Consider the following 144,179-nt stretch of genomic DNA (forward strand, 5'->3'; position numbering starts at 1 on the left):
GTTAATATTCTAAGAATAATAATCATTACTGAAAAAGTAAAATACTGTCAAAATAATAAAACCAACATAGATACCTCTTTCTATAGGAAATTGCTATTTTGTAATATTTGACAAGTAATATTATACTGTTTAAAAAAATGATTCATAGTACATTTTTGTTCTTGCATTTCACATTTATATTATGGAAGTACCACATACATTTTCTACTTAATAGCCTTCCAAATATTTAATATTTCATGTATTCATTCAAAAACATAGCTTTCTAAACTTATTAATGTCAAACTAAAGGTTCATTTCCTCATCAACATAACTAAAACACTTCACAAATATCTGGAATTATGATTCTAGGTATTTTACAACTACAGAAGTTATTTTTCATTTATAGCATGAAATGCATTATAACAATTCATAGAATTAAGATTCACTAGTAGTCATCTTTTTCCCTATTTATTCAAATCCCTCCCTTCTCTTTCTTACATTTCAGGAAGACATTTAATTAGAAACTCTATTCCCTTAGATCCAGAATTCTAGACTCATAACATATAACTTGCCGAGTCAACGCTCATGAGGCAGGGAAGGAAAGTCAGACTGCCAGAGCTCTTGCCATTCTATAGTGAAGTTAAATACTATGAGATGAATTAATTAGTTTCACGATCCCATCATGGTCTCCTCTTGTCTCTAATGCTTGTTCATTAAGTGGACAGAATAGCATGCTGCTGCAAGTCTGCTGCAGGGGCCTGTGGGCCGTGTGTATCCCAGGGAGGCTGTGAATGCAGCCCAACACAAAACTATAAATTTACTTAAAGCATTATGAGACTTTTTTGTGATTACATGTCACAATGTATTTAATCTGTGGCCTAAGACAACTCTTCTTCCAGTGTGGCACAGATGCCAAAAGGCTGGACATCCCCTGCTGGTACAGAGAGAATTGTCAGGGAGAGTCATCTAAGCTAGGGGATCTCAAGTACCTCTCTGGAGAGAAAACTGAGATAATTTCTAGTAAATGTGAGGGCCAATGAATAAGCCTGTCCTGATAAAAGAGACCCTGAATGTTAGTGCAGAACAGGAGCAGAGGCCTATGCATATTATTATAAGAATTTTTCATTGTTTTTTATCTTTTTTCTCACGTAACAAAAACTTAGAGAGTATAGGAGATGCTATGAACAAATAGAAGGTAAAATGAATGAGAAACTCTATTTTCATTTACTCTGTATGTAAAAAGATAAATGTAGTCCTTCAAAATCATGTCCTAAGAACATAAATTACTATTTCAAATTTAGTTTGCTACTAAAAAAAACATACAAACAAAAAAGGTGATTCTGTCTCATTTGTGGTCACTGGACATATGGAATATAATCATTTATTGAATGACTATCATCTCTTTTACTCATTTACAAAAACCATTTCTAATACTAATGCAGTATTGTGGCCCTTTAAATGGGTTAAAAATAAATTGATAATATAAAATAGTTGCTAATGTAAGAACATCAAGTCATTGCTTATTAAAGACTTAACAAGTATGTTCCAAATAATGTTAAGCATTTTAAATGAATTATATAATTTAATCCTATCAAAACCCTTTTAATAGTTTCATTGGAAAGATGAGAAAACTGACACTTAGATAATTTAAGCAATACGCTCCAATTCACGCAACAAGAAATTGAATTCTGCTCTATCAAACCAAATCAAACTCTGTGCTCTCAAAAACTATGCCATAAAGATTTTTAACACAGATAAAATGAAGTCTTTGTAAATATAATAGCTTTCTAAACAAGGAAACATTTCAGCTACTTGACATTCAAGGATAAGAGCTTTTCAATGAATACTTTCCCTGGATAAATACTTAAACTATTTTATTTAATCTGTTGTAATGAAAATATTTCTAAAGTGTTTAACTTAATTTCCAGGTTTAGTAAAATCACAATTTAAAAATTTTAATGATTCAGGTACTATTTCAACCTGTTTTCTACTAAATATACAGGTAGGAGAAACTTGAAGACATCTTCATAAATGCCCACATCAATTAGAGGGAAAAAAACATCTTGCCATTTGCTTTATTTTTAAGTATATTCTATTGATTATGCATTTACAATTTTCTCATTTTTTTCTCCCCTTTATCTCCCCTCCGCCCCGCACTCCCCTGCCCTCCAGCATTTGAAGTCATAAAAGACAAGAACCTATATCTGAGATTACTCTATTCAGCAAAGCTATCATTTAGAATGTAAGGGCAGATAAAGTGCTTCCCAAATTGCAATTTGTTTTAAGTATAATGAATTATCAAATAAAATAATAGGAAGTTGTTTGGTCTCCTTTAAAATCATTGTCTGAGACTGACAGTATGAAAGTGTCACTAATACTCCACACACCACATTGCGATGTTTATTTTATTTACCTGGAGCAATAGTGTTCAGTGAGTATTTGTAGAATTTTTGAATTACATGAATAGATATTTCTGCCTAAGAAGTTAAAAGGTTTGTATATTTTGACACAATTTTACAGTTTCATGAGTATATCATTCCATTTGTATATAGTAACATTTCTAGTAAATACCAATAAGTCTGGGTAATAATTAGGAAAGTTCATAATTAATGAGACCTCAACACTTGGTTCCTTGGTATGAGTGCTGAATTTCTAAGGCTTTATTTTTTTCTACACAATTCCTTTCTATGTTAGAAAACATGCCAACTTTTCTCTACATTTACATTATGTCCAAAGATCCAACCCATGTCTCTTCTTTCTGTAGAGTGCTTTACAGGTAGAGATGCTAGAATTGTGAAGTTGGACATGAATTCTAAATCCCAGTGTAGGCTGCAGGGTCAAGCAAGGGAAGTTTATTTAAAACTATTTTGTGACAGACACTGTCTGTTCATATTAATCTTCAAAAAATTCTTTAAATTTGATCTTGTCCATATTACATATACAAGGTATGAAAACTTAGAGAAAAAAGAAACAGTTTAAGTAATTTCCCTAAATTGCACATCTGGAATCCAGAATTTGAAACTAGGTGTGTCTGACCTCATGATTTATTGTTTCAATTCACCAATATGTGAAAACAAAGTACTCAAATAGAAACGCCCTTTGCTTCCAAGAGCTCTCATATTAAGACTGTTAGAGTAAACAAATGAAAATTTAATATTTCTAATTGTTTTGTTTTTATGTCTTTTGGTAGTTGCAGTTTCAGTACTGCTGCTTAAGGAGTAAATACAGTTTCAGACAAGGGTTTGATGTCCAAAATATATAAACAACTCATATGACTCAGCACCAGAAAGACAAACCAACTAAAAAATGGGCAAAGGGCCTGAACAGACCCTTCTCCAAGGAGGACATACTGAGGGCCCAGAGACATATGAAACAATGCTCAACACCACTAGCCATCAGAGAGATGCAAATTAAAACCACAATGAGATAACACTTCACACCTGTCAGAATGACCATCATCAATAAATCAACAAACAGTAAGTGGTGAGGAGGATGTGGGGAAGAGCGAACCCTGGGGCACTGTTGGTGGGAATGCAGACTGGCACAACCACTGTGGAAACAGTATGGAATTTCCTCAGAAAACTAAAAATGGAACTGTTTTTTGATCATGCAATTCTACTGCTGTGGTTATACCCTAAGAATCCTAAAATGCCAATTCAGAAAAACCTGGGCACCCACATGTTCATAGCAGCACAATTTACAATAGCCAAGTACTAGAAACAGCCTAAGTGCATCAGTAAATGAGTGGATCCAAAAACTGTGGTACATTAACAAAATGGAGTGTTATACAGCAGAGAGAAAGAACTCCTACCCTTCACCACAGCATGGATGGAACTGGAGAGCATTATGCTAAGTGAAATAAGCCAGGTGGTGAAAGACAAATACCATAGGATCTCACCTATAAGAGGAATCTAATGAACAAAACAAACAAATGAACAAAATAGAACCAGAGACATGGACATAAAGGACAAACTGACAGTGACCAGAGGGGTGGGGGGAGAGAAATAATGGGGAAAAGAAGGGGAAGGTTCCTGCAGTCAAGGAACACGTATAAAGGACACATGGACATGGACAACAGGGTGGGGTTTGACTGTGGGAGTGGGCAGGGGCTGGGTGGGTCGGGGAGAGCAACGGGGGATACTGGGTAATTGAACAATAATAAAAAAAGAAGTAAATACAGTTTTTACAGCATCCTCAAATTGAAATTAGTTTGCCATAATTTTATAAAAATTTGATTGTATTTTTGCTGAAGAAATTACAGTACTTTTGGTCCCAGTACAGAGAGACGCCCTTGTCTATAATTTATTGTTCACATTTTTAAAGGCAGTCAACCAGGCCACAAAAGATACTGCAGTAAGATAGAATTTGGCCCATTATGTAAGGAAATAAGTATGACAGAAAGGCCACATTAACATATTGCCAGTTTTCCTGCTCACTTATCTGTTAAGAGTTAAAGGTGCACATTCATTTCAGAGATTAGAAGTTAGAGCAGAAAACACTGGTAGTAACAGGACAAAATATTTCTGTTCACCACAGCTGTCATTAACATGTTACAGGATTAGTGATAAGGGTAGTGAGTCAAACAGACAAAGAATAAATGCCAATTTGTAATTACTTATGAATTAATATATCAGAGGGCATGTCCTCTGACATATCACATTGTGATCAAAGTAGTATATTATGACTGAACAATTTGAATCAAGTAAATATTACACTCGGGATTTAATCAACACCAAATGTAACCATCTTCCTTAGCAAGTTGTTGTTAACAGCCAATAAAAAATTCTCAACTCCTAAAAAATGTTTCTGTATGCTTCCCAGAGAATTCAACTGATGAACCACTAATATACAATTTTGATCACAATGATCAGGGTTTTTTTTTATTTATGTTCTTTGAGTTTTTAAATCACTGGCATTTTAGGTTATATTTCAACATTCTTTTCACTTTTTATGTATGAAATCTATATGTATCTGTGAAGTATGTGAATAAAAATTATAAATTTAAAAAATAATGAACTAATATAAATTGTTCTTAAAATAATTGTGAATATTTGAGTATATAGCAACTTATAGTCAAAGAAATATGACTTTCTGAGGTGAATGTAGCAAATTATGAAATGTGCTATATTATATATTTAAGGGACTGGAAGCTAGCAAACAGGCCCTGCAAAAATAACTTCCCCCATATGTAATTTTGTAATTCCATGCTTCTGGGCTAGCTAATGAACCTCTTTGTCAGTGTCTGCATGTAAAAATGTGGATAATACTACCAGTATCAAAGTTTCCATGAAGATAAAATGAGATAATTAATATGTAAGTCCTTTGAAAATGAAAGAGAACCCTGTGATTTCTCCCAAATGTGTAAAGCAGACTTTGACTATAACTAACCAGTAGCAAATATATTACCACTTACTGTTTCTATGCACAAAGGAAACGTCTATAATTTACGGAGTATTCTACAAAGCTGTAATGTAGCCTGAGACTCTTTGAATACGACACAATACATGACCACTAAAAGTTACCTATCATTATGAACTGGCAAACAGGAATTATATGCTTGAACTCCTAATTTTTGGATCTGAGGCTTCCCAATACCACTGCGAGAAAAACTGACAAATTTTAGTAAACTTAAATGAGTACATTCTTCACACGAATAGGAAGCCGAACTCACCAAGAATGATTGAATAAACATAATGCACTACAGGAGCAGATGAAACTAAAACAAAGCCAAAAACAACCCAAAAACCTGTCTTAAATACCTGTAAGGAAACTGTAGAAATTTACATTGTATGTGTGCTTACTCAGGAGGAAGAACTAGCAGATCAAAACCAGTGGTTTGAAATTAGGAAGAGACTGATTGGGATCCAACATAAAACATCATTTTTTTTAAAGAGCCTTCCATAAGGTCCCGTCTGCAATTTCTCTGAAGATACTAGAAATCTGATTTTTATATAAAGTGCTGAAATAGAGATGATTAAATTTTTAAATCCCTTTGAGAAGTTTTTCTATCTCAGGTTTAAATTATCACACGAAAATCAGGAGATCAAAGGGGACTTTTAATTACTGAATTAGCACATCAATGCAAATCAGCTGCCAGTCCATTTGGACCTGTGCCAAAATTTATGCACACTGGTCAGCTTTCTCACCAGCTTCCACGAGAAGTCGCATTACATCTGCTGTGTAATGAAGAGATACCAGGGAAAGGTCCAGTTATATGCCCAGAGAATTTCACTGGGAACTACCTAGCCCACGTGACTCTTTCCAACATCCCCTCTTCTGGCTCCAGGTCACTGGGGCTTTCCTCACACTCCTCTTCAGACTCTTCTTTTAAAATTAAATTTATTGGGGTGACACTGGACACTGGTTAACAGTATATAGGTCTCCAGTGTACATTCCTATTACACATGATCTGTATATCGCATGATGTGCCCATCACCTAAAGTCAAATCATCTCTGTCACCATATATTTACCCCCTTTATCTACCTTCTACCTTCTTTTATGTGAGTAGGCTTCTGTGCATACACTGTAGGAACTAAATCCTAAACTAATCTCTTTACAATAGTATTTGTCTATCAGCATTAGAAAGATGCTATAGGGTTTTTAACCCTATAGTCACGACTCCCCCATAAGTCCCCATTTCCTTTCTTCTAGTCTAACACAGTAGCCAACAACTTCATTTTATACCTCTAGTTTCTATCAATTTGCACCCCGTGGTGATAGAACCCTGTGAAGGTTCTATCTTCACAGAACCTTCATGATTTAGATGAGACCTCAAATCCCATAACTATGTATATAGATTACTTATATGCCTTTGTAGATTTTAAGCAGCCGGGGGAAAGGGACAATATCACAAAATATTTATGCACATTAACACCCATGATTAGTCTAGCCGTCATGATCTCTATTTTTAAGGGGACTCTGGTGGACTCTCCCATTGGCTAATGCAGGTGATATTCAATCTGTAGAGTTTAGTACCTGCTGAAAACAATCATCAGGTGGGATCGTAAAATAAAACACTGCTTACATAATTCAGCAACATATTATATGTCACTACAGACTTAGAAAGTATCCCCATCAAAGAAATTAAATTCAACTATGTATGAATAGTGTACTTTTAAATATATCATAATCTGTGTAAGAATATACTCATGTTTATTCCATTTTTCAACCCATATCCAGCTTTTACAATCACCTCATAATAGCTTCTAACCAATTACTTCAAACTACTTTAGCAGAGGTTATTATTCTTTTCTAAATTTCTGGAAACTTCTCAAGCAAACTGAGATAATAGCCAAAATAAATCACCAGTGAAGCACCATCTTTTAATTTCCCTTTTATGTGAATATCCTAAATTAAACACATTCCTTACATAGGTGAAGAAAAAAATATTTTTTTCTCCTAAATACAGTGACTGAGGTTAAAGTTCCAAACTTTCTAATAAGGAATTTTAAAAGGTCTCCAATTTAATATGAATGGGATTTCAAGGGCAGTTGATGTATTTCAAATAAGCTATAAAAATATATAAAAATGTGATTTATTTTTAAATCTATATAATAAGCTACAGCAACAACAAAACTAACATAAATACCTTTTTGCCAAACTTCTACTTTCACTTGCAAATTGTTCATAACGATAAATTTATGTCATTATTTTTAGAGGTTTCCAAAGGTAAAACAGTTTGAACAGAATGAAAGAAAAAATCCACTAACCTATTAAAACTGGTTTTAGTCCATTTTTAAAAATAAATATAAATTTGTTCTTTGGAGAAAATGTCAAATACAAACCAAGGTCTTAGAAAGCTGACATGCTATTTTATTAAATATATCACCCATATTTAACTCCACTTATAATGTTTTAAAGAATTATAATAGGAAGTGATTCATATTGTATAATAATTCATTTTCTACAATGTGCCAAAACTAATTTTTAACTGATGGTTTAAAGGGGGATGATATATGCTTACTAGCAGTATTACAATCTAGCACTTATTCCATTGTTAAATGTCCTGGTCTTCAAAATTTTCAGGTGCTTTACTCTTTGAACTGTGCCAGTTAAGTAAATTCAGTGTGGTGTCCTTCAACTAATAATTTTCAGAACAGTCTCTACAACTGAAAGGAGGATGGCAAGCATCATTTCAAAGGATTCCAATTTAAATCATGAATATAATTAATTTTATCCTTTTGGTGGGGCATTGCAGTTAACTCCGAACAAGTTGGATCTATATAAATTTCATTTTAACTTCAATACCTTATTAAATATAATCCTCAATTCATTTTGTTGAATTAAAAAATGAATGAAAAAACATTATCAAACATCAATTAATCAAACGAGGAGGGAAACAGTACATAAAAGGAAGAAAGGGAAAGTTTAACTTATTTAGGGAGGACTTGTATATGCATAGGTATCGATGGCAGATGGATAGATTCTCATATAATTTGAAAAGCAAATAGTCTGTGGGTCATGTTAAATATAAATAATACATCAGGGAAATATAGAAGTGATAAGTCATCAAAGCAATGTCAAAATAAACCTTGGACGAGCTTAGTTAGTTAAAGCCTCATGGGACAGGTGATCTTAAGCTGGGTCATGAAAGGCCTAAATAAGTAAAAGTTTTAAATTAGAGCTGTGGGTAATTTACTCAAGATACACGAGTGAGATGGACATCTTTTTATTATTCTTGGTAAGTTTCAATAATGGATATTGAAAATAAAATCAATATTCTACTGAATTTTAGATTGATTTAGAAGTTACCACGTATGTTTTCAAGGTCAAAGAAAATACTAATTTTATGCAAAGGACAACATTTGTGTAAGTGCAGAGAAGCTGTAATAGGTGCAAATTAAGTCTAATATTTAAAAAAATGAGAAAGAATAGATTATTAGGGAAATTATTTTGGCTTCTCCAAAAGCTCCAAGTAGTATACAAGGAATTCTATTAACTCGCAAAAAATTCTATTAACTTCACACACACACACACACAAAAAAACAGGAGGGGGAACATACTCACCAATCTGTCAACACTTTATTTAAATATTGTTTTCAGTAAAATCCATTTTATACCCCAGTCTTTTCTGAGATTGATTATATATTTTAAATAATTCGTACTATTTCCTAAAAAGCCTTGCCCTCATTACCCAGATATAATAAAGTCTGGTGAAAAGTTACCTGTCCATTGTTGCCAAAATAAGATAATTACTTTGAATCTTAAATTATTTTTGCATATACACTACATTTTTGGGAGGGCTAAATTTTATTTGATCAATAAGCTACATATTCTCAGAATTTTTATTTTGTTTTACAGTTAGAGATTTCTACCTGTAAGAGTTGAACTAAATTTGTCACAATTAATACAAGATCCCAGAAAAGTCCACTAGCAGTTCTGATGATATGGCTCACTTGCCAGGAAAAGGAAAGGAAATGAAGTAATAAAGGAAAACTTTGAAATAAGACTTGGACTTATGAAAGAAACAAGTTTTGAGAAGATAAAAACTTCCCTGGTTGTGTTAAAGACTGAAGCACAAGTGAAAAAAATTTATGGCATCAGTATTCTGACTAAAAGATTTGTGTTGATGGCATTCATGACTCACACTTTTCTCAGTTTGTCTTTCTAACTTTTTAATTGTTGTTCAGTTATGGTTGTCCCCAGTTATATGCCATCACCATTTAAAGTTGTCCCTGGCTTCTTCTCCATATATAAGTGTTTGTGTGGAAAGATTACTATTTGAAATAGTGATATAATTTATAGTAGGTCTAGGCATCTGCATCCCAGCATCGTAAAAGGTATTGACTTTAAATTATATCCCAGCAGTAAAGTCTTGGAAGGTGGGTAGTAAAGTTTACTCCATTTTGAAAAAATTTTTTTAGAAAATCCTAATTTTTTCACATGCAAAATATATACAGAAAGGTTATAGCACAATTTAAATAAAATTAGAATGTTCAGAGTGTTTATGTTTTTATAAATATATCTTTCTAAAAACTTCAGAAATATTGTACACTTACAATAAAACAAACAAAAAAATAGACAATGAGATAATAAAACAAACAAAAAAATAGACAATGAGATAATTAGTTTTATGCTACATTAGAAGACAAATGCACTGAACACCCAAAAGTAGAATGTATCTTCTTCACCCATCTCTCAGTAGGAATCAAAGCACCACAACAATGACTGAAGTTGCATGGGTCAGAGTTTCCTTCAAGAATAAAGCAAGAGTGAAGAGGATGCTGGGATTGTTCTGTTTAATACAGGAAATAGCTCAAAAATATCAAAGAATTAAAAATGATTACATACTTTTATCTTTTTTGATTTAATCTTTACTATATTTTTTCCATTACCATTAGTCCTCTTATACCCCCCATCAATCATCACAGTTGTCTATGTCCATGAGTCTTTTTTCCTTTTTGCTTAATCTCTCCACTCCCTTACCTTCCCCACATACACACTAGCTGCCATCCTGCTGGTTCTGTTTTGTTAGTTCAGTTTGTTCATTAGATTTTTCTTATGAGTGAAATTATATGGTATTTGTCTTTCTCTGATTGTTTTTTTTCACTTAGCATAATGTTTTCCAGGTCCATCCATACTGTCACAAAGAGTAAAACTTTCTTCTTTTTTATGGCTGAGTAATATTCCATTCTGTAAATGTTCCATAGTTGTTATGCATCTACTGATGGATACTTGGGCTGCTTCCATATCTTGGTGATTTAAATAATGCTGCAATGAACATAGGGGTGCTTATGTTCTTTCAAATTAGTGTTTTGGGTTCCTTTGTATATATTCCCAGATGTAGGATTGCTGGGTCAAAAGACAGATCCATTTTTATTTTTTTAAGTATCTCCATACTGCCTTCCACAGTGGCTGCACCAATCTGCATTCCACCAACAATGCAAAAGGGTTCCCCTTCTTCCACATCCTTGCCAACACTTGTTGTTTATTGATTGATTGATGATAGCCATTCTGACAGGTGTGAAATGATATCTCATTGTGGTTTTAACTTGTATTTCTCAAATGATTAGTGATATTGAGCATCTTTCCATATGTCTACTGGCCATCTGTATGTCCTCTTTGGAAAAATGTCTATTCAGGCCCTTTACCCATTTTTTAACTGGGTTGTTTGTTTTATTGGTGTTCAGTTTTGTAAGTTCTTTACAAATTTTAGATATTAACCCCTTTCAGGTGTACTTATAATAGTCAGAGTTCCCCAGAGAAACAGACCCTGGATTCCTAAACCCGTGATTTTTGTCTATAGGAGAAACAGAACCATTCATTGGACGCTGATTCAGAGTAGTTGTATGCTTCTGGAGAACCATGCCCCAGCTTTGCAAATTGCCAACTACATTAAAATCAACTGGGAAACTTTCGAAAATCACTGATGGCTTAGAATGGCTTCTTAAGATTAAAATTAAATTGTTCTGGGATGGAGCCCAGGTACTTTATTTTTTCAATCCTTAGATGATTATAATAGACAGCCAAAGTTTAAAACCACAGGGCTAGTTATCAGCACAATACTTTGGTGTGTAATTTTATCGGAAACTCAGGTGTTTGTTTCATTATTATTTTAAACATTGGGGCTGAGGTATAATAACCTGTATAGTTAAGGCATTGTAGATATGTAGCCTTACCACAAAAATACCAGAATACTGTAAAAAAATAACATCTCTCAGTTTGAAAAATCGTGTTTCAAGCTGTTCTTTCATCCATCTCCAGAAACTATTGCCTAGGAATTGCAGATGGTGGAGTGCTACTTAGAAGAGACTGCCTGTTGGGAAAATCACATTGCGGTGCAATTAATAACCAAGGAGTTTCATTTTCACCACCCTCTTAGTCATCAGTTGGAAAAAGTCTTTATTGATTCATGAGATTAACTAACAATATAAATTTGGTAATATATAACATACAGCTTTTAAACAACTTTTTAAACAGCTTTTATACAAACAACAGATATAAATATGTTGAGACATTTTACAGATATCTATTTCAGGAGCAAGTCAGTGAACAGTCTTTGTTTTTATTTTAAAAAATCATTTCAGTATCCTGTGGCAAGTATTTTTGTACAATATAGTTTTTAAAAACCTGATTTTCCAAACAGATATTTTGTTATTTTTGTTGACATTCCATGCAACAATTTAGCAGTGACCAAGCAGACTAAAATTTTCCTATTACCTGCATAAATCTTGATATTGTTACAGCATTTACATTTTAGAAATTTAAGTTTTGCTTCTTAATTATTGCTGAAAGCAATGCACACTTTACAACTTAATATATGCAAATGGTCTATAAGCACATGAAAAGATGCTCAACATAAATAGTCAGTATGCATAGCTACATTAAAGCCACAGTGAAATATCACTTTATACTCAGCAAAATGGCTAAACCAAAGAAATGTGACAGAACAAAATGTTGGTAAAGATAAGAGTCCTCTCATCTTTCCACTGCCTTTCAGAGTATATATATAATCTGATTAACCAATGCTACCACAATATATTTAGTTTAAAAAAAGATTATAGGCCTGTTCAGAAAGTATCAAGCCATGTAATAGGGAAAATAGAGGCATTTGTTAAAGAAGATACAAGACACACTGTACACAGGACAATGATGCCTCAGCCCTCTTCAACGTAGGCACCTTGGGACCTCACACAGTTCTCCCAGTCACCATCAGCTGCCCCGTCATATTTTTCTGAATCTCATCAACTGTCTGAAATCTCTTCCCTTTCAAAGGAGATTTTAGTTTTGGGAAAAGCCAGTGTCTCAGGGCCCCAAATCTGTGCTGTAGGGGGTCTGAGTCACCAGAGGGATTTGATGTAGATGGACATTTGGGTTGTTTCCAGTTTTAGCCATTTGAATAGTGCTGTTATAAATGTACTTGTGCATATCTTTTGATGAACCTGTGCACACATTTCTGTTAGCTATATTCATAGAATTAGAATGGTTATATCATAGAATAGGTGTATGTTCTGCTTAATCAATTAAAACATATTATATTTAGGAAAGATATCTTGAGCAATTTTTGTTGTAGGATATCTTCCTTCCAATGTACACTAGTCACTTTTCCTGAGGAATAATTAGATGAATCCTCATGGAAACATTGGCATTTATGTATTTCACAGACAACCTGAGAAAGAATTATTGTAGTAGTTTTTAACTAATTACCAATACCAATTCAATATTAAAAGGGAGAATATGGTAAAGGAATAAATATGCATTACTGAAGTTATTGAAGAAGTATCTTTATAATGTCAAATCATAGTGTGATTACTTACATCAAATTAGTCAGCTCGTGAATAACACAACAGATACAGAAGCTTCACACACAGTTAATAAAATATGCATACAAATAAGAGAGCATATAAGAGAATACCATATGAATACAAGGCAGAGAAACAAATCTTTCTATCTCTCTTCTTGGACTCCCAATTTCATGTACATTTTCTATTTTTTCAGGAATAATATTTTTCTGAACTTCTGTATAAACACATTAGCATAGAATAAACCAAAATACTCACTTAAGAAAGAACTGATCAGCTCAAAAAGTCCGTTAACATATATCAATATATTTATACAGAACAGGGAGTGAACTCGAATAATGGTAACCATCTGCCTTGAAAGTCAATTATTTATCTCTTTAGAAATCCATGCAATGTACAAGGTAGCAACCTGAAGAAATTACATAACAGAGTGACAGTTAATAATACACAGTGATTTGTCAATTGAAACCACTGAACATCCTCCTAATTATTGTACAATAATTTCAGGGTCACTACATTCAAATGTAATCAGTCAGGCAGGAAGTTCAAAATATTTCAGAATCAGAAATGATGATATTGTTAAAAAATGCCAGATAATGGTAATGACCACATTCCTTGGAGGTAAATCAATCTACATTCATATCTCTTTAGTTTACAATGCCCTGTTACAAATATTTACACTTTTACAATCAAGGCAAAGCACAATAAAGTCTATTTGAAAATCCATTAAATGTTCTGGTATGGTATAAATTACTGGAATACATTTATAGCATCGTCAGGCACATATACTATCTTTTTCTGAGAAAAAAAAAACCTTTTAATGCATAATGTCACTTTTTGACCAATAGTGAATTATGTTTAAAAAAGCAAGCAAAAATATTGTGTAAAGGCATCAAAATATTGAAAGCCTAAGTTGGATATGTTTAGCATAGTAAAGCTAAGTAATCTAATCTATCATTGAAGAAAAACGTGTCACTGAGAAATGACAACAGCAACAAAGGACAATTGGAAAAGAGGCACACTACATAGCTGCAGAACTGGGAATGGCAGGAATTTTCATTTACTTCCATTTCCTAAATGTGTAGACAGTGCCAGTACTGCTACTTCAAAGAGAGTAAGTGAAGGGAAAGGGGACAAACAGAATTTTACTGTGAACTTCAGGTTCTGTAGAGGCAGCCTGTTCTGTGTCCCATTGCAGTCTAACATGAGTCCATGGAGGAAGAAATGTCATTAAGAGGTATCATGATGATGATGCAGAAAGGTAAGAAACAGGGCTTGCTTACTTACTGGATACAGAGGTTTGACTTGAAGCAAGAGATATGCTAAGTATAGGTACAGCCTTAAAAATGCACATTGTCACATAAATATGGCACAACTTAGTCATAGACTGAGGTTCCTAAGCATTTTAATGAGCCCTGGCTGGCGTAGCTCAGTGGATTGAGCACGGACTGTGAACTAAAGTGTTGCAGATTCAATTCCCAGTCAGAGTACATGCCTGGGTTGCAGGCCATGACCCTCAGCAACCACACATTGATGTTTCTTTCTCTCTATCTCCTTCCCTTCCCTCTCTAAAAATAAATAAAATCTTGAAAAGAAAAAGCAGCTATTTTTTTAAAAAAAGAACATTTTAATGTGTGGAGGATACCGGCCAGGAGTATCCATCTCGGCTGCAGATGTTCGTCGAAACATGCTAAAAACACACAGAGACAACCAGGTCCTGTGGGGACAGCAGGGCCACTCCTCACGTGGGGAGCACCTCATTCCCCCACTGGAGAGGCTTTTTATTGGTTTCATTTGAATAAGAATTCAGGTAAAAGCTCATTACTCATTGCTAGGAAGTAAGGATCAAACAATAGATAACAAGGAAGTCTGAGGGCTTATTTTGAGTCAGGGTCAAAGAGCTGTAAAACTTTAAAGAACAAACTTACTTCTTCCTTGGACCCTTATCATTCAACTGAGAGCATTCTAAACAAAGCAGATTTCACAGGATTTTACGTATTCTTTCTTAGGCCTGATCACCCGGGCAACCGCCCTTTTCAGCACAGAGCTGCACCACCCTGTCATTGTTTCAGGCTTAGTGGGAGCAAGGAAACTAAGGCAGCCAAGAGATCAGGAGATTTTCTCCCAGATGATGAGGACTCAGTTTATATCACAGCCAAGGAGCGAGAGTCCATCACCTCCTTTTGCTGTAGCCCCCAAAGTCTTTTCTTGGGGGCCTCCCATGTGATCGTGCCTGTCTTAGATCAGTCCTCCCTTGGGGAATCTTACCTGTCATTGGCTAACTGACCAAGCATTGGGGTTCAGTTATGAATGAAGCAGCAGAAGCAGTGCTCCTGCCAGGGAGATAAGCTTTCATCTCCCTGCTGGCTTAGGTCCAAGGCCAATCCCTCAGCCTTAGCCTTGGCGGGTGTTACAGCTTCTGATACCAGGCAGGGCAGTTCCCAACACTAATGATTGTGTCTAAAACCATTTCCCAGGCAATACCTCGAGATTAGGCTGTGAAAGAGTTTCAGTAAAACATTAATAGGTCTGGTAATCTCCAAGCATTTTAGCCTTCTGCTTTAAGGTAGGAGACTATTTTTCAGAATTCACTGATTGTTGGGAAACAAGATCACTCCAAACCAGGGAAATTTTATATGTTCACTGTTAATATCTCTAGTTAGGTTACAGTGCAATTGGTCCTAGAAAAAAATGTAAAAACAACAAGCATAATAGAAGTAATTTATCAAAAGCTGAAGAAGTGATCACTAATTATGCCTATTATATATTAATCTGTTTGAAATCTCAAAGTACCCTCATGTGGTAATATTGTTATTTCCATATTAAACAAATTGAACACAATTAAAATAGTTTTTCCTGAACCTATATTTTGTCCATAAAAAAGAACTTCCATTAATTTATGTGAGGGGTCCAAACTATATATTCAAAAAACACTTTTAAAAATTTTATTTGCTTCTATAATAGCCAATTAATTTAAGTATGATATAAGGTTAATTTAGTTTATTACAAAATGTAGTACAATTCTCTTTTATCTCTCTCTCTCACTTCTTTAATTTCAGGTTAACTACATTATTCTTTTTTCCTCTTTTTATTCAATCTATTGGAGTGACATTGTTTAATGAAATTATATAGACTGCAGTTGTATCATTCTATGACACATCATCTGTATATTGTGTTGTGTGTTCCCCACCCTAATGAAGTCTCTTTCCACCACCATTTGTCTATTGTAAAACCACTTACTTTCTCTATATGCCTTTCATCTTCTCTATTAGTAAATTCTGGTACTTTTATTGCTTAATTCTTAATTCTTTCCATCTTCATTGCAACATCATCAATCAAAACCATCATTATTGTGTACCTAGAGTACTGCAGTACTTTCCTAATTGATTTCAATGTTTTAGCATTTATTCATTCATATTCATTGTCCAAATAAAAATCCAAGCGGAAGAATATATCATGGATATATGTCATAACTTTGTAATAGTTACCTAGAAGACTTCAGAATCTTAAACTCAGTGGGACCACTAATGTGGATGGAAAGAAATAAAATAGAACCAAACTGCAAAGTGATTTGTCTCAAAGGCACAGTTAGAAGCTAGGATTGAATCTTCTAAGTAATTGGAGTCACTTTTAAGTGGGAAAATTAAACTACCAGATAAGAATTTTCAAAACTTACAGCCAAGAATACTCTAAGAAGCAAGGTTATCATTCAGAACTGAAGCAGAGATCAATATTTCCCCACACAAGAAAAAACTAAAGGAGTCAATCACCACTAAACTGGCATTATAAGAAATCTTAATTCTTTAAGTGAAAAAGAAAATGCCAAAACTAGAAATAAGACAATATATAATTTAAAAAAAATCACTAGTAAAAGCAAACATATAGTAAATGCAGTAGGCTAACCATTTATATAACTAGAATAAAAACAATTAAGATGGCAATAAGTACATCCCTATCAATAATTACTTTAAATGTGAATGGACAAAATTCTACATTCAAAAGACATAGGGTGACTGAATAGATAATAAAAACAAGCTATTATACATGATGCCTACACGAGACTCACTTCAGATGGAAAGATATACACACTAAAAGTAAAGAAACAGAAAAAGATATTTCATGCAAATGAGGAAAAAAAAGCTGAGATAGCAACACTCATACCAAACAAAATAGACTTTAAAACAGAGGCTATAACAGGAGATAAAGAAGGACCCAGCAATTCCACATCTGGACACTTATCTGAAAAAATGGAACTCTAATTTGCAAAGATATATGCACCCCTTTGTTCAGTGCATCATTATTTATAATAGCCATGATATGGAGGCAACCTAGGTGTCCATCAATAAATGAAAAATTAAGTAAGTATATACACAGACACACATACCATAGAATATTACTCTTGCCATTTTTAACAACATGGATAGATATAGAGGATATTATTCCCAGTGAAATAAGTCAGAGAAACACCAGTACTGTATCATTTAACTTATATGTGGAATCTAAAAAAAAAACTAAACAAGTGAGCAAACAAAACAGACTCATACATACAGGAAATAAACTCACAGTTGCCAAAGGGTTGAGTGGTAGGCGGATGGGTAAAAGAGTGAAGGGGATTAACAGGTACAAACTTACAATTGAAACAAAACAAATCACTGGGATGTGAAATACAACATAAGGAAGACAGCCAATAATATTGTAATAATTTTGTATGGAGACACATGATTACTGAACTCATAGTGATCATTTCATAAGGTATATAAATGTCAAATCGCTATGTTATACAACTGAAAATAATATAATATTGTATGTCAACTATATTTTAATTAAAAAGAGTTTTACACTCACATTTTTTCCCAAAATGCCCTACACGTGCATTTCACAGGCAAACAAAACAAAATAGGACAAACAAAATGACCAGGTAGTGATAACCAGGCACAGAAAGTGGAACTAGTATGAGAGAGGAGAACAGGCAGATAGTAAGATGCTGAGTCAGAACCCTTCATTCCTCCCCCCTCCCTCCCTTCTTCCCTCCCTCTGATTCATTCATTCATTCATTCATTCATTCAACAACAAATAGAATCAACTTTTACAGTGCATTTTCTTTTTTCATTTTCTTTTAGCTGGGATGCTAATTGGTCATAGTGAATGTAATCGATATATTTATAGGGCTTGAAAAATACCACCCAATTCTTACAGCCAATTAGAATATTTCATTGCTTGTTGATCAACCACTTGGTCATAAAGACTGGTTTTTGTTGGGTCTTGAATAATATATGTCCATCTTAGCTGTTCATCAATTAAGTGCTAGATAGTTCTTAATTTTCTATGTCTCAGTTAAATAAAATCCCACCCTCAGTTCTATTCATTTCTCATTTCCTTTTTTAATACAATCATATTCACATCCCCACTTAGGTCTCTTAAATCTCTACCTTCACTTCACTTCTCTTGAAATCCATGGGCATATTTCCATCATTGTCTTGATAGCTCCAACATAACTCATGCAATCAACAAGTATTCAACGGCATTTTTCTACATTATACTGATATGTATTAAGATGCTGATCTATCAAAAAAAAAAAAAGAGAGAGAAAGGACTCATGGGCACAGACAACAGTGTAGTGACTGCCAGGGGGAATGAGGGTGGGTGAGGGTAGAACAGGGTATGGGGGAGATGAATGATTATGAAAAATTACAATGAAAATAATGTAAAAATAAATAAAATTTTAAAAAGGCAGTGTTCTATTATTAACTCATAATTGTCAGCTCATGCATATATAGGAAAAGGTACACAAATATAAAAGTAAAATGTGTGGTAAAAGCTGACATATAAAAAAACTATAGAGATAAAGCCTTTAAGGTTACTGAAGACTAGTGACCAGAGTAGTTGCATAAATGTAAGGGTTATACTTCTGAACATAGGTCAACGGGCAATATATGAAAACACATGTTAATATCCAAGATAAATGTTTCACTAATATTAAATTGCAATACACGATCCTTTCAATGTTTCATCACTCAAAAGCAATGAATGTGTTCAATTTCTTTGGCAAAATTGAAGTGAATGTGGTGCATTAACAGAGCAGTTCTGTCAATCTCAGCAAATGAAATCTGTATACAAAACCTTAAAAAAAGTGTCTCTGATTTCCATTTGAAAAAGAAAAAAGTTCACTAAAGGGTCATGAAGAAAAATTCATTACTCTAAAAGGCATGATGGGAGTGTACAATCCACAGAGAAATCTAATGATATTATTTATTATTATATAATGTTATATAATAATGAGTTATAATTTTACTGAGCATAAATTATTTTCAGTGTTCTTTCAGCACATCAAAACACACACAGACACTGATATCCAATTCCTTGTTCCTGTTCCTTAGCCTTTTGATTCAGTTATAATAAACTTTGGCGCTGGTTACTGGTTGCATAACCCTGGGTAAGTACTTAATCTCACTGAGTATCAGTTTTTGAATAAATATATACCACATATATTATATTATTTATACTTAGAAATCTAATAAAATAAGAAATAATATATAATATACAGTTACTGAGATTAAATGAGATAGTTTATATTAAACACATGCCACGAATGCTGATTTATATTTAATTACTTATTTAATATTAATCAAACATCTATTTTAAAAATCAAGTGCTTACAATCATAATGTTCTGTCTTATTAAAAGTTATTTTGCGTCCTAGCTGGTGAAGCTCAGTGGATTGAGCGCGGGCTGCGAACCAAAGTGTCGCAGGTTCGATTCCCAGTCAGGGTACATGCCTGGGTTGCAGGCCATGACCCCCAGCAACCACACATTGATGTTTCTCTTTCTCTCTCTCTATCTCTCTCCCTTACCTCTCTAAAATTAATAAATAAAATCTTTAAAAAAAAGTTATTTTACTCTTCTCAAAAAACCACATTATTTCTGGAGAGCTTTCAGAAACAAGCATATTGTTCAAATTTTTAAAAAACTTAAAATCCAGCAAATGGTTTTCCACAAGTGTATGTTTTATTCCTCATATTATCTTTAAATTTTAGAAATATAATGTATTGAATTGAAAATGTAACTCACTGACTAAACACACACGGATTTCTGAAAATATTGAAATAAACTAATCTCTTGCTTATCTCCATTAAAAAGAATAGTACCTTTTTTACTTAAGGAGTGTTCCTGGTAATGAGAGCAATCTATTGAAGAAGTTAGGTTCCAGCCCTGGCTGGCGTAGCTCAGTAGATTGAGCGCGGGCTGCGAACCAGTGTCGCAGGTTCGATTCCCAGCCAGGGTACATGCTTGGGTTGCAGGCTATGACCCCCAGCAACCGCACATTGATGTTTCTCTCTCTCTCTATCTCCCTCCCCTCCCTCTCTAAAAATAAATAAGTGAAATCTTTAAAAAAAAACAAACTTAAAAAAAAGAAGTTAGGTTCCCCTCATATCCAGAACAAAAGACCCTGCTGTTCTCTATAGCACCCAACTCAGTTGATTTGTGTAATTAATGTTTATTTTTGTCTTCTCTAAAATATATACGCCTTGACCGTGTCATATTTTTGTCCCCTACTATCCAAATTACTTAATAGTGACTTCTTCACACTGAGAAAGCACATAATAATCATCTATCCAAGGCATAATCAGTTTGAAAAAAGAAACTGTATCTGCCCCTGTGGGGTGAATGCACATAAATGTCTAGGCTGTGAGATGAGGTCTACAGAAAGGAAATGAGTTCTGACAGGAAAGGATTGGCACACGGACCCCACTTCTGTGTGTTACAACCTTGGTCACAGTGCTGGCGCTGTCCAATATGAACGTAACTGGGGCCACAAGTGTTAGATGCATGTAATTTTAGACTGTGTTACTACATTATAGAAGTGAAATAACCTAGTAAAATTATTTTAGTGATGTATTTTATTTGAACCAATTCATCAACAATATAATTTTACCATGCAATTAGTGTAAAATGTTAAGAAAATTACATTGCTTATAAGTCTTTTAAATAGAGTATATACTTTACAATTATCACATCTCATTTCAAGCCAGATACATTTAAAGTGCTCAGAGTGACACGTTACTGTACTAGACAGAACACTTGTGGAATAAAAGATATTAAAATATTTTGTTTTCTTGTGGAAGGTCATTAAATACTTCTTTAAGTACATACAATGTATAAAATGTTTCCAAAAGTTGATATATAATATTGGAAATCTATCTTATCTTTCTTTTTACTGAGATTGATTGCTTCCGGTATAGTTATATCTCTCTTCTAGTGGCTTTGATTGCATTTTTCTGTTTCAATAGTGAAAAACAGCAATACTTTCTCTCCTATGTTTTTGTTTTCTCTTTTTCAAATGTCTTTCCTTCTTTCTTTTCTCCTAAATAGCTGAATTAAAGGAGACTAAGAGAGCCCTGCAGTGGGGGATTTGATATTTGTATTTCTGATTTTTGCTTCTAATGCCTGAGGAAAAATTTCTCTCCAGTGAGGGAAATACTTATTTCTGCATAACTCCTATAAAAAGTTTGTTGATATTGTGACATGATAGTAAGAAGGTAGGAAAATTCCTGGGCGAGTAGAACTGGAAAACTGAGACAAGAAAATTAAACAGGGCCAAACAGTTTGAGCAAGTTATCCCCTGCTGCTGAATCACGAGAACTTATCTCCCTTAACCAAGAACACTGGAGAATGAATGGTTCACACCTCTCCTCCCTAATCAAAGAGTACATAGCTTAAATCTCCCTGGTCTGGGAAATAGAGAAGAGAGACCCAATTAATGCCATTTGTGTCAGCCAAGCCTAAGGACAGATGAAGTCAGGAACAAATAATGAAAACCCCATTAAAAGCCAAGATAAAAGTGAAATAATATAGCAGACCAAACCCCCTATGTGCTCATTTTGACACATCAGCATATTAAAAATAATTCTGGAAAGTTGATAAATATTCTGCTGAAACCCTCCCCCAAGATTCTCACCCACAGAAAAAAGATGAAGAGCCCTCGGGACAAAGACTCAGTGTGGGCTCCCTCTGCACATGCCCATGCCCTTTTCCTGGCATGAATGTTTTACTTCCTCCTAAACTCTAAGGGTCTCAAGGATATTTGCAGCCAGAGGAGCAGTGGGCAGAGGCATCTTGACCCAGGCTTACTCCCTGATCCTGTCTCCAGGCTCCCTTTTTCTCTGACTTTCCAATGATCTCAAAGCAACCCCACCTTGGCTCACTCCTTTCCTATAATTTTTCCAGGGAGCCAAAGCAGAGACTAGGCTCTCTCCTGTTACTTCTCCTACCTTAAGTGCTTCCTATGTTTAACTGTACTGGCCTTAATGAAAATAGTCTCAAAATCATCTGGAGTTATGTTGTGAAATGTTTCCTACATGAAGTGAAGAACCCACAGACTATTGCTGACCCTAGGTAGACCCATTCAAGGCCAGGTCCCTGTCCTGTAACAATATTATAAATATTGTTCAACAGATTGTATCCAGAAACACACTTTGTAGAACTCTCTCATCCAAGAATTTTTATAGAAGTTGCCCAAACCTCTGTCTTCAATGAACAAAAATGAGTTTGTGGTGCTGCCTGCTCTGATCATTTCTGATTCAACTGTTTATAGTTCAATATGCTAGATTGTTTTCAGTGCTCTACTAATGATATTTCCCAAGAAATATTGGTGTGCAACAATTCCTACTCTTTTTATCTGTGTCCTTTAACAATATATTGGTTATTTTTATGTGTATGCTACGAGGTCATAAATCAACAAGGGCTGTTTCCACAGGGTGCTCAAGCAAAAGTTCCCCACGTTCGGTTTATTCCAAGGGTATCACACAGAGTTTTACAGAATTTTGGCTTACATGATTTTTATTTTATCTACTTGTCTCCCTTCTCTTTTCATTAAATTGGGTTCGAGTTTTGTCAAACATAGCCATGGATTATGCATCTCCTTTCAAAATAGTAATGTTTTCAAAAATATTATGAAAAGTCAAAATCCTAGGCATTTTAAATGCTCTGTAGTTTAAAAGGCTGGTAACCATAATTTTGGTTAGCTACTTAATGTAAACTGTAGCAATAATCTGTTGTTGTAGTCCTGTAAACAGTAAATAAAATTCTAAAATGGCATATATTTCAAAATATCAGAGCTTTGAAAAGAAAATTGTTGGGTATAAAAATCTAAATGTTATATGATTTCATTGTTTCTTGCTTTCATAAGGTATCTATTTTCTAGATAACTTCAGGAAAATGACAATTTTAATGTAAATAAAATCTGCTTTATTTAGGCAACAGAAGTGTGAGATTCAAACACATTAGCTTCTGAGAAAGTAATAAGTTTATTTTGGTCCATTGACAACAAACTCAAAATTAATCTCAACAAAATTATTCAACTAGTGGTGATATTTTGCTAAGAAATACAGCAAGAAACACAATAGAACAATTCTAAAATAGACTCAGTTAAATACTTAAGCAGGCCTATCTAGTCACAAATAACATTCTGACTTTCTTTCCCTTACTCCTCACCTCCAGGCTGTCAATATTTTTCTTATGCAAAAATATTGAAATGCTAATGTACTATTTCTGAATCAACAATGCATATAATATTTATAATTAAATACTGATTATTTGAAAAAATAGTAAGTGGATATTTTACTTGGTATTTGCAAAATGATAGCCAACAAATATTAATTCTGAGCAGAATACAAACCCATTTTCAATGCTGTCATGAAATTTTTATTCAAGTTTGTTCTACCAAAGTTTTTATAATTCTCATAATCTCCCTAATTATTAACAACTTATGACACAGGATTGTTAGAGAAGTCCAAAGGAAAATAATACTTATTTTTCATATAAAAATAGGAAGAAATATCCCCAAGCAACAGAATCACAGCCACAGAAGGCAGCTACACTCGACCAGCTGTGTTCTATGACACAGTGTAAGAAAGGATCCAAAAAAAGCAAATGTGTGTTTGGGGCAAGATTCTTGTGCTGCATCATTGACTTGGTAGTGGCGTAGGGACATATGGGACTGAAAGCAAAAGGAATGGAATTTTACTTGAATGGATTCAGTAAATATGTTTATATTAGCCAAAGAGTTTTCAATGTCACTGTATGACTAATGCTGAAAGAAGACTTGTTTGTGTCTATAAATGACATTGTAGAATTCCTCAAGGCCATTGTATTATGTAAAATATCACTCCTTAGGAAAAATTGGACTTTTCCTAAGAGGAAAACAGAATATTCTAAAAATTGTCACTCTTACCCAGAAATTATGTATTTTAGTTTCTACCATAAATGCATAATGTAAAGTCACCATTTGCTAGCAACGGGGCAGCATTTTTTCCCAGAATGTGATATGCATAAAATGTAAGCAGTCACAAGTTTGCTCACTCTCCAGGGTGTTCAGCATTCATTCTGGCAATTATAATATAGTCACTTTAATAAGAACTTCATTGTTATAACACAATCACATAAATAAGGCAAATAAAAAGCACAGCCTTGAGTTACTTGGAGAATGGATAGAGTACCAGCAGATGTCTACAACTGAAAATGAACTCTTCGGCATTTAGAAGGTGACAAGGGTGACTTTCACTTTAAAGCATAAATCATTTTAAGGGTTTTATATAAAAGGAAATTTTATTATTGATGAGTCAGTAAACATATTATTCAACATCTCACAAATTTTAGAATTATGCTTTTCTATACAAATGTCTGTTCAAAACCTGTTAAAAAAGACAGAAATATACTCTTTCCCTCAAACTGGGCTTTATAGTCACTGAAGATATTTGCAAAGTTGAGAAATAAAAAATAAAGAAATGCTTTGTTATAGAGCAAGTGCTAGCCATGAAATAGTACATGTATTTTATCCACAAACCCATATTTCACTTGATTTTCCAAGATAATTTATGTAGATAGGCTACAAGTAGTAACTGACATATTCTGTCACTTAGTGAAATTTAAACTGAAAAAGAGAACAAAGTTGGAAAGGCACTTGCCATTAATTGCCTCACAATCAATTTTTAGATGAAGAAAAGCCCATTCTCTTTCCTAAAGAGGTAAATTCCAAGGCAGGAGTAAACTTGTCTAGTTCCAAAGGATGAAGAACCTATAATGAGCACTCGGTCAAACTTGGTCAACTAAGCAAAACGTTGTCATCACCAAGCTCACAACTATGAGAAAACAGTGTGGGGGTTTAAAGCCTTACTACTCGGTGTGGTGCATGAACTACTAAAGGCAACTACTAAATATGCAAATCCAAAAATGTACAAAAGAAACAACAAAGAACTAAAATCACATACTAGAAAATACCTACTTAAAATAAAAGAATCAGGAATGTAGAAATGGAGGGACAATACATGATGTGCAGAAAATAAATAGCAAAACAGGAAATGTGAATCCTAAGGTAGCATTAGTTTCATTAAATGTAAATGTAAAAAAAATTCAAGAAGTCAGAGATTAATAGAATTGATTAAAAAAAAACAATTCACTATATGCTATCTATAAAGCACAAACTTTAGAGAAAAAAAGAACTGGAGTGACTATACTAACATCAGAGGAATTTGAGATTTTGAAAATATTGTTATTAGAGGGGAATTAAGGACATTTTATAATGCCAAATAATTCAAACCATTAAAAAGATGTTGTTACAATTATAAGCATATCTGAACCTAGCAACAGACTACAAAATGCTTGAAGCAAAACTGAGAATTGAAGGGAGAAACACAATTAAACAACACTTCCATATTATTAAAGGAGAAAACATTTCAAATCAATAATCTAAACTTCTACGTTAAGAAAATACAATAAAAGAACAAATTATTAAAAAAGCAAACATAGGAAAGAAAATGATAAAGACTAAAATGGATGTAAATAAAATGGAGACAAAAATCGTGAATTGTGGTTGGGTTGATCAGTTGGTTAGAACATCATCCCAGTCCACCAAGTTTGTGGGTTCAGTCCCCCATTAGGGTGCATACAAAAATCAACCTTTAACTGTGTAAATAAGTGAAACAAAAAATCAATGTCTCTCTCTCTCCCTCTCTTTTCCTCCCTCCCTCCAATAAATAAATAAAAACTAAAAATAGGGTAGTGATAAAGAAAATAATTAAACCTAAAGTGTTTCTTTGAAAATATTTTACAAATGTCCAAATCTTTATTTAAAACAAGAAAAAAAGAGCAAAGACTCAAATTCTTAAATATAAAAGGAAAAACAGAATATCATTACAGACATGACAGAAATAGAAAAGAGTGTAAGAGAAAACTACTAACAACTGTGCATCAATAAAATAGGAAACTTAGACACCTTTTTTTCCCCCTGGGACATTTGGTTGGAGTAGAACAGCTATCATTTAAAAGTTTCTGGTTTGGTAGGCTTCCCTTTTTTTGTCCTTTGGCTAAAGAGATCAGGTTTCTCTTTTTGTTGTTATCCTCATCAACACTGAAGAAAGAAATCAAGGAAGACACAAACAAATGGAAACATATACGATGTTCATGGATCAGAATAATTATCATCAAAATGTCCAATGCTACCCAAAGCAATTTACAGATTCAATGCAACACCCATTAAAGTACTAATGGCATATTTCACAGACATAGAACAAACACTTCAAAAATTTATTTGGAACCAAAAACAACCCCAAATAGCTGCAATTTTGAGAAAGAGGAGCAAAGTAGGAGGGATCACAATACCTAATACCAAATGGTAATCAAAGTACAAGGTCACTGTAATCAAAACAGCTTGGTACTGCCATAAAAACAGGCACATAGACCAATGGAACAGAACAGACAGCTCAGAAATAAGCCCAAGTCTCTATGGTCAATTAATATTTGACAAAGGGGACAGCAATATAAAATGGAGTAAAAATAAGCTCTTCAACAAATGGTGTTGGGAGAGCTGGACAGTTACATGCAAGAAAATGAAACTCGAGCACCAACTTACACCATACCCAAAAATATATTCAAGGTGGATAAAAGATTTAAATGTAAGTCGTGTACTCAGTTGATATTTCCAGGATGCCTGCTTGTTCAGTTCCAATGCTGAGATATATGAGATAAAAAAGAATCCCCAGGTATCTCTTTACTGTGGCATTCCTTGGGTCACTAGCTGGTCTGTCTTCTCCTCTTCACAATTTAGATATTTTGTTTTTGTAGATAATCCCCATGATTTTTAGTTGTTAATAAATTAATTATTAAAAACAGAATAGTTTTGTCTCCCCTCTTCCTGAAAGCATAGGTTCCCTTAGTTTTTCAATATAGTGTTAAAACCATCTATTTATGTTATTATTTATGATTTGTTATAATCAGAAAACTTTATCAGTAGCATATTACTATTTGGAATGTCTAAATACTTCCCTTGTAGCCTTAAACATGTTCAACATTTTTTGTAGAAGGTTCATTAATTGGTCATTAACTGTCATGTTTAGCAGACCTTTCCGAATATGCATAAGATCAAGTTTGTTCCCTGGTTTGTTAAAAATCTTTGTTTTTACAATTTAAAAAATTTTTAAATCTAATGATTAGAGAGTTGTATTACAATGTCATTATCAGATCCTAGGTGAGTTATTTCTTCTTGGTATTTTGGTCTTAATTTTTCTTTATATATTTCAAACTTTGTTTTTAGGTTATAGCTTAATGTAACATTTTAGTTTTTATCTTTAGTTTTGAAAAATTGTGTTTTTCATTATATACTATACCATAGCGTTTCTGTCATAAGTACTTTTCCATGAATACACATTTTTTCTTTCTGATAGCAATATTTCTTCTACAAATTATTTTGGTTAGTATTTATCTGTTATATGCTTACACATTCTCTTATTCATGGCTTTCTGAGTCACTTAATTTTAGTGTGTCCACACTTTTCATCTTGTTTGATTTTGTAAATTTTTGGTAAGCTTACTTCACTAGGGAAAATTGATGTATTTAAAATAATTTGTAATATACTTCCTGGGTTTTCAGTTTGTCATAAATTGTCCTAACTTTATGCTGTCTCATTTCTGGACTTCCATTCATCTCATAATGTGTTTTTATCTTAAGAGATTACTTTTCTTTGTACTATTTAACTTATATTTGAACGGTATATGTCACTCATTAAAAATTAAACTTCTGAAGCTATCTATCTTCCTCACAAACAAGGCAATGACCTTGGCACACTTACACTACTCACTGATATAAAACCTCTCATATTCCTTGTTATTGCCTTGTTTTATCTCTAGATCGATCTCTAGAATAAAACATAGTCTCTATTTTTATAGGAAATCTTAATTTATATATTTTAACATACATGTTTTATTTTACTAATTTATTTTTACATCCTATTTATAACAGCCCAACCATGACTTGCCATCTCTACAAATGTGTATGTATCCTGATCTAGTTTCTGTTTTAGTTTCATTTGTTTCTCTTGTTTTACAGTTTGGCTTTGTGTTTTTAGTAATATGACATTAGTAATAATTTTTTTTGTCCTTGACCTGTGATTGATGGGATTTCTTTCTGAAATTATACTGCAATCAGATGAAATTTGAGATTTTTGTGTTATGCTGTCGCCATTTTCCTTTTAACTAGTTCAGTTACCTGGGATCTAGTCAAAATTCAGTAGATCTGGGTGGAGCCTAGCATTCTGCACGTCTAACAAGTTCCCAGGTGATGCTCATGCAACTACTAGTTGCCTTTGAGATTCAAATTAACATCTACCTTTAAAACAACCTACTAAAATGAACATCAACTTGATTTTATTAGAACACAAAATCTTTGCTCAATAACAGTTCCTTTTCTTCCATCCTTCTTTGTAATATTATTGTGATACCAATTACATTTTTATACATCATAAGACCATCATGTAGATGTATTGTTTTATACAGTTGTCCTACAAATGAGAGTACAGAAGATAAAGAGTTTCAAATAAAATGCAATATGTTCTCCCATTGATACTCACTGTGGCACCATCTTTGCCATGCTCTTTATTTCTTCATGCAGATGTGAGTAATTATTTAGTGTCCTTTTAGTGCAGCCTAAAGGACTCCCATTTGTATTTCTTTTTGGGCAGACCTGCTAGCAATGGATTCTCTTAGTTTTTATTTATCAGTTAATGTGTTAATTATTATTTTATTTTTGAATGACAGTTTGGCAGGATAGAATTCTTTGATATCAACTTTTTTAACACTTCAAATATGTCATCTTCCTGCCTCCTGGTATCTTCCTGACTTAATACCAAACAAGGAACTTCTAATAAAATATAAATTCTTAGTAAACCTATGCTGCCATAAATAACATTTATAAAAAGCTGGGGTGAAACTTAAGTGAGAGCTGAGTGAAAAAGAAAGTAGGAAGATTTTAGGAAAGAAGAAGCAATGAAAATCATACTCATATAGAAATTATAAATTACATAAACATAAGACATAATAGGAATGATCCCTTACCTCTTAATCACATATCATTGAGGTAAAAAATACTGAAACATTATTTTTGCAGTTTGAAATTTAAAAAATAGTGTCAATTTAGAATTATGTATTCAGTGGCTATATTTTTCAAGAATGAATATGAAGCAAAGATATTTTCAGATAATAGAACAATAAGAATGACATGAAAAGATTAAAGGGTAAATAAAATCCTAGCTCCCAAACTACCAAGAACAATGTCTATTCACAATGGCCAGATTAGAAAACCTCATATTTAATGGGACAGTGACTGGAGTAATCATATCATTTTATCTCAGATGTGAGGGCAAACAAGTCACAGACAAAACCATGCACTGGTTGTGTCTAAAGCTTAAAAATAAGACCTGAAAGTATCAAATTGTTTCCAAGTAAATTAACAGCATCCCATAACAAAATAAAAATATTTATGGCATGCATAAATATCCATCACCCAGAGGAAAAATCCACATTTTCTGGCATCCCTTAAAAAACTATCAGGCAGGAAAAGAAAACAATACTATCACACATAATTAGAATAAGAAAAAAATGACCCACATATGAAACAGATGATATAATAAATATTAAAATAGTTATTATAGCTGTTTCATTTGTTAAAAAACAAAGTATATGCTCATTGAACTAGCAAAGAACAACAGAAAAATAAAATTTAAAGACAAAGGTAAAGGGCTTAAGAAAAAAAATTCATAGATACAGACAATGGCATGGTGATTACCAGATGGGAAGGGGATAGGGGGAGGCAGGAAAGGATAAAGAGGGATAAAGAGTGATGGAAAGAAATTTGACTTTGGTGGAGAACACACAATAAAATATACAGGTGATATATTATAGAATTATATACCTGAAAGCTATATGATTTTACTCAATCATATAAACCTATATGATTTTGTCAACCCAATTAATTCAATAAAAAGAAAACAAAAAAGTTTCAAACACAATAGAAAAAAAACACTCAGAAACAAGTTATCAAAAGCCTTGTGATACCTCATGGCACTGAAATTACAGAACATTGCTGACTCAAATTAAAGAATACTAAAATTAAATAAAGGGTACATCACAAATAACACTCCTTTTTACTACAAACTCTTTTATTAAAAAATCATAAGCATGTAATTCTGTAACATAACAATATCACGCTTAAGTTTACCATATGATATGGCAGGTGACATGTTCAAATTAAAAATATAAATTATTACACTCTATCCATCATACAGAAAGATTAAATAAAGTGATTCTAAGTTTGATAAGTAATAGTATTTATATATTTTCCAAGCATGTCTCTCTAACTCATGTTTACTAAGGAGTAAAAATAACTTTTCAGAAGTCTGGCAGACAGCACATTAATCAATGACTGAAGTGTACATAATCAATAGTGGTACAAATAAAAATCATGCTACTTACAGCATATAATAAAAACCATGCAGCACACTTCTGTGAATCTTGTGTCAAAGGTATAGAATGCGTTTAATCATAAGGAACTATCAGACAATTCATATTTAGAGAGATATTCTTTAAAATAATTAGACTACAATTTTCAAAATATTAAGGTTCTAAAAGTCAAGGGAAGAGTGAGAAACTGTTTCAGAATGAAGGAGATTAAAGAGATAAACATTTAAAATCAATGTGATTCTGAAGTGGATATTTTCTCTATAAAGAACATTAGTGAGACACTGGTGGGAAGAAATGGACTCTACAGATTAGATCATAGTAATGTACCAATGTAAATGTCCTTATTATATTGGCCCTACAGGAGAATATCGTTGTTGTTGTTTTTTGTAGAAAATACAAACTAAAGTATTCAGGGAAGCTGGTCACTAGGTTAACAACTTATTGTCAAATAGTTTAGGAATAAAATAATTTTTTCTATACTCTACCTCCTTGTTTTTGTAAGTTTATAATAGTTTAAAATATAAGAAAGATATAGACTCTTCTAAATGGAAAAAAGAGGGATGTGTAAAACTTTTAAACAGTTACAGCTTAAGTTAAGATGTGTATAGTCAGCAGCTATCTTTGTCTAGTGAGTGATCCCTCTGGTGTACACTGATTTGCTGAAGAAAACAGTCTGCTAGCATGAAAAGAACAAGACACTTCTCCCTCAGGGCAATATGAAATGTTTAACACATTAAAGAAACTTCAATTACATTGACCATTAAAATTTGTGTGAGCACTTCCATTTTCATTTAAACTGGTGAAACACAGTTAGTAACTTAAACTCATTAACATTAAATTTCATGCTTCCATTTTAGTAACAGTATATCACTTTTATAAAGGAAGTTAATTTCCCAGCACATATGTATATGTATTTATTACAATTTGGATAACTAACTCATTTTGCCTATCCCTTATGTAAATACTATCACAAACTCAAGTGTGTCCACCCTCTTGGAAGGAAACAACGTGAATTAGAAATTTCAATTATATCCCAATAACATTCCCAAACTGATTCATCATCAGCAGGATTGGTACAAGCTAGTTTCCAAGTTATATACCAAAATAGTTTAGAAAACTAAAGAAAAAATAAATGAATTCCCCAGAGAATATTATATTTTTAATTATTTATAAATTTATTTGGCAGGAAAGGTGGAACCTGAGGAGAGAGAGCTCACCTTAGTAAAGCCAAATTAAAAGTTTAATTATATAAAGTGTATACATAGCAATAAAAAGAATCTTTGCCATTGTAGGTGATTTGCATTTTCCTTTACACAAATAGAAGCGAATTGGGGTAAGGTAATGAAGAATACAAAGAAAATGAGTGAACCCAGACGAGGACAGCCATTCTATCTGGCTTCTGGAAGATAAATAGTATGACAGGTCCAAGGGCAATTGAAAATCCTCCCGCACCGCTTCCTGGGGAGTCTGCCAATACACAAATGTTAAAGCTAGAAAATCTGTTTTCACAGCTTGACATCAGAACTCTACGATGACTATCAGGGTTTTAATGGTGACCTTAAGTGCTGACCTTCTCAAAGAAATTAGAAAAGGGAAAAGGCAGAAGGAAAGAAGCTGAAATACGATTGATAGGTGTATGCGCTGCACGTGTGCCGCAAGTCATTCTGCATGGCTTTATCACTGTCTTTTGACAGTGACAAAATTGCAAGAGTTCAGAAGAAAGTCTATTTTTTAACAAACTTGGCTTAAATCTTTAGATTAAATACTTTTTAAAATATTTTGAGCCAGCAATTCCACTGCTAGGATTATATCCTGAGAACCCTGAAACACCAGTCCAAAAGAACCTATGCACCCCAATGTTCATAGCAGCACAATTTACAATAGCCAAGTGTTGGAAGCAACCTAGGTGCCCAGCAGTAAATGAGTGGATCAAAAAACTGTGGTACATTTACTCAATGGAATTCTATGAAGCAGAAAGAAAGAAGGAGCTCCTACCCTTGGCAACAGCATGGATGCAACTGGAAAGCATTATGCTAAGCAAAATAAACCAGGTGGTGAAAGACAAATACCATATGATCTCACCTTTAACAGGAACCTAAACCACAAAACAAAGAAACAAGCAAAATATAACCAAAGACACTGAAATAGAGAACAGGCTGATAGTGTTCAGAAGGGAGGGGGGAGGGAATTTCAGGGGAATTTCAGGGGAAAAGGGGAAGGGTTTATAGGAACAAGTATAAAGGACACATGGATAAAAAACTAGGGGTGGGTGGAAATGGGAGGGAGGACGGGAGGGCTGGTTGGGTGGGCTGGGATGGGAATAAAAGATAAAAAATTGTACTGCAGCAATTAAAATAAAATTAAAAAAAGAAATTGGAAAAATACTTTTTAAAATATGTACCTCAAATATGTATGTCCTAATTTGTGATAAAAATTTAATAATTCATATTTTATTTTTGACATGTTTTATTTTTTCACTCCACTAGTACTCTCCTGGAGCCTATGTCAATTACAGTTTTGTTAATATTAATTTCTCCAAATTAATGATTTTTCATATTTTAGGATAAATTTTTTTGTTTTTATTTACAGAAGGTTCAAGTTTCAGTGTTTCCTTTACTCAGTTCTTTTAATACCAAATATGGTATTTGGCATAAAAGGCACACTTAGTTCTGTTTATTGGTGATGTTACAACTACTACAATATATGAAGAGACTATCTATTCTTGAAAAAAAGTATTTGAAATTTTCTTCCTCATGATCTTGGTTTTATGAGAGATTAAATGGACCATCAAGCCATGAAACAGAAGAATTTATGAGTGCTTATTTGAAACATGCAGATTATTGCATTTAATTTTCTTTTACCACTGTTATAATGTGGATTTCTGTCAACACAAAATTACTGAAAAGAAATGAAAAGTACCCCTCACCCTACAAGCTTTGTGAACTAGCACTAGAAGTTATCATGTGGGGAGCATGTTGGAAAACCATTGAGTTACACACACATCAGTGGAGAGAAGGACTCACTGAGCTGAAGTTAGGGGAGCCAGCATAAGGTGGAACATCCTAGGAAGGATGGGGAAATGTAGGTATAATGGAAAAGTAAGGCTGTGTGTGGTGGCAGGGAGATATCAGAGAATAGGGTTAACTGGAAGACAGGCAAATGAAAACTTTATTAAAAATAACAATTTCTTGGGTCCAAATTTTTACTAAAGTAAGTATTGGCCCTATTACCAATTATTTCATTACAGTTTCCTTTTGGTAGCTACCTTCCAGAATGGCTTGGGCCACACTAGGTGATAGATTAAAATGAATAAAAGACCACACCTTGTGCACATCATTTTATGATAGTATGGATCTTCTTTTATTCCCAAAGAGATTGTACCTGCTGGAGAATGCAAATATACTTTATATAAAGTAATAAATGTTCATCTCTTAATAAGTTATAGATTGGGAAATTGTGATTGCCACATGAATGGTTTTCTAATACTTTTAGGTTATTGTATTGGAAGGTAACTATACTCAGACACATGACATCCTATAATGCTAATATTAAAGTCATAATGTGGCACTGAATGAAGTATTGGCTGTGTGAATTTATATTAATATAATAAAGAGGTTTTGTATTAAAAGGTCATTACAATGGATGAGCCACAAATTTTGCATAGTTTTCTTCTTCACTCATTCTCTCCTAGGTGAATATAATTCACTCATCTCCACACAATGAATTCTCTTAAAAATCTCTCAAATTAATTCTCCAATGGTTGAAACTCTGTCTCCTCTGCCTGATAAACACCTAAAGGAGATTACATGTTTGGAATAGTGCACCAAGTGAATAAAGCAATAATGTGGGTGAGATACTTAGCAGTCACATGGGCAAGAAGAAAAGATTGGTTGGGAGAATTCTCACCACATAACATATTTTTGGTCTCACCAGATTAGCCCAATTTCTATCAAAGAAGTGTTGGTGTTTAAAGGCTTTTGTTGAGAGGGGGAGGTGGAAATGCTGGAAGACTACTTGGGGTGTTGTTCATATTTTGAGTTTATAGAATATGAGCCTATTTTGACTTGGTAAAAACATAATTCCTATAGCCTCAAGAACAATCTGGGTATAATTAAATGTTCTCTGTTTCCAGTCTTTTTATTTCATTCTACTAGGACTCAAGGAAAAACTTTAACAAGAGTTAAAGAGTTAAAGATACATGCATATAATCTGCAGCATCAATTTGATAAGTGATATTTAGGAAGAGTTAACAATTAATTAAAATAGATGATATTCCATCAACTATACTACCCGCCATCGTGACAAATGTATCCCAAAGTTATTGCACTTTTAATGATTTAAATAATAAACACTTTTACATTAGTAGTCTAATAATTATATTTTTACTTTTAGTGTATTGAAGTAAATCTCAATGACTTTTGGTTGTTCCTCTTATAAATGAACCAAAAGGTATAGAATATTTATTATGTGAATTCTAAGTGCATTTTTATTGCCATTGATAAAATAGCTGAATATAGTGATATGCTAGGGGCTTACAAAATAAATAGAACCACATGCACTTACATTAAAGAAAATACAGACTATTGTTTTTATTAGATTATGTAAGAAGTACATTTTCTAATAAAAATTACTATAGCCAGTATCAAGATATTTATGATAATAAAACAGCCAAAAATACGATCCTCACAAACAAGCAATTGTTCAAGTTACTCTTCATGGGAAGCTTTTTATGCTACTCTGTTGAGGGAGGATAAACAGTCTAACAAATGGGAAAACTATATTTTGTTAAATGTCACTTGCATGAATTAAACTTTCATAAGGTAAACCAATCCAGTTGGGAATTTCACACATTTAACAATTTGCTTGAGGTACAACTAGATGACCCTTTTAGGAGCAAAAATGTCACATTTTGATTATCTACTGGTAGATACAATTTTAAATAATTCAGACATGAAAATTATCTTCAAATTATTTCCTCATTTACAAAATAAAATATAGTTTGCTTAATAGTTTGGTAATCATGAAGATATAAAATTTAGTGTAAATTTCTGTGATACATAATTATGCTCAAATTTGGATTATTTTGTAGTTTTTGCTTTGTTTTTTAGAGGTATTAGCAGGTTTTAAAGTATAAAAGCAATTCTTTTTATTTTTGGGAACATTTACAAATTATGTTCAAATAATGGTAGATTCTAAGAAAAAGATATAGAGCATTATAAGTCTTGCAGAACTGTAGAAAGATATCATAACCAGTAATAAAACATGATACAATCCACTGAGCATGTTTGTATTTTACCAATTAAATGCACTAATTTGTGTGTATGCTTGTTTCTTTGCCACTGTATCACATGTGTAGGTTAACACGACCATCACCACAGGTAATTTCAGAGCAGTTTCATCACATGATGCCCATTCTATCTTACTGTAGCCATGTCCATCAGTCCATTTTCCCTAAACCCTGCAAGTGCAAATTTGCTCATCTCCATAATTGCATAATTTAAAGAATGTTTTAAAACTTAAATCATACAGTTATATATTATATTTCGAGATTATGCATTTTTTACTCAGCATAATTCTCTTGAGATTTAACCACATTTTGTTTTGTTTTATTTTGTGTGTGTTGTTTTGTTTGCTAAATAGTAGTATCCATCCCATGGTGTGGCTATACTCCAGATGGTTTAACCACTCACCTGCCGAAAGACTTTTGGGTTGCTTTTACTTGGAGGGCATTATAAACACAGCTGCTATGAGCATTTGTTAATAGGTTTTGTGTTAAGTTTTCATCTCTCTGAGGTAGATGCCCTGGGTTAAAATAATAAGCTTGTATAGTATTTGCATGTTTAATTGTTTAAGAATCTGCTATAGTCTTACAGAGTGGCTATACTCTGTCATTCGCACCCCTGGTGTGAAAGTGCCCCAGTTTCTTTACATCCTCAGTAGCATTTGGTATTATTATTCTTTATTTTAACCATTCTGATAGGTGTGTCGTGATTATCTCATAGTGTTATTTCATTTGTGTTTTTAATATGCTTTTCCCCAATAGCTAATGACTTTAGCATCTTTTCATGTTCCTATTCACCATCTACATATACTTTTCAGTTAAAGGTCTGCTCATGTATTTTGCTAATTTTCTACTTGGATTTTTTATGTTTTCTACTATTAACATTGGGGAGTTCTTCATATATTCTAAGCACAAGTCTTTGGCCAGATGTGTGGTTTGCAGCCATTTTTTCCCAGTCTGTGGTTTGTCCATTCATCCTCTTAATAGGATTTTTCAGAGTAAAAGCTTTTAATTTTGATAAGACCCAATTTACCAATTTTCTTTTTTATAGATCAGGCATTTGACGCTAAGTTTAAGAACTCTTTGCTTATCCCTAAGTTTTCTACTAGTTTTAATGTTATATATTTTCATGTTTTGCCTCTAAGTATGTCACCCCTTCTGGGTTAATTTTGGAATAAAGTGTGAGGTTTGGCAGAAGGTTCTGAGGTTTTTGGTTTATGGATGTCCAGTTGTTCCTGCACCCTTTGTTGAAAGTATAATACTATCTAAACTTCCTTCATGGGATTGCTTTCTCATTTGTGTCAAAAATCAGTAGGCCATATTTGTGGGGAACTATTTTTTTTTAATTATCTTCTGTTGACATAGTCCATTGATTTATCCCTTTCCCAATAGTAAAATGTCATAATTCCTCTATGTAGTAATCCTTTATGTAGTAAGCCTTAAAATGGTCAGAGTGATCAATCTCGCTTTATTATTCTTAGACAAAATTGTTTTCTCTATATAGGTTTTATGTTTTCCCATGTAAATTTTAGGATATGCTTAATATGCCTACAAAAGACTGTTGAGATTTTTATAATTGCATTAAACCTATAGATCAACTTGCAAAGAGTTGAAACTTTATTATAGCGAGTCCTCTAATCCATGAACAACAGAATATTTCACTCACTCAGTTTATTTGGGTCTATGATTTCTTACAGCAGGAGTTGTAGTCTTCATTATATAGATCCTATACATATTCTGTTAGATTGATATTCAAGTATTTAATTTTCATATGATCAATTGTAATGGTATCTGGTCCTTAATTTTAAGTATCCACACATTCATTGTTAATATATAAAAATATCATTGACTTTGTGTTAATCTTGTCTCCTGAGACTTTGCTGAATTTGCGTATTACTTCTAGAAGTTCCTTTGCATATTATTCAGGCTTTCCTTGGTATTCTATCATATCTTCTGAAAATAAAAAGTTTTATTTCTTCCTTTCTAATTTGCATGTCTTTTATATTTTTTCTTGGCTTATTGTGCTGACTAGAAGTTCCAGTACAATGTTGAATAAATATAGTAAGAGCATATATTTGTTTCTTGTTCCCAATTCTAGAGAAAGAGAATATAGAGAATTGGTATAATTTCTTCATCAAGTGTTTGATAAAATTTACTAGTGAAAACATTAGTGAATTTAGGTAGTGAATTTACTGGGCTTAGGTATGCTATTGTCTGTAAGATTATTAATTATCAAATTAAATCCTTAACATATGTAGACTAACTCATATATATTTTATTATATAATTTAGGAATTCATATATTTCATCTAAATTATAAAAATTCTGGGTATAGAATTGTTCAGATTTTAATTTTAAAGTCAAAGCATTAGTAGTGCTGATACTGTTTTCCTTTATGATCTTAGTTATTTGTACATTTTATCTATTTATCTTTGTATCCATATATATCCAATATGTTGCTTAGTCTAGCTAGAAGTTCATTAATTTTATTTATCATTTTAAAGAAATAGCTTCAGTTCTGTTCATTATCTCTATTATTTTTTTGTCTACAATTTTACTGAGTTGCATTTAATCTCTGTTAGTTTCTTTCTTCTGCTTACCTGGTGCTTGTTTTGCTCTTCTTTTTCTGTGTTCTTAAGGTAGAAACTTAAGCTATTAATTTGAGACTTTTCCTCTTTTTTAAAATTTTTACTGAATTAATTGAGGTGACATTGGTTAAGAAAATTATACAGGTTTCAGGTGCACCATTCTATAATACATCAACTGTATATTATGTTGTGTGTTCACCTCCCAAAGTCAAGTCTCCTTCCATTACTATTTACTGCCCTTTAACTTCTTCTACTTACCCCCACCCCTTGTCATCACCATACTGTTGTCTTGGTCGAATTGTTTTGTGTAATCCTTTCTGTTTTGATCCAGCACCCCTTAGACTATTAATGTGAGACTTTTCTGTTTTGTATTTTAAGTATATTGTCCTATAATTGCCTCTTTTTGTACTGTGTTAATTGCATCCCAAATATTTTGATATATTCTCAACTTCTTTCAGTACTATAATCATCATTATTTTAAATGTAGATGTATACACCAATAAAAACAATATATCAGTTAATATAGTTTATGTATGTTATAGTTTATATATACACAGTTTATATATATATATACACACATATATATTTCCATCCTGACTTTGCAAGCTATGTGTCTAAATCATTATGTTATATATATGAAACTAATGTAATATTGTATGTTAATTATAATTTTAAAATGTTTTAAATATTTTAAAAATTCGACCTTCATTTCTTCTAAAAAATAGTTAATGTTGGGAAATCTGAATTCACCGCAAAGTTCCAAGGGAATAAAAAGTCAAACACTGTATGGTCTCACACATAAGTGGAACCTAATCAACAAAACAAACAAATGAGCTAAATAGAACGAGAGACTTGGAAATATAAAACAAATTGACAATGACTAGAGGGGAGCGGCAGGAGGATAAAGGGGGAAAGAGGGGGAAGAGGCTAGCAAAGGAATTCATGAGCACAGGCAATGTAGGTGACTGTGGGAGTGGGGGGGATGGGGTTGGGGTGAGCGATGGGGGAAAAGGTGGGACAACTGTAACTGAACAAAAATAATATTTTAAAATCCAAAAAATAATAATACAAAATAAAACTGTACCTGGCACATGATATTCTTCAGCATTTGTTTATGAATAAATATACCACCCACCTCTCTTAATATATAAGAATGATTGATCTGGTATCAGATGTTTAAATTCATATCCCTGTTCAGCAGTTTGTAGCTGTGTAATATAAGGAAATTTATTTGTTTGTGGTTTAATTCATTTCTCTATCAAATTGAGAAACCTATTTATCACAGAGTTTTTAGAAAAATTATATGATATATGTAAAATATACAATTATATGATATGTGATATATGTTAACTATATGATATATGTAAAATACTTTATGTACCTGGCACATGAGTACTAGAACATTAGTTATTATTATGATTATTTTTGCTATGTTTTTGTTACTAAATATAAGCACTAGAAATATATTCACTAAATTATCTATACTGGTTGATTTGAGGTTCTTTTGGTAAAAGATAGATTTTACATTACATATTTATGTATTTTTCTGGTAAAATACATTTTTTAAAAGTCTGTATTTGTATATACTGTATATATATAATTTTCTATACATATACCTATCTTCTGTTTGTATCCTTTTCCTTAGAAATTATTTTCTTCTCATTCTACTCATTACTTTCCACAAAGAAGTGATTACAGATGTATTATTTTTCACATCATGGTTTGTTGATTTATAGTTCTTTTAGTGCACCCAAAGCCCAACTCTAACACCTGAGAGTTTTATTCCTTGGGGCTTTCCTTCTTAACTACCCAGGTGGCTTGCATCTCATTTGCTCCACAGCTGTTTGGTGGTACTTCTAGTAAGAATATAGACCTGTAGCTGTCAAAACCAGCAATACACTCAAGGAAATTTTAAAGTTCTCATAGACTCCCTTAGTGTTTTTCCCCTCAAGAAATTCATGGCATTTCACTTCAATCAGCATGTAAATTCTTTTACAAAACCCCTGTCATGATTTCAAAAGGAATGAAAGGAAAATATGGTAAATGTCTTTCAGTTATTCCTATTTTATTATAGAAATAACATATGTTTTTATTATTGAAAATTCTGGAGTAAAAATACAAAGAGAAAAAATCAGATGTTGTTTTAAAAAATATATAAAATCATTCAGGAACAAACATATATACATGTTAAGATTTGTATATAATTCTGTGAATTATTGTATATTCTATATGTATTATGTATATATACATAGATATATTATGTACACATATATTTTATAATCTTTTCATATTTCTATTTTAAATTTACATGTGTATATTTGTAACCTACAAAAACTACATATGTGTGAGGATACACACAAACACACCATTATAAATTTACACTTAAATAAATGTACCATTTTACATGGTTGAAAAACTATTAAAATGGCCTTATTCATTTCACTCTCATTAATTAATTTTGTCAATATTCTCCCTGTATTTCTCTTCTTTCTTTCTTTTTCTCCTTCCTTCTCCCTCTCTGTCTATGTATTCATCTCCCTTTCTTTCTTTTAACCAAAAAGAGGGGAATAAAGGGGGGGTATAATTTCATTACTTAAAATATGCTTTCTTTTAAAATTATAACTTAAAATTATCATCATATTATCAACCTGTTAGAGTTTTTATTTTATAAACGGCATATGTCTTCCAGTTGCCTATGTTTATATTGTTTAATAGCTTTATATGGCATTGTTATAATCTTCATCAATGATTTTGTTATGAATTGAATTCCCCCTCATCTCAAATTTATATGTTGAAGTCTTAATTCCCAATTCCCTGGAATGTGACTATGTTTGGAGACACGTTCTTTAAAAAGATGATTATGTTAAAATTAAGTTATTTGATGTGGACTCTAGCCTGCAGAGTCTGTGTTGTGGCTGCGATGAACAAATTCACATGCACTACAGAAGTCTTGTGGAGGAAAGGGATAGCAGGCCACCTCTCTAAATGACAGAGAGGGCCCCAACCCCTGCCTGGACAGGCTTTTATTGCTTTTCTGGTTACATTACATGGAGGATGGTCCTCATTTACTATGCACAGGTTCACTTTAAGTGGTTACTTTTTACAGATAACAAAGGAAAGAATTTTGCTAATTACTTCAAAGAAGAAGGATATTTTCAAATGCAAAGGGAAAAGTGGTTGAACTGGTTACACTGCTCCTTGGGAGGTTTAGCATAGATTTTAGGAAGTTACTTTAAAGATATGCAGTAAACATTTGCTGCCTCAATTCAGGGTGAGGGAGTTTTAACAAAAGCAAGCCTCAAAGCAGCCTAGGTATAATGCAGGCCTGATTCCCCATGGGAGAACCTATCCATGGGTGTGGGTCCTATGTGCCAACCTCTCTCCCCGTTGGTTTTCCTAAATCACGGGCTGGGCTACATTCCTCACTGCCATGAAGAACAGTCCCCTGTAGTCATTAGAGTTGGCTTAATCCAATATGACTGGTGGTCTTCTAGAAGAGATTAGGAAGCAGACATGAAGAGAAGTGAAACCATGTGAAGACAAAGGGAGATGACCATCCACAAGAAAACAGAGAAGCCTTAGGAGAAAGCAACCCTGAAAACACCTTGACTTTGGACTTCCAGCTTCCAGAATTATGAAAAAATAAATTTCTGTTGTTTAAATCACCCAATCTGTGGTACTTCTTTATGGCAGCCCTAGAACCCTAATGTAGGTATTAATCACTTTTTTCTCAATATACATTAAAAACACATTTCCTAGTTTGATGTAGTTTTTGAAAGTAAACTGTTTTGAAATGTGACATACTACCAGAAAAGTACAAAATCATAATTGCACATCTTCATTAATTTTCTCAAAAAGAGCAGAACTTCCCCCTCCCCCTTCCCTCCTCCTGCCCGTAATCACCATGCTGTTGTCCATGTCCATGAGTTTTCTTTTTTTTCTTTTTGCTCAATCCCTGCCCACTCAATGCACACACTCAACCTCTGATTTACTATTAATCCTAGGCTGTAGCCCTTCAGTTTAAAATGGATGAGGGTCTGGCATGTTGAAAAGAGCTCGACCTTCTTGGAAGATTCTGAACTCAGATATATGTTTTTAACAATATAGCCTTTTCAATTTATTGATGAGAGAGAGAGATTGCTTGTTCCACTTATTTATGCATTTGTTGCCTGATTCTTGTAGTATGTGACCTAACTGAATATTGAAACTGCAACCTTGGCTTATCTCACATTTTTGTTGGAAAAGCAGCATTTAAGAATCATGTGAAATGTCTAGGCTCACTCAACACATTCAGCTTCTGATTCAATAGGTCTGAATTGTGACATAGATATCTACATCAGATATTGAATAGGCCCCTTCACTCCCCTGACCTCTGCGATTCTGATCCAAATATAGTACATATCACACTTTGACAAATGCTACTTTTCACTAGGAGTTAAACCATATTTTCAAGGTCCTATGTTCTTTTAAAATTTGAACATTTTTCATCAATCTGTAGATTATTTTGGTTGCTTTTACATCTTTTATACTAGAATTTTAATCTAGCCATGAGATTTTTTAGAGATTCCTCAAACTCCCTGAATCAAAGGGATCAAGTGTGTCTAGATTACCAAATGGGTGGGACTCCCTCTGCTCTATGCAGAATACTACTTTATTCTTCCTCATTACTACATTTCAGACTACATTGTAAAATAGCCATTTCCCATACTTGGATGATATCTTGTTGCGCGTGGGTCACCAGCCAGCAGTGACCACGGAACGCTGCGGATGGCTCACCGAAACACACGCGAGAAAAAACACACATGCACAGAGACAAACTAGTTTCTGTGGGGAAGTAGGGATGAAATGGCCACCCCCCCTAGTGGGGAGCGCGCTGATTTACAGTCCATACCTGCTTTTATTAGGCTCATTTTGCATAATAATTCAGGTAAAGTACAGTACTCATTAGGGGGAAGTAAGGAACTATAGAAAACAAAGAACTCTGCCGGTCTATTGAGTTGGGGGGTCAAAGGAGCTGTAAGGCTGAGGAACAAAATAACTTCCTCCTAAGACCCTTCTCATTCAATTGAGAGCACTCTAAACAAAGAAGGTTTCACAGTAATTTACATGTTCTTTCTTAGGCCTGATCACCCTGGGGAATCCGCACTTCTCAGTACTGAGCTGCACCACCCTGTCATTGTTTCAGGCTTAGGTGGAGCAAGGGAACTAAGGCAACTGGGAGACAAGGAGGTTTTTTCCCAGACGCTGAGAACTCAGGCTATGTCAAAGCCGAGGAGTGAGGGTCCATCACCCACTTTTGCTGCAGCCCCCCAAGTCCTTCTTTTGGGGGGCCTCCCAAAGTGATCGTGCCTGTCTTAGGTCATTCCCCCCGTGGGGAATCTTACCCGTCTTTGGCTAACTGACCAAGCTTTGGGGGGGTTCAGTCATGAATAAAGCAGCAGAAGCAGCATTCCTGCCAGGGAGATAAGCTTTTGTCTCCTTGCTGGCTTAGGGTACCAAGGGCATTCCCTTAGCCTTAGCCTAGGCGGGGGTTTCAGCTTCTGATACCAGTCAGGGCGGTTCCCAACAATATCTAAGGAAAATTTTATAATTTCCCAGGCAGAACTGGACATCAGAGCATTAGAACAGTCCGTCATCATGTATTCATAATCCTAATGATCCAAATCTGTACTTCAAGCTAATTTCCAGTATAAAGTTTCTCCTTCTTCCCTCTAGTCAGCTTAGACCTGTCAGAGGAATCTGCAGTGGAGAAAATGGGTGCAGTGTGCTCTTTACCTATTTCACTTTTTGTACTTTACTCCTCTGCTCAATATGTTGTTACAAGTTCCTCCACAATTGGACTGATGAAGGCAGATGAGGTTAAGGAGCAGAGGGGTCTCAGTTGGCTCTTCCAGTTACTATAGTTCACTTTTAATACTTCCTACTACTGGGCTCGAGTCACCCAGATGGGCGGCTCTCTCTAGAACAGGTATTTTCAAGTGACTCCATCTTTGCTACCTGGATTCACTGCTTGTCCCCAGTTCTAGAAGTCTAGGAGGCTCCACTGAGTCTCTAACATTTCTCTGCTATCACAAACAGCTTTGGCCAGACTCACTTTTGTACTTTTCCAGATAAGATTAAAAATGGGGTCTTTATGCCTTCCAAGTCCAGGAAAACTAGAAGAATATATTTTGAGAACTTTTATTCCCATTACACTTTTGTAGCAATGCAAGTGAGTTTAAGCTATTTCCCATGTCCACAATAATCCTTTCAGGAATTAAGATATTATACTGTACTCGTGGTAGATAATCTCACTCTTCAAGGCACTTTTACCTCTTGAAGCATAGAGGTATAATGATACATAAACTAATATAACAATTCTCTTCAAAAAGAAGATCACTCACTTTCTGCGATCAATTTACTATCTTTTCAAAGACATAAACTAAATATTGGTGACTAAGAACTCTAATGCAAATGGTTCATTATCTTCTATTTGAACTTTGAGAAATTTAATGCCTATCTTTTTCTTTAATTGACCAGGCTCCACCAGGATTCTGAGTCAAATCGTAATGTCCTATTTAATATCCAAGTTCAGAATAGTCATGTAAACTGTATGGCTTTGTTAGGAAGGTAAGCTGCAACATTGCATGTTGTATAAATTGCCCAAAGTGCTTGGGATCAGTTCATTTGAGCTGCTTTTCTTGTCTACTGGGACCAGAGCTAGGTCTTTGGTGCATTGTTTTCTCCCAATTTTATGTAAAGTACACAAACTGAGTAGTTGTATGTGGGATAAAAGCTAAGAGAGTTACCCTAAATCTGGAGAAAAGATCCAATAAATGACAAAAATGAGTCAAATTATGAAACAGAAAGAGTCTCTACAAAGGCAGGAGCATGTGATCCAATGAGAAGCAGAGCAGACCAGGGGAGAGGAGACACAGAGCAACTGCGGGGAGGGCTGGCAGTGGTTAGGAACCCCCAGGGCGCCTCTAGCAGAGAGCTGAAGAAGACAGGCTGAAACGGGTCCACAAAGCAGCTCCGTGCACTACTCAAGACTGTCAGTTTCCTTTTTATGTGTGCTTAATTATTTATTGCCAGAGTGTCTTGAAATGAAAACTGAATTTATTTCCACTGTATTGAATATTTTAAAATGTTATCTCGCCATATATCAAGGTATAGCAATTGAAACAGAAGTTATATGACCGCACTCCTTTAACATGCCATCTATTTGGAGGACATGGGATTAACTGATGATTTTCCACTTCTGCCATACATTTTTAAAGTAGTTTGCAATTTTACTTTAGAAAGACATAAAGTAGAAATTTGTAACATCTTCCTTTGTATTAAACCACTCATAGTTTTGGCAAATCAAAAAAATCATTATAATTTCTCTCCATTTTCAAAATTCTATTAATATCATGACTTTTCAGGCTACTTTAAAATTTGATAGTGTATTGTTTACTCTGACTGAGTTTAATTAACACATTTTCTTCTATGTCAAGCAATCTCTCTGGTGGGAAACAACTTTTCATTAGCGACTCTGATAATCTTCCTTAATTATGAAAAATGTCTCTCTGTATACCTGTATTTATGAATCTTTGTCTATTTATGTTTTTCTCTCTAAGTTATTCCATATGTATTTCATTGATTTCTACTCCCTCTCCAAATTGATATCTATAAAATATTCAAACTAACCCATATTTTAACTATAGTTGAAGCAGGCACAGTTCAAATAATATGTTGGATACTTCAGAGAGATGTTTAATATTTTTAAGATGTTTGAGCATAAACATCAAAAGAGGTGTCATTACTGATGGAGAAAGGAAGTACTCTGAGATAGACTCAGAGTTTGAGATGCTTTGAGTAGAGAAAGACCATTGCCCCACATCAGGCAGGAAATTAAATGGGACTGTTAACTCTTGTCAGTGATTAAGGAAACTATCAGTTATTTTTACAGCTTTAAAAAATAAAAGCTACTCCAAAAACACTGAAACTCCTGATTTGGAAGGTCTAGGTTGGAATCTTGGCATATGTGTGTTTTGTAGTCTAATGGAAAGGGAAATAGAGGTTATTAATGTTTACTTTTATTTATTTTTAATTTCTCAATGTGTAAAGAAGCAAAATAAACCAATTTTTGGTAAGTTTGGCTCAGTAAACAAGGGTGTACTATGAAATATATTTCTTTGAGTTTCTTTTAGAAAGACAAAAGCTTAGTAATGTACTGAAGATTAATGCAGAAAATAGGGGTAGGGTCATCAAGAAATATATATAAAGGACACAGGGACAATGCCAAAGGGGGTAGGGTTGAGGGTGAGAGGCAGGGATGGGTGGTGCTGGGGGGACTGGTGGGAGGGAAATAGAGCCAACTATACTTGACACCAATAAAAAAAAAAAGACAGAGTGTAGTAAGAAGTGTTAGGAAATGATTTACCTGAATCAAAGGAAGCCACAACTCACAATTATACTCTTCCCCACAAAGAAGTCTCTGTATGCTAAGCAAATTTAACCAAATAAAACTGTATACCCCCCAAAAAACTGTATACCCCAAATATTTACTCCTTAAGCATTTAACCTGTAGAATAAAAAGAATATTATATTTATAAATATCAAGACAAAATAACAGGTTAGTTATAAATAAAAATGTATAGACATTTTAAAATTTAAAAAGTATGAATAAAGTTATAATTACATAAGATTAGTCAATGCAATACTTTCTCTGTAATCTATCAAAATGCTATTCATGGATGCAAGCAAAAGAACATTTCAATATATATAAATTCAAATTATATTATACTGTACCCATCTAGTGCAGTATACAGATTGGTAGTGGACAGTACATGCATATATATTCACATGTTGATAAATACATGAAATTGGAACAAGCTAGACATGTTCTAGGAAAAAATTGGAAGCTCAAGGCTGTAAATGAGAACATTGGACTGAAATTAAAGAGGGAGATAGGAGATGAGGCCCTAGAGCAAGAGACAGAGTCTTTTTAAAGCCTTTTAGGCCATGCTCAGAATCAAGGATTAATTATAAACATGAAGCATTGTTACTCCTTTGTTATCTCTGTTGCCAATAAAGAGTTTGGCTTTTGTACCTCATTGGTGTTTATCAGATGTCCTCTGTTCCCCAATATACACCAGTGATTTTCAATGTTTTTCATCTCATGGCACACATAAACTAATAACTAAAACTCTGTAGCACACCAAAAAATAGATTATACTTTTTGCCCACCTGACAAAAATAGATATAATTTTTTAAAAGGTTTTACTGAATTTTATTTTTAAAAGAGGGGAATGGAAGGAGAGAGAGAGAGAAACATCAGTGTGTGGTGGCTTCTCACATGGCCCCTACTGGGGACCTGGCCTGTAACCCAAGAATATGCCCTGACTGGGAATCAAACCAGCAACCCTCTGGTTTACAGGCTAGCACTCAGTCCACTGAGCCATACTAGGCTGGGTAAATAGATATCATTTTGATTCATTCACACAAGACAGCTATTGTGTTGGATGTCTTCAATTTTTTTTTATTTGGCAATCTATGGGAAAACAGGTCAGTGCCCCTGACTGAGTAAGGTATTGCATGTTTTAAATATTCTCCAAGCACACGGGTGGAAAATCACTGCTGTACACTATAGGACAAATTTATTGTATACATGCTGTTAACTTCAAGCTTGAACATGACAATTACTGGGGTTGGATGAGCACACATACTTCTACTGCCACTAATGGGAGGTGATGCAGTCTGGAAAAAGTACCAATTTTAGAATCTGATGACAGGACCTCAGGATAGTTAACTCATTGTACTGCAAGAAATATAAAACCTGACCACTTGCCCTCACTTTGAAATCTTCGGCTGAACTTATCTCTGTCCTAAATTAGAGAGGCATTAGTAAATTGTCTTAAGTTGGTAACTTTGGGTTCTAGATGGATATGTAGATTTTTTCATATCTCATAATCATTCATATATCAAATACCTACCCTACACTAGGAAAACTATTTAGATACTGGGGAGCAAAAAGAAAAGCAAATGTTCATTATGGTATATATTTTAAAAGGAACTGTAAGAAATGTGGCAGGAGCTGAAAACTGAACATGTAACACTCAGTCTCAGTCACAAAACTGGTATTATGCAGGAGAGACACAAAGCAAAAAACAGTAAGAAAATATGTAGGATTTAACAAATGCATGTGGTGGATGAAGAAGGCAAATGAAACGAAAGGACCACGAAATATAGAGTTGAGTCATGCGGATTTGTTATTCTCAGTACCTAATGATTTAGCCAAAGGCTCTTGGAGCCAGTATGTAAACATCAGCATAAAGGATGCATGTACTGGTCAAGGTGGTTTCTGTAATTCCACATTTCTGAGCTTGAGAGTTAGGAGATTGGTGATAATCTACACCCAAGATGGTAAAAAGGAAAAAGGATTGGGTTACATAATGAAATTGCGTTGTAAGGCGCACCGTTGGACTGATACAGCAAGCTGTATCAAATAGAGTGCCTGGGGGCATCTGTGTTGAAGATTCAGTTCAGGTGAAAAACAGCAAAGGAGCCAATTTCATTTCTAAGAAAACAGGTAAGAAAATTGCTTGGTTAGAATTCTTTGGTCCAAATGTATTAGTATTTTACACATCATTAATATTAAATAAGAATAAAAATGGCTCTTTAGATAACATTTTTAAAAAGATTTTTATGTATTTATTTTTAGAGAGAGGGTAAGGGAGGGAGAAGGAGAGGGTCAGAGATTGAAATAGATATCTATTTTATATCTATTTTCAGTTTCTTCAACATGGATGCATGAGAGACACAGTTGCCTCTCACATGCCCCCTACTGGGGACCTGTCCACAACCCAGGCATGTGCCCTGACTGGGAATTAAACCTGAGACTTTTTCATTCACAGGCTGGTGCTCAATCCACTGAGCTACACGAGCCAAAGCAGGTAACTTCATTTAGTTAGATCTGTTAATAGAAAATATGTTACTTGCTCATTTGTGTAATCTATGCTTTTATTACAGGTTTGTTAAAGTAAAGTTTCACTACTAAAATATTGTTATTGGTTCTATGATTTGGTTTTCAAAGTCAAAGCTCAGTATGTTCCACTGTGAGGCCAAAACATGTAAAAGAAAACTCAATAAGCTCAATAAGAGTAGTAGAAGTTGTCAACATTGAAAAAAAAAGAACAATTTAGAATTTTTACTAGATGTGCATGCATATGTACAGTTATGTTAATGCAAAAATGAACAAACTGAGGGGTCAATGCAGAATTTAAGTATTTGTACTATTGCCATTATGCAAATTAAAAAGTGATGTTATCAAGAAAAATAAAGGAATATATTGAAGGTTTAGACACATGGAAATTTATTTACATCAGAGATATACTTACTACCTTACCAATGATCACACAGAACACCTCATATTTCTGGGAATATACAAGGAAGAGAAAGGAGTTAAGGTTTTGACTAGTTTGAATACACATTATCACTAAGGATACATTATTGAATGAGCAAAAGCATATTGTGGTATTGAACAACCTCAGTTCCTGTAGGCGTATTTAGATTTAATGCATAAAATCAAATACATTAGAATTGGGCTCTGAAATGCAGAAAATGCTTTTAGCACTTCAGTGAATAGTTTGGTTTTTACTACCATAAAAGCACTATTAGTTCACCTTGTTTTAATTTGTCCTTTTTTGTCAGTCTTAGCTTATTTAAACGCATGTTCCATAACGATGGAGACCTGACTTGCCATTTTTACAATATAATTATATTATCAGCACCAAAAATACTATTTAGAATATAGTAGATGCTCAATAAATATTCACTGACTCATTGGATAAATGAGCTTCAGTTTCTTCAACAATTCAATTTAAGGGTGTAAAGCAGTATCTATTTTATATTTATAATAGAATCTGAGTCACCATTTTTAAAGAACACATTTTGTTTGTAATTAAGTGTCTGGTACATAATAGAAAATCAGTAAGTGCCAATTTTCTCTTGGTCTTTTTCCTGAACACACATATATATCAGAGGCTAGCTCAGTCACATTTAAAATTAATGCTTACATTAATATCCATCATTAGATATATGAGAAAAATTTCAATTATCTCACTTAAAATTAGGGCTTAAAATTACATTACTTATATGAAAAATGCATATTAACAAAGTATTGTTTTTGTGTTATTTTTGCCAAACTGATTTCTAATAGAATCACATCTTTTGTCATCTACATGATATACGAAAATATGGGATTCAAAATTTAGGCATGTCAAATTCAGTTGAACATAAAGTATTACATCAAAAATAGATTTTCTATTATCATAATTTTGAATGCAAAATTTTATGTGAAGTCAATATTTTACCTTTTTATCTGGACTCCAAAATGATATCCCCATTCATTTCAATCATTATGAAACTTATGTCACTCTTAGTTGACCCCTCAAACATTAAGACAAGTAAGATATTCATTTTTCCCTTGGGTTTCTGTAGAGAATTACTAATTAAAAATAGCTGAGTAGCAAATAATTAGTCTTTCTTATATGTCATCTCCAAAAAGCTTATTTCATTATATCATATTATGTCATTGTATCATATCACATTATACTTTATACATATGTCTATAGAATCTCTCAACATGCATATGTATAAAACAGGAAGGTAAAATTTTGTGGTCCCTAACAAGAAAAGGTAATATAGCATCTACTGTAATTTATTACCTTTCAGGTGAAATATTGAAATTATGGTACTACAGATTTGGACTCCCTCTCTTCGTGTTGAAAGTCTTTGTTTCCACACCTTTGACAGTCCTAAGGTTTCATTCCAGTATCAGTGTATTTGTTAGCACTGAATAAGATGAGATTTGTTTTTATATTTCACATTTTCATTTAAGGCATTCCAACTCTACAGCTGCAGTCATAAACTCAAATGATTATACAGTTTCTAAAATGAAGGGAAGCTAATAGAACTGATAAAAACACAGTTTTTAAATTAAAAGTTAAAATGTTAGGAAAAATTTGTTCATTTGTAGCTTTAGGCCAATATAATCATTCCCATCTGCCCCAGTGAAATTAATTCAGTCGAGTGTAATCCAATTGCTATATTTAAACACAGGTAGCCTCTCAGGATGATGAGAAAAATATTTGTTGCAAATGTAAAAAAAAAAGTGTGTGAAATAGCTTGTATTTTTTTACAGCATGCATACAAAGTAAATAATTTTTCACTCAGTAGATAAACCAAAAAAAGATCATTCGAAAGCTGTGAAGTAATAGAAAACAGAGATTTAGATTTCAATGTATGTTTTAATATCTTCAGTTTATTCTGCTGTGCATGCATGACTGTGTGTGTGAATGTGTAACTCATTAGACTCTCTGAGGGTGGCGTGGCTGATTTTTGCATACATTCACATTTAAAAAATTTTTTCACCTGAGAACATGTTCATAGTTTTTTTAGAGAGAAAGAAAGGGGACAGGGAGAGAGAGAGAGAGAGAGAAAGAGACAGAGAGAGAGAAACATCAGTGTGAGAGAGAAACATTGATTGGTTGCCTCCCTTATGTGCCCCAACGGGGGTTCAAAAATGCAACCTTTTGGTTTTTGGTGTATGGGAGGCTGCTCTAAAGAACTGTCACCCAGCCAGGGCTACATTCTAATTTCCAATCAAATATAAAATACAAATATATACATATATAAAGCAATATATAAATATAAATTTACTTCATAGCAAATTTAAAAATCCAGCAGTTATAACTAGTTGTTTGCAATATAACACACAGAAAATATAACACACAGAATGGATATTGCAAAGGACTACATAAGCAAGGCTATATGTACCCCTGATTACAAATATTATATGAATATTTACATGTAAAATAAGCTCCTCCTGGGTACACACAGAGTGAATGAGTCAAACATTTGTTACATTTCTCCATATTCCCTTCCTCGATATGGACAGTCACTTCATGTTTGAAACAAAATACGAATAGTCATTGACGTTAGCTATCACTATCTGGATTACATGGCTTAGTTTAAATATTTAATTTTTGAAAGGCCTCATGTTTCTTTCTAGCCCTTAAAATCATAAATTAATTTATAGACTAGTATATGAAGATAGAAGAAATTTATACTAGGATATACAATATATTTCATATGTATAAATAAAATTATCAGGTTTGTTCAAATTGGTATCAGGAATTAAATTATACAATTATAAAACTCTTATTCTGTGTACAGTAAGAGTTCCTAATTTGAGTAAAGGGAATTTAGATTGCAGCTCACAAAAGAGGGAAAATAAAAACAGAATGGAGAATTTTGGCATCTGACATTCAGATCAAATTTCAGCATATTTTGTTTTAATATTTAGGCAATGTAAATAAAATGCTATTGACACTATGAGTAACACAAGCAGGAGGAATGATGCCGTCTACTGTATATGAAAATACTCCTTTGAACAAAAAGCATCATTTAGTTGTATTCTGCTCTTAACAGAACAAACCCCTAAAGGAAGGAAGTTCCAACCAAATTTTCTCATTCATCATGAAATGACATTTTGCTTTTAGTTTCTATAAGCCAAGCTGATTCTTTAATATCTGCCCATTTTATTATCTAACTTGTGTGAGGATCTCAAAAAACAAACAAACAAAGAAAATCCAATACATTTCTGACAGCTGTGATCTGTGCTGATGTGAAAAGAATACATAGGAGTATCAGTGGGCGACTTTCCTGAGCGGTGTGCATGCCATGTTGCTCCCACAAATATGCCAAGATACGATTTCACAAATTGTGTTATTAAAGATATGACTCCTGGGCATCAGCTAGTAAGCCTGGCTTTATTCTTTGTGCTTTTCAATAACATTTTAAAGTAAAAGACATATATAATATGGGGGAAATACTAAAACCTAATCAGTGGATATATCAGTTTAAAATTATTAATACCAATCAAATCATACATTTCATATCAGTGTGATTAAAATATGTCTGATTATTTTGCTAGTTCAGATCACTTGCCTTAGTGTCTTCTTTTTTCTTCTTCTTGCAATAGATAGAACTACGAGAAGATAGTGACTTTATGTCTCTGAAATACTATTGTTTCACCCTTTCTCTCTGGATTATAAGAGCACATTCACAAAGCCTAAACTACCCCCTGTGGCCATGATTTCAACCAAGATCTCCAGAAGAGAGTGCAAGTGAAGAGATTCATCATCTGGGCATTAAGCAAGAGTTGGGGAAATGATGTCAGAGGAGAAGGCCCTATGTCCTACCCTGAAGCCTTAGCAGAGTTTGTGGGCTTCTCTCTAAATCTCAACTAGTAATATTTACCAGTGGTTTTAACTCATGTAGATACTGTCACAGCATCTCCTACTGCTAGTTTGCCATTACCCAAGTGATCTCATAAGCTTGCCCTGTACAGCTAATAAGATAACACAAGTAAAGTGTAATTAAAAAAAATACAAATTAGCCAATTGAAGGAGGATTAGTATCCTGAGGGTAGAAGATCCAGATGAAAATAAAAATTCAGTGGTTCCTATGGAATGATAATATGGAAAAAATCTGAAACCTTTTTTAGAAAAACTATAATAAAGCACCCAGTGACATAAAATTACAGTGCAAAAGGCTTCCCCGAATCCAAAAACAAAAGTGAAAACATGATTTTTACATGAACAGATTAAATACACTAAAATATAGAATGCCACTGCTATAATCTAAAGCAGCATTCTGAAAGACCAAGCGGAAACATCTGACAACAAGAGAGTTCCGATATGGCAGGTGCGCATCTATACATCTTTCTCTACTCGAAGCACCCAAAACAGCACCCAGCACATTGAAAGGGCTTAGGAAATGTTAATAAATACTTAGTCAACACATATTAAGTTAAAAATTAAAAATATTATGGAAAAAATAATTGAATCTAAACATGAAGAAAGAAGATCTGAGAAGAGAAAATCATTAGCTTATTATATTACAAATACAGAAATATAGGACAATTTCACTGGCAATAGAGATATCCACTACATATACATACTCATACACATATACATATACATATGGATATGGATACATATATGTATGTGTATTTTATTGGAAAATATAATAGAGTAATATATATACTGTGATCCCTACCTTCTTCAAAACAAAAACTCAATTTTGTACACTTAAATAATCCGAAGTATTTGTCAATCAATGTGTGTATGAATGTCAAGAATGATGTGTAAGCATAATGGCAGATATTTACAACTGCTTACATCAAAGGAGTAAGATGGGGGTGCCAGAGTGGCAGTTTTCATTTCTCTTTGTCTTGTGAATATTTCTTTATTCATGATTAAATTTTCTAATACAGATCAATTCAAAAGGAATATGCATGGAAAGCAAATATGAATCGAAAATCCAAGATGTTGGTAATCCCAGCAGCTGTGCACCTAAAAGGCAGGTAGTATATCATATTTGATTAGTTTTACTATAATATGAGATAGTAAAAATTGTTTGAGAGTGCACACCCTAGGGTTGAACTGCTTGCATTAAACACACACACACACACACATCCGTAAGAATATTTTCCTCTCTCTTCCGTAGTTTTTTTTTTCATCTGTAAAATGAGGATAAAAGTAATGGTTCCAGCCTCATAGGCTGTTTTGAGGATTGATGAGTTAACACACCAAAGATCTATAAATGTAGAGGGAACATATGATTGTCAAGGATCTTAAAGAGCATCATTGTCTCACCTGAACTTGAACTGAGTGAATAAACTACAGGGTATTTTGACCATGTCGCAAATCCCCAAAGACCCTAGCAAATTTGAACATTGGAAAGATAGGTGACTTCAGTCTTAGAAAACCCCACTCTCACAAGTTTTTCTGTCACTCTAGAACTGGGAGGCTAGCTGACTTCTGCTATTGCCTGCAGAGTGACAGGATAATTTGAAACAGACTTTGCTCAAGGCCTGTAAGTGGTCTGGCTACTTCCCTAGACACATGTACATATATCATTGCATGCCAGATCCCCTGCAGAGAGCAGAGATAGAAGAGGAAACCACTAAGCCGGTGTGTTTTGAGAGAGAGGGAGATTTCCTAATACCTCTCTCCCCAGGCTCCCTAAGTCTGAAAATGTTGCTGTAGATCATTCTAAAGGTGAAGTACAAATATTCTTGGGTCAAGTTACAATTTGTATTTTCCTGCTAATGGGTTTCAGAGCTTTCCTTGACAGCAGATTTTCAAAGTTACAAAAAATAACTGAAGTGAGAATAGAATAAAATTTGTAACTGGAAATCTGGGATAACGACTTTGCAGTCTGGTGTAGGTCGGCACTGACCTCACACACAAAAATATAGGTACTAAATATTCATCAGTATCGTCCTTCATCCATTTGGTAAAGTCATACCTTGACTATATTACAGGGATCTTATCATAGCCTTGTTTTTGTAGAAGTTACATGTTTTTATAATAACTTTGAATCAAGAGGGGGGTGTACATTTTCTGAATCTTTATTCCAACTCTTAAAATCATAATCACTAATGGATACCTGGTACTGCTCATTGTGTTACTATTAATACTTATTTAAATTTATTTATTAACTGCCAAAGGCTTTTTTTCTCCCTTGGTTTAACATGGACTGTTCTTTTTGCAGACAAATTAGTATATGTGAGTTTGTGTACATGTGTGTACATATATTGTATATATGCACAATGTAGTTTAATATGAATGCCAATACCTTTCTGTCTACTACCTATCTCTATTTAGTGGCTGCCTGCTACATTTTTGCAGTTGTTCATCATCATTTGTTTAAGTAAATCTCTGTCAAAAGCTAATAATATAATTAAAAATGTTGTGCCCTGGCTGGTGTGGCTCAGTAGACTGAGCACTGGACTGAGAAGCAAAGGGTCGTATGTTTGGTTCCCAGTCAGAGCACATGCCTGGGTTGTGAGCCACTTCCCCAGTAGGGGGTGCACGAGAGGCATCCCCACATTGACAATTCTCTCCCTTTCTTTCTCCCTCCTTGTCCCATTCTCTAAAAATAAGTAAATATTTTTTAAAAGTGGTGTAATATACAGGGTGGGGCAAAAGTAGGTTGACAATTGTGAGTATATGAAACCAGTTTATTCTTGCATTATTATTTGTTAATTTTCATATTGTTTTGTATAGGAACAATTGTAAACCTACTTTTGCCCCACCTGTACATGATATTACATGTATTTTGAGTTTTTCTAACTTTTCCTTAGAGTAAATATCAAATGTAAAATTCTGGATCAAGGTCTTAGCTTTTAAAGTGTTTGATTTCTAATAAAAAAGTCTGTAGTGTATTGCCTACATCCACAAAAATATTTGCTATGAGTCATTTTAAACATTACCAAGTAGAAAGACTTGGAAAATAGATTATTCTTTTTCTTTGCATTTATTTGATTACTAGTATGTACAGATAGATTCTTAATATCATATTGTGTACCTATTTTTTGTATGAATTTAGATTTTCAGCAGGTTTTCCTATAACATTTCTTGGGGTTCATTACTGATTCATAAGACACTTTTTTAGATTAAAGCTATTACCCTCTCTTCTATCATTTTATATTACATCTCCTCTAAGTTCATTATTTGTCTTTATTTTAACGGTTTTCCTTTTAGTCATGCAGAAGTTTTACATTTTATATAGTGTGCATTCCAATGCCTTAAGAAGGAATTCTTTGCCCAAATATTGCAGAAACATTAGATGTTCTGAATATAAAAACATTTCCTAGCAAATTTGAACATTGGAAAGAGGTGAATTCAGTTTTATAAAAACCCACTCTCACAAGTTCTTCTCTCACTCTAGAATTGGAAGGCTAGCGGACATCAGGCATGCACAACTACTGTCATTCAGTATTCCACAATAACTGTCACTAGATCCAGAATTTAAAAGATTAAATTTGGGACAAAACACAGAAAACATGTCTAGAGGGTTCTTCTGACTTCAAAGTTGAAAAGGACACTATCTCCTGGTATACCTTTCACTTGCATGAAGAATTTCTCTGCAATATCATTATCTAATTAACCACTACCACTTTTTATTTTCAGAGAACAAACAGGCTCATTTATTAACCTTTATTATAGGGGAAGAAACTATAGCATAATGTGATTTCACTAAGTGACCCTAGTCATTCCACAGGACAGCATTAAGAGAGAAAAAAATCCTCCTGGACTTTCCAGATCCTTCTAACTTGCTCCAGATCCTTCTAACTAACTGAGCAAGTGAGGCCTTATGTGGCCTTAGCTACTGGAAGCTGGGATCTTACTTATCACTCAACTCCTTAGATTCCAAGGGTCAATAGCATAAATAAAGTACCTAGGATTTGCAATATTCCTGAGCAGAATGGGAGAACACAGCCCAAGTGACCTCAGGATGCAGGAGGTAAAGTAAAATAATTACAAAATGCTGGGATGTAAGCCATCCCTCGGTATGAACATGAATAAAATTCTTAACATTTCAAGAACCCAAGTGTGCAAATTGCAAGATAGCTGTCAGATTAAATGCGGGTGTAGTTCCAGAGCGAGAGGACACTGAGATGCATAAAATACAATCTTTCCTTGAAGTTACTTCCATTAATGAAAGTTCACCTACTGAGTGCTTAATTGTATGGAAGACTGTTTGAGGAAGAATTCTGGTTGCGACATTGGAGGTTTAACACAAATCCAACATATAAAATAATTAATGTGAGCAAGAAAAAGAAAGAATGTCTCCTCAAGTCCTTTCTGAATATCTGTAAACAGACTGCCAGCTGGCATGTAGGAAGGACCAGCTGTGAATTTTTAGAATTAAACTTCCCCAGAACATGGTTTCCCCAGAAGTATAAGACAATGAGTTCATGTAAAACATGGGATGTTTATCTAAATAATTGTCCCTTCCTTTCAGTCAGCTGTGCACCCTGACTGATTATAACTCAGTATTACCATTCCCTGTTGAAATAATGATCTTATTTTCACAGCTCACTTTGAGCTTTTGCATAATTATCTTAAAGAGAAACTGGAATAAATGTTGAGGATTGTTGTGAGAATTAAATAAATTTTATGAAGTGCACAGGCCAGGATCTACCATGTGTTTGGTTCTTAGTAAATGTACACTCCATCTCTCTTTTCCTTTCTCTCTTTTATATTTAATTTTTTGTAAACTTAATTGAATATTTCTGACTTTAGATGATTACTCCTCATGTCAGCTATTCTTACTGATTTCCTTACATGGCATTTCACATCATGTAGCACCACCCAGTTATCTATCCACAAAGAACTAAACATACATACTTCAACTTCTTGCTACTTTCTCTTCCAATATACTAATTCAGATATTTTACTTTAGCTCTTATGGCTACTATTTCTTTACTGTTTTCTGCCTCTAGCTACCAGCCCCCCAAACCTGGCGCACACACTTTCTTTAAATCCAGTCTCTGTGCTATTCCCATAGTTGATTTATACTCATGCAAAATGGCATTATAAAATCTACTAGATTGTGTCACATTTCTTAGACTAAATTGCTCTCCCTTCTAGACAGTGCTGGGCATATTGGCAGATTAAAGAATGCTGCTTGGAAACACTGGTGCATCTGTTTCACAGAGAAACATTAAAATAGAATGTAATATGAACATATAGATGAGCCAAAAGATGTGGATCCTTGAGGTGTAACCCATGGAAAACTTCTTGAATTGTCTGACCCTAACTTTATCATCTATAAAATTAAATTTAATAAATCTATTTACTTAAAAATTATTTTTAGAATGAAACAAGGTAATGGATGTGAAATTACTCCATTTACTATTGCTGATTAACAAACCATCACCAAATTTACTAGCATAAACATTTCATAATTCAGTTAGGAATTAATTATGGGAAAGTTCAAATGGAAAGTTTTGTCTGGGATCTTTCTGAAGCATCTTGGCTGAAGTGAGCTTGTGGCTGAGACTCTAAATATCTGAATGTTATACTTTGTTTGCTGGAATAGTCCCTTGGAGTCCTAAAACTCCATGTAAAAAATTTTCCTGTCTGACACCACCATGCTATAAGGAAGCTCGGGCCAATGTTGGTGCCATAGGTTGTGGCCTCTGCTGGTTCCCAGATAATTGCCATTTTTGACTTATTCCCAGGGCTTGCAGTTGGTTCTGGATCTCAGCTGGGATTTCAGTGGAGGCTGTTTATTGGAGCACCTGCAAGTGGCCATTCCACGTGGCCTGAGCTTCTTCACAGCATGGTGGCCTCAGCGTAGTTGAATTTCTCATACAGTCGCTCAGGGCTGCATGCACAAGCAATCCAATCAGAAGACTGAGGTGGCATAATCTTTTATATCCTAGCCATGAAACATAGCTTCTTCTGAATTATTTTCTCGATGTCATTAAAGGTTCTCATAATGATTCATCGAAATATGTAAAGTAAAAAGGACCAAGAAGTAAAAAGCAGGACAAATGTGCTGTTTGTCTAAAGAAAGGTAGTGTTTGGACACAAAGTCAGAAGCACAGATTCTTAAAAATTGGAAAGGACTGACACCGACATCTTGGCTGCTCACTCAAAAGCCAACTCTGTCTTCTTGGTGGCTGGGAGAATTTCCTTCCTTTCTTTAGTTGCTCTCCAATCATTTGGCTTTTTGTTAACTGACCAAGTGGGCAGATACTGAATATTGTAAACCATCCTGGAAGTCCTGTTCTCCATACCTGTTACCTGTCTGGGTATGTGTATGATGTAACATCAGTACTAAAGGAAAGATTACTGAAGAACATCTAAAAAAGTATTTCTTAGCTTTTCAGTCAGAAACATAAGAATTTTCCTTTTCTAACTCTGAAGGGGACTATGTGAGGAGGTGGTATCTGGAAATATGGCATTGCACTGAATCAGGAGATCTGCCTTAAAAAAAAAAACAGCAACAACACTTTAAGATGCAGATAAGACAAATGAAGGAACTTGGGTCCTTAGTAATATCATTGAGTCATCAAATTAGCCATGGAATAATCCTCTCTCTGTGTTTCTAATCATGAGAATAAAATAAACCGGGTACTTATTGATTTAATTAGTCTTAATATGGTTTTCTGTTCATTGTAGCTATAAGTATCTTACTTTAGGGACCTTAGACATTAACTAGCCCAGCACACATGAAGCAAGTGAAAAATATTAAGTTACAACCACCTGGGTATTCTCTCTCATTTGTCTCTCCCCTCCTTTCTCCTTCTCTTCATTCTTTTTCTCTCCTCTTTCTCCACCATCTTCTTCTCTGTCTTTGTCTCTCTCTCTCTCCCTCTCTCTTTCTCACACAACCCACACGTATATAACCATTCATTGAGTCTTCACTTAATTCTGTGTTCATCATGTCTAGAGAAGGCCAATATTGAGCACTACTGACTCATCTGAGTGCCCAGATTATTCAGCACATGGACTGACATGCTGTCCATTAAATATTTGAGGATTGTTTGTTTCTATATTGTAAGTTCAGAAAATTTTAGATAATGATGCTATAAAAATTGTTCAGATTTTTACTGACTTTGGATACATTAAATTCAGGATTTAAGACATGTAATAAAATTGAATCTGTACATAAAATGTATTCTGAAAATTAGGAGCCAATGAATAGGTTCTATTTTAATAGCCATTCATTTCTAACATAAAATATCTTATGGGATTAATAAATACAAATTATTGAATCATAAAGTGGCTAATTAGTTTTGTGAATTTAAAGTGCTATGCTGGCACATGAAAACTAATTACTGATTATTGCAGCCTTGAATAAAATATTTTTTTCACGTGCTATTCTGATGGTTGTAAACCTAAATTCACTAAGGTTTCAGGCTTTTCCTGAGCATCCAGATTTAAAGTATTGAGTTAGAAAATAATTTTGTTATTTCTTCTCAAGCATAATCACCAGTAAATATAATCTCAAATCTTTAAGAATACCTCATGTTTAATATCTGCCAGATTTATACACCGTGGAATCTACTCTAACTCTGATGTATGATACATTAGCTGTAGTGTTTTAATTAACACTAGAAGAATTCTGGCAATTATATCTCAGGTTATTCAGCTGGTTTAGTTTAAATTCTACATGTACATTTTGGGTCAATTATGAATATAAGCATAAACACTTGAATAAAAAAGAAAGAAATCATTTACTTGTATATTATTTCTAACAAAAATAGGAAAACCTGAAATGAACCGAATAAATAAACATGTCTGCTTCACAAAAATAAACCCACACAAAATTACTATTTGCAAAATGGGCATTTTTTTTGCAAGATATATATATCAGTCTTCAAAAGCTATGGTTACCCTGCCCTGTAACCTTTTTCTCTCCAGGGGACAACCTGATAAAAGTATGTCATCATGGTGTCAATGTTTTTTTTCCATTATTTGTTTATAGTACACAAAAGAAAAAGACAGAGAATGACTTACACTGTTTCTCTCATCCTTTCTCTAAACCTCCTTGGGATCTGCCCAGATATCTACTTTATCTAGGAGCATGGCAATTTTTTCTCGAATAATAACATTTCAAGTGAAGGAGGAAGATATAGAAAGAAAGAAAGACAGAGGGAGGGAGGGAAGGAGAGAGAGAGAGGAGTAATTCTCTGATACCAATTGCACTGCCTTGGAATACAACTTTACCTTAGACAGATATGTCAAAAAAGCAAATGTGTCTGTGGCCCTTTATTTATTTATTTTATTCTTGTTTATTCTATCGCAGTTGTCCCAGTTTTTTCCACCATTGTCCTCCTCTGTCAAGCCCACGTCCCGCTTCCCCAGTCCATCCCCACATTGTTGTCCATGTTCATGGGTCATTCATATGTGTTCTTTGACTAATCCCTTCCCTTTTTTTCCATCCTTCCTCCGCTTTCTTCTGGCAGCCATCAGTCTGTTTGTTTCCATGTCTCTGGCTGTTTCATTCACTAGGTTATTTTGTTCATTAGATTCCTCTTATAAGTGAGATCATATGGTATTTGTCTTTCACTGACAGGCTTATTTCCCTTAGCAAATATTTTCCGGTCCCATCCATGCTGTTGCAAAGGAGAAGAATTCCCTCCTCTTTCTTTTCGTTGCAACGTATTCCATTGTGTAAATATGGACCACAGTTTTTTTTGATCCACTCATCTGCTAATGGGAAACATTAGCTGTTTCCAACACTTGGCTATTATATAGTGTTGCTATGATCACAGAGGTGGGTAGGTTCTTTTGAGTTGGTGTTTCAGGATTCTTAGGGTGTATTCCAAGCAGGAAAATTGCTGAATCAAAAGGCAGTTCCATTTTTAATTTTTTTGAGAAAATTCCATACTGTTTTCCACAGTGGCTGCAACAGTCTGCATTCCCCCCAACAGAGCACTAGGGTTCCCTTTTCTCCTCATCCTCACCAGCACTTGTTTGTTGGTTTATTAATAATAGCCATTCTGACAGGTATGAGGTGATATCTCATTGCAGTTTTAATTTGTATCTTTCTGATGGCTAGTGATATTGAGCAGTTTTTCACAGGTCTATGGGCCATCTGTATGTCCTTGGAGAAGTGTCTGTTCTCCAAAGCTTTTTGCCCATTTTTAATTGGATTGTTCCTCTTCCTGGTATTATTTTTAAGATAATTTTAAAAATTTTATTCATTTATTTTTAGACAGAGGATAAGGGAGGGAAAAAGAGAGGGAGAGAGACATCAATGTGTGGTTGCCTTTCACACACTCTCACCCGAGAACCCAGCTTGCAACCCAGGCATGTGCCTTGAGTGGGAATAAAACCAGCCACTCTTTGGTTCACAGGCCAGTGCTCAATACACTGAGCCAAACTAGACAGGGGTAAGATTTGTTTGTTTGTTTTTAATTTTTAGAGAGAAGGGAGGGAAGAAGAGTGGGAGAGAAACATCAATGTGCAGTTGTCTCTCATGCACCCATACTAGGGACCTGGCCCACAACCGAGGCATGTGCCCTGACTGGGAATTGAACCAGCAACCCTTTTGTTCGCAGCCTGGCATTCAATTCACTGAGACACACCAGCCAGGGCTATTTGTCTTCCTGGTATTGAGTAGCATGAGTTCTTTATATATTTTGGAGATTAAACCCTTGTCTGATGTATCATTGGCACATGTGTTCTCCCATACAATCAGTTCCCCTTTCATTCTGATGCTAGGTTCTTTAGCAGTGCAGCTTTTTAATTTGATGTAGTCCAATTTGTTTATTTTTTCCTTTATTTCACTTACCCTAGGAGATAAAAGAGCAAAAGTATTGCTATGTGAAATAGCTGAAATTTTATGGCTATGTTTTTTCCCAACTCAGACTTTTTTGGTATCACTACTTATATTTATGTATTTTTCCATTTTGAGTTTATTCTGGTGTATGGTGTAAGTTGGTGGTCTGGTTTCTCTTTTTCGCATGTACCAGTGCAGTTCTCCAATACTATTTATTGAAGAGACTGTCTTTGCTCCATTGTATGCTCATGCTCCTTTGTCAAATACTAATTGATCATAGAGACATGGGTTTGTTTCTGGGCTCTCTATTCTGTTCCATTGATCTGTGTGTCTGTTCTTATGCCAGTACCAGATCATTTTGATTATAGTGACTTGTCATACAGTTTGATATCAGGTATTGTGATCTCTCCAACTTTGTTCTTCTATCTCAAGATTGCTGTAGTTATTTGGGGTATCTTTGGTTCCACATACATTTTTGGAGTATTTGTTATAGATCTGTGAAATATGCCCTTGGTATATTACTAGGAATTGTGGTGAATCTATAGATTGCTTTGAGTAGTATGGACTACTGTTCGTACTAGGTAGCATTCTTCCAATGCTTCCATTTATTTGTATCTTCCTCAATTTCTTTCTTTAGTGTTGTATAGTTTTCCCAGTATAGGTCTTTTAAATCCTAGGTGAAATGTATTCCTAAGCACTTTATTTTATTTTATTTTCTATTATAATTAATGGGATTTTTTTTAAGTTTCTCTTTCTGAAAGTTCATTGGTGGGGTACAATAATGCCATGAATTCTGAATATTGACTTTATATTCTGCTACTTTGCCAAATTCACTTGCTAAGTTAGTACTAGGTTTTAAGCGGAGACTACAGGGTTTTCTATATATACTGTTTTGTTGTCTGCAAATAAGGACGGTTTTTCTTCCTCCTTTCCAATTTGGATGCCTTTTATATCTTCTTCTTGTCTGATCACCGTGGCTATGTTTAATAAGAATGGTGAAAGTGGGCACCCTTGTCTTTTCCTGCTCATAAGGGAAATAGGTTCAAATTGATCAAGTAAGATCTTCTATTGTTATGATTATATGATTTTTGTCTTTCATTGTTTATGTGATGTATCACATTTATTGATTTGTGAATATTATACCATCCTTGAATCCCTGGAATAAATCCCACTTAATCATGGTGTATGATCTTTTTAATGTATTGTTTGATTGTGTTTGCTAGTATTTTGTCAAGAATTTTACAATCTATGTTCCTCAGAGATATTGGCCTGTAATTTTCTTTCTTTGTTGTGTCTTTACCTCATTTTGGAATTAGGATAATACTGGCCTTATAAAAAGAGTTTAGGAATCTTCCCTCTTCTTGAATTTTGAGAATAATTTGATAAGGAGAGGTGTTAGTTCTTCTTTGAATGTTTGGTAAAATTCAACTGTGAAGCCTTGTGGACAAGGCTTTTGTGTGCCAGGAGTTTTTTGATTACTGCCTCAATTTGCTAGTTTGGTCTATTCAGGTTTGGAGGATTTTATGTTTCTATAAATGTATCCATTTGGCCAAGATTGTCCAATTTCTTGACTTATAGTTGTTCACAGTAATTTCTTACAATCCTTTGTATTTCTATGGTATCAGTTGTTATCTCTTCTCTTTAGTTTCTGATTTTATTTCGGTCCTCTCTCTATTTCTTTCTTTCTTTTTTGATAAGTCTGGTTGCAGTTTGTCAATTTTGTCTATCCTTTGAAAGAACCAGGTCCTGGATGCATTGATCTTTTGAATTGTTTTTGTTGTTGTTGTTATTTGCTTTTTGTTTTTAGTCTCTATGTCATTTAATTCAGCTCTGATCTTGAGTATTCCCTTCCTTCTGCTTGCTCTGTGGTTTCTTTGTTGTTGTTCTTCTAGTTTTTTTAGATGTAGGGTTAAGTTGTTTATTTGAGATTTTTCTATCTTCTTTAATAGGCCTGAAATGCTATGAACTTTCCCCTCATGAATGCTTTCCCTTTGTCCATATGTTTTGGGTTGTTGTCTGTTTTCATTTGTTTTGAGATACTTTTTGATTTTCTTCTTGGCCTCATTATTAACCCATTCATTATTTAATAACATGTTATTCTGCCTCCATGTATTGGAATATTTTTTAGCTCTTTTCTTGAGGTTGGTATCTAGTTTCAAGCTATTGTGATCTGAGAAGATGCTTGGTATATTTCTAATTTTCTTTATTTTTTTAATGTTTGTTTTATGTACTACCATGTGGTCTATCTTTGTGAATGATCCATGTGCATTTGAGAAAAATGTACACATTGCTTCTTTGGGGTGAAAAAGTCCTGTAAATATCATTAAGTCCATTTGATCTAAAGTGTCATTCAATGCTGCAATATTTTTATTGATTTTTTATTTGGAAGACCTGTCCATTGTTGACAATGGGGTTTTCAATTCCCCTACAATGACTATATTGCTGTCTATCTCTTTCTTAAAGTCCTCCAATACTTTATTTATTTAGGTGCACCTCTATTGGGGCATATATGTTTATAAGAATTATATCCTTTTGTTGGACTACTCCCTTAAATATTCAGTAATGACCTTCTTTGTCTCTTGTTATGGCCTTTGTTTTGAGGTTTATATTGTTGGATGTAAGTATTGCTACCATGCTTTTTTTTTTTCATGTCCATTTGCATAGAATATTTTTTCTAACCCTTCACTTTCAGCCTGTGTAGGTCTTTTGTTCTGAGGTGGGTCTCTTGTGGACAGCATATATGTGGGTCATGTTTTCTTATCTATTCAGCTACCTTATGTCTTTTGATTGGAATATTTATTCCATTTGCATTTAAAGTTATATTGATAGGTATATATTCATTGACATTTTTTTCCTTTGTACCTCTGCCCCGCTGCCTCTCTTCTTCTTTTTGAAGCAGTCCCTTTAGCATCTCTTGCAATGCTAGCTTGGTAGAGATGTACTCTTTTAGCCTTCTTTCATCTTGGAATCTCTTTATTTCACCTTCTATTTCAAACCAGAGCCTTGCTGGATAGAGTATCTTGGTTGCAGGTCCATGCTTTTCATTACTTGAAATATTTCTGACTTGTATTGTTTCCATTGAAAAAGCAGCTGATAGCCTTATCAGAGCTCCTTTGTATGTTCCTAGCTATTTCTACCTTGCTGCCTTTAAGATTCTCTTGGTCTTTAAATTTTGACATGCCGATTGTAATGTGTCTTGGAGTGAGCCTCTTTGGGTTCATCTTTATTAGGACCCCCTGTGCTTCTTGGACTTTCATAACAATTTACCTCACCAAGTTAGGGATGTTTTCTGTCATTATTTTTTTTAAACAGGTTTTCTATCCTCTGTTCTTTTTCTTCTCTTTTGTATCCCTATGATGTGATTATTGCTATATTTCATGTTGTCCCAAAGATCCCTTAAACTATCCTCATTCTTTTTGAGTCTCTTTTCATTTTGTTGCTCTGACCAGTGGTTTTTTTGATCTTGTCATACAGCTCTATGATTCAATCACCTACTTCAGATACCCTGCTTTTAATTACTTCTAATTTGTTCATTTCAAATATTGCATATTTCATTTCTAGCTGGTTCTTTTCAAGGCTTCTATTTCCTTTTTCATGCTGATGTAAGTTCCTTGTAGTTCTCACTAAGTTCCTTGAACATCCTTCTAACCATTACTTTGAAACTCTATGTCTGATAAATACTTGCCTTGATTTCACTCAGCTTTTTTTCTGGAGATTCCTCCTTTCCTTTCCTTTAAGGGCTCTTTCTTTGTCTCCTTATTTTAGTTGTCTCTTTGTGTTTGTTTCTATTTTTAGATTGACTTGCCATGACTCTCTGTTTTGTGGATGGCCTTGTGTGTTAGGAGTACTGTGGCACTCAGTGGTGCAGACTCCTTGACATCCTGATCTGGATGCTATAGGGATATCTCTGTGTGGTTTATGTGGACTTTCTTGTTGTATTTGGGTTCTGATTGCTATTGGCTCATCCATTGGTGGGAACTCTCCTCTCCCTGGTTGACTAAGAGGCTCAAGCTCCACCACTTGTTGTGCAATTTTGTACAGGTGCTGGCAAAACAAAGCAAAATAACACAAAAACAACATCAAAACAAGCAACCTATCCCTAATCACCACATTAATATCAACAAGAGAGCAAAGAATGTTAGAAGTGGAAAGAGAAATGAAATAGTAGAGAAAAGGAAAAAGAATATGAGAGGACCAAAGAAAAGAAAAGTGACTATGAGAGGAGAAAGGGGAAGATAACTACTACTTGTAATGAACTGAAAGAAGAAAACACAGAAAAGGAACACAGGAAAAGTTAACAAAAATAATAAAAGGAGAGGAGAAATGAACAGTGGAGTAATCAAAGATAAAAGTAGAATAGGAGATATGAAAGGAAAATCAGAATACCAAAAATAAAAGATTAAACAATAAATTAAAAGGTTATGGAAAAGAAAAACAATAGTTAAGATAATGAGTAAGGAGACAAATGTATTTGTCTCAGCATAGTTTAGATCTTGCCTTCTGGTTTCTCCCTTTGGATCTCACTCTGATGCCTGATTCTGGTGTAAGCCGATGACAGGTGCTGTCCACATCCAGCTCTCAGTTGTCTTTTCAAAGCTACTCATGATCCACAGTTGGTGGCTGATTCCTCCAGCCTTGGTTGCTCCCAGGGTGGGCTAAGTTGCTGTAAAAGCTGGCTTTCTATCAGCACTGGGTCCAGGGGTGTGTCAGCAAATGTCCCAAGTCACCACAGGATCTGCTTCTATCTATCTCTGCCTCTGGTCTGCTGTCAACTTTAGGCTAGTTGCAGACCTGACTATTTCGGAGAGAACTTCTGGTGGGAACCAGGGGCCATGATTCCTGGTTCTGCTGTGTTAGGTGTCTTTCAGACTTCAGAGAATATGATGGGTTTGTTCCTCCTCTCCTGAGCCACTAGTCTGAGTCTGTCTGAGATTATTTCTCTGTGTTTGGCAGAGCAGGGCCCCTAGTAAGCTCCAGAGCTTAGATTTTGGGTCAGCCAGATGCCAGGAGGGTGTTTCCGTGGCTCACCCATGAGGGTGAAGCACAGTCTGTTTTCCAGGATGATGTATGGATTGGCTGTGCCCTACTGCCAGACTCTGATGACCCCTGAATCTGTTTTTGTTGCTGTATCCTCAGCAAGGATTAAGATGCAGGATGGGAGAAAAGAACAAAAGCAGAAACCAAACAAAACAGAACACCTAGACAGAGTAAAACTGAAAAATAAACAACAAAAAAAATGTTGCTGAGTGGAGCGAACAGGATTTCAAAAGTGGTGGTGATGAAATTTTTAAGGTAAGGTAAGATGGATGCTTTGTAGCCCAGGTATATCTGGGCCCCCCAAATCCCACAGTCACTTGCCCAAGACTCTCTCTTATGCCTCTCACTCCAGACTTTCCTCACGGGTCTCCAGTCTGTGCTACTCTCCCTTCACTGAAACCCAAGGTGGGTAGCCACAAACACGCAACCTGTAATTTGCCTCCTTTAAGAAAAAAAAATGATGGATTTTCTCCAGCAGTTTTCATGTCTCCTCAGAGCGAAGACCCCTGTTGGAGACTCCTTGATCTCCTGATATAGGTGCTCTAGGACTGTCCTGTGTGTGCGTTATGAGGACTCTCTTGCTTTATTTGGGACCTGATTTTTCATTGGCCCCTTGGTTGTAGGAACGTCCCCTCATCTGGCTGACTAAGGGGCTCAACCCCTACCATGCCTGCCACTGCCTGAAGAGAGCTTCTCCGTGTGGGTTGGATCCCCAGCCGGGGTACTACAGGAAGCTACCTATCCACTCTTCTCTCTCACACAGTCGCCTCTCCCCCTCTCTCCCAAATCAACAGAGTATATCCTATGTGCATCGCTGTCTTTTAAGTCTCATATCATCCTGATGGCGTGTGGGAGGGAACAGAAGATTCCAACAGCAAAACTATGACACTGGACGATGGCTGGGCACTCGCACGGCTCCCTCCAGTGAGTCTCAGCCTGGGACCCCTGCCACTGTGCTCTTGCAGCTCTGCTCTCCGGATGGTCTCTGCCACCAGCTCCACCCTGGCCACCTCTCTCTACCTCAGGTGCTCTGGGCTCCTTGGTCGATCTACAGCCTCCTAAGTCAGACTCTGTCCTAATTGCAGGTCCAGCAGCACCCAGGGATGGGAGAGACTACAGGGTCCCCTGCACAGCAAGCGCCGCAGGATTCCAGTGGCAACAGGATGCGTGGCTTGGCCTGGCAGGCACGGAGATCACAGAGGCAAGTCGGGGTACTGAGGCACAGCTGCTCTGGTGGCTTCTTCCCAACGAGGGGATTACAAATTCCACAAAATGACTCCCACTCCAAATCTGCTCAGCCAAAATTGCGGGGCTGGGCAGTGGCCACAGCTGTGATGCTGTGACCCCTTATACTCCCCTTTTCTACCATATGTGACAACCTGTCCATCTGCATAGATGGACTGCTCCTAATTATCCAACTCTAAGCTCTTTCCTACCCAGGAAAAATATTTGATGATTCTATAATCATTTATTCATTATATACAAATATACATGTAATTAATAAAGATTGATACACACTATATTTTACAATTTCATGGAAAAGCACATGCTGAGATTTTAAGTAATGGTCACCTGAAGAGCTGGGGATACATACTTCTTTGATATCACAGTAGAAAAAATGTCAGAGAGCTCTCTTACTTCGGCATTTCAATATTTTCTTTTTCACCCAAACAGTATCCTTCATCTGTCTCCACATCTATTTTTATACTTGACCCTCAATTTTAGGTATGCTTAGAGAGTTGCTTTATTTTTACAGAACTTGGGATTTTTTTTGCCCCAAAGAAGCCCTCATTTTCAAATAGGAGCCCTAGGTAATTATGAATAATGGCATTCTATAATATTAAGTCCTCAATACACAAAATTCTACACATAAGAAGATGTTGTTCAACATATACTTTTATTCTTCTCATTCTTGTTTCACTGTGGCACACAGATCATTTATATTTAAGGCCACAGCCATTTCTATTACAGGTCATTATCATTTTAAAGTAGGAACATTTCTTCAGTAGGGAGATCCTGTAGCCCTAGGTACTTGCTATGCAGCTGAGCAGTGCTGAGTGATAATGGCTGATCACACCTATACTGCCGTGCAGGGCCCACAAAGCCACAGCGGCACTGACAAGAGATGGTGTTGACAGGAAAAATAGTAGAAGCCAGGACAGCTAAACATGGTATTACATGAAAAAGATGCCCATCTTTGTCATTATTTCCAGGAAATAGATTTTAATTTGGAAAAAAAATGCCTTTCTGACTCCAAATGCATATTATACAAATGTTCCATACAACTTACACACACACACACACACACACACAATTAAAATTTGTATGTAATATTCACAGATAAAAGATGCCAACAATAAAGCAGAGATTGGCCTTTGAAAAAACCTTATAGATTATTACCAGTTCAGTTAAGATAATACCAAAAATACTGAGAAGACTATTACTGAGTTCTGAATGAAACCAAAATCTTAGGGAAAAAATTGAATTGCTTCTTTTGTAGTTTTTCCCTCCACTAGAGTACACCCTTTATTTTGGGATGTCATCTTAAAAACAGATATAAGCAAACTGAAAAGTTGAGAGGACAGTGATAAAATAAAAAGTTAAGTGAAAAAATTAATGGAAAGCCTAATAATTTTAATATATTTTAATATTCCCCTTAATGTAAATAATAACCACAATGTATTAGAAAGACATAACTATGCATAACTATGTGGGTTTCTCTTCCATATGTATGACCATTTTAGTGAAGTCAATATTTAAATGATGATTAAACATTTTAAAGTTTACAGTTGGAAATTCTCAGTGAAATTTACAAAAACAATTCAAAAAATGAACCACTTCATATATATTTTAAACCTTTTGCACCACTGAAAATATATCTCACAATGTTTATAACTTGATGGATAAAGAGCATAATAAATTTATTAACACAGTTTCCATTTGTAAAATGTCTCCAGCTCATCAATCCCTGTGTTTAGTGAATCCTTAATTTCTTAAGATCAATCCTTGTCTCCTGACAGGCATACCTCTGTCTTTAAAAGTAACCTTTTGGCAGAAGCTCAGGCAATATGCAGGTACAAATATTTTTTCTCAGAGTAATCTTGTCATAGTTAGCAATAAAAGTGAACTTAAATTTTTTTATTGCCTCCAAAATAAGTTTTTCTTTCACATAAACAAATAAGGAGGGATTTGATCTCTTGGAAAACTCATAAATAAAATATTTGATAGATTTGACTATACCTGAATGAAATGTCTTTGCAATACTAAAGACACCATTTCAGCTGCAAACTATGAATAAATATAATAGAAGAATTGTTTCCATAATAAATGATAATGCTTACAAATCCATTAGAAAAATATAAACAATGCAATGAATAGAATACTAATAATCAAAGAAACCCCCATTCTCTAACAAAATATTTTAATGGACTTTTCTCCCACCCATAGGTTTTAAAAATAATGTGAAGGAAAACCTGCTTCTGTGACTGTTAGCCTATCACTCACAGCAAGGTTATATAAAGACCTTAATGCTGAAAATAAGTAGGACATGAAAATTGGAGCACACTGGTCTGCTGAAAGTGGTGCCATAGGATTTAAGCCTACAGAGCACTTTCACAGTTGAGAAACACCAAGGCTGGCTGGCACTAGACCAATGCCTAATATTGTAATAACTATGTATGGTGCCAGATGGATACTAGACTTATCAGGGTGATCAGTTCCTAAGGTATATAAATGTCTAATCACTATGTTGTATACCTGAAACTAATATACTATTGTACCTGAAAGTAATATAATATTGTATGTCCACTTTAACTGGAAAGATAAATTTAAAAAATATTAAAAAATAACCCTGGCTGGCATAGCTCAGTGGATTGAGCATGGGCTGCGAACCAAAGTGTCACAGGTTCGATTCCCAGCCAGGGTACATGCCTGGGTTGCAGGCCATAACCCCCAGCAACCACAAATTGATGTTTCTCTCTCTCTGTCTATCTCCCTCCCTTCCCTCTCTAAAAATAAACACATAAAATCTTTTAAAAAATCTTAAAAAATATTAGGAAAAAAAGGGAAAAACTTAAAAGACTATAGCAGCAGCCCTGAAAGCAAAGGGAATTGCCTTGGTTACTGCCTGGACTTTAAAATTGCTTCAGGGTAAAACTCATGAATATGAGGGTTTAAAACCAAGATGGTCATTGAGGGGGGTGCCACACTCGAAAAAGGAGACAATGCTAAATCTGCCACTCAAAACCAAGAGCCAAGATTTGAAGTCATAAGCTGACAATCCAAGGAAACGTTACCACTAAATGAAGATGAGAGCAGCAGCAACAGATCACTCAGAAACCAGAGGCAGATTTTAACTTCTGAGAGAGTCAGATTTTAACCACCGCTTAGTCCATAAAGTTGTATTCAAGTAAACCATCCCAACTTTTTTATTTTCCTTCCTCTAGTATGAAGCTTAATTATTGATATGAATGTGTTTTGAAATAAGAAGAGACAAAGATATATTTATTATATGAGAGTGACCTAACAGATGATTGGTTTTGGACTAGATTTTTAGCCAGGGATTAGGGAAAGAAACCAACATTTGAGTGTTTTATAAGCATTTGAGAAAACAGAGAAAAAATTTGCTTTATTAATACACCATACTGGATTCCAATTTTTCATAAATATGTCAAACATGTGAAATAAATATTAACTTTACTAGTAATCAAATACATACATATTAAACTAAAAATAAATTTTTAATAAATATCAAATTTGTAAAAAAATTTCAGTGTTGCAATATCAAATGTTGACAAGAGTTTGGAGAAATGAGAATTATCACATACTACTGTAGACAGGATAAGTTGTTGGGGAACTGTACATTAACAACTAGTAAAATTAATATGCATACCAAATACCAGATTAAGCAATTCTGCAGTGCATGTGCCTGCTGAAGGATCGTCTACATGTGAAAAAGTGGGTATTTTACAAAAATTCGTATTACAGTCCTATTTAGGAACAAATGAAATGTTCATCTAGTGTAACTTACTAAATAAATGATACAAAACTGTATCATGGATAAAACTAATGTATTAGATGCATGCTTATCTATTTAAACAGAATACAAAAATATAACACTGTGTAAAACATTTGCCAACACTTAGGAATAATTAAACTAATTATGATATTTTAAAACAGAAATAATGTTTATTATGCTCATGAATTCATATATGTGAATGTAGGTAAAAGTATAAACATAATGGACTTTATAGATATACAACAAACTCATATGGTGTTCTCCTGTATTGGTCAAAAGTGTTTTTGACTCTTTATTCTGGCTGACTGGAACAGGGTATATCTTAAACTAATTTTTTAAGTCTGGAACCTCAAATGTTTATATTCTTATCAGTCACATGTGTTCTCTGTTATCTTCTTAGCACTGTATCACAATATAGATGCAATACATTATTCTGAGGTAGAAGAATTTTATATATTAAGAACAACAAACTTCTAAGCCCCTATAAGCAATACATAAAATAATATTCAATGATTTTAAATAATTTTATTTTATTTTTATTTTTAGTGAAAAGGTATAAGCTTTATTATGTTAATGAAATATCTCTCTTATTAATCCTCTTAACCAGTAGAAAAATTTAATTACATTAAACTGATCTTTATTTTGTTTAGGACTACAAAGCTTTCCTTGTTTTTCAGTCAAGTAATCAAAATCTAATCTTTATAAGTTAATGATATAATTAAAACCATAATTTCTTTGTTCTCAATTTATTGTTGTCTCAGACAGTTCAACTACAAAGAGAGAGCAGTTTCTTATTCTATCCCACTGGTATAGAAAATGAATGCAGAGTCATTCAGAGCCATAGAATGTGCCCAGTTAGCCCAAAGAGAGAACGTTAGCATTATTGATTAAATGGATTTCAGTGCTCACTTTGTCATTCACTCAATGTAGGGTGAGCGAGTGACAAATAGACCTTTTTTTTCCCCCTGTACCTTTTTATTTGCCTTACAAAAATATTTGTGAGTTGAAAATAAAGTAACATAAGAATGAAATCTAAATCATTAAATTAAAACATGTCATAAATAAACTTCATTTTTTCTCCATTTTATCTTCTAGTTGTTTTTAGTACAATGCCCCATCCTAACCTCATTTAGTTCAAATGTTTGCTGTGTAATTTTGATCTCCAAGGTCAAATAACAGGTTAACACTTAGATTTCAGGCTGTAAGTATAAATTACACAATTAATTATATAATCAATTAGCAAAAATACAGATAGAGTGTATTGATAGAAACACCTTTACTTATATCCAAACTCAGTAAATAACCTTAGCTTGTCTCCCAAATGAAATTATTACTAGACTTGCTGGAAACTAAAATTTAGCTGTAAAAGATGTTAAGCATTGTTGAAGCATCCTAGGTATAACTTCCCTGGTTTCTCATTTATTTTGATAATGATACACAGAGAACTGACTACCTAAGAAACTTAACTTAATGATGCACTTCAGCCAGTATCACTGTAGATGTAATATAACACACCAAATCCAGCTTAAAGAAGTAATCACTTATAAAATATTAAACTAAGCACAGCCACTCTCTGTAGGAGAACTATTTCCCTATCAGATTATAATTTATCAGCCTGCAATACATCCCATTTTAAGCAACATAAGTCTTTATAATAAGGGTAAAAACAGAAGTATTTTTACTTTTTTTCTTTTTGTATCATGCGTTGCTCTTTTATTCTGGTGAACACTTGGCATTGATGCATTAATTTAAAAATTTCCAAGTGAACGTAAGTGCTCTCAAATTTCTGACACTATTGTTTATATTCATAGGTATTCTTCCCAACAGCCAGCATCCAAGTGCCACATGGAATTCAGATACTAAAAATTACATAAATGCATTTTTGGAGATACAGAGTTGTCCACTGAACTACCCCATAGCACTCAGTTAGCTGGCAGTGAACAAGTCAAAATGAAATACCTCTCTCCACAGGTGGAAGGGCTGCCATGCTCCCAGCTTTGTAGTTACCTATATAGTGACAGTTGACACACCAGGAGTTGGAATGCACCTTGATTAAGGAAAACTACTACTTAGACTTTACTTTGTAGGAGCACTTTAATGGAAAACATGTATATGAAGAATAGCAAAAAATGAAGGCCCTCTCTTGTAGCCCAAACCACAGAGTCTCAGGGGAGCTCTGAGTCAAACACACGTTACTCTAAGAGGCGAAAGAATTAGTGATGGCCTGCTTCCAGCAACTGCAGAACTGCCCCTTTACAGTGCTAGCCTGTGCTCTCTAACTTTTGCATGGTGCTTGATAAATCAATTTTAATAAGATGATCCTCAGATCACGGTCTGCCACTTACATGAAATCCTGTGAAGCAAACTGGGTAAAGGTAAATCTTCCCACATTTAACTTTCTAATCAGAGCCACATCCCAACAGAGGCCTGTAAAAATCAGTCAAAGGCAAAAGGACTATTGAAAATTTTCAGATGAAATTAAATACGTGGAGCTGAAATTGTAAGTATGTCTAGAGAACAAAGGTAAGATGTATGAAAACAAAACAAGTTTAAATTCCCACAAAAACTCTTCTCATTTTAATGTAATCACTCAGCTTAGTACACAGATTTGCTCTTATCAACAATATTTGAGACTTCCACATCAATCCTTCCCCAAAGAAATGTGCATGGGTTTTGGAATCTAAATTCTTAGATTTACATTCTAACTCTGTCATTAATATTTTCACCTTTATAAAATCGCTTAAGGTTTCTGAGTCTTTAAATACTCATCATCAATGTAAGAATGGTAATAATAACCTCAAGGCTATTTGAAGGATTAATGAAATAATACATATGGTATTTCTATACACAGCCATTTCATAAGGGTTGGTAATCTTTCTTCTGCACATTGGAATTAATTAGTGCTGGTTGTACTGTTGCTATCTCCTCTCCTATGATACTTTAAAAAATGCAAATCAAATAGAATTCCTTTGCTTTATTTCTTTTTTCTATATCATGTGATTTACCATCTCTGCCAAAGGCACTTTCTTTGTGACAATCTGAATTACTGGCCACACAGAGAAAGATTGAATAGTACTGGAGGCTAAATTCTGCCATCTGATATACCTTGAAACTTAGCTCTGTAAAGCAGAGTAAGTTAAACTTTCCATGAACAGACAGCAGCTTTTATACATGATTTATAATCTGTCAATACCCTATCATCCATAAAAGTTTCTTTTTATTTTATTTATTTTTAGAGAGAGGGGAAGGGAGGGAGAAAGAGGAGAGAAACATGAATGTGTGGTTGCCTCTCACATGCCTCCTACTGGGAGCCTGCAACTAAGGCATGTGCCCTGAGTGGGAATTGAACCAGTGATGCTTTGGTTCACAGGCTGGCACTCAATCCACTGAGCCACACCAGCCAGAGCCATAAAAGCATTCCTTTACAACTGCATATATCAGAAATTTCCAATGTAGTTAGCGGATAAGAACTCCCTATTTATATTTATAGTTCAAGTGTAGAGTGGATGAAAGAACAGGTATGATGATTTTTATAATTTGCATATTTGAATTTGGAAGACAATTTTATACAGTCAAATATACCCCTTAATTTATCATTTCTCATTAACTTCTTTATATAAAATAATAAAATCAGTTATCTCACTTTCTAACCACAATATCATTTAATTCCAGCTCTCTCAGTCAGTTTCTCCCCATAAATGGGTTGCTTGGTCTCACAAAACACCTCAGTGTTTTTTCTCCATCTCTCAGCCCCATGGAGACTAATTTTTTCTTTTTCTCCCAGCCTATATTCCACAATCTATTATTCTTTAGTCAATCACTGGGCAAAAACTCGGGCCTTGGTTAAATTCCTTCATCATTTGTCACCAAGCCTCCACTTACAGGTTGGAGACATTCTGCAGCCACTCCCTTCCGGCCCAATGGCACCTGCAAGTACACTCTCCTATTCCTCTGGAAAGCATTTAAATTCATATCATAGAGAATTGCAAACATTTACAAAAGAATCCAAAAATCACAATAAACCTCAACATACCTACCATCTCCTCTTAACGGACATCAACCATCTGCCTTTTTTTTTTCACTTAACTCTGCACACTCAGTGACTCCCTGAGTCTCATTTCTTTGAGTGAAATTTCTGTACATTGAAAGGTACAAATCTTAACAGTTAAATTCATATAAAGGTATATCCACGTGATCCACACCCATATCAAGATATAAAACATTTCTTCTACAACAAAGAAGTTCTCTCCTTTCTTCCTCCATGTTCCCTACATAGGTAACCCGTGTTCTGATTTTTTTCTGGCCATAGATTAGTTTTGTACAGATTAGATTAGGTGAGGTTCAGTAGTTTTACTAATGGAAGTCTAGCTTCTTTCAATACGTATTATGTCTGAGAGATTCATTCTTGTTGTTGCATCTATATTCATTCCCTTTTGTTATGGGTAGTATTTCATTTCATAAATGCACTACAATTTGTTTACCCATTCCTCTGTTGATGACATCTGAGTTGAGTCCAATAAGCAGCTATTATGAATAAAGCTGTTGTAAGCATTCTTGTACAAGTCTTTTGGTGGACATATGCACCCATTTTTTTCCTAGGGTAAATGTGTATAAGTGAAATCAAAAAGTAGGCATATGATTAATTGGCTCTCTAATATGATTATATTTAAAGATAAAAATGACTATTTCCTGTAGAGAATGGAGAGTTCTTGGCATAATCTTGCAACAGAAAAATTGTAAAACCTCCATTTGATACTCCTCATCAATATGTGAAGGAAGTAAGGATCTCAGTTACCACTTATGTGTTACTTACAAATATTTTTGCCACACTAATAAATATAATGAGGTTGGCTGGTTGCTCCTAGTATCTCTGGACAAAGTGGATAACCAAGAAAGGATGAGCTCAGAAATTCAAATTTCCACCACAATCATTGAACAAATGACCTGAGAGCTTCTATACTTGCCTTGAATGAGACCCTCATCTCCTTGTGGCCACGGAACTGAGATGGTTGAAACCCATACTCTGAACATGATCCTGTGAGTGGCTGAACTGCAACACAAATTGAATTCCCAGCTCCCAGGGTGTCTGCTACCAAAGTTAGGGGAAAGAATGGGAACCCTGAAAGTTGGGATGGGGATGTGTGTTGTGACCCTGATGGAACTGAGGACACTATGCAGCTACATTTGATATGTCTTCTCTGTCAGTTAAAGAAGCCTCTCCACCTCCTCACCTATCACAGTAACCCCTCACCTACCTCCTTTCAAAGAATTAACCTTGCATTGCCAGAGGAAATATTAATGGCCTCAGTAAAGCTGTTGCCTTGTAAGACAATGCCACCAAATCTTCTGGGGATCCACTTCTATCACCTCTCTTTGCTTCTAGACCTATGACTAGATTCAAGTCCCAGCAGACCCTAAAAGGTACAATATAAAATGTGACCCATGAATAGGTATACTATACTCCAAAAACATGACTTGAGTTTTCTAATTATACAGACAGAAATGAGGAGAATATGTGTGGAAATGGGTACTAAGGATGTGAGATAATCATAGAAGGGACATAAAGTTGGATAAAGCTGAACTTATTGATATGGACCCACTAAGCAGGGATTCTGCATTTAATGATGCATCCAGACTCCAGACAATACAGCATCCATGATAAGTGTGAGAAATAAATTTGTGAAGGAACCCCCACAAACTTAAAGAACTCTGTGATCACTCTTCTATGTAGAGCAGACCTTACAGTGGGGACTGAGGTTACAGAATAGGTAAACCTGAAAGTAATACGAGTCATTGTGTTCCAGAGTGACAGGATCCAAGTGACAGTGTTAATTGCTGAAGACAAGATAAGCATGGCCATTGTGATGTACAGCAGAGGCAGGTCAACACTCATTCTACTCTGACCTAAGAGCCATGGGGTTGACTGGCTGAACAAAGTGTTCCTAGGAGTAAAATAGCTAGTAAGTCTACTAAATTCTTACTTTATCTAGGTAAGCAGAAGAGTTCTAGGTCAAGTGAACAACAGCCTAACCAGGGGTGTCCAGATTTTGGCATCTCTGTGCCACACTGGAAGAACAGTTGTTTGGGGACACACATTAAATACATTGTGACATGTAATCACAAACAAATCTCATAATGTTTTAAGTAAATTTAAGAGTTTGTGTTGTGCTGCATTCATAGCCATCCTGGGCTGCATGTGGCCCACGGGTCACAGGTCAGACACCCTTAGTTAACCTGAATCATAAAAACAAGAGTCACAGCCTCTCAGTGAATTCCCAGACTTGACTAATTTATTAACCCAGATCTCCTTAAGAAAGGACTTTGATATACTACTAACAATTTATACTGTTAATCTTTCTTTGTTCCCCTCCTCAAAGGGACCTATGGCCTTTACCAGGGTAATAGTTCAGTCGGGAAAAGGTAACAATCACTTTGGGCGAACTGCTGGACACCAACTCTAAACTGACGCTAATTCCAGGAAGCCAAACATGTCACTGTTGTTTACCAGTCAGAGTGGGAGCTTATGTAGGTCAGTGGAGTTTTAGCTCATGAGGTCCATCTCACCTTGGGCCCAGTGGTTCACTGAACCTGTACTGTGGTTATTTTCCCAGTTCCCAAATGCATAATAGGAATAGACATACTCAGCAGCTGGCAGACTCTCCATCTTGGTCTTCTGACCTGTGGAGTATGGGCTATGATGGTGGGAAAGGTCAAGTGTAAGCCAGTAGCACTGCCTCTACCTAGGAAAATAGTGAGCCAAAAGTAATACCCACTCATTCCCAGAGGGATTGCAGAGAATAGTACCACTTTCAAGGCCTTGAAATATGCATGAATTGTGATTTCCACCACATATCCATTCCAAATCACCCATTTGATCTGTGCAGAAGGAAATGGATAGACCCTAGAGAATGAAATGTATTATCATAATAGCAGTGAGTCAAATTACAGTTGTGTTCTAAATGGTTTATTGCTTAAGCAAGTTAACACATTTCCTGGTATCTTGTATACAGCTATTGAGCTGGCAAGGGCTTTTTTTCTCCACACCTGTCAATAAGGTCTACCCAAAGGAACTTTCTAATGTAACCAACCTGAATGCTCACACCAGTGAACAGTGCAGTGAGGGGCATTCTACTGGTCTCTTTGCTTCACCACTGTCTTTCAGGGATGTCTCAGAAAGTGATTGTAGTGCTACAGGCAGTCCCTTTTGGGCGGTGTCTGCATATGGTGCAGAACCATCTCTAAACCAGGCCCGAGTTCTTGCTTTCTCTGCCAACTGATTATGGGATCTCCCTTTGAGGATGTATGTGCATGTGCAGGGTAGGAGAAACAAAGTAGTGTAGCAGGAGTCAGTACCATGAGCATTTGGTCCACGTCTTCATGTAATTTACTTGAGCCATTAGGGACTGCTTGGGGTCTCAAGCTGTGAAGCATTGTTGGACCTAATGGCAGAAACAACAATAATAATACATATATATGGTAATTTCATATATACATACATATACACACACACACATAGTCTGTCTGGAAAAGACAGACATTGTTAGTCTAGCCATTGTTACTGTAGGGAGCATGGTTTGCATGACATCAATGTAACATGGCAGCCAAGGAGACTGGACTGGACTCTGTGTGTGTGAACAATGATGACTTTACTAGCCAGTAGGGATGGTAGACACTGTTGAGTGAGCATATGTACTGTGTGGCTGTCACATTCAAAATGAGTGAGTGTGTGAGCAATGAATCTGCATCAAATTTTGCATTAAGCTTGAACATGTATCTACAGAAACTATCTGGATGATTTGGAAGGCTTTTGGGGATGATGCAATGAGTGCCATTCAAATAAAAGTATGGCTCAAATGCTTCAAAGATGGTTGAAAAGAAGATGTGGCAAAGTTGCAGCAAGATCAAAATCATGTTAACTGTGTTTTTTGATTGGGAAGGAATACGCCCCTCCACGCCAAACAATTAATAAGGATTACTACCTGAATGCTCTTTGTCTGTTGAGAAATGCAATACAATGAAAATGTCCACAGCTACTGGCAACTGATGATTGGCAGCTTCATCATAACAATGTGCCCACTCATTCATCAAATCTTGTGCAGAGTTTTTTGGTGAAACATCAAATCACCCAAGTGACACAGCCCCCTGTAGCCCATATTTAGCACCTTGTGACTGAAATCACCTTTGAAAGGGAAGAGATTTCAGACCATCAGTGAGATTCAGGAAAATATGCTAGGGCAGCTGATGGAGGATCCATAAAAGGATTTTACAAAGTGTTTGAACAGTGGAAAAGACACAGGGAGAACTGTGTGAGGTCCCAAGGTGCCTGCGTTGGCGGATACTTAAGCATCATTTTCCTACGTCAATGTTTTCTGTATCTTATATCTTCTTTAATAAATGTCTCTATTTTTCATAGCACATGGCTGTATTCTTTCTGGACAAACCTTCCCCCACCCAATGCAATGAAGACATTTATAAGTTTAAGCCACTACAATCTGATCTCTGTTATACACACTTGTACTAAATACTAATCAGCACATCAACTCAACTCTATTTACATATTATAAGTCAGAATAATTAGAACCTCTGAAAGGCTCCTAATTACTAGATGAGAATCCAAACATATTACTGTCGTATGAGGACACATTTTAAAATCCAGAAACTGCTTTGTTCTGTGGCTTACTTTTTGGAAGTGATTGTTTATGTATATTTAAATCCAACCATGCTTCAGTACTTAAAATTTTTCTAATGTTTTCCATTATTCGCCATTCAGGCATTTACACAATATTCTCTGGGACCTTCCCCTTAACAACGTTCCCTGAGATTATTTTTTAAGTCCTAATTTTCCTTCTGGGTTTAGTTTAAATATAACTTCATCTATGAATCAACCTTGCCCTGATCTCTCCAGGTTGTGCTGATTGTTTGTCCTGTGTACCATCAATTAAGAACTCTTTAACTCTATCATAGTTATTACAAACCTAAATTAAAATTTCCTGTTTATCTCTTTCTCTTTTTCACATATGATATCTTTTCACTTTGAAAGATACTTAAGGAAGGCATTATCTGACTTATCATTCTCCCCACTTATAAGATAGAACATTTTATATAATTTTACATACATATACTTTACATACATATTTTTGTTGAATTTCAGTTAGAAGGACAGACATAGTGAAGCTTCTACTTTTTATTTTTATTTAAAATTATAATGTTATTAGTTATTTCAAATTTAGTAGAAATTTCCAAAAAGAGGTTATCATGACTATAGGGAAACATGATGTTAAGTATAACGATTATATTTCAGAACAAAGCATTCTATTCTTCAAACTCTTTAAAAAAGATTTTATTTATTTATGTTTAGACAGAGATAAAGGAAAAGAGGAAAGGAGGGAGAGAAACACTGATGTATGCTTGCCTCTCATACACCCACTACTCTGAGACCTGGCTCATAACCCAGGCATGTGCCCTGACTGGGAATCAAACCAGTGACCATTCGGTTTGCAGGCCAGCACTCAATCCACTGAGCAACACCAGCCAGGGCTATTCTTCAAAATTTTTAAATGTGAAGAGCTCTTTGTTGTCCTTCAGTAGGATATTTTCACTGCACATGCATGCACCTTAACATCTGTGCCATTTTGTTTGGAATGCTTGACAGGGAAATTATTCAACAGGTACGCCACCTGTCAAAGCATGCCATTCGTGATGATTTAACAAGCAACAGAACTACACCTGAGCAGGGGAAACCTCCACTGGGAACTACTGCCTTAACTGTTTTGAAGCATGCATAGGACACATACTTTTCAACATCAGGTCTCCTGCATTCCTGAAAAATTTGTCTCTGCTCATTAACTCCTTCATCTTTTTCGCCTAAGGTGACAGAAATATGATTGATAATGTCTGCTGACTTCTCAACAGGCCTTTAAATACTGTCTTATTTTAGACATTTCACTTATCTCTGGTGTATTACTTGTCAGTTATTTACCTCATGTATTAATTATTTCTTTATTTAATAATGACCTTTTTCTGAGAAGTCCCATGTGCTTGATATACCTTTTTTTTATATATCAGAGAAATATGGAGTAATAGAGATGGGAGAGGGTTACAAAAAGAAAGATATAAGAGCAGTTTTAAGCTACTTCTTGGAAGCAGACTCAAAATTTTGCTATGTAAGAATATTTCTTCATATAAAGCATACCTTTTATCATTTTAAAAAATATTATTTCAAGGAATGTTGTGCCATATAACAAATGAGACAAGGGGGGAAGCATTCTTTTTCTACTTCTCTAAACCTATTATCCCCCTCTGTTACTTATCTTCATTGGGAATTCCTTATGCACGCCAAAGTCCTAAACCAGAAAACTTGAAGAAATCCTCAAGATCACCTTCTCACATTCACACGTTCACTGAATCGTTTGAATGAGTATTATATTTACTCATTCAAGTATTATAGTTACTCATTCAAACACATATTATTAAGCACTTGATCATTGGTATTTTGATAGGAGTTGTGTCAAATCTATAGATTGCTTTGTGTAATATGGGCATTTAGCGATATTAATGCTTCTAATCCATGATCACAGTATATGCTTCCATTTATTTGTGTCTTTCTTAATTTCTTTTTTTCAGTATTCTGTAGTTTTCCAAGTACAAGTCTTTTACCTCATTGTTTAAATTTATTCCTAGGTATTTTATTTTGTTCTTGTTGTAGTAGTAGTAAATTGGATTATTTTCTTAGCTCCTCTTTCTGGTAGCTCATTACTGCTATGTAAAAATGCCATCAATTTCTCAGTGTTGGTTTTGCATTCTGTTCCTTGGCCAAATTCATTTATTAGGACTAGTGGTTTGAAAAGTATGGAACTTTTCACATACGTGTGTGTCATACTTGCACAGGGGCCATGGAACCCACTGTAAGGGGGGATATTTTTGACAACGATACATCTAATAAGGGTTTACTCTTCAAAATATACAAAGAATTAATACAACTCAACACCAGAAAGACAAAAAACCCAATTAAAAAATTGGAAAAGGACCCAAATAGACACTTATCCAAACAGGACATACAGATGGCCAATAGACATATAAAAAAATACTCAAAATCACTAATCATCAGAGAGATACAAATGAAAACCATCATGAGATTTCACCTCACACCTGTAAAAATGGCTACCATCAGTAAATCAATAAACAACATGTGTTGGCAAAGATGTGGAGAAAAGGGAACCCTAGTGTGCTGTCAAGGGAATGCAGACTGATGCAGCCACTGTGGAAAACAGTATGGAGTATCCTCAAAAAATTAAAAATGGAAATCCCTTTGGACCCAATGATTCTATTTTTAGGAATATAACCTAACATTCTCAAAACTCCAATAGAAAAGAATATATGCACCCTATGTTCACAACAGCACTATTCACAATCAGCAAGATCTGGAAACAGCTTAAGTACCATCAGTAAATGAGTGGATAAAAAAGCTGTGATACATTTACACAATGGAGAACTATACAGCAGTAAGAAAGAGGAAACTCTTACCTTTTGCAGCAGCATGGATGGCCTGGAGAATATTGTACTAAGTGAATTAAGACAGTCAGTGAAAGACAAACACCATATGACCTCACTTATATGTGGAATCTAATGAACACAATGACCTAATGAACAAAATAGATACAGAAGCACAGATACACGGAACAGACTGACAGTTGACAGAGGGGCATGGGGGAGATGGGATGAAAGATGGTAAAAGGATTAACCAAAGAACATGTATGCATAACTTACAGAGATGGACAATATGGGGATTGACTTAGAGAGGAACGAGGGTGGGGCTGGGTGGCGGCGGGGAAAGGGAGAAAATGTAGGGACGGTGATAGCACAATCAATAAAATTTTTTTTAAAGGAGACAATGCCACCGACTCTGCAAATGGGCAGAGCTAATTTGTGCCATCAGCAAAACAAGTTCTGCATGATTTATCATTCCCGGTCCGGGTTCACCATCCAGAGCAGGTCAATCTGACTGAAGGAGCATTTACATATGATGCTCAGGCAGTAGCTTCTTGGAAACTGTAAAAGGTAGAATGTAGAGATTTCAGCTTCTATAGTGAGGAGGAGACTATCATAGAAAATGAAGGATTCCTTGCATACAGGAAAAAAAATTCAGATGGTGTGACAAACAAAGAAAAGAAAATTACTACAGACACTAGTAATGATTTTTAGAAGCAAAGACTACATGCATTTTCTCTAAAGAACCATGCACTGACAATTGCTTCTATTTTTCCAAAGGGTTTCTGGTGCAATACAAAAGCCTTAATTAATAATGTTCATGGATTGTAGCCCACTTGACACTTTAATTATGAGGCAGTGCTCCATAACTTAGGACTAAATTACTTAAAAATTGTGAAGGTCTAAATCTTGCCAAAGTTCCAGACAGATATTCATTACAATGTAAAAACTTCAGTATACTCAGTCCAGAGAAAAATTTAAAGGGAATTTTAAGTACATATTTACATAAAACCTTCTGGTTAATGCCTAAGAAATGATAAAAAGTGTGTGGAACTTAGCAGGACTTTCTGACAGGGCCCGGTCTCCATTGACAAACTCTAATAGATAATAGAGGGAACATTTGAAGGATTATTTTTATAAATGGACTCTAAGTCAGAACTTTGTTTAGATTCTGGTCATTCTATCTGAATAGGTAACTCTGAGTATGAATGATGTTTCTTCATGTACAAAATAGGGATAATAATAGGTAATTTAAAGCTTTATACAAAGAATATGAGGATTATAGTGGTGATGGTGATGATAGAGAAATGTTTATTAAAAATTCTCAAAAGGAAAATACTGTATATAAGTATAGTATAATGTACATGTGCTTTTCCTTAATCTCCCTTTCCTCTCAACACCTCAGATTCCATAATTTTGGTTAGCTTCCACTTACATCTCATTTGTTTTCTTCTCATTCTCCTCTCACTTAGTCCACCTGTGCTGGAGCCCCAGACATTTGGACTGCAGAGCTGGGTGTCATGGCATGGACTGCCCCTACAACACCCTCTTTCCCCGCCGTGCTATGCAGAGAGAAGAGCAGGGTCATGTGCCTGTTAATGATCCTGAATGTCGGCCGTTTTCTGCCGGCTGTCTCTGTGTTATGGTTTACAATTCCTGGTCTCTGTTGCCAGCACTCTTAGGTGTTCATCCCCCAGGAGGCTCCATGAAGTCGTACAGGCTGTGATCTGCATAAGATGCCTCCATACATGGGAGTGAAAGCAGATTGATGATCGACCTGTGCTCTGCTCAATAAGTATGTGTCCTGGCGGTGGGCTGTACCTTCTCAGAGGGGGTGCCTTTAATTTTATTTTTTCTAAGTTCTGCTATGGACAACATATGGCCCTGGGCATGTCATATTTTTAAAGCCTCAGTGAGAACTCCCCCACTGTATTTTTCCCTGATTTGGGAAACCTACCCTGTCTTTTCCACACCTCGAGCCATTGCTTACTTTGGAAGTGCACATTGCCACTTTTGATTGGTGAAGTCTTCTCACTTAGTCCTCTAAAGTGGGAAAAGTGGGAAGAGCACCCAAAATCATTTACTCTTCTCCTTGTCCACTTGATCCACAGGAAATCCAGAGCACTGTGCCATTGTGCCCTCACAATGTCCTTGCACTGCCCTCATAGTGCAGTGCAAGCCAAGCAGTAACTTAACTTCTGTCTCTCTTTAATTTCTCTCAAATGTACACCTAAAAAGCTTAGTTGGAATCTCACTTGGAATCTCAGACTCCTTCTCCTCTAGAAACATGCATTTCTAAAACATGTTAAAACTCCCCTGTTCATTGGGAAAAAAAGGGGGTAGAAAATTCCCTTTTCCCTTCATTTACAATGAAAAAGGCAAAATGAGTGACCCCTCACAAGGACCACAACTCTGCCCACAGCCAAAAACACCCATAATCTCTTCTGACTCCTCCTCCAATCTTTTGCTTATACAGACTGAGGAAGAACTTTGGAAGAGATGGTTATAGATTTTTCTATTGTTGATTCTTCTTTCTCTCAGAAAATTTGAGAAAAGAAGTTTATACATAATGGTTAGCAATTTCTTCATACTTCACATTGGGCCTTAGATTTCAAGGTAAAGACAAGAGTAAAATTCCCAAATCAACAGGAAAGACTCTTACTGCATAGTAAATGTTCAATAAATATTCATGGAAACTGAACTTTAATTTCTTTAGTACATAAAATCCATTTGTTATACGTGTTTCCAATATTCATGATGGGGAAAACTGTACTTGAACAACAATTAAAATAAAATAAAATTTTAAAAATATTCATGATGGAGATTCATTGACTGATTTCTGTGTTCAAAGCATATCCTGAAAAAAAACACAGATTTATATTATGTTTAAAAGTAAACTGAATAATGTACATTAGTGGCTAAACCTTACTCCACAAATTAGTAGTCCAGCAAGCTATTCTGAAGCTCCTTAATCTACTGACTGTTAAAAATGTTAAGAAGGAGCCTATACCTACCATTTTAAAATGTCATCTCAAGTAAATTGAACACAGCTTGGAATCAGACACATGTCTATATCTATATCCTATATCTGTTGTATATTCTACACATGTGTCTTCATATTTGCACATACTATGTCATTTCTGAAAACTTATTTTACCTTTTTAAGCCTCAATTTCCTCATCCATCAGAACTATTCATACTTGTAACAAAACAGTAAACATGTAACTCTTAATATAAGAAAAAAGAATTATATAAAAACTCATTTAAAGTATAAGGTCTAAAGAAGATATAAGATATCTCTTGTGATTTGTGCCACATACGATGTTTTATAAAATGTATAAACATTTTATATTCACATGTATTCTCTCACTTAATGTCATTTTATCTCTTTAACAATCTTAGGAGGAAGTTGTGCAGCTTCCGCACAACTGCTGCATTATAGCAGACAACACCTGTTCCTCAGCGCACTTCAGTGAAACCCAGAGATGCCCTATCACTTCACAACCTTTACGTGAGGTATGACCATGCAGGCGTGGAAGTGACTTCTATCATTTAATATCCAACAAATACATGCTACAGTCCATGCCCAGTCATGATTAGCCACTTAATAAATTGTTCTTATGTCCCCTGATAAAACTACAACACATGAAGCTGCATTGAAACTTTTAAGTCTAAAGCTTTTACTCACATTATCTCATATATTTGAATACCCAAATTTATGCTAAATCTTTTATTGATAAAGATATTAAAAAGTACTAAATAATAGAATATCATATATTAGCACAGAGAAGTCACTGGACTAAGGGACAGAGGGCCTGAGATCTAGCTGTAGACCCATTGCTTAGTTACTGCACAACCCTCACTCCGGAGCCTGCAGTCTTACTTGATCTGCCACAGAGACTGCCATTTTGCATATTCCACATTGAGCTTCTGAGCTGCCTGTAACCATTCTGTGACACAGTTAATTTATCTGTAATATAAGAAGTATAACATATTGAAGACAAGATTAAAAATATTGAAATATAAATTCAGAATGTAAAATGTCTAATGTGGTGATCAGCACTAAAAGGCACTCAGGTGATATTTTTTCTCTCTCTCCCTCTCTCTCTCATCTCCAACAATGTTTAAGCACATTAAAGAGAGCTTTCTCCATTAATTTGTTTAATATTCTCATATTCTTATTGAAACAAAAGGAGATATATAGACAGACCAGTAATTTTTTTTTAAAATGCGTTGCCCTTACTAATAATAAACACAATTGCTTAGCTATGTTTTACAAATGTTGTTTAAAATGCTCCACACTCCAGGAAAAGGCATTATTCATTAGTTAAAAAAAAATAAAAATAACAACAAAAATTCATCCTTTGACTGTACATACAATCAATTAATTTTTCTGACCAGCCCCAATAATATCAAATATGACATAATAAACTCAGCAGAAATAGAGGCTCTTGTCTTGAGAAAGTATATATTACCTAAGAACAACAGAAAAATGTAACACTCAATGGAAGAATTATGCTTAATTGCATTATAATGATGTTGACATCAAAGATCGTCCTGGGCAAATAAATTGGCTTTCATCTCTACCGCTTAAGGTTGAACAAGACTGCAGATGTAGCTGGAGAAATGATGAAAGGAAAAATTAATGAACATAAATTAAAATTTCTTCTAATGTCTGTCATGATAAACTCTCCTCAGTCTCTAACATGTTTCCCTTTCCAGCCCACTGAGAAGCGTCTGAGGCCTGCCGATTTTGCTTGATTTGTCCCATCCCCTTGCGCATTATGCCCTTGCACAACTGACGTTGGTTTTCTGGGATGGCATTGTGTAAGCTTTCTCCCATTGGCTGAGCTAACAGAATTGAGTATGAGTTGAAAAGGTAGTGAAAACCCACTGAGGAAGAATGAGAGAGGTAGGAAAAAAGAGATGTATGAAGCCACTGACCTGTTTCATTATAGAACACAATAACCATTTATAGAGTAGGTATCCCGGGAACTTCACTCTAAAATCAATATGCCAGCTGTGAAATATAGCTCGGCTGCAGGCAATGTTACTCAAGGAAAAAAATTAGCAGATTTAACAAAAACAGAAAGCATATGAGTGACATTATGCCCAGAGAGCGAATTGTTCCTACGAACAGAACACAACTAGAAAACCATTAGCTGCCTGTGATGCCGTGGTTTATGACTAAAGGAAGCAGGGCGGGACGCACCATCCCTTCCAGGATGGTCTCAACACTTCAGTAAGAGAGCACCATGAGCTCAGACAACCTCCAAGTGAGTTCCATCCACCCCATACACACATGCTTACACATACACACGACTTCCACAGGGCTAATATTACATGGGTCTTCACATTTTTAAATATTTACCTAATTTTGAAATGATCAGGCACTTTTATTAGCTTGCTTTAGATAAAAAAAAAAAAGTCCTGCTTATGAGAGTGACTGTATGAATACACATTCTTACTTTAGATTTCTTTAGGGATTATGCTGCTTTTAGGTCCACTTGGATGTACTAGAGAAATGCAAGGCCTCACACTCATTGACAGAACTACAGCCAATGGCCCGCTCTCAGAATTTCTGACTCAGGGTATTAATAAATGTAAGGTAGTAAGAGTGGCAAAAGTTAGCAGTTAGCAAAATTCTTACAGAATTAACAACCAGGATGACAGTATTTCAAAGAGGGGAATCATAAGCCTTCCCAAACTGTCTATATAGTATTTCTTTTATGAATAGACTCCGAGAAAATGCTCAGATTCTGGACTAATAATTTTGGACTAAAACTACGTGTCAGGCACTTTCCTAAGTATGTTATGCAGGTTATCTTTTAAAAAAATTAATCCTGTGAGGTAAATCCTATTATTATTCCCATTCCACATTAGGAAATGGAGGTATAACACTTTCTAAAGTGAAAGAAATGATTCTTGTTACACTGAGAAGACTTGAAGCTAAAAACATTGTATAAATAATGTAAAGAGATTATGGATGTAATAAGAGAAATAAAAAATAGATTATGAATTGAAGTAAAATATTAAAAATTCCTCCTGAACATAAACCTGAATAGAAAATAAAAGGCTTATTTCACAGTGGAAGATAAATACAAAGAATCATTGCCCTATACCCTCCTCCCCTGCAAAAAAAGAGAAATAAGATGAAACAATGTATTTACAGATTAAGTACTGTTCTAAGATTTATTCCTAAAAACTTGGTTGAAATCATAGATAATATAATCTCCCACAGAGTATCACTTGTTGACACTTTCATGTATGAATTACTCATGTCAAAATATATTATTTTTGAAACATTATGACACTTTTTTAAAAAAAGTATTTGTTGTAGGTTATTTTTGGCTTTCCTAATAAATAAAAAACAAAACTAAAAATAATGCATACACTCTCCAGTTTGCAGAATAATTTACTACTCCCTGAGATTTTATAACTGGCAGTGTTTTATATTTATTTATGACTCTAACAAATGCTTAAATACTCCCATGAGTTGAAGACATTTTTATTCTAACATAAAAGTACTGGTTTGAGTCTCTGAAAGGGGTAGGGGCGGGGTGGCAGGTAGAATACTGTCACTCTGTGTTTTGGCACACTGTACAGCTTGTTCTTACCTAGCCAATGAAGCTCTGTCTTCTGAGGAAAAAGAACGATCAACCCAAGTAATAGGAGTTGAATTCAGAAGACCCCCGGAGCATATTTTACAACCTGTGGTCTCATTGTGAAACCACCCAGCATATGGAAATGGGTTAACCTTTGTCCAGTAAAGTGACAGCCCTGTCTTCCTGAGACACAAGGTGCAATCAATAACTACTTGACGTTGCCGAAGATCCTGCCTCAACTGCAATCGACTACCCGTAGAAACACTGGTGAGGATGGAATCATCAGCAAACCAGCAGGACTTAGCTTTCTCACATTACTCACATTTTTTTCCCCTAAAGTTGCCTTAGGGCTTTGGTTTTGATTCTTGATTTAAATATATATATATATATTTATACACACACATATATTTAAACATATATACATATATTTAAACATATATACTGTCTATATATATTTAAATGGTACATTTCAACATATACTCTATATATGTTGACATATCTATAAAAATGGAGAGATACAAATATAGATATGGATAAAGATATACAGATCTGTTTACAGATATGCAAAATATCTGAGGTCATGAGATTTACCATCTCAAGTTATAAATGCTTCAGTACTATGCTTCTGAAATCACAAACATCTGACCTCTGAGAAACATTTGAGAAAAGGTCTTATACTTTCTTTACTTTCCAAGGAAGTAGGCAGTAATATACGTGCAATCTCACTATTGCATTTTCAGCCAAGTGTGGGAATGTAATCCATGACAACGACAACCAATTTCCAACACATCTCTCACATATATATTAATGGAAGGTATTTAACAAAACTGAAATGTATCATTACAGAAAACAAAAGCAACCCCCTCAAAAAGGGATATAAATAACCCTGACTCCTACACTTTCCTTCATTTCTCAACACATAAAATAGACAAAAAGTAAAATTTCGGTTGGTAAAGTACCATACACATCCTGGGCTACCTGCACAAGATTCCCATGACCAAATCACGGTAACCAACCTCTGCTGAGTGCATTACCTCACTTCCGGTCTCATGCAGCCACTGTTGTCCACATATGTTTTTTATTTGATTTTTAGGGGTAGAAATATCTTCTCAGGATCATTTATTGTCTATTGAGAGCTTATAAACTAATTGACCAGCAAATCCACTACCGAGTAAAGGAACACCATTACTGGGTTAGACACCTGGTCCATAAAGTATTTATTGCCAAAATCTTCTCTGAAAGACCTGCAATGATGAACTTTGCTGTCCTTTCCTGGAAGCTACCTTAGGGCTTAAAACTACTGAAGCTTCTCCTAAGGACCTTTCAGGACTGTCAACCATGCATTGTTCAGTCCTTCAAGAATATGTTCATTTTTCCCATCAGTAACCATTTTTGAAGCAATGAATTTTTCTTGCCACTAAACAATACTAATAAAAGAAAGCATGCATCTGACAGATGTGGCTCAGTTGGTTGGGCATCATTCTGCAAAGTGAAGGGTGTTGGTTGAATTGCCAGTCAGGGCACATGCCTAGGTTCCAGGTTTGATCCTCAGTAGGGGTGATTTTGAGAGGCATTCTACCAGTGTATCTCTTTCACACTGCGGCTTCTCTCCCTCTCTTTCTTCCTCTCTTCTCCTCTCTCTAAAAATAAATGAATCAAATCTTTAAAAAGAAGAAGGCATAAAATTAAGCCTTTAGTCTTATCTTTTACTGTAGAGGGGAGTGTCCTATTTAAAAATGGTAATAGAGAAGGTTGTTTCATCTCCAAAGTGATTTCAATTTCCTTAAAAGTCACATTGCTTTTTCTTCTCTGGGAAGCTTTTTATCTGATTCTAAAGCTTTGGTTCTAAATGATAACTTTGTTGGGTAGAGTAATCTTGATTGTAGGCCCTTGCTTTTCATCACTTTGAATTTTTCCCCTTCACACATTTAAACATTTATTGAGCATCCTCTATGCCCAGACAGTGTACTAGGCATTAGGTATATTTTTAATAATAAAACTTATTTATTTATTATTTTTTTTCTTTTTTAATTGTTGTTCAAATACTGCCATTCCCTTGTGGCCTGCAAAGTTTCTGTTGAGAAATCAGCTGACAGTCTTACGGGAGCTGAAGAAGTTCACCACAAAACCAAATATTACATAAAATATTAAATCATCTTTTTTAACAAGAAAAAAATAAGAACATGCAAATGGCAAAAAAGCATTTCTATCAAAAATTGAATCTAAAAATTAAAAAATGAGTAAGCAGAACAGAAATAGACTCATAGACATAGAGAACATTTTGATGGATGCCAGATGGGAGGGACGTTGAAGCGATGGGTGAACAAGTGAAGAGATTTAAAAGTACAAACTGGTAGTTACAGAATGGTCATGGGGATGTAAAGTACAGCACAGGGAATACGGTCAATAATATTGTAATAACTGTGTATGATCACAGATGGGTAGGTGATTTTATCAGGATGATCCCTTAGTAAGTTACGTAATGTTTAATCACTGAAGTGTTTAAACATTAGTTTCAGGGTTACACCTGAAACTAATATAATATTGTATGTCAACTGTAATTGAAAAATAAAACATGATTCAATCTGTTTTAAAAAGTCACTCTGAGGACAGGAAGACCTCCATGTCATCTACCTATGCCAATCCAGGATGTTCGTTAACATCTCCAACCCTCAGTTTCTCAGCTGTGAAATAGGGATTGCAGCATTGATCTCTCAGGGCCATTAACGAGTTTTCCATGCCATCTATGTGTGTGACACAGAATGGCATTTAAGCGGCTTAGTAGAGAACAGTAGTAGCCTTAACAGAGTATTATAATGAAACATTTAAAACTGGTAATGCCTAAAACATATCTGTTGATTTAATCAAAAGATTAAATCGAGAGGCATAGCCAGGTTATTCCAATAAAAAAATGATGGATGTAAATGCTTAAGCAGATGGCTAATAACAGTGATTTGGAAAACACAAAAGACTGTCCTTCATACAATTAGAGTAGGTGGGACTCTGGGACTCTGGTCTCACATCAATGAGGAAGGCTAAGAGGTTAACAGCTAACAAAGCATGGCCAGGATATTTTGCCACAACTTCCTTCAAGATGGGAAGTTTTTGTTTCACCGATTTGACTATGATAAATGTCAGAGCCATTTTGAACAAAGGATTGTGACAGAAATAACACTGTGCAAGTTCTAAAGCTTAGGCCTCAAGAGGTACTATGGCTGTTTCCTCCACCTTCTTGGAATGCTGACCTTAGACCGCTATTTTAGGATGTCAAGCTGGCTACTAGAAGATGAGAGGGCTCATGAGGAACTGAGGGGTCGCAGGGGTCTTTGAACACTAACTGCCCAGATTCTAAGAGGCCTCTAGCCCAGCCATCCCTCAAGGGAACTAGTAACATGAATACACAGGTAAAGCCAGCAGAAATCTGCCCAGCCAATTCATGAAATCTCGAGTGTTGCTGTTGTAAACCACTAAATCGTGATACATTTTTTTGTAGCAATATAATAGACAACTGGATGACTACTGACAAATTAATTTAGAAATAATTGAGAAGCTTTTCTCAGGGAAGGATCTAAGTAAAGCTGAGTTTGTGGCATCTTTGTCTGAAACATCTTTTACCAATAGTTTTCCCAGTTATTTCACATCTGTGGTGAGACAGCCCTACTTTACGGAACTTTTATAACTACAAAATAAATAGATTATCATAGAACTTTAAAGTTAAAAACTGTATCATATTTAAGATCTGTGCTTTTATGACATCTCTTATCAGAAGTCACTCAACACATGACAGTAGCAACAAAACTACAATCCTTATTGGCCTCGACAGTTAAATACCAAGGTGTCCTCTGGGATCTATTCTAATTCCATTAAAAAACATTTAGTTGCTTATAAGCAGATTATAGTTTAACAGCGGTTTCTTTTTCTTTCTTTTTCTAAGTTACTTTCTCTGAGTTTTTCTTGAATACCTTATGAATTTGAGAGAGAGAGAGAGAGAGAGAGACAAAGAGAGAGAGAGGAGTCACTCAAGGCTGATTTCAGAAAGTCTCCAATCTTCTAATCTTCTGAAATATAATATAATTAGGTAATACAGTCATTCTCAAGAGAGAAATGACACTGAAATGAAGCTGAATGCTCTAAAGTTGTTAAAACTGGAGTAGTTATCTTCTCTCTTTCAGCTGTTCCAAGCCTATAATCCTCAATAACATTATAGTTATAGGAGTGACAAGCAGAGAATCAAAATAAGTTAAAGGAGAATACATTCAGTGCAGTTTAAAATATTCATTTAAATGATAGCCCTAAAATAGAATATATTAAAAATGTCTTTTGCTACAGAACAAGGTTTTTGGCTATTTTCTAAACCTGCTAAGTTTCACTAAATTGGCCTTAGCTAAAAATTTCCACACAGTTTGTTTTTCAAACTGATTGGAAGGCTTCATCGAGATGGACAGTGTCAAAGATGCTATAGACCACGATTTTTTTAAAATGTAAATTGAGGAAAATTCACTTATTTTCAGATACAGTTGTAACAATTTTGACAAGTGAATAAAGCCTTATCTAGGCTACGGTCAAGATGCCAAAGTCACCTTCATGTTGCTCCTTCCTCGTTGACCTCCCCTCCTGCTCTCAGCCCAGCAAACATCGTCTGTTCTGCATCTCTATGGTTCTTCCTTTTCATAAGAGATCATGAATTTTAATTACGTGGCTTTTATTACATAGACATGATCAGTCTTTAATAAGATAAAACAACATTTTTCACAATTGCTGAGTTGTCTTTGGAGGAAAATGTTTCCTTTGTAGTTCCACCAAGCTGTGATTTTTAGGTTGAGGTTGAAAAATCTTTATTGGGGTTACGTTTTTAAGATAAAAGAATACTCTAACTCAGGAATAAAAGATTTATGGAGTCTGAAGAGAATTTTTAAAAGCTAAAGGAAACAAAGGCCAGTGAGCCATTGATGCTTTAACATAGACCATCTGCCAGTTTAATATGAATTTTACACATCCTCATTTTAAAGTACAAAAACAGAAAAGCTAGAGGAAATAGGATAATAAGAGAAAGCACAATAAAAATACAAGTGGATATTTGCTATGTGTTCACTCACTGCTTCAAGAAGAATTTAGTAAGCATTTACTATGATGACACAGATTTTTCTAATTGCTTAAAAAAGCAATAAATTTAGAGAAACAAGATCTCTTCCTTCATGTAATTTGTATTCTTGTGGGAAAACAGAGGCAATAAACAACTAGGCAAATAATTTACATATACTTATATCACTTTATATATTATTATGTAGGTTTGAGATCCTATAACATCCTGGAAGTATTTGAGGACAATTAATTTATCTGCGGGAGGAACCTAGGAATGCAAATAGTGGACTGGGAAAGTGAATCAGGGAAGGGAAGGCAGCCAATAAATAATGTCATCAAGGAGGTCAGTCCTTTGTGGGGACTCCAGGACAATGTGTAGAAAGGTTTTCAGGTTTATTATAATCTGAAGATGAAAAAGCTAGTGTTTCTATCAAGTTCTCCCTATATTTTTATCAATTATTTTACTCTCTAGATTGAGGAGTATCTATTGATCTATATCTTCCTACTCATTATTTTTTCTATCTCAAATCTACCACTGAACACATTTAGACAATTTTGATTTCAAACCTAGAATTGTACTCTTCAGCTCTAGAATTTTCCTTCTCCTTTGAGTTTCCCCATTTTCTAAGCCACTATATAGTTTTCTTTAATTCTTCAAATGCAGTACCACTGTTTTTCTTTTCGATACTATTACAGATGTCCCTCATCCTCCCCTTTTTGCTGCTCTCCACCTAGCACCCTTCCAGCCTCTACCACATTGTTGTCTGTGTCCATAGGCTTTGCACATATGCATTCTTGTTCTTTGGCTAATCTCTTCTAGTACCCCCTAACCCCAACCCCTCTGAGATCTGTCAGTCTGTTCCATGTACCCATGCCTCTGGTTTGGTTTTGTTCATCAGTTTACTTTGTGCATTAGATTCTACATATGGATGCAATCATATGGTATTTGTCTTTCTCTGACCTGTGTATTTCACTTAGCAAATAATCTCCAGGTCTATCCATGCTATCACAAAGGGTAAGATTTCCTTCTTTTTTACAGCCACATAGTATTCCATTGTGTAATGCACCACATCTTTTTTATTCACTCATCTACTGATGGTCATCTGGGTTGTTTCCAAATCTTGGCTAAATAACACTGCTATAAATATAGGAGTGAATATATTTTGATTGGTGTTCTGGGATTCTTAGGTGGTATTCCCAGCTCCATCAAACTAAAAAGCTTCTGCACAGGAAAAGAAACCATCAACAAAATGAAAAGGGAACCCACTATATGGGAGAACATATTTGCCAGTGACATGTTTGATAAGGGGTTAATTTCCAAAATATGTAAAGAACTTATACTACTCAACACCAGGAAAACAAACAATGCAATTACAAAATGACCAAAGGATCTGAACAGGCACTTCTCCAAAGAACACATACAAATGGCCAATATACATACGAAAAATGTTCAGTGTCACTATTCAACAAAGAAATGCAAATTAAAACCATAATGAGATATCACCTCACACCTGTCAGAATGGCTATTATCAATTAATCCACAAGCAACAAGTGCTGGTGAGGATGTGGGGAAAAGGGACCCCTAGTGCACTGTTGATGGGAATGCAGACTGGGGTAGACACTATGGAAAACAGTGTGGAATTTCCTCAAAAACCAAAATAAAACAAAGTAATAACAACAAAACTGCTGTTTGACCAAACATGGTATCATTTAATCTTTAAGCATATTTATAACAATTGCTTTGATGTCCTTGTCTGCTCAATCCATTATCTGGCTTACTCAAGGTCAGTTTCTATTGCCTTTTTTCTTATTAATGGTCATTTATTTTACATTACTTATTCTATGGGCAGAATAAGGGTGGGCAGACATTGTGTTCAAAAACCTCTGGCCCCATGTGTCTCTTGGGAGCTTATTTAAACCTCAGCCAGTTTTCCAATCTGCTTTGGCTCTCACTTACACCAGGCTCTCTCAGTTTCCCCTGCATGTGTGGCATTTCCTATCCATCAGGCAGGTTTGGATAATGTATGTGTGGAGTTCTCCTTTCTAAGCTGTCATTAAACTTCTGGCAGGTCTTCCATTTGCCCCAACTGTGACTGCCCCTTCTGGCTAGCAGATCAGAGAGAGCCCACCCTCTCCGGCAACAGGATTGCTGATTTGCATGGCCAGGTCCATCCTGGTAGCATTCCCGTTCTTCCTCCCTGAGTTGGGTGGGGTTGATTAGAGCAATAGCAGGGAAAGAATGTCACAAACTTTGCTACTCTTACCAAAATGGCTGGCAGTTTTTACAAATACATGCCTCTTTGTTTGTTTGATCATTACCAGAGAATATACTGTGATGGTTTTCAAACATTTTGACAATTTTATACTTTTTACTATTCAGGGGAGGATTTTCTAACTTTTTAATGTTTCTATAAGTTGAAGTCCTCCCCTCTCCCTCTCTAGTTTCTTTATACAAATACTGAGAACAAGGCTAAATACTGGTGAAAAGGCTAAAACATATTTTTATCAGGTTTCTCACCACAGCACATCATATAAATTCTCCAGTTTTCAAAATTCCTGCTGTGCATTAAAAATGATGGTCAGTAAGAAGTGGTCAACATAAAGGAGAACTCAGCTGCGGGATGAAAATGTTGATGTCTTTATAGCTGTGTCCATGCTGTCTCAGCGGAAAAAAATCTTTTTAAAATTTATGCAGAGAGTACACCTCTTGCAGTGATAACTTTTCTTTATTCCAACTAGTTTTTTGGTAATGTAGAGTACAAATACAACAAAAACACAAGTTGATGACAAATATTTATTCCCGTATTTGTTTATTTGTTTGTTTTCTGATAAAGTCATCCATCACTTAGTATTTCTTAATTACATGTTCCAATCTGAGGTTTCCCCTTTGCCCTGGGAATGAATCCCCCTGAAATCTGCCTTAAATCCCTCTTGTACTGATTCTTTGCTAGGTTAGGTTTCTCTGAGAGCTCTTAGTTTGCAAGTTGCTTTTGAAAATAAATATGATTTTCATCATACTAATCCCTCACTAAGTCCTCCTTGTTTATTAAGTCATACCTTTTACTCCTTGGCCCTTCTTTAATCCATTAGCTAGCTTTCCAACTGCAAATTCATTATTTCTTTTAAATTTATTCAGTTGTCTTCAATGGCAGAGTTTATGCAAGTCAAATAATTAAGAGTGTCTTTCAATTCAACACAGATCATCAGGGCAATTAAGAAGCATATGAGACAAAGAAAAGAAGCTATAAAAGCAAAGTGAAGCAGCCTGGCAAGGTGAATAAATCTTGAAGCATCGTGAGGCACATCTTTTCCTCATAATGCAGAGTCAACTAAGAAAACTAATCAATGTATTCCATTGTATATTTATATACATGTGTATCGGTGTATACATCTGTATTTGCAAGAACTATCAAACATTCCCCAAAAAAGAAACAAAATTGTCAAACTCTCCTATATATTAAAGCTTGCAGAAACAATAGTAAAATCATAGAAAATTAACAAAATGGTGGAATAATTGTAAAAGGTACTTGATAACATATGATAGGTTGCAAATGCTTAGGCTAAAATAAAAAAAATAAGTTAGCTGCATCAATTACAATACTCCTAAATGAACTAAAATAATACAATTAGGAAATCAGGTTTTTATAAGAGAAATAGAAACTGAAATGTGAATGTTTTAGGGAAAGCAAGAAAGACAAAAGTGAGTTAAAAATCTTGACACTACAATAAAAACAAAACAACCAACCAAAAAACTTTATAAAGTCTTCTAGGCAAGGCAATGCATCATTTTCCTAGAATGTTTGGCCATAGTTATTTTTAGAAGTTTCCAAAGAAGCAAAAATTTATAGCCTTTTTGAGTAACCAGGCCTTGTATTATTATAAAAGTTAGGGTTTATTTCTTCAGCAATAAAAATTTCAAACCAAGGTGAAAAATATCTCTAGCCAACTTTGTGCCACCTGGTTAGTCTAGATCAGGAGTCCACAAACATTTTCCATAAAGGTAATAAATATTTCAGACTTTGCAGGCTAAGAAGGAAAATTCAACAACCATTCTCACTTAAAATCTGGCAATGTCTTTAAAATTGTACACCACACAAATATGCTATGATAAGAGGTGGTAGGTTATGGTGTGCTGACCCCTGATATAGATCTCTATGAAATATACTATGATAAAGGGCAAGAAAATCAATATAATCCCGATGCAAAACAGTAAGCCTGTATTATTGTCCTGATATGAACTGTTTCTGATCCTCTTTTCCAGTCAGAGTACAAACATTTGCATTCCCCAATCAGTAATTGCCTACTGTTTTTCAGACACCGTGCTAATTTCCTCAAAAGAAGATATCACACTGGACATGGCAGCTGCAACTGAGGCTGTTACTTGATACAATATATAATTGTCTACCATCATCCTGCTAGATTCACCTGACTACTGCAGGAACCAGAATGATATACTGCATGAAGATATAATTCGAAATACGATGGGGACCACCATCCCTGCATCCTTTAGATTACAGGTGGCAAACACAAGGCCCGTAGGTTGAATGTGGCCCTCTACCTTGTTTTATCTGGCCTGGCACCTTGTTCTACACAGCGGCAGTGCTGAGCTCTCACTTAACTGTTAAGGAGTAGTTACATTTATACAGTCCTAAAATTATATCCGGCCCTTTGAAGGCAACAACAAGGCTGATGTGGCCCTTGTTGAAAATACATTTGACACCCCTGCTTTAGATCCTTAAGGATGGTAGTAATCTCCTCCATGCTCCCCCTACAATATTATTTTTGACTTTTTATTTTGGCCAGGGAAAGGGGACAGTTTTGGAGGTTTTCATTTGGCATTCTCAGTCATGATAGTCCATATTCCACAATTTAGTGGAATACTCCAGGTACCAAGTGTATCAATCCCAAATATACATTCTGCGACTGGGTAAGTACACCACCATGTGGATATATAGATCTAGTGGACCCTCAATAAGCTTCAGGAGGATGCCCTCTCTTAGCTGGATTTCACATGCTCCCATTCCAACCATGATGACACTTATTCTCTGGGTATCAACTTGAACCCTGTGTCTAATAGTTCATGAAATGTTTGAGTATTTCTCTTTCCACAGTATACAGTTCTCCGAGTTGATGGTCACTGATACCTTTGGAGAAGGACTCAGGGAATCATTGTCAGCTATTTATAAAGATGGTGCAATCTCAGGTTTCTTTTTCCTGGAGATGAAACTTCATCTTCATTCAGTGGGTTTCAAGGGTGAAAACTACTTTGGAAAGAAAACTGGGAAAAAATAGTGACACTTCACTGGGGTGACCGCCCTCCAGACCCTGTAGTACAAGTTCAGTACTCCACTTGTTGTCTGGCCACCTCTTTTTCTTCTTGCCATCTACATCTATCAGTCATACTCATAACTCTGTGTGCCGCGCCTCTGGACTGATGCTCTGGCCCTTTCCTTCTCTACAGTAATTGTATCCACAGTCTCGGTCAATTAAGCATGGACACCCAGCTCTGCAGGTTCTGAGTCTGTGATTCTCATTACTCTTAGTGAGCCTAATTGTGTCCTGGCCTCTGCTACCATCAGCCCTGGATTATGAAGAAGAGCAAACAGGGAACACTTTTGCAATGTTGGAGCCAGCCCCTCTTATCTATTTTCTACCAATCTTGATTTTCTGAAAACCAGACAAATACAACAAACTCCTGCCAATCAATCAGTGTAGGTCTATACCACTAGCTATCTCTTCTCTCTCCACATCAGACTTACTGCCTGAAATGCTGCCTATTAAGAGAATTTCCTCCCTTCAGAGCCACATTCTGGATGGATCAGAACTGCACCAGTATTTCTGTTTAAGATGAAGCAAGTATATCATGCACACCCATTGTAAACCAGGGGTTGACCAGTCTTTCTATAGGTGTAGGAAACACCTCAGGTAACATGGTGTAGGGTGAAGTACAGTCAGAAATACAGCAGAGATAAGCACTGTGGGAGACTGAGACATGTGCTCATCCCTTTTTTTGTTTGTTTGTTTTTTTTACTTACAAGACCTTTATTATGTTCCTTACACATTGTGAGTAAACCAACACAAGAATCCCTGCATGAGTATCTGTTCTCTGGGTCCACTCTTAATAGCAAGAACTTGATAGAAAGTCAGAGTCTCACTGAAAAACAGAAACCACTTGAAGATCAAAATAGACTTACTCTAGAGAATTGGCTATATATATATTATGAAGTAAGAAACCAGTCCAGGGTCATACAAGTATATCTATGGATAAATCCAATTATCTGAACTATCAGTGAACTTACATTTTTTATCCACTTGATAGTAACATTATGGAGGCTTATTCATTAGATCAATATTTAAGTGGATTTCATGATATTTCAGGATTTTATAGATTGTATAACTTGTTTCATAAAGCAGTAACTTTAACCCTGGCTGGTGTAGCTCAGTGGATTGAGCGCGGGCTGCGAACCAAAGTGTCATAGGTTCGATTCCCAGTCAGGGCACATGCCTGGGTTGCAGACCATGGCCCCCAGCAACCGCACATTGATGTTTCTCTCTCTCTCTCTCTCTCCCTCCATTCTCTCTCTAAAAATAAATAAATAAAATCTTTTTAAAAAGAATTAAAATCATATATGTGGTCTTTAAAAAAAAGCAGTAACTTTAAAAGCCTGACTTGTGAAGAATTCTATAAGAAAATATATTTACTCTTAACATCAGGATTCTTCTTTATAGAAAAACCTAATCCTAATAATTAGTATATACTTAGCTTTGAATAAACCTTCAAACACAGAATTTGACTTTCTTTGATGAAATCATTCTGAAAAACCTGGTGTCAGTTGAGTAATGGAAAGAAAAATATATATAAACTATTCATCTCAAATGACTATTTCATGTGTTTCAGTTATTTGCATACTACTGTAAATTTCAATTTAGCATCCCTTTTGCAAAAATTGATTATTTGAACCTTTTTACAATCAAACCTATTGTAACCTATTATTAATGCAGTCATAGCACACTAGCTAGCAATGGCACCTTGATAAATTGTAATCAGCATTAGCTAATTTTCTTTTTTAAGAGCTGTAAATTCTACAACCTATGGATATTGATCATTAGCACGATGATCCATGGCACACAAATCTCCATTTGTCATGGTCTCATTCTCATGAATGGCGTTAGTAAACACTCATTCACTTCCTCAAGTGGACAGGATGTGATAGAGCTTTGTAAATAAAGTCAAGGGTTTGGGGTGGTGAGAAGTATTTTATATCTACTCTAATGGTTACACAAAAGCTTGTATATTAGATGTAGCATCATTCAAGTACATCACAATACATGCTGAATATTGAAAAAAAACCTTTCAGCCTTTAAAAGTAATGGCTCATCTGGGCTGGGTGGCTGAGTAGATTGAATGCTGACCTACAGACCAAAAAGTTGCCAGTTTGATTCCCAGTCAGGGCATATGCCTGGTGTTACAGGCCTGATCTTCAGTTGGAGGCAGGAGAGAGGCAACCAATTGCTGTTTCTCTCACACATCATGTTTCTCTCCCTTCCTTTCTCCATCTTTTCTCCCTTCTCTAAAAATAAATAAATAAAATCTTTAACATTGATGGCTCTTTCTTACTGTTACCTGCAAACATGTTATAAATACAGCATATTTCTTCCAAATGTAAACTGATTGTAAAATGCATATATGCTACATATTGAAATAAACCTTTGCAATCCAGAATGTGAATAAACTCATATCGAGAATGATGTCTTCCACAGGGAGTGATTTCTCACCATAGGTAATCCAAGTCTGTTAAACCATTTCAGTATATATTTCAGAAGTCTGTAGAAGGGCAAACTTCAGCTAAGAATATTAGAGTAGAGAGTTGTGTTTCCTTTCACTTCTGGAAAAAAATAGGGGTGGGGAGACTACTGTTTATGATGAAAAACAAATTAGTAGCCCATATCTCGGTGTTCCTCAGAGCTATCATTTTATTCCTACCACAGTGTTTTTATTATTATGTGGCACACTGTTGAGCAATCATTGATGAAAACGCTGTGCTGTGATAGCCTGATAACTGATATGGTTGATACCCAACAGGTAGCATAGTTACAGAGAGAGGCTTTAAAATGAGTATGTTCACATGCACTCACTTTTATAGACATCTTTATTTTACCTGTCTTCCTGTCTCTACAATATTTATGGAAATTTAATTCACGGTTCACTACACACAGAGATTGCTTAAATGCCACAACCGACTTGACAGAATCCAAGACAGGCAAAGCAGAAGAGGAAAAGAAAAACATGTGATACATAAAGCAATATGCTGAATATCTGGCTAGAAAATTCCCCACAGCCTCTCTATTCACATCACATTGTTAAAGGCAGTGCTGACATTAAGAAATTTTTATTTCTTTGTATGTCCTCAAATTTGATACAAAATTAACTGCTATTAAATTTAAAATTAACAATAAGTAAACAATAAGTTTATTCACTGCTTTCCATCCATGTAGCTGTGTACTATACTGGGGCGTCTGTGTAGAAAGATAGTTAATTGCATGGCTCCTGGAAGCAGACTAAGTTCAATTACTATAATGTGTTCTCAAATAACATCATTTTATTCAATGCTATTTTGTTTCAATGTTAATGAGATACCACAGGAATTTAACTCTTGTTTACATCAATTACCCTATGGCAGGCGTGTCAAACTCATTTTCACTGGGGGTCACATCAGCCTCATGGCTGTCTTCAAAGGGCTCAATGTAATCTCAACTCCTTAACAGTTAAGGAGTAGTTACATTTATACAGTCCTAAAATTATTTCAGCCCTTCTAAGGAAACCACAAGGCTGATGTGGCCCCGGGCAAAAATGAGTTTGACACCCCTGCCCTATGGTAAAACTGGGTGTTGTTACAGAACAACAAGGTGGGGGGCCAAAGGGCAACATACTATTACTGAAAGGAACCCCCCAGGTTTGTTATGTCCGCCACCAGAGGAAAGACGTCTATCAGTGCCAGAGATTCATGAAAAGGAAAGCTGGTAGGCCTCCCTCGATTCCCGGCACCATCAGCTGTGTCACCAAGATCTCTGCTAAAGCTAGGTGGTGGTTCCCCCTTCTAAAGCTATGGGGGTCCCCACTCTGGCAAAGCCGTGTGGCTCTCCTTTCTATTGCCACAGCTGTGTGGTTCTCTCTGCACAATGGCTGTGGGGTTCTCCCATGGCTGCCACCAATCAGTTTAAATCTCCATGCCAATCTTCCTCTGCAGCCCCATTTCCAACTCCTCCCACAATCGGCTACACTTGCCAGCACTCTCATATCCTTCCAGCTTCACTGGGCTGCCATTGTGAGTCTGGGCAGGTGTGGCCCCATGGCATGGAGCCAATCTTCTTCAAGCTCCCACACAGGTGCTGTAACTTGGGGGACCTGCCCCAGTTACATCTTGGTGGGGAAGTTACTTCCATTCCCCTGACTCAGCCCACAGCCACAGCTATTTAACATATCTATGCAACCAGTTAAAGGTTATAGATATGTTAAATGACCATGCCAGAGGTTAGCTGCAAAGCTGTTGCTATGCAAAACAGTTCTCAGTGGCCCTGCTCCATTTGTCCCTTCCCCCAACCCACAGCTGTGGGGGTGGTAAGGACCTCCTAATATTTCCTGGATACCTTGAGTTCTGGACCCCATTCCAAATCCCTATTTGGGGTCCCCCCTCTTGGCTGCATCCTGTTACAGTGTTATACATTATTTTGCTTAAAGCCACGGAACTTATTAACAACATTGAGGACTTACATGTGTTTCAGCAAGTTGCTTACCTGCTATTGACTATTTTACTTATTTGCAAAATGGGCATAGAGTATATCTCCCTTACAGATCTGTTATAAGGATTATAGGAGTTAATATATGTGAGGCCCTGAAAGAATGCCTGGAACATGAGAAGAACACTAAGTGTTGCCAATGTGACTACTTTCTTCTCCATGACTCTCTGGAAAGCTACAGGATTGAGGTTGCCTGTGCTCATCAGAAGGAAGGAACACCAGTGATGGTGAATGCATCTATATACGCAGCGCATGAGGTGCTGTTAAGTATTCAGTTGGTTTATTACTTTATTGAGTTTTTATTTTATTGTATTCATCAGTTATTTGGTATAATAATATTAACAGAACAAAAGTCCCCTTTTCACTCACCCTTTCCCAGAGCCAGCTGGACCCCATAAAGCATGACTGACCCTAATAGTTTTATGAGCCTTTATACCCAGGACTAGAAAATTACTGGAAGTGCCCTGAAGGCACAGGGGCTCTGGAACTTACAGAACAGGACACACCAGATCACAAAAACCTCAGGACCCTGCACCCAAAGATAACATCGAAACAAGCTGCAGCCCAACTGTAGCATCCTGCTCTACAGCCGCCTCATTACCCAGTGAAAGCTCAAAGCCCTAACCCCTCGGGGCTGGTGCATTTCTCTGTACCTAGCTCTTTTCCTCCCTTTGGAATGTAAAAATAAAAACTTTTACTCTCTGCACTTTCTTCTCATTGTGAATTCTTTCACAGCCCTAACAGGTGTCACCAGCGACCTAACAAAATGATAAATATGTGACACGTGTGCTCTAGAAACAGAAACATTACAAGTACGAGGTTTTTATACAGTGACCTTTCAGGGTCTCCCAGTGAATGACTTATTTCATATCATGTCTTCTCTGATTCATGAAACCAAACTTCATTTTAAAAAGTCTGATGTAGAAAAAAACTAGCTGTTCTAATCTTTCCATGAAATCCATAGTCCTACTATATCCAATAATTACTTAACCACATTACTTTTGTTTTTCTGTTGAGTGTTTTGGGGGTAGGGTGTAGACATAGTGATATAGAGAAATAATCATAAAGAAGTTTATTTTCCTCATGAATATGTTCAATAGCTCACAGTTTAGCAACTCTACTGCTCATGTGTACCACATCTGAGACCTCACTTAAAAACTACACATAGTAGTTAATCCCCATGGAATCAGAGTTTGATTAAATAGGGCATTTTAGAAGCTTTTATTGTTAATTCTGTGCTTTCTATCACGGCTCGTAAAGCTTGTAACACTGTGATAGCACAAATAATATCTCCCAAATGTCCACATCCTAAGCTCCAGGACCTGTGAATATATTACCTTACATGTAAAAGGGACTCTGCAGATGTGGTTAAACTAACGATCTTGAGATGGGAAGATTATTCTCGATTAACCACATGGGTCTAGTGCAATTTCAAAGGGCCTTATGAGAGGGAAGCATGAGAATCAAACTTAGAGAAGATGTAAAGATGGAAGCAGATGTCAGAGAAGGTGCTATGGTGCTGACTTTGAATATGGGAGAGGGGCCAGGAGCTGAGAAATACAGGCAGTGTCTAGAAGCTGGGAAAGTGAAAGAAGCAGGTTTTCCCCTAGAACTTCGAGAAAAAATACAGTCCTCAAAATCCAGTTTAGACTTCTGACTTGCAGAAGTGTAAGATAACAATTTCTCAATGTTTTAAGTCATAAGTTTGTGATATATTACAGCGGCAATAGGAAACACATAGACATGCATGTGCACTGAACATATGTGCTTGTTGATGAGTTTCTCACCTCCCTTTCCCATTTTCCTTATTGTAATCACCTGCACATTTCCCATACCTTTAATATTTTTCAACTTCCCTATCTCCCCAATCATTGACATCTCAAAGAAACATATATTTTACTGATTATGAATCTCTTCCAACCCTAAGATTTCCTGTATTTACTTACAAATGGTAGAGCTGACTATCCCAAAAGAACACTAAAGGTTACTAACAAAATAAAGACTAAAAACAAAATGTCAAAACATATAAAACAGCACGAGTGTGTGTATATGTGTCCCATAACTTTAACTGAAATTTGTCAGGGCAGGTGGCACATGCACTGCATTTTCCTTAAAAGGCGCGATGAGTAGTCATATTTCCTGATTTTGATGTACTCTACAGAAGTAGTTACTACTATACAATTTTTGATCAACGCATTATGAAATTTGATTACTATGATAAAATTCAGAATCTAAAAAAGGAACATTATATTTATTATAGTATATAATAACATATGCAACGTTATACCACTAACAATTGTATTTAAAAATAAACATTGAGTACATACATCATCACAGTGGTTTGCACATATCATTTCATTTAATTCTTACTGCAACTGCCTGGGACAGGTACTATTAGTGACCTTTACAAAAGAAATAACAGAAGCAAAGGAACTTATCTAAAGTCAAATTCACTTAAATTTTGAATGTTCTTGCTATAGACACGAAAATTTTACTATTACAAGAACGTTCACAAGCTGTTTTATTTCTGAAAGATTATTAACACATTTAACCCCTAACCACAAGTAATTATTATTATGAATTTATTACTGAAGCCATCTACAGGAGAAACAATGAGATTACAGTGAATGGGAAATCCGCTCACGTGCATCCCCTCCTGCAGGCTCCGGCTCCCGCTCTGCCTGTTCATCACCACCACCTACAGGGCTGCCAAGCGAGTGCATTTCCACAGGGAACTCGTCCTGTGTTTGTTAATGCTTTGCCTGCTGCTCGGCTTTACTGGGTTGGCAGCCATACCAGACACTGATTTCCAGTGTTTTTATTTTGTTTTGTTTATGACAACAGGAAAAAGTTGTAAACTGTCAGTTCTCATCCATCACTGTCTTAACATGGACCTCTCCAGTCATGAACCATCTAATCCATTCTCCAATTTAAGGCAGGAATACACACACACGCACACACACACACACACACACATTTAAAGGCAGCCCAAGATTGCTTGGCTATACTGTTTCTCAAAATCCCCAGGGAAAGACTGCTGAGATGCTTGTCATTCCTTTAAATGCCATATGGCAATTGGGTTGTTTTGATTATTTTATTATGCCAGTAATTATTATTTGTACTGGCTTTTAGTCACTGATGATAGAAATGGGTAAGATGACAAGGATATATTGCAGCTAATTTAGCACCATTGTGAAGACAATGAAGGTGCTATGTAGTCTTACGTGTGACAGCTTAAGAAAACTATTACTGTGCTTCATCATTGCTGGAAAGGACATGATGACTGCATCTGCGTGGTCAAGGCCAAACACCGAACAGTTTTAAACGTAACTGTGAAAAGTACTACATATTACAATTTACCCACGGGTGCTGACAGGATGAATAAAATTTAGTCAAACTACATTATAATCTTTAAAATGAAAAGTACAGCTAGTGCCCTAACTTATCAGCTAGTAAATCCCGTTCCTGGAAATAAATCTGTGTGTGGTCCTACAGATACTGACATCATGCTACCATACTGTGATCAGTGTTAGAATTATGCACTTTCATATAGTATTAGATGGGTCAACTGACTGTAGCAACTTGTCTGTGTGGCCTACATTCTTCAACAATCCCTTTATCTACACCCTTCCTCATGTGACTTTGAGGTCCTACCCACTAAGTGCAGGGAGCATGCTTCCGCACATCTTCACTCCGAGTTCACCAATGTGACTTGCTGTGGCTGATGGAATGTTATCAGAAAGCAAAACTGTGTACGTAACTTGGCTCTCTCCCTTGTAACTCTGACATCTTCTTAAGAACTTCTCCAGATGCTGCTTCTCCTCAGCCAATACCATAGATTGAGCACATGCAGAACACCCTAAAAAGTCATTTGAGCTCAACCTTCACAGAAAGCTCACCCAGACCCATTTCTTGAAACACAACCACCTGGCCATGTCCAGCTGACCCCTGTTAAACCACAGAATCATAAGCCAAATGGATTAATGTAACTATGCTTTTCTAGTTTACAATTAAACACTTTTGTGATAATGGATAATTGGTACACTGTCTTTCCATAATGTCTGCTTATTACTTGAGCAGCTATAATCTTAATATCTAGTTTGTACTTACTATGTATTTATTGAATAAATGAATGAATAAATGAACTAAAATATTAAATAAAATTTCCAGAATTTTAGTGTATTTTCCAGAAGAAAAGTTCTAATTATTATTTAGCAGTAAAATTAGAATATTAAAACTTTTGACTTTTATGTGTTCTGCTTCAACTATTAAAGTCAACTTACATTCATATCTATGATTTTATTTTAAATTCCTCTAAGGTTATATAGTGAAAATACTGTTCTTAAAATTTACTTGAAGAAAGTATTTTTGTCTTGCTGTTGTTTAATTATATTATCAGTTTGATTTACAGTTAGTTTCATTGGCTCTTCTTTACATTTGATGTTAGAAAATGAATTTGAGGTCCTGTTTAATAAATCCTTTCCTGAGCTCACTGGAATATTGTCCTATATTATCTTCTAAAAGAGACATTGATTTGCTTTCATATCTTGATCCACAACCCTCTAAAGCAGGTTTTTGAAAACAGTTTTTGGCAGCAGTCAAATTCAATGTGTGTTTCCAAATAGCCCCAACACAAAATATTTTAAAATTCTTATATTCCACTGCTCTGAAATGTCACCTCCACTTTACTGGTATCCTTATACACAGGTTTCTAGTTTGAGATTCTCTATGCTTTCCAATAGATTTATTTGCTTATATTTGAGCCAATAATAATCATTGTATATTTATTACTGGTTTTTATATAAACCTTTCAGGACATAGGACAAATGTATCATGAAGAATAGTTAACAAATACTAAAAGGGGTGGAATAGAATTCCAAGGAGTTGAGAAATAACAAATACAGAAATCAGCAACAACTTGTAGGTTAAAAATGTGTGGAAAAAATTTAAAAAGAAGGCAGCAGTGGGAAAAATAGTAGAGTGCCAACTGATCACTTCTGGTCCTGGCTGCTGCTGTGAGTGCTGCCTGAGCCCCCTGCACGCCAAATCCTTAGCTGTCAGGAAAAGAAAATTAACAACTGGGCAGCAAAGAACCTTCTCCTGCTCTTGTCTTGCAGTATCCTTCAGCACCCAGTAAGTCTAATATGAAGCCAACCGGCTAATAAGAAATATTTAAAGGCTTTAGATTTTATAGATCAGAATTATAGATCAGAAAAAAATGGATAGATTTGGAATAAAAAACAAAAAATTTGTAACAGTCTTGATAGCTGGTAGAGTAGTAATTCCTCCAACTTTGTTCTTTGTCAAGTTTGGTTCGGGATGTGTTTGGACTTTCACAGTTTCATATACATTTTTAATCTGTTTGCTAATATTTAAATTTTCTAAAAACTTTTAAGTTTTCATTGAGAACTCACTGAAAATATCGATCAGTTTGGAGAGAACTGACATGTTTACAAACTTGAGTCTTCTAATTGATGAACATAATATTCCCTCCTTTATTTACATTTGATATCTCTCAAATTATATATTTTGTATATAGCTGTATTTTACGTCTTTTAGATTTATTCTTAGTTATTTTAATTAAAATATAATTCAATTCTGAGATTGTTTTTGTACACAGATATACAACTCAATGTAGCAACATTTTGAATCAGTTTAGTAGCTTATCTGAAGTCTGTTTTTGTACCTTTGCAAGTCCACAGCCATATCATAGAGAGGATAGGAAGTCTATTCTTCCTTTCTATTTACTAATTGTAATGACATATATTTCTTCCTTTAATGCACAGGCTAGAAATGGTAAAGTGTTAAATGTAGTTGGTGGCAGAAGATATCCTCGGTCTTTTTCCTTAGTTCAGCTTTTAACATTTAAAAATTAACTGTGATTTTCCTCTAGGACTTTCATGGTGTCACCACTTATATTTAAGTCTTTATCCACCTTGAATTTATTTTTGTGTATGGTGTAAGTTGGTGACTGAGTTTCATTTTTTTGCATGTAGCTGTCCAGGTCTCCCAACACCATTTGTTGAAGAGACTATTTTTACTCCTTTTTATGCTTCTGCCCCCTTTGTCAAATACTAATTGACCATAGAGACTTGGGTTTGTTTCTGGGCTCTCTGTTCTGTTCTATTGGTCTGTGTTTCTGTTCTTATGCCAATACCAGGCTGTTTTCATTACAGTGGACTTGTAGGGGTAAATGAAGACAACTGTACCTGAACAACAATAAAATAATTTTTAAAAATATGATTTTATAATTGTACCTTTCATCAGACTAACCATTTTCCTTTCTTCTACAGATTTGCTAAAGACTTTTATTCCAAATAGTACTGAATTTGATTAGTTTTCTCAGCTTTTCAAGTTTATTATTTAATATAATGAATTAAATTGATCTACTTTCAAATATTGAAAAAACTTGTACCTTGGAATAAATCAAACTTGAGAGAAATTATTCATCTTAAATATAGATAGGCACAATTTACCAAAAATAATTTAAAATCTAAAAGTTTTAATAATTAGCCTGTCACTTGGTGTTTTGTATTAATTTAATTTTTGAGATACATGCATACTTAATAAAGTGAAGAGTTCTTAATTGTATAATTTGATGAGTTTTGACAGATGTATATATATCTGTGTCATCAAAACACCACCTAAGAGATAAAAAGTTTCTTTGCAGATCTTCCATGACAATGCTCTTCATTCTACCAGAAGTAATCCTATTTTGATTTTTACCCCATAGATCCATTTTCTATTCTTTATATAAACAGAATAAAAACATACATACTCTTATCTGCCTCCTTTTACACAGTATAATTTTTATTATTGTTGCATGTTGTTGTACACATTAATTATTCATTCTATTTTATTACTAAATGGCATCCCAGTGAATATAACAAAATTTGTTTATCCTTTCTTCTGTAGATGGTTTATCTACTCAATTATCTATTTCTCTATTGCATTATGAATGAATTATGAATGAACATTACTAGGGTTTTTGTGAAAATCTTTTTTTTTACTTTGAGCAGTATGTCAGTAAATGTTAGTGAAATATTTTCCCATAAGGAAGTTGTATATCTACCTTTATTAAAAACAAAACAAAAACTTCATATATGTTAAACAACATGGTGGTAGCATTTTATTCTGCTAACTCCAATGTAAGACCAATATATTTGCTTTGTCTTTTCTCTAGTATTCAGCATTAGTCTTTTCCATTTTAGCCAGTCTAGAGGTTGTGTAGTGGTATTTCATTTTGTTTTTAATTAGCTATTTTTTTATGTTTAGTGATAGTGAACATCATTGCATATCCTTGAACATCCACATAAACTACATTTTTCCCATTTTAATGGAACCATTTTTATTGTTATTATTGATCTCTAGGAATATATTTTATATTCTTAATTTGATTATTTTTAAATATATTGTGAACATTTTTTCCCAATCTGTGACTTGACTTCTTAACAGCATATTTTGATGAAAAAGAACATAAATTTTATAAAGTCCAAATAATCTTTTATTTTATTTTAATTACTTTCCTTTCCTTCAACCTTACATGTGTTTTCCCTACTTCCCAGTCACAAAAATATTCTTATCTTTTCCAAGAGCTTTAAAGTTTTGCATTTTATATTTCTTTTGTTTGGTATTCTTTGAGCTTTCTTGCATCTGTATGTTTATAATTTTAATCAAATTTAGATATAATCTATAATGATTAGTATTTCAAATGATGTTGTATGTCCCTTAACGAAAAGTGGGTACTCCAATTATATATATATACATGCACACATATATTAAATTGCTTAAAATTGTCACACACAGTTTACTGTGGGTGTTTTCCTAGTTTTTTTCCTTTGTGTGATTCCTTTCACATTGTTGTGCTAGTCCAGTTTTTCAAGTCTGCTAATATTTTCTTCTGCAATGTCTGAAAAGGTGGTGATTTCATATAGTATACTTTATATATTAGATATTATAGTTATTATCTTGATAGTTTATGTCTTTTCTATTTTCAATTCAGGTTTTTAAAATACACAATCTTTTTTCCTAAATCAGAGTTCAGGAAACTGTAGTTCACAGACTGAACACAGCCCACAACCCCCTTTTTATTGATAGGTTTGTTGGAACAATAAGTAAATACATATTATTTACTGTTTCACTCACATATTACTATGGGTGTTTCACACTAGAACTGCAAATTTGAATAGTTGTAACACAGACTGGCCCACACATTTAATTATCTGATATCCAGCTCTTAAGAAAATTTGCTGATCCCTACTTTTGATTCTTGAACACATGCAATACAATTAATTATAACAACTGTTTCAACACCCTCTAATCTCAATACAATCTGTGTTGTTTCTGGTATGATTTGATTGATTAATTATTAGTAGTAGTATGGGCCAAATTATCTTGCTTCTTTGCATGCATGACAATTATGAGTGGACACTACACATTGAGGTTTTACCTAGTTTGGTACTGCTTGTTTTTGTAGTCTTATAAACATTTTTGAGATTTCTTCTGGGAAACTGTTTAGTTAGTTATGAATAGTTTATTTCTTCATGTTTGTTTCTTCAGTTTTGTTTCTTTTAAGTTTTGCTTTTTTGGAGAAGACTTCATTGAATCTAGATCTATTTAGGCAAAGCCATTCTGAATATTCTACCTAATGCTCACAAATGTGAGGATTCCCACGCTGGTTTGTGGGAACAGGAACTCTCCCTATCCCTCTTAGAATGCTATCTATTTTTCCTGCTCTTTCTGATGGTACCTTGTTTTTAAACTTCCACCGATAACACTAAGAAGTTGTTGTTCCTGTGAAGAAAATCTATGTTTATTCTGGCTGCTCATAAGATGTTCCTTTGTCTTTCAGTCAGAAGTTTAATCAGGACATGCCTAGGTGTGCTTTTGTCAATCAGGTTCCTCATGTTCTTGCGATCTTAAATCTGTGGCTTGAAGTCATTCATTAGATTCAGAAAATCCCAGCTATTATTAATTTGAATATTTTTATTTCCTTTGGAACAAGATTCTTAATAAATTTTACCACAGAGATGCCCTTGACAGTCTTAATGAATGTCTAAACCACTTCTTAGATTAATATTTTAAATGTGAGTTATAAATTACATAGTTGTACAGGAAACCAATTACATTGAAATAGTTATCAACTTAACATAATTATTATATATTAATAAATGTTATTTATTAATAGTGTCATTTATCATTTAAACTAACAAAATCTAGCTGCATTTATAATAACTAGTCTAAATAAACTAATGGTGGGCATCATTACTATCAAGACATATTCCCGACAACACTAATAATATGAACACATCTATATTTTCCATCGGTGGCATATCTCAGGCACTGCAAGTAACATTGTTGAATGTGACCTACTCTCTTAATTGAAGGAAATTTTAAATTTGAGCTAGAGATTAGTGAAAACAAATAATCTGATTTTTTCCATCTCTATTAATTTCCTAGGTAGAGTTTCCATAATGAATACCATGAACCACATGGCTTAGAATAACAAAAATCTATTGTCTCACTTTCTGGAGGTCAGAAATCTTAAGATGTTTGCGGAGCCACACTTCCCACCACCACCACCTCCCATAAAAGACACTAGGGAAGGTTCTGTTCCAGGCCCCTTTATTAACTTCTGGTTGCCTCATGCATTCCTTGGCTTATACATGGATGTCCAAATTTACCTTTTTTATGAGGACAACAATCACAGTGGATTAGGGGCACACCCTCCACCTATATGACTAAATCTTAACTAGTTATATCTGCAATGACCCTATTCCAAATAAGTTCACATTTTGAAGTACTAGAGTTAGAACTTCAACATATGGATTTTGAAAGGACACAATATAACCCATAGCACCAACCAAGTAAAGAACTCCTGCTCTAGAAAGCATTTATATTTTTTTTCTGCCATGAATCTGTACTGACAATATGACACCAATCCACTTTTATGAACTCAGTTGTTTCAAAGTTGGGATTCATTCAGTCTTTCTGTGAGACAGTTTAATACATTGAATCCTTCCTCCTTGATGTAAACTTTCAGGAATTCAAACCAAATCCTGGAGTTTAAATGAAGGCATCCATTTCTTCTGCAGCCCATTTTATACAATGGAAGAACCAAAAACCCAGAATTTATTTACTAAAAATTGTGTATTTATCCTTACACATGTAAATTTCAGTCACCTTCAAAATGCTCTCCATTTGATGCAACATACCTATTAAGACTGTTTTCCACTGCTCAAAACAGTCTTTGAACTCATCAGTTTTAATGCCTTTTAGTGCTTCTGCTATTTTTTCTTTTACCTCTTCTACATCAGCCAAACATTTCATTTCAAGGACTTTTTTTTCATCCAAGGGAAAAACAAGTCACTGAAGGTACAATCAGGTGAATAGGGAAGGTAGGCCATAGTTGTCATGCCATTTTTGGTCCAAAACTGCTGAATGTACATTCAGCACACTGTGGGCAGATGCACTTGTAAATCACCCATCATGAAATGGGCAAACACTTTGAAAGAGTCTTCAGAAAAAATTCAGTGAAGCTGAGAACAGCCTCTAACAACAATGCCAGCTGGTTCACTGATACAGATGGATTCCTAGAACATTCACCTAGAGGGGAAAGCCTGTACTTCAAGGCACACGCCCTCTAGAAGAAAATTTTGTTTTTGGGGGGTCCCCCCTTGTATACTCTTCATTTGATGGGAAATTAAGAACCAGAGAATCTTAACCTCTCAGCTTCCTCCTTGATGCGGACCTCGGCTTGTGGGGTCCACGTCATTATGGCTGAAATGAGACATTCACACTGACTATGGAGTCGAGGAAAAGGGATGGCATGGCTTCTCTCTCAAGGGGAGCAAAAACCTTGGCCTTCACTCCAATGAGCTTTTATTGTCTTACTGGGCACATTACAAGAAGATCTTCATTAACTATGCACAGGCTCACTTTAGGTGGGTTACCTTATACAGAAAACAAAGGAGAGGATGCTGGTAATCACATCACAGAAGAGGGATATTTGCAAATGAAAAGGCAAAAGTAGCTGGACAGGTTACACTCATCCTTGGAAGGTTTAGCATGGTTTTTAGGAAGTTGTTCTGCAGTAAATGTATTCAATTCAGGGTGAAGGAGTTTTAGCAAAAAGCAAGACTCATAGCGGCCTAGGCACATTGAAGACCTGATTCCCCAAGGGAGAACCTATCCATGGGTGTGGGCCCTGTGCATCTCCCAGTGGGAGCTGGACCCACACCAAGCAGAGTGGCCTCCCACACTCCTCTGGATTTTCTTGGTAATTTTAGGAAAAAAAAAAAGAATGCTGAATACCGTCTTAGCTTTCAGTCTTCCACTTGATCTTGGCCCATATGTCTTAAAAGCCTTAATATTTATTTTCTGACTATAATATATTTCCCCTTCAGGAGCATTTCTATTTCTATTATTTCTTTATTTCTGGACACAGAAATCCTCTCATAACTATTTTGTTACAGCTGGATGTATATCCCAGCACAAAGTAATAGCTTATCACTGTTTGTCATTATCTTGTATATTTTAGCACTTTATTGGTTTTTATCTTACCGGTTCATTAACCTGATCATTTATATAAGTAATCAGATTTCTCTTATCAAGGTTTCTGTTAGAAAATGAAGAGTCAAAAGTGTGGACAAAATTTTGGATGCACTCACATGCACTATTCATTTTACATCTGATCTGACTTTACTCTCCCTTCCCTTCTGTCCTCTTGGCCATTTTCTAGGTTTTGTTTCATTTGCTGTTTTCTTATCAAGTGTACATACTTGGTAAAATTGTGGTGAAATAAGTACATTCAATAAAATATGTTTCATTAACATTTTATATGGTTTTATCTTTTTTATATTACCACATTAATATCTATATGAATGTCCATTTTATTTACATATTTGTTAACAAATTATCTATATTTGAGCATTAATCAGTTTATTTTTTCATTAATAAACATTAAATGGCTACTTAGTACTAATTTAAACATTACATTTTGTTTTGATATGCTCATAATTTAATATTTAAAGACAGAAACATAACGTATTTCAAAAAGACTATTAGAGACAATTTTAAACATTGACACATTTTTTAGACAGTTATTATAGTCACTGTATTCACATTATAATAACAAGCTGAGATCTAGCATCTAGAAATACATATTCTAGGACATATGCTTAGGTTTTTTTAAAAATTTTTAACTTGAAAACAGTTGCATTGTTTTATAAATACATATAAGATAAATAGAAAAAGAGGGAGAGAATTAGGTAGAAAAGAGAGAAAATATATCTTTAACTTCATCTTCACAGTTTTTGACATTCAGAAGACACCCAGCATGATGACATAGACACACAAAACACGGAGAAAAGTCAAACTGATAATAGGAAGCCCACAGCAATCAAAAGAATATCACTGACTAGTCAGATCATTTGAGGGCCTTTTGAGCACAGACAACTGGATTTCAGAATCTGGATATACTGTAGAAGAAAATCTGACTCTACTGTAAGGTTTTATAATGAATTTTTAAAAATAATTTTCTCAAATTTATGGGTTGAAATTTGTGAGAGTTGTAATAGCTGATTAAGAAAATACATATTTCGCCCTCCTGCCATAGCTCAGTGGATTGAGCGCGGGCTGTGAACCAAAGCATCGCAGGTTCGAGTCCCAGTAAGGGCACATGCCTAGGTTGCAGGCCATGACCCCCAGCAACCATACATTGATGTTTCTCTCTCTATCTCTTTCTCCCTCTCTTCCCTCTCTAAAAAATAAATAAATAAAATCTTTAAAAAATACATATTTCCAAATTGTCAATTTCTCTCTAAGCATGAATTATTAAAATCTTACTTTTATTCATAATCTGTTTTGAATCTGATAGGAGAAAATTCTGAGACATCAAACTAAGTCACAGTGGGCCAGAGAATGAGACAGACAACTGAAGTAATCAGTCAACAGATGTGAGCTGAAACTAACAAAAGATTTGTCATATTGAGAATGCTTGTTGAAACTTTCAACCAGCTTTTAGGAAGGTAGCTACCAGATGCCACCACATCCTGTTCATTCATCAACTTTGTGGACTATTGTACACAGCCAGTCAAGAAGTACTAGATGCCCTGGTTGGTGTGCCTCAGTGGATTGAATGCTGGCCTGCAAACCATAGGGTTGCCTGTTCAATTTGTAGTCAGGGCACATGCCTGGATTGCAGGCCATGTCCTCAGTAGGGGGCACATGAGAGCTAACCACACATTGATATTTCTCTCCCTCTCATTCTCCCTCCCTTCCCCTCTCTCTAAAAATAAATAAATAAAAAGTAGTAGACTTCCAGTCAAGATACACAGTAGACAAACACTGTGCTTACCTCCTCCCACAACCGCATCAACATTACAACTAAATTATGGAACCATTACTCTTTGAGACCAACTGCAGACAAAAGGTACAGAATTCCTATAACTAAGAATATAATTATTTTAAAAAGCCATGTCCAGACTGGTAGGAGGGGCAGAGCCTCCAAATGGGCTGGCCCCACACCCACATTGATCTGAAAGCCAAGAGGACTACTAACAGACGAACAGGTGCGTGGGCAGCAGATACAGAGTGGATGTGCTGGACAAAGGGGTAATTCACATCTTGGGCATATGGAGAGGGCGATGCAAGATTTCACCAAGCTACTCAGATGAGTGTACGTTTAAAACTTACAAATCATTTTTCAAATTTTCCACTGAATATTTTTGGACAATAGTGGACTGCAGGGAACTAAAATCATAAGAAGTAAAACCACAGATAAGGGGGAACCACTATTATTGTTTGATTCAAGTTCATCCTCTTCTGTTGTTACAGAGGAGTACAGTTTCTCTAAGGGCAGCAGTTCTTTTTCTCCAAAATGAACAAATTTATTCATAGTTCTGGTATATTTAGGGTAGAATTTGCTCTTCCCGATGGTACATTTATCTCTGTCCCAACAATATGTTGCACCCACAACCCTCTCCTACAAGTTAACTTTTTAAGCTGCATATATTTATTTCTGTATTTACTTGTAAATTGAAGTGTGCGTATGAATATTAACCCTCCAAGCATGAATTACCTGTGGTTTTTCCTATGTGTTCATCCGTATGATTCTTGTTGGGAACCGCCCTGACTGGTATCAGAAGCTGAAAGCCCCGCCTAAGCTAAGGCTAAGGGAACGCCCTTGGAACCGTAAACCGGCAAGGAGACAAAAGCTTATCTTCCTGGCAGGAATGCTGCTTCTGCTGCTGAACCCCAAAAAGCTTGGTCGGTTAGCCAAAGACGGGTAAGATTCCCCACGGGGGAACAACCCAAGCCAGGCACGATCACTTTTGGGAGGCCCCCCCAAAAGAAGGACTTGGGGGGCTGCAGCAAAAGGGGGTGATGGACCCTCACTCCTCGGCTTTGACAAAGTCTGAGTTCTCAGCGTCCGGAAGAAAATCTCCTTATCTCTCGGTGGCCTTAGTTCCCTTGCTCCACCTAAGCCTGAAACAATGACAGGGTAGTACAGCTCGGTACTGGGAAGTGCGGATTTCCCGGAGTGATCAGGCCTAAGAAAGAACATGTAAATTACTGTGAAACCTTCTTTGTTCAAGAATGCTCTCAGTTGAATGAGAAGGGTCTTAGGAGGAAGCTAGTTTGTTCCTCAGCCTTACAGCTCTTTGACCCCCCAACTCAATAGACGGGCAGAGTTCTTTGTTTTCTATAGTTCCTTACTTCCCCTGGTGAGTGCTGTACTTTACCTGAATTATTATGCAGGATGAGCCTAATAAAAGCAGGTATGGACGGTGGATCGGCGCGCTCCTCACTAGAAGGGGTGGCCATTTCGTCCCTACTTCCCCACAGAAACTAGTTTGTCTCTGTGCATGTTTTTTCTCGCGTGTTTATCGTCGAGCCATCCACAGCGTTCCATGGTCACTGCTGGCTGGTGACCCACGTGCAACAATTCTTGGAGTATGTATAAAAAGACTTGGATTTCAGGAGCATTCGTTTTCCTTCACAAAGAGAATTTTCCAAAACTTACTTTTAAGTGAAATGAAGCAAAATGGAATAAAATAAAACAAATTGAATTATATTCACATGTAACATTATTCACATGTAACGTATTTGGAATGTGCATGTGTTTGCGCATGCACAAACAGGTGTGTATTTATTTGTAATAGGTAATCTTTTCTGAATTTTTATATATATTCTCTTGTTATGGGCTATTGTTTAAGGAAAGGTGGAAAAGATAAAGCACTGCATTAGAATATGTTTGGGCTGTGTGTGTGTGTGTGAGACCATGAGGGAAAAGATTTGGATAGAGAGATGTAAAGTGACCAGCATTGAAAGAAGTTCGGGCACACAGAAGAGAGGAGCATTTTGCACCAACAATAAGCAGTCTTCATCTCCCTGCAATCTTCAGCAGCCTGCTGAGGAACCATATGAAAGGCGCCACCCTTCTTTAAGCTAGGTCTTGAACATCAGTCCAACAAAATTTAATCTTCATAAAAACTCGAGAGAGAAAAGGGCAGCAAATAAGAACAACTGTTTTAGATTATATGTTCAAGTTACAATTTTTTGCTTTAGTATTCTCATTTTAAGAACTGAATTTCTTTGTTCAATATAACAGAGTTTGCTCCATATGACCAGAAAAATCTTTACATGCCCTGAAACGTTCCAAAGGCAAAGATTTCCTAACTCTACTTTTATCAAAAGTGTTCTTTTTATTTGGCGTCACCATCCTAAATAAAAGCAATTAATTTGCACAAGTGAAGGCATTTAAATTACATAACCACCCATGGGAAGGAGAAATTCATGTAGCTGAGAACCATACAAAGTGTCTTTATAACTTTATTTCTTTAGTATCTAAATAGAAGTATGCAAATAACGTAGAACCCCAAAGATTAAGTTTCTTAATTAAACTTCCCATACAGCGAATCCATAGGCAAACATTTTCTGGTGTTTCTTAGTATAACCTGTCACATTATAAAGGTTAATATGTTATAAACATTTTTATAAAATCAAAGTTCTAATTGAAAAAATTATCGCACTACATTGTCATATTATTTAGGGTGCCTGTGAGATTCTGACCTGAGTAGTGAGTAAAATTATAGTAACTAAAATTTCTTGAGCTGTTTGCATGCATCATATACTATGCTACACAGTTGTAATCCATTCTTACTTAATTCCTGTAACAATACTTTGACTATTGCCCCATTTTGTGTATGAAGTAACTGAAATTTCCAGGTGTTAAATAATTTCCCCAAAACTACACAGCGTGGGAAATGAAGACAAGCTCAACCTCAGCCTCCCTGCTGGGCCCGTTCTTCTCAGGCCAGCACTCATCCCATTCCTTGCCACCCAAACTGTGACTATTGTTTGTTCCCTACAAGGAATGGGCCCCCAATTTCCACTTCACCCTCTGACAGTAATTTTCAGAGATGAGTGTATTCCATAAATTAAACCCCACTGGTTCATTTTCAGTATACTCTTTGCCTTTGAGGGAGCTAGTAGTTGATTATTTATGATCCATTTTTATTAAGCATAAACTCAGCCATACTTTGAAATATAAATTTTCAGGTGAAAACTGGTAACTCTGCCAGCTTGACTGTGCTTTCCGACAGTCATTTCTATCAGCTTTCTAGTACTCTCTTATGGTTCCTAATTACTCCCTCCATACCAAAAAAAAAAAAGTTTTCAAAATAAAATAAAGACCCCTTAACTGAGAAGGTAAGGGTGGAGGAGGCAGTAGCCAAATGTTGCTTTTGAAAGAGAGAAGTCCTAGTTTAGTATACATTTTTCTGGGAGCTGTATCACAAAATCACTGTGTAATGAAATATTCAAGAAGGTCAAGGAACACCAAGAAGAAAACACAAACCACACCAAGAAATACTGAATCAAATTGTTAAAACCATACTAAAGAAAAAATATTAAAAGCACCCAGATTTCTAAAAAAAGTTATTAGAAATGGGAATAAAGATAAGAATAATGATTCTGTATTTGAAACAATGGGAACTGACCAAATTGGGAATTGAACCAATAGCCTTCATCATCTACACTATGTTCTAGCCAAGTACGCTAATCAGTCCCAGGCCGGTATCATTCAGTTATCTAGATTTATCTTACAGTTGCTCTATTCTGTTCTCATAGTGAATTAAAGATACAAATCTGAAATGGAGTAAGTTGTGTAGGAGGGGCCTTGCAGATATAGTGGTCTTAATAGATCAGAAAAAAAGGTCTAATATTTTTTCATGAATTCTGTGTTCATGTTTCATTATTTCTTAGTCTGAGGTAGCATTCTTTTTGTTTTAATGAGGAAAACAAAATGCAACAAAGTGAAAAAACTTGCCAATAGGATAAACAGAGAACATTGTAGAAAAGTTAGATACGCTAATCATAGACATTTAAAAAATGCAGAATTGTCTAAATAAATAATATTTAAAATACCCAATTCTGTCCCCCAGAAGTAAAGCCTACTAGTAATTGTTTGCCTGGTTTTCTTCAAAGTTCTTTGAAATGAAATTGGAATGAATTTAGGTATCTGCAAGATAATGCATTTCTAACACATAATATAAATCCAAGTTTATGCTAGTCAAAGAGTGTTTCTCATTTAATTTCTACAGCAAATATTCATCTCTATATAATGAAGCACATTGTTTAATGTTCAGTACAATTATAATTCACTGCAGTTAAGTAGCTTTGAAATCTAAAAAGATCTATATATCTTTTTAAAAGATTTTGTTTTTAGAGAGAAGAGAGGGAGGGAGAAAGAGGAGAGAAACATCAATGTGTGGTTGCCTCTCTCATGCGCCCTACAATCCAGGCATGTGCCCTGACTGGGAATGGAACCAGTGAACCTTTGGTTCACAGATTGGCATTCATCCACTGAGTGGCACCAGCCAGGGCAAAAATCTATATATTTTATAAATGGAAAAAATGAATGCAAACCCAAATCTCCATGATTCCAGGTTCTGTGATCCTAATCAGTACGTTATATTTTCTTCTGAATAAATTGTAACTGGAAGATACTACTGATGACACCTGAAGGAGCAGCAAAAAAGACAAATATTATCAATGATGCACATGCCAGGAATGGCCAAAAGTAAATGGGAAGTAATTTACTTTTACATATGGAAGGGTGAATACATACATATATGTTTTCTTATTTTTTTAAGAGTCTCTGTCTTGACTACAATGTCTAAGAAAAATGAACAGTAACCTCTACAAAATTCAGAAACTTCATTTTTTTCAAGATTTTATTTATTTATTTCTTAGAGAGGGAAGGGAGGGAGATAGAGAGAGAGACAGAAATATTAATGTCCGGTTGCTGGGGGTCATGGCCTGCAACCCAGGCATGTATCCTGACTGGGAATCAAACCTGTGACACTTTGGTTCACAGCCTGCGCTCAATCAACTGAGCTATGCCAGCCAGGGCTAGAAACTTCATTTTTTTTTAAACTAGTAATATATAATGTTGTGAGGATGAGAATAAGTCACTTCATAAGCGAACAAGGGATAAAAAATATTTACTCTTCTCTATTTTCTCTGTCATTGTTTGAAGAATTTTTCCCATGAGTCAACGAGCACCAACTCTAACAGATATAACTCATTGTGATGAGGGTACACCATTTCCAAAGGAAAAGGTACAAATTGTATTTTGATGTTTGAATTTTTCATAATAAAAGAAAACAATTACTTCAATTTTTACAAATGTGGAGGTGGATCTCCTAAAGTATATTTGTTCCAATTTTAAAATGCATGTGGTACATTTTCAAAATTATTTCCATTACTTTTTTCTTACATGCTTTTAACTTAGAAAACTTGTAATTCTGTTGGCATATATTCGAATTCATATGCAGAATTTCTTTTGTAAAGTTGTGCAGAGGATATAGGCTAGAACAATGTGCTCAGCTGAACAATATTATCTCTACTTTACAGATGACAGAACTGAGACAGAAGAGTAAAATGACATGTTTAATGCCACAGAATGAGTCACTGGAAATTTGGGATTAGAACTCACTCTTCATGATTTGCAAGACTGAATGTTGGCAGAACTTCTCTCATATTTGACTAGAGGTATTTGTTAGCTTTGAAAACTCCAAAATGAACAAATGTATTTATAATACTAGTATGGAAAAAAGACAAACCTCTCCTTAGAAATAAGCATGATAAATAGATTTTATCATAGTAAAAATAGATTTGAATATAAAATGTAATCCATGGTGTATTCAATTTGGGTAAAAGTGAAGTGTACTATAAATTAATATATATCTCTTTGTTCACCTTTATATATATTTAAAGTGTATCCTACTTAGTTGAAGCCATCTTCCTAATGTTCAATATTTCAGAGTTAAAAATGATAATTTATATGGTTTCATCTTACATATGAATGTATAGAACTATAATCAAGTAAATAGTTTATTTTTTTCTCCTGAAAATAAAGTCTTAAAATCAGAAGTTCCTCAAACACTAAGGACTATATATCTCATTTATGTAACATTTCATGGTCTAAGTTTACAGATCATAAGCTTTTGACCATAAGCTTTTGACCTCCCCCATAGTTCCAGGAGACGTCAAATTCCTCTAAACTGCTCTTGCTTTAAGACAGTGGTTCTCAGAGTGATTCCAGGAACCTCAGCAGCTCTGCACACCTTTTCACAGGGTCAGTGTGGTCAAAGCTGTTTACAAACTACTAAATACATGTGCCTTTTTACTCTCATGCTTTCATGAGGGCCTCTAGAGCCTGCTTCACATTGATAGCTTCATTGCTTTGATAGCTAATAAATGCTTTTGAATTCTCATCCCTTAATTTTTCTGTTATTTTTCTGTCTAATATGATAAATGTCAATAGATATTGCTACATAAGCAAAACCTCTTCCAAATACTTAATAATTTTAAGAACAAAAAGGAAACTTTGGACCAAAAAGTTTGGAGGCTACTATTCTAAAGGAAATAAAAAATTAGCAACAGAAAGAAATATACAAACAAATAAATCTAGAGGACAGTAATGCACACTAATATGGCATTATAAATAGAATTCAATGGGGATACTATATATGATGGATCTAACTGTTCTGAAAAGTTATGGAATTTATATAAAAAATGCTTGACTTTAACCATTTTGACTACTGAGAGTATCTGAGCAGTAGCCTTGAGGGAATTCGTTTTGTTTATGCAATCATTATGTGATCAGAGATAACACATCAAGATTTTGGAACTTGCAGCAGTACAAGTAAAGATCTCATGTGGTGACTTCCTGCTTCTGGTGGCTTCCTAGCTAATGCAACAACAGCAGTGAGGACATAGAATTTACAGTCTTGTCATTGCCGAAGATGATTCCCTAATTTTAAAAGAGGGAACAGCTCCCTAGTATCTACTTTTGAGGTGTAGCTTTAAGGATTCTTCTGGAAAGTTCCTTTAGTTTTATATAGCTTTGTAAATATTCTGTAAGCCAATTAATAACCTAAAATAAATCCATTTATCCATAAACTAGCCACAATGTGTACATTTATTCTCATCTGAACTCTCCAATAAGCCATGTCTTTTCAGTCAGGAAAAAAAGATATTTCCATGGCAAAAAGGACTGAAATTCATTAAGAAAGTATTATGTTCAGGAAATGGCAAGAAAAAAAATCTCGTCTAACAACTAGGAAGCATGGCTATAAATGACAGGAAATGGTCTAAAAATGAGGGTAAGGTACAGAGTGTGCAAGGCCTTAAAAATGTCAAGTTGAATAATTTATACATTATTCTTTCAGGGCATATGTTTTTATATCTGATTAGAAGTTTTATAAAATACAGATCCCTATGCCTCATTCCAGATATGTTTAATCAGAGTAATCTATATTTTATCAAAGCTTCCCAGGTTTTTGACTTAAATAATGGGAACATAGGTGAAGGCAGGGAATTGAAATGATCAGATATGTATAGTAGAAATAATTCTCTGTTTTTGCTACTGGTAGTTGGTTGTGAAAAAGTAATAGGAAGCAGAGGAAATATTCAAGAACCTGTCATTAATACAATCAAGATATTATAATGTAATTAACAATGGGAAAAGGTAAATAATTATCAATTTGAGAAACATTTTATGTGATCATCTTTCTTTGTCATACACATCTCCCTAACTAGAACATTTTTTCTTATACCAATATATTTCAAAAGTGCTCTCTTATCCTAGTTTTGAGCTCATATCTCAAATTGTCTCAAGTCCCCTTTACAGGAAGTTTGCCAAATGCACACCCCAACCATTTACTTTATCACACTCTAACACTTCTGGGTTATAAATATATGACTATATCCAACTTCCAGAGGCCTCAGTGACAAGCAACGAGGGACAGCCCATTTTTCTGAGGGCTTGTTGAGTCATTCAAATACACAATCCACAAGAAACCCTCCAAATTTAGCTGTCCCTATGCTACTCCCCATACAGAAACAGTTTCCTATGGCTCCAGCTAGTTGTTACCATTTTCATGGGTGTAACTCCTCCTGTGGTTTTACCTGTCAGTCTTTTCCCATTGAGAGCACTGAATTACTTCATTTATTCCAGAGGAATTATGTTGAGTTCAGAACCTCATAGATGTGAAAACAATAGAATATTTTCATTGATAAATCTTTTCATTTATTATTTTTTACACACACAGTTAGGAATGATAGAATATGCAAAAGGTTCAATAAATATTGTTTACGTTAAATGGGAAATGTTTTTTTTCACTAACTAATTCATAGGTGACTAAATACGTCATCTACTGAATTTAGAATCAATAAATATGAATCTTTCAGGTAGAAGCAAACTTCTAGATAAAGGAAGTCAGTGAGATGCTGACACCTTAACTATATTGAATTTTTAATTAAATTTATTGGGGTGACATTGGTTAATAAAATTATATAAGTTTCAAGTGTACAATTCCACCCAGTTCAATTCTACATTGAACTTTAAAGATAATCCTCAGTTCCCTTTGCATGTGAATCTATTTATTTTTATTTTTCTCATGTACAACATCTATATCTTCTAATTATATAAATGCTACACAGTTAACATATAGGGCACGTATATTTGTTGTCTGTCTCCTATCTCTCCTCACTGGAATATAAGCTTCACCGGGCTGCAACCTTTATATGGTGTGATCATTGTTGGAGCCGAGTACAAAGATCAGTGTTTGTTACATGGGAAGTGCAGAATATACAGGGTACAGCACAAATACTGCCCCTTTTGGGTTACAAAACCTTTTATTACAAAATCAGAAGCATTTAATTCTGTAACATAATAATATCACACTCAAGCATACCATATGACATTTTAGGTGAAATGTTCAAATTAAAACTATAAATGATTACACCTACTTTATTACCCTACCAATGACACTCAAGCAGGCCTTACTTCTGCTGGACACTGTACACGCATACTTTGATGAATAATTCAAAAAACCTGTAAAATGGGGAATCATTGTCTTTTCTCTAAGGTTTAGTATTCTTATACATATTAGAAATAAAGTATGTACTCTGGCACATGATAGTCTATCGAAATGTGTTAGTGATTATCCCTACAAATCAAGTTTAGAAACAAAAAGTAAAACATAATTGTTGACATCATAGTTGGGTTTCATGATAAATGACTAATAAAACCTCTGTAGGTTGTATAAAGCCCTTGACTTGGCAAAATACAAAGATATCTTCTCTTAATATAATGTTTATAGAATTAGAAAAAATAGGGAATAGAACCTAAAAACAGAAATTAAAAAAAATATCAAACTATCAGGGAGAGGAATGGTATGTTTCCAATTGAAAAGAAAAAACACTCCTTATTATGAAGTTCCCCCAGATCATATATGTTGAGTAAGATAAATAAGAATATCAAATAGTATGTACATAAATAATTACATGTCAATGGTAACTGTACTCATTTTTATTTTGGAGCTACTTCTACATAGACAAATATGTCATTTGTGAGGACAGTTTTATTTCTTCCTTCCCCATGTTTATACCTTTCATTCATGTTTATTGCCTGTGGTATTAGCTAAGACTTCCAGTAGGATGTTGAGTGGGAACAGCAGTAGAAGACATACCTGCCTATTTTCATTCTTAGAGAGAAATCATCAAGTTTCTCACAGTTAAGCATGATAAATTAAGCTATATGTTTTTTGCAGAATTTTTTGTATCAAGTTGAGGAAGTGTCTACTATTTCTAGTTTTCTGAGAGCTTTTACCATTAATGAGGATTAGATTTTGTCCAAAGCTGTCTCTCCATCAAGTTAATATGATTTTTCTTCCTTATTCTGTTGCAATGGTGGGTTATACTAATTGATTTTCAAAAGTGAATCAGCCTTGCATACTTGGAATAAATCTCATTTTATTATATACATATATTTACATTTTTGAATTTTATTTGTTATATTTGTTGTGTTTAGGCAGATAGTTTTTGTTGATATTGTAAATAGTATCTGATATTAGATAATGATCTTTAGTTCATGATGTCCTACAAATGAATCTTGCTTTTGTACATTGATTCTATATCCAGCCAAATTGCTCACTTACCTAAATTGTTGTGTATTTCTATGTATCTGAGCATTTTACCTGTGAAAATTATTGTATTATAACTTCCTTTCTAATCTCCTTAACTTTATTTTTGTCTTATTTTATTGGACTGTGTAAAATAAAGTTTATGGTAATTATATTGATCTGAATTAATAATGGCATATTTATCTTGTTCTCAATAAAAAAGGTTCAGGTCCCAATAACTAAAGTTTTTGATGCTGATTCATCTCTTGACTTCTGAAATCACACAAATATCAAGAAAATAGGGTAGATTGAAGAACTGACTTGAGATTGCGACAAACTGACAGCAGCACTTTAAGGAAAGGGAAGAGAACATTTTAACAAATATGTGCATGATTACTGTTGATGAAAATTTAAACTTTATTAAAGTTATCACAGAAAAGCTGCCCTGCTTCTGTGTGGTTTTGATGATCTGAATGCCAACTCATGCTTAGCTAAATTAAATCTCCGGGAATTCTGAGGTAAATGCATTTCAGGTGATAAACATAGAGCACATTTTTACTTATATTTTCCAAGTATTAAAGGGCAATACCAATCTTGAATCACATTAAGTTTTTGGCTTGGATTTTTTTCTTTTAAGAGAATGAACCAGCAAAACTGGCAAGACCAGTCTATCGATCAGAAATTCTCCGAGAATATTATCCCTGCTTTCAAGGAGCTGAGGAAGAAACAGTTTCCTCACTGAGGCCACTGCAGAAGGCACATTTCCTCACACAGAACCCTCAGTGACACCACAGTAACCTTGAGTGTCCCCCACACAGGAAGCCTGTCATGGCAGCCCAAACCTACTAAAGTATAAAGCCTGATACTCCAGTTCCCAGTGGTTATACTCAAAGACGGTGATTTAGCATTTGTGTTGAACAAGTTCTTATTGCTTACTTTATATTTCAGTGAAGGTTGTAAAAGGAATCTCTGTGTTTGCTAACTTGTGATAGATGTCCTCTTTGCATCTACATTAAAAATAAATATTTCCTGAATTCTATGTGTAGAATATATAGGTGAATTAGAATGAAATAGATTCTGACTGCCCTGTAGCTTATAATCTATTTAGTGTTATGCACTACTCATGTCTGAAGAAATATTACAAAGCCATATATCAAAAGATGCATACTGAAAATAAATGCTTCTTATAGCTTATGCAAGTACAGCAGGAAAAAAGTGAAGCTATAATCAAAGTGGAATGCAATTAACTAGGGAAACTACCTCAAGAAATAAGAGATCAAACCTGTTTTTAAAAAGGCAATAAACATATACTGCTTTTAAAAAATTAGTTTTTAGGATCCTCAACTATTATGTGGTTGTCAAAATGCAATTTTCTCAATAACTCCACCTACTGAAAAGATGCCTGAAAGCTCACAGAAGAGATTTGCTTCATTCCATTTCATTCTTAATGTACTTTACTATATTTGTTTTATATTTTATCTCATTTGTTGGGCTCTGTGAGTATTTACTTCTGAAATTACTTCAAACATATGAACACAAAGATGATTGATTTAAAACACAGAATTTGGCAAGTGATTATACATAATGTTCCCTAATTACTTGCAGTAGAGCTTTTATCCTATGAATTTTTCATAAGGATAAAAAGTGCATGGTAAGTAATTAATTGTTTTTTTTCACTTAAGTGGTAAATATGTTTGTAACTTAAAGATTAAGACTATTGTTCTTGTTGATTAAAATTATAATACATTTCCAAATGTTACATAAATACATTGTTAAAGCTATTAGGATCTGTACGTAAATCATATTAATTTATTTCAAATGACTATAATGATTTCTATCACTAAGTTGTTAAAAATTCTAATGAGACTAGAAATTTTGTTTCCTATGTGCACATTATAAATTTTTCTCTCCCCCAAATATATGTACTTTTAAGACTAATATAGAAATGTAAGCACTAAGTCAACTGAAATAAAGGTTCTCTTTTGGTCCAGAATTATAATTCATTTTTTCATTTTTTTTCATCCTATACATTAAAGAAACTTAAAACACATTTCAATTACTTTCAAGGAAAGTTTTGATTTTATATGTATTTAGAGGTATCAAATTGGGAGGTATTGAAGAAGAAGAAAAGGGAGGAGAAAGAAGAGGAATGGGAGAAGGGAAAGGAAGAGAATAAAAACCTGTAGAGACCAGGAAGCTATGCTAAAATCATAATAGAAGGCACTACTGATTTCTAGCAATATAATTAAAAATTATATTTGATTTTTTTCTCAGTGTAAACATCTCATTTATTACTCTTATTTTGAAACAGTTTATAACTTTCAGGCATAACTCACTTCATTTATAACCTGGTACACTGAACAATTCAGTGTTTCAAGTCCACAAACACCTTGACTTATAGGCAGTATTTGCTTAGCATTAGAGGAAATGTAAGTTACAAATAATACAAGTAAATAAATAACTAGTTAACTGTTCCATTAAGTTCTATTAGTCTGCTAGGGATGTAACAGCAAATCACCTCACCTGAATGGCTTAAAACAACAGAAATATGTTTCCCCATGGTTCTGGAGGCCAGAAATTTGAAATGGAGGTGCTGGCAGAGCCACTCTCCCCTTGAAGTTTCTGGAAAGCAGGAAAGGGTTCCCTGATCTAAAGCAAGTTTGCAATCCAGCAAGGCAATTTTCAACAGGTGTCAAGGCCTGAGTATCATTCTCAGTGACTTGCTCTGTCCTCTGGGCACCAGGAGAACCTGCAGGTCCTACCTCTCAGCTGTGTCAGCTCTCCTGACTCTGGACCCTGAGTCTGCATCTGCACTGCGATGCACAAGCCTTTTTTTTGTTTATTTTCTTTTTTTTCCTTCAAAAAGTACAGGTTTGTAGCTGAGTAATTCCAGTAGTCTATTTTCTGCTTATGGAATCCCAGAAGTCTGACAGCTTTCCTTCATCTTGCTCCATCTCTGTCCTCTTCAGTTCAGATTGGAAGTGTATCTGCTGATACAACATTCTCAAAAAGCCTTGTTGATCCTCTATGGATGTCAAAGGAATCAATGCCATCACACAAGAGAGTTCTCCACAGATCCTCCCTGGATAACCCCATCAGTGTTCCTTGCTTTTCCTGAGACAGCAGATCGGATCCATGAAACACAGGACTGCTCTCTTTCACATAAGATTGTCAGTCACACCCATGGCCCTGTTTCCAGAGTACACCAGCTAGAAAGGCTATTTCCCAAATCATCAAGTGCTGGTTCCTTTATGCTTAACAGTTCCTTCCCGCATTATCTCTTTCATATTTTATTATAAGCATCAAGGTGAAGTCAGGCTGCAGTTTCCACACTGCCTGGAATCTCCTCAGCTAAACGTCCAAGTTCATTGCTTGCAAGTTCTACTTTACACATGACACAATGTAGCTGGGATTTTTGCCATTTTGTAACAAATGTCACCTTCCCTACAGTCTCCAATAGCAAGATACACAATTCTGTCTTATTATTAACTTTAATTTCATATTTCTACCACCAGTTCATGACAATTCATGCTTTAAAATAACAGAAGCTTTCCTATTATTCTCTTTATATTCCCTTCTGAGTCTTTAACTAAATCACTATTAACATTCATATATCTCTTCAAGGCAATACAGACTTTCTTTGTCATGTTCATTAAATGTCTTTCAGCTCCTACTTATTATCCAATTCCAATGCCATATACATAAAGTCAACTGACTGTAGATGTTAATTACATCTATAAAATGCCTTCACAGCAACACCTAGATTAGTCTTTGTTTAAATAACTGGGTACTTTATATAGTCTAGCTAAGTCAACACATAAAATTAACCATCATATTGACCATACCATAAAATAAAATATGTATCCTGCCACTATAAAATCTTATCCCTTAGCTAACAGAAAAATTTCTTCTAGACAAGAAATACCATTAAATATGACCCTGACTCTATTAATTCACTTTCATGCATTCAGCAAAAGTATCCTTCCCATCCCATGTCTACTCTAATGTACTGCTTGTGTTCCCAGTAAAGTAACTATGAACTTTGATTTTGAATAGAACTGGCATTCGCTATTACCTACTTATTTACATGAAAAATACATCAATTAGTGATGGCCACTATTTAGAATCAACTTGAAGCAAAAATTAGCAATTACCAAACAATGCTTCTAACTTCAAACTAAGTTTGAATAAATTAAGTATTCTTAAGAATACTTAAGAGGAAATGTGAATGTCTTTGATAAGGTGTTTTTATAGAATATATTAAGCACAGAGATAAAAACCAATTAGAAGGGTAATTAAAGTACATATATAATTAATAAATTTAAACATAAAGGAAGAGAACCTGGACAGAAGTTCAAATTCATAGCAAATTCCAGTGAGACTACTGGGGAATTGATATATCAGGGATCTGAGATTATTTAAGAGTAGAACCGAAAGAACTGAGAGAAGAGCACCGTAAATGCTAGACACCAAAGGAGCAGTTATCTAACTGCTGAGAGTGAAACAGTGTAGAGGTAGAAGATGAGCGGACAGGGTACTTGTGCTACATTTTAGGGAGAGTTAACTGGTTGGAGAGGAACAATAGGAAGTTAATGAAATTTTGCAGGAGAAACATGCAAAATAAGTGAGCATAAAGAATCAGTTCAGGAAAGACTCTGCAGGTCACTATATTATTTACTTAGGAATCAGTACGATGTGCTTTGAGCTGTAGCCCCCAAGAAGATGTATATGACCAAATTGCCCATTTCTGTGAGCTGCCCTGTTATAAAATATGAAAAAAATAAGTCAGTTTCCAAAATTCTGTCTGACAAAGATTTGTTATTGGATCAAAACCCACAATGACATATTAACCCATAAGCATAATTTTATATTGAAATGATAATAGAATGTATCTGCTGACAGTTATTGAATTAATTCCATATGCTCAACAATATGGGAGACTTACTAGTAGTATTCAATCATTTTATTCCGCCCAACCCAGTCTGTTCATATGGTTTGAAACTATTTTTGATAGGTCACACTCTCATACTTATCACCACAAGAAAAGTAAGGCACCACAGTAGCCTTAGTGGAGTCACTTTTACCATATCTGGGATTCTATATTTAAAAGAAATGGGCATTAGCATGTATATTAGTCTTCTTGGGCTGTCACAGAGCATACCACAAACTAGGCAGCTTAAACAAACAACAGAAACCTATTTTTTTTCACAGTTCTGGAGGCTGGATGTCCAAGATCAAGCTGCCAACAGGGTTCTTTCTGATAAGACCTCTCTTCCTGGCTTGCACACAGCTGCCTGCTTGCTCTGTTGGTGTGTGGCCTTTCCTTCGGGCACATGTTCTCCTGGAGTCGCTGTGTCATGAGGACACTGGTCCTGTGGATTAGGGCCCTAGCCTTATGACCTCATTTAAACTTAATTACCTCCTAAAATGCCTTATCTCCAAAATGCAGTCTTCTTTAAGGGTTAGAGCTCAACTTATTAATAGGGGAAGGGCATTAGGGAGACACAATCCAGTCCATAACAATATAAACAGCATAAAAGATAGTAATTTTTTTATCTCAATGGCATGTCAGTTTGGTTGTGATAATAAAGCTGTTTACATCTGAAGCAAAATTAGTCTTTTGCTGACAGTCAGTATTAACAATAGATTTTCCCCCCGGCAAATGGGTCCATTTCTTCCAAAGTCTTCCCATTAGTTTAGCATTAAGCAAACCTCCCTCTGTTACTGGCATTAAGTGCAAAAAAACCACCAAAACCCTAAAATAAATTACATTCTAGCTGTAAGAAGTGTCATGATCAAAATGATCTGAACAACTTAAGCATATTTTCAGCGTATAATACATATTCCCAATAGGATAACTTTTATGTCTCATACTTAAGCTGATAATACTTTTGTTTAACTTTTTGCAAAGGTATCCATTTAATTACAACAAGAAATTATATGTTTAATATTTGGGCATGATATTTCACACAAATGTAAAGAGCAGAATAAACTTTTGGTGGTAGTTGGAGTCTTTTCTCTACCAAAATTCTTTATTTCAGGAATTGGGAGAAGCTTTAGCCAGGCAGACATAACCATGCAAGCGCCATGGCTCAGTTTCAGTAGGGCTTTCCAGCGTCTGTCCAAGAGGAATTTAGGCTTCAGGTATCCACCACCTCAGGTACGATCAGGTCTGGATTCCCGAAAGGGTTCTCCTTTCCCATAGGGTTTGTGTTATAATGGTTCTAGAAGCAGTGGGAGAAAACAGCTACTGAATTACCTGAACTTAAAAGATTATTACCCGAACTAATCAGATCAGTTTACCACACTCTGTGGAGTGTTCCTTAATTTTCAGCACGATTCAGCTGCTACCTCTTAGCTCACATCTTACCACCCACGCTCCATGCCTTTGCTTCCCTCCGCTCCATCCACACCAAACTTCTCCCTGTGATTCAGCAGTTACCCTCCGAACTCTGAACTTTTGTACTGCTGTTCTCTCTTCTGGGAACATTCAAGTAAATGCACTTGCAACCTCCCATCTTTTATTGTAGTGACCTATATATTTCTCCACTGCAAGAATCAAAGGCCTTTCAAGGTACACTGTGTTCTGTCTCTCTTTAACCCTAAAAGTTGAGTTGCTAACATATTGTATGTACCAAATAACATGTACCAAATAATTAGTTCATAAATATTAATATTTGTTCAAATGTCAAATATAAATTAGTCTATAACTTTATTTTTTATTTTAATTATCGAGTAAAGCTCACTCTTTTCCTTCCATTAGGTTTCCCCTCATTTGTAATTTTATCAGTCAGGTTTTATCTGACTACCAGATATAATTAGCACCTTCCCTTTTACTGCCAGGACTTCTCCGATCCCATTTAGCCCACCTTGTGGTTCCCCCAGCACGTACACAGTATCTGCCATGTGTAAGGGCAAAAGGACAGTCACAGAGTCATCCCCTGTTTTGTAACTTCTACTGAACCCTCTTCTACTTACTAGTGCTATGTAATTTTCTCAGGAGATCTGAACCTAAAGTCCTCTTCCTCTTCTTCTCACAATATATGATACATTTATTTTTCCTAACATATGTACCTCAGAGCACTTGCAACCTCCCATCTTTTATTGTAGTGACCTATATATTTCTCCACTGCAAGAATCAAAGGCCTTTCAAGGTACACTGTGTTCTGTCTCTCTTTAACCCTAAAAGTTGAGTTGCTAACATATTGTATGTACCAAATAACATGTACCAAATAATTAGTTCATAAATATTAATATTTGTTCAAATGTCAAATATAAATTAGTCTATAACTTTATTTTTTATTTTAATTATTGTTCAAGTACAGTTTTCTGCCTTTTACTCCCAGCCCAGCTCACCCTCCCAGCCTTCCCCACCTCCTTCCCATTTCCACCCTCCCTTGTTTTTTGTCCATGTGTCCTTTATACTTGTTCCTGCAAACCCTGCCCCTTTTCCCCTGAAATTCCCTCCCCTCTCCCCTCTGGTCACGGTCAGCCTGTTCTCTATTTCAGTGTCTTTGGTTATATGTTGCTTGTTTGTTTGTTTTGTTGTTTAGGTTCCTGTTAAAAGTGAGATCATATGGTATTTGTCTTTCACCACCTGGCTTAAAATTATATAAAGTTATTTCTAATAAAACACATTTAAAAAAGTAAAAACTGCAGAATGAATTTATTAACTTTCCCAGGAGACACTGGAATTGGGATGGTGGAATTTATTGCCCTATCGCAAAGGTGAAATGGCCTTGCAAACCTGTTCTTATGGTTGAGAACATGGAGGCCTTCAGACGGTTCTTATGCAAAACTGTGTGGACTGCCTGCTCCCGCTTTCTAATGGCCATTGATCTATTACTGTGCTTCTAAATAAGGGACCCATTGGAAGGCAAGCCAGCTGTCTATGCACTGTCTTTCCCTGTTTGCAATTATTCTGTAAACCTGCCGGATTTGTTACTGGTGGTGCTATTTCCCTTCCTGTTCATTCCTCTGTCTACCTTTGGACACTGTCACAGCAACCTTCATTCCGTGGCAAGAAAGAGAGGCATCAAAAGGCATTCAATACCTTGAGAGGTAATATCTTTCTTTCAACTCCAAGATACTGTTGCAACACAGATAACATTGATAAAAATGTTCTGGAAACAAACTTTTATCTTAACCTGATAGTTTTCTCCAGGAGGAGAGAAAGATATAAATATTTTGCCTACTGCAGGGAAAAAAAAGCAAATATAATTAAATAACAAAAGATTTATTTTGTAAACTTCTTAATGGTATCTTTAAAATAATTTTTTAAAAATAATTTTAATTATAAAAATATGAATAATCATCTTCAACCCATTTAGTATTAAAAGAAAGAAGTTCCCCAAACTAAATCACTTTATGTAAGAAACACATTCATAAAACTACTTTTAACTTAAAACTTCTGTATCATGTTACATATCTGAACTGTTTAGTGCCTTATATGGTAAGGTTAAATGATACATTCTTTATGTCAATTATAGAGAATAAATTGGATAATAGGCTCATTGTTGAAATAGTTCAAGTTTCTTTGAATTATTACTTTTTTGAATATATGTTGTTATATGATAGTTTTGTTAAAACCCCTAAGATGGATAAACAGACAGGTAACTGGAAATGGCAAGCTTAATGTGTAAATTTAGTGATTTTAGATATTAAAATATTCTGAAAATATGTTATGCACTACAAATGGTGTTAAGACTTGGCTGTTACCTGATTATTAAAAATAGGCCTTTTTTCCCTCAACAACGTTTCATAGGATTATATCCACTGCTGCAAGCAATGGAAATAAGATAATGTGTCAGCAAAGCTCCACTGTGGAAGCCCACAACCTCCTTCTAGTTAGGGACCTACCTAGTCACTCATTTAATTGAACTGTGGCCAAACAGGCATTCTCTCTGAGATTCATAAAGTGTTTTTTAATCAGTAATTAAACACTATGTCAAATAATTGTGAAAAGCCATGCAATTATAAAGCACAATTAAATGTAATGATTTGTTTTCAGTCTCTCCTTTGATGTTGGTTACCCAAATCTATGCACCGATGTAGAAGCTGGAGAAAATTATAATCACTCTTCAAAATCTCTTAGATTCTGTCCTTAAACCTAGTTTTAGTCCAGCAGGAAAATAAAAGAAAGCAATGTACTCTCCAGATTCAAGAGGAATTTTTTCTCCCTAACACAGACAGAAGTCTGGCAGAGAATCTGTTATTTAGGCTTTTCAATAAAGATAGAATTGATGGAATTCATTTTTATTAGACACAGAGTTCTGCATGTTCTCAGTGGCCTAGCACATTCTACTTGACACATCTGGTGAACGTCAGGATGTCAGATTGACTACCTGTATTTCCATAAATGTGTTATCTTAGTCCATCTGGGCTGCTATAACAAATACAGGAGTCTGGGTAGCTCATAAAGAATGAAAATGTATTGCTCAGAGTTCTGAAAGATGAAAATCTAAGCTCAGGGTGCCAGCATGGTTGGGGGAGGGCCCTCTTCTGGGGCTCAGACTTCTCATTTTAACCTCACACAGTGCAGAGATATCTCTCTGGAGCCTCTTTAATAGGCACTATTCCCATTCACAAGGTTCCACACTCACAGTGACTGAGCACCTCCCCAAAGCCCCATATCCTAAGATTACCACGTTTGAAACAGGATTTTCACTTGTGAATTTTTTGGGGGAACACAATCATTCAAATTATAGCATGGGTATAAAGCAAAACCAACAAAAATCATAAAGACATTAATCAGATAGTGGCAAACAGAAAGGGCATATATTCTGGTTTCTTACATTATCACTTAAACTGCCAGTGAAATCTATTCTGTTGGCAGCAGTTTTAGGACACTATGCATACTATGCCACAGAGAAATCTAAATTCCTTTACCTCATTGTGAGAATGGAGACACACAGTCATAATCTCATGATTTTATATGGGAATTACTTTCAAATAAAAAAAATTATACACGGTACCTAATATAAGGCAACATCTGTGGCACTAAATTAGAAATAGATAATGAAGTAACATGAACACTCTAATTTGAATTAGCTTGTAGGGTGCAAAATGTGAGGAAGTCTCCTGCTGAGCATAGCTGGTCTTACTACCTTTCCCATAAAGCCTCACTGAAAGATTCCTTTGAACTCAGGAAAGTGAGATCAATACCAAAATCATCTCTCCACTTAACTGATTAGAAGCAAAATGCTGACCATTTTTCTTTTTTATGTACCCCAAATTTAACATGTAATGTGATAATTTGGATTTTTTAAATGGGTGCTATGTGTGAGTACTAGGTTTATAATGCAAAACACCAGAGTTGGTAAAAGTGAGAATGATTCATCTCTCAAAAGGCAATGTGCCTGGTGCAGCTGCAGAAAATGGGGACGGGCAGTTTCATTACCTCCCTGAGGAGTTCTCTTTCTTTTAAAAAACAATTCATTTTGTCCTTCTTTTGTCTAAATTACACTTACTTTTCTGCTAAGAAAGGTACAGTAAGACTTTTTAAAGACAGGAAATCACAATAGTATCTGAGCAAGGACTGATCTACTTTCTCGTTTTCTCTCCGAAGCTACTACACTTACTTGTTTAATTTATTCTGGCCTCTAGTTTTAAAACATACTAAAGGCATATTTACACAGATTTGTATTCACATGATTTACTGCTCCAAAACTTCAACAAATTTCTTAGTAAAGGTCACTTCCTGATCAAAAATTGGAGAATTTTATAAACATTTTGAGACATACACCACAGGCAGGATACCAAATACATTTTGTATAGACAATAAATCTATGTCATGTGCTACTTCATGATCATCCAGAATGGTAGTTAACTACCTGCCAAATAAAAAATTAAATATATACCTTCTTTACTTCAACGTGATCTACTGAACTCATTCACTTTCCCTGATTAATGAAAGTATTCTCTTTTGATATTTGTAATGCATTTGCAAGTTAAAGAACATAATAGATTCAGGATCTTATAACTTCCAGATAAATAGACAATTGTTTTACACCACAAATTTCACTCCTCATGAACACACATTTTTCCTAAAGTTAAGGCAATCATTAAATAATAATAACAAAACAACAAAAAAGAATGTAGCTCAGTAATATGTGGTAATAATGGAATTTGTAGAAGAATACATGATAAGTATTTGCCATAGGTCTTTGTAACTCAAAAGTGTTCTTCAGTAATAATAAAAAATATATTTAAGAAATTATCTTTGTGAAGTTTTAATTTTAGAGACCAATAATTCATGTTTTGCAATATTTTTATTTATTCATAATTGCCACTGTTTCTGAACTGGAGTATATACACATTTTTAGGGTAATTTAACTCATGATTTTAAAGGCAATATTAAACCCTTTAAACATTTTGAAATATTTACATATTCTGTTTGATAATTGGTTGCATTTTTTGAAAATGCATATGCTATATAAATACAGTAATAAATATATATAGCTATATAGTTTTATCATATATCTAAAATATGCTTGTCTAGATTGACAGTAGGGATATATGATGTCTGTCCAGAAGGTATCTAGCCATGTAATATGAAAAATAGACATTTATTGAAGAAGATATGAAAAACATTGTACATAGGACAATGATGCCTCAGTCCCCTTTAAAGTAGGCACCTTGGGACCTCACACAATTATCTCAATCACCATCAGCTGCCCCATCATATTTTCCTGAATCTCATCCATGGTCTGGAATCTTTTCCCTTTCAAGGGTAATTTTAGTTTTTGGGAAAATCCAGAAGTTGCAGGGCACCAAATCTGGGCTATAGGAGGTCTGAGTCACCTGGGTGATTTGATGTTTCACCAAAAAACCCTGCACAAGATGTGATGCATGAGTGGGTGTGTTGTCATGATGAAGCTGCCAATCACCAGTTGTCCATAGCTGTGACCTTCTGAATCATATGAATAGTTTCCATGAAGGAATGTTCAAGCTTAATGCAAAATTTGATGCAGATTTGTTGCTCCACTGGCTCATTTTGAATGTGACAGCCACACAGTGATGCCATTACACATGCTCACTCAATGGCATCTACCACCCCCACTGACTAGTACAGTGAAGTCGGCATTGCCCACACATGTGCATTCCAGTCTACTCTCCTTGGTTGCCACATTATATCAATGACATGCAAACCATTCTCGTTATTAACAATAGTTGAACTTTTTCCAAACAGACTTCATACATATAGTTAAACTATTTGAGATCACTGCATGTAGAATATTTACTTTTGAACTCTAAAATGCTTAACATGCACTAAATATTAAGTGTTTATTTGAAGAAAATTTATTACAGTGAAATTAATTGAAATATTTATTTTTGCACACAATATGTCTTTCAAAGAGTAATGTAAATGGATATATAAATACAATGGACATTTTAGTTTAATATAGAAGGTTGTGAATTACCATTCTCAAGATAGCTAGAATGTTTACTTACATTTGAATAGAAAGTAATACAGTAGGCAATACTATAGAGAGTGACCCCACTGAAACCATTACTGTTATATTTTCAAGAGTAGTGTTTGTTTTCTAATAATAAATATGTATGAAATAGAAAAAAATAAATGGAATTGAAATTTTACTGAAAAAACACAGTATGGAGAATATGTACTATATAAAGAAAAATCAGGTAGTTAGGTGAATGGATATGTGGCATCATATTACATATAATATCTGCTAAAAGTATTAGAAAACTGAGATAGAGAAAGACTGGAGGAAATGTATGGGAGAAAAATTGATATTGTGAATTTTCCAAAGAATTAGTCAAACGAGGACTTTATGTGAATGTATTTATAATTAATCAGATAAAAATTCAATACCTTAAATCCAAAAAATCTAAAATTCTAAAAAATATTTTAATGGTTTTTTATTTCATATGATAAACCACAGAATTTAGTACATTTTGCAATTATAATTATGAAACAATAAAGAATCAAGGTTGTTTGAAGTTGGTCATGATCAATGATTTCTTGTCATCACCTGATTTTTTAAAAAAGATTTTTAAAAGACCCGCAATAACAAATAATCATATATGGGATGAAATTTTATTCATTCCTTTATTCCTGTCTATTTTAAGAAAGATATATACTGTTGACTTTACCATTTTATAGATTCCTTGTACAATTTTGTAATAGGAACATTATTTCCTTTGGGTTAGATTCAATATATACAGAGATACCTTACCTGTTCCCTAAAATATAAGTACCTGGGGTCCTTCACCCCATACTATGTGTTCAGAGATCTTTGAATATAGGAATTATTTGGGAGTTGCTGGGCATAGGACAAGGGTTGCACTTCCCAAGATGGTCACTGTTGACCTTGCATACAGGTATAAGCCTTCAAGTCTACATAGTAGCCTCAGAGCTTCCAGGGCCACAAACACCAGAATATACAACCAGGTCACCTGGAGCTGTCAGGTCTACACTAAATCATTTCAATTCTTAGTGTAACTTTTTTTCCCCACATAATTTCTCCACTTTGAATTATAACTCTTTCTTCTATCCCTTTAATTAATAAAGTGAACTCATTTTGCTTATATGAAATAGAAATGTTTGAACCTGTCAGGAATGAGCTATACATATTAGAGTTAATTTTAATCCCCCAGTGCTAAGAAAGTCCTTGAAATTAAAAACACAAGGCCTATGTATTTTCCAGAATGCCAGG

This window comes from Phyllostomus hastatus, unplaced genomic scaffold (assembly GCF_019186645.2).
Source record: "Phyllostomus hastatus isolate PE091 unplaced genomic scaffold, TTU_PhHast_1.1 phas_scaffold_114, whole genome shotgun sequence".
NCBI lineage: Eukaryota > Metazoa > Chordata > Mammalia > Chiroptera > Phyllostomidae > Phyllostomus > Phyllostomus hastatus.